The sequence below is a fragment of the Schistocerca americana genome, chromosome 5, assembly GCF_021461395.2.
Source record: "Schistocerca americana isolate TAMUIC-IGC-003095 chromosome 5, iqSchAmer2.1, whole genome shotgun sequence".
In the NCBI taxonomy this organism is placed as follows: Eukaryota; Metazoa; Arthropoda; class Insecta; order Orthoptera; family Acrididae; genus Schistocerca; species Schistocerca americana.
This window is the reverse complement of record NC_060123.1, coordinates 556,618,233-556,762,411: the sequence shown is the minus strand read 5'-3', so window position 1 is coordinate 556,762,411 and position 144,179 is coordinate 556,618,233. Positions and strand designations below refer to the sequence as shown.

Here is a 144,179-nt window from a genome sequence, read left to right as displayed (position 1 = left end):
TAATTCTTGAAAACTACAAAGTGATTTACAGATGTTTGAGGAACTACATCAAGGTAAGCAAAACAATAGAATAAAATGATATTCAAGCAAATTTTCTGAAAAACTGCGATAGAAAATTGGAAGAAATAACATATTTATTTTGCACAACTTAATTTACAGTTACAGGAAATTAAAAAAAAGGAACTTCACCTGTGGAAATGAGAAATTCACTGACACCACCCGTCCCCACTTTCACTCTCTTCAACACATATTTGAACAGAACTGGGGGTGGTGGAGGAGAAGGGTCAGGGAGAAGGTTCGGAGTTGATGGAAGAGGAAAGGTTGTGACAGACAGGAATGCGGATGGGATTGGGACAACGAAAGAGGGACATCAGAATTTGATAGTTATCTTGTTAAGTCTGCATCTCCCTCAACTACTAACTGGATGATATGGATATACCATCCTATTGGTCAGGTTCTCACGTAAGCAACTGTTTAGTTAAAGTTAATAATTCTTGTCTCTCCTTATGCTCACCCCCCCAATTCCGTTTAGTTAAATGTATACTAAAATCCTGTCGTTCCATATTTGAGTGCTGTACGCCATTAAAATAATATAAAAATATGATAGTATAATTAATAAATATAGAACCATTTATAGAGGACAGTGAATTTGCGCTAATCAGACACACAATGAAACCATATTTAGTAAAACAAATAATATAAGGCAGTATAAAGAACTACATCTTATACAAAAGCCTTTAATATAAGAAAACTTTTTTAGTACACCATCATTTGCAGCTGATTGGGAAGTTATTGCTGCAAGTTTTGCAGATAAATGGAATTCTAGTCAATGTGTGGGTGCCATATATGGCAAACATGTAGCTATTATGAAACCACTTTGGAGTGGATCCTTATACTACAGTCATAAACAATATTTAAGCATAATTTTATTTGCAGTTGTAAATGCTGAATACGAATTAGTGTATGTCCATGCTGGGACTAATCGTTGTGATTCTGATGGTGCTGTATTACTCAAGACCACTTTGTATAGGAAAATTTCAACTATATATTTGAACCTATCAACTTCGTTTCAGTTGCCACACAGTGACAAAAATGTTCCACATGTATTCGTTGGGGACAGTGAATTTGCACTAAGCAGACACTCAATGAAACAGTTTATCCAGAAAAAACATTACCAAGGAGAAACGAATTTTCAATTACACTCTTTTTGCGAGTGAGGAGAGTGGTGGAAAACGCCTTTGGCATACTTACTTCAAGATTTAGTGTACCACATCAGACAGTGGTTGTGAATTTGGAAGCTCTGGGTAACATTCTTCTCACATGCTGTGTGTTCCACAGTTATTTACTTAAGAAAAGCAAGACATATATAACAGACTATTGTTTCGACAGAGAGGATGTCATGTATTCCACATTTATGCCAGGTGGCCGGCGTCAGTTACAGCACAATGTTACCTTGGCACAGACCACGACAAGGAACGAAATGAGGATAGAAACAAAATACTTCAACAATAAAGGACAAGTGCCATTTCAAGAAGCAATGCCATGAACTGTCAACCAATGAAAATTGAAAAATTCTGTAAATGATATAAATAAGTGAAATAAATTACGCAAACAAAAATTCTTATGTTATTGGTAACCTCTTCATCCTCCTTGTGGTATCTGAGCCATCTCTTGGATTTGTATGTCTCTCATCTAGGACTGAAAAGGCACCAAATTACCATATCTGCGGTGTAAAAATGTTTGATGTGTGTCCCGTGAGGGCATTGAACCGCTCGCCTAAAATCCCATACAATAGTGAAGTTAGTGCACAATCTCGAGAAAAAGTCATATGTTCAAACATCTACGACACTATTGTAGGATATTCATTGTAATCAGATTGGACTAAAATGTTTCTACTGTAGGAAAGTACACACCTACTGTGCTTGTATGTTTCCTGCTAGTATACATATTGTGTACAGACAGCTGACCAGTGTTGCCAACCTTTTAGCATTACTAGATCGTAAATTGTATCGAAATTATCGTACATCTCGTAAGAGGATGGTACATATCTACAATCTACAATATAAAATCTCTTTCTGGGTGTGTCTCTCGTACTTTTTGTTGCAAGTAGCTTGTGTGACGGTTTCCAGGGGCAAGAAAATGTTCATTTTCAATATCTCGCATAATTACTGGCCGAATTTAAAAATGTAACATACATCATAATCTTCTCATTAAGAATAAGTTGCGTTTAATGAAGTAAGTATTACAATTAGAAAATAAATATTTGTCTTGAAGCTGATGGCGAACAAATATTCTAACTTTCTTCATCCATTATTGGAAAATGAAAACACTTAGCGACTTCCAACAAACTACATATATAACTCCAAACTTTTTGTCGCTGACAACCCCCAGCCTGTTCATGTGGTCAGACTTCAGCATCTGCCATGAAGTTTAATGTTTTTACTTCTTTACTGCTAACGTTATTCGCAACACACTTTGCAGACAATTTCTACATATGTCATGTAATATTGTGCCCTGTCTGCGACGTAATAACATACTATTTTCATTTCCTATTGAAATGTCAAAAGTTAAAAATATAATTTAATCTTTGTGCCAATTAACTGCGCTGCAAGTCAGCGAATATATATGCCCAGGATAATGAGAGTGGCGTAGCATTATTATCTGTATTTTATCCTATTTAAGAATGCACGCCCATATTTTCTCTTTCTCTCTTTAGTAGAGTGCCTTTCCCACAGCATCTTATGCTATCGGACTCCTATTTTCTTCCATTTTTGTTCAAATGAACTGAAGTTGTTTTCCTGTTAGGAATTTGTTTAATTGTGCCATTACTATCGCCAATTGCGATTACCCAAACTAAGATTATTATAATTTCTACGTGTTTCGCTGAAAGACGGCGCCATTCCTTATTATGTCCATAACTGTGAGATTAGAGCTCGAGACGTCAGATATCTGTATAAAAAACCTTACTTTGTGAAATAATAATTGTTTAATTTGGTATTTCTGCTTTCATTTCATAGTAACGATCATCTATCCCCAGTTTACAAAATATTACAGATTTTGCTTTACTACATTTTTTCTTATGTTGCCAATGCGATACCCACGAAATTAAATTAAACTTTTCTGGATTTTCTCGAGAGGCGAGGAGACAGCTAATCATATCCCCGAGATCATAGGAAAGCAAATTAAACGTTTTTCAGCATGCCAAGAGTCCACCGACCTTCACTTCAAACAGCAAAAGCGGTAAAAAAGATTATGAAACTGATCTGTGTGTGCGAGTGAAATATTTAATTTAATTTTACTTTTCATTTACTACATTTCCTCTTAATTAATTATTTATTCATTTGATTATTATTTATTTTATTTAATTATTGTTATAGTCACTGAATGCATCTGCAAAATTATATTACTGTACAGCACATAGTTCAAGAGGGTATTACTTGATAGGCACTTAGACATGTCAAAAATTTCTGCTTACATTAGTTTGCAGTAAAACTTCAACATCAGGCCTGACTTTTATCACTTCTTTACTACTAACGACATTCACAACACATTTTTCATATAATGTCTACTTATATCTCTGAGTGTGCTTGCGATATATCACTCTACAGCAAATAGTTCAGGAGATGTGACGTGAGAAAAAATTAAATGCGCATAAATCCCGCTTCTGCTTAAAATGGAGCGCAAATTACCTTCCCTGTAGTCATCCAGTATATCACAATGAAAACACTAAGTGAATTCCAACAAACTTTAAGCATAGTTTCAATCATTTTCTAAACTTTTCTAACTTACATGCTTATCATCAAGATTAACGGAATTAGGGCACTGTTATGATTGTTGTAGTGCACTGTGAAGAACTTGTGGCCAGCCTCAGTTGGGTACTGCATACAAATAGTTTTGTCTGATTATTTCACATTAATTTATCTTCATTTTAATGCTGTTGATCTTTATTTTTTATTGGGAAACGATTTATAAAAATTAAATATGGTTCACAAAATTATATAAAAATTACTTTGTTATTTGCTTATCTTGGAAGAAGACTTAAAAATGAAATGCATCATCATCATCATCATCATCTTCTTCTTCTTCTTCTTCTTCTTCTTCTTCTTCTTCTTCTTCCTCCTCTGGAGGGTCAGGAACAGAAGAACTGGATATGAATGGCCACAAATATAACTGTGTTTTCTTCATGCTACTGAGCATATTTTCAGTAGGAACAAAATTTTTGCATGAGCTGCTGCTCCTCACACAGTGGCTGTCAAGCAAACATCCATTCACTATGAAAGTAGTGAGCCTATTCCTACTTTCCACTTTTATAAGATTCTTCTTACCAAAAACTCTTTCACAGTCAGCATTTGAATATGTAAGGGATAAACATGAGAGCACAAATTCTGGTTGCGCTGGGAATTCTCTCTTGCCAAATAAAGTTTTTATACTGAATATGTTCCCCAAAATACCTCCACTTCTGATCAGTTCTTAATATTTTCGTCTATTTTTAAGATAGGAAATTTTCTTCGTCATCATCGATTTATTGTAGATGCTTATCATCATCTAGAGAGGCTGTTCTTAGCAATTTAGACTTAAGAGGTATAAGACATGGAGTTTTTCTCTTTCGTTGTTTAAAAGGGCCCTTTTTGGTGTCAAAAGTGCAAGAAATAGCAATAAATGATCAGTAAAGCTGTATGTCTTTTTCAGTTATGAACATGCTATCGGCATGAGATCCCTACATCTGCGGTAAAAGTGTTTCATGTAAATCCTATTCATTACACATTTCTGGTTTCTGAATTACCTTCAGAACTTCAACTCATAATTACAACTGGTTGCCAGAAAGAAACTTTGACCTGTGGGATCAATGTCAGTCAGTTTATTGGTTATGGCACACTGCTAGTCCATGTAGAAAAGTAACATTTCCTTGTACCTTTCTAGCATCTTTTCATGTAAGTCAATAATTACAACTTTACCTTTCTGGAAAGTAAAATATGGGACAAAAATAAATAAATAATTTTTAAAATTGTCATTGAGGTATCAGCGAATTTCATCTAGGTATTTAGAATGAAAATAGAGATGCAAAACAGTCCGTGTTCTAAAATTCTAGCTGCAACTGCCCACAAAGATAACCACCTTGTCTGTGATGGGTGCAAAAATTTATGAATTTTTATATCTAAAAGGCTTTGAAATTCATGCTGTTGTGCCTGTCTCTTAGTCTTAGCTTGAAAATTGTTATGAATGTTCCTACCTAGGTCTTCATTAAGTCTGGGAAGACATTTACAAGCTCCACTGTCACATATGTGAAGCAAATGACATATAGAGTTGGGAATAATTAGTCCAGGACATTTTTCAGTTAAGTGAGTAGCAACAGAGTTCCTTAACCCCATCACAGAATTACAACCATCAGAACCAAATTCTATAATATTGTTTTAAGAAACATTGTACTCAGAAAGTGAAAGTATTAGATTAGAGTAAAGGATTTTACTTCTTGCACCTAAGCTTGCGTTATCTTACTCAGCCTGTCTAAAAATTTCACAAAGATTTCAAAATTTACTTTCAGTTTTATTTGTGTCTTTATCAAAGTATCTATCCATAACACACGGCGTTTGAACAGACCCTATGTCTGTTGACTCATCAGTAAGAACAGTGATTTTTTTATGATTCAGTTGTTCTGCATGTTCATTCTTATAGCTCTCTCCTGTCACATTCTTTACAATCTGGCTACATTTAGAGCGAAGCAACTGTATAGCGCCGTCGATTTTAAAATCAGAAAACTAGCACTTAACTACACCATTCAGGTGATCTACAACATATAAAGGAAGGTTGTGTCCTGCCATGAGTCTTGCCAATTTAATATCAGCAATGTGAGCCTCATTATCTAAAGATGCATCAGTTGTAGCTGATTGCACAAATGTACTCAAAATTGTCTAGCTTTTAGGTGACACCACCTTCACTTTTATGGCATGATTCTCACTTTTAGAACAAATCAGTATTCAGATGCAAAAGTCCTGTTACAGATTCTACATCTAGCCCTTTCAGAGTTCCATTCAACAGCATACAACCAACCTTTAAATTCAGGATTAGTTTCCCACACTTTTCTATACTTTTGTTTTCACTTCTTACATTTAAACACGCCTGCTTTAAGTTTCTTGGGAGTGCTAGGACCACTATCACTCTCTTCTGTTTTCATTGACGTAATTTTGCCACACTTAACATCTTATAAGTCGCTCACTGTTCTCACCTGAGCCAACAAGTTATCTGTAACCGTTTCCACTTATGTATGAAGAATGCGCAGGCTACAAAGCAGTCAATATAGTAAATTCCCTAGGGGACTCATCTTGGGGAATAACCTTAGTTAATTTATACAGCTGTAGCGTAATGAATCTGGGTAATCCCAGGGCTAGAAAGACAGGTATGTAGGCTGTTCAAAATCGTATTTGTGAAATAAACTGTCAAAAATTAAATAAAGCATAAAATTAAAATTATAAAGAAGATAAAATCTTAACAACTGTAAGCGTTTCAAAAGATCAAACAATAGACATGTTATCTGAAGGATTGATCATACGTTCAAGCACCATCTTAAATTATTGTTCGTGTATGATCCAGATCGTACAGTTGTCAATGCTGCAGCTGACCAACGTTCAAGCACCATCTTAAATTATTGTTCGTGTACGATCCAGATCGTACAGTTGTCAGTGCTGCAGCTGACCAATTTCTGACGTCAGGCAGTTGGCACTACAGCACTGTATACAGCGAAATTTGTAGGCTGCCATCGTAGTAGGGGGTAGGCTGAAGTGGGGGGAGGGGAAGCGTTGGCTAACTGTCGGACGATGATATCCGACCAAGCACCCAACATGAAAAGCTAGTCAGTCAGCTGGCCAACAGTGCTGTCAGTAGGTTGGTGCATGGATAGAGCACTTAAAGTGATTGCATTTCAATGACCATCTGACTTAATTTCTCTTTCTGATGCCTTCTTTTGAAGCTGCTTCTGCAATCTGGTCCTAGTGCTGATTTGAGTTCTGACCTATTGTTTGATTTTTGTATCAGATAAAAGCTCAGAGCTATTAAGTCTAGCGAATATTAATGATATTGGTACCATATGGATTGCTCTGAGTCTAGTGGGATATTTTCCAATCTGTTTGGAGCTGTAGGTACTTGTGGTTTTAGAGTCCCATAAATGAAGCAGGGCTAAGTGATGCTCACACCACATGTTGAGAGATCAAGGTCATTGTTTATCCACTTCTCTCAGCCAACGTGTATTTTCAGCTGACTAGTAGTGCATACTATGATGACTGATTTGCTGGTTGTTTGAAAGTGATGCTTCATCAGTAAACAAAATCTTCGCATCTTCTGCATCACTTCACAGTATTCGTTAACACCAAATAGGAACTGCAACCTATTTTGAAAGCCATTGCCATGATGCTGTTGTCAGAGTGATATGTGGTAGGGATGGAATGTATCATCTATGGTACACACCTTTGGCTGATCCTACTTGCACATTTAAGCTGCCTTGTTGTGATATGTGAATCATGTGTTACTGCTGTCAAAATGTTAGTTGCATTTCTCTCATCAGTTGATTTTTTTTCATATTTTATTCATCACACTTCCAGTTTCTTTATTTTTTTATAATTCATGCAAAGACAGATCGTAGTGGTCGCCATAATCAGGACACCAAACTTTTTCATTCCACTGCACTGCTGGTCTAACAGTCATGAGATATTCACCATAAACAAAAACCATATTCGTATTTTCAGCAGTTCATGACATTGTGAAAATCTGCATAGGTTTAGACAAGTAGTCCGATCGTTACAACGGAAAAGCGCAGACTGATAGACATCAAGAGCACCTGAGTTACGTTTCTGTTTACATTTGGTACGGTAGATCAGATGTTTGTGGGACCTCTTCTTCTGGCAGTGGCTGCGATCCCCCCCAATTGAAATGTTGCTCCAAAGCCTACGGTATGGCGTGCGGAGTGCTTCTCAATATTTCGCGCAGTCAGATTGCTGACATTTTTCATACAACCTATGCCCGTAACCGAGCGGCAGCGAGCAGCAGTTTGTGGTGCTCTTATCTTTTTACTTTTGATCAAGGTTAGTGCATTTTATCTCATTAAAGTCCTTTTCGAAGGATGTTTCCAATGACACAGGATAAAGTATATGGTTTCATTTAATAAAAAGATAGATGGTGTCATAATTCGACAACTGTAAACGTTAAGATTCATTGTGTATGTCAAAAAATTCGCTATGTAGTGCCCTATGACTGTACATCGATATATGATGACCTAACATTCGAAAGATGCTAAATACCTTTTTTTAATTTATTTTATTCATTCTAAAGTGCTTCATCATGTCGAAAGTAACGTATCATAACAGTGACAAACAGAAGGTGCTGGGGGTGCTAGCTCCATGGCCTTTTTCATTCTAAATGTGCTTGGCAATCAGCATTGAATTACATCAGTTTAATGCATGGATGAAATAGTTTGCCACATTGTTTGCTGTGTTGTGGAATTTACAATTCTACATTAGCAAGCGACTTCCAACAAGTATTGTTTGTAAAACTCTTAAACGCTCGGTATGTTCTATTAATGCCAGCTTTCACATCTTCTGTGTTCATGCACATGACAACAGTGAGGCAGTAATTAATATCGTGTCATGAGGGTGAAGGGTCTCGCGGAGCTAACAACATAGCATCATGTCTATTCTATGTTCGAAATTGCTCTAAAATACCATCAATGAAACTGGTAAAAAAGGAAACTTGTGATTTGGTGTGATACCTGCTGTGGACAAAAGAAAAACCGTGAACTTACATATATGTACATGTTAGTAGTGTCTTGTGGCCAGTTTGGTTGCATATAAAATAAGTATCTGGTTTCACACCACTGTTTCCTATCTTGTGATAGAAATTTTGTCTTAATAAAAAAGTGCAATACATTTCTTGAGTATTATATAACCGATGATTTACAAGAAGTGATGGCTCCAGGACACCCTCCTTTACTGTTCAACATATACACAATGGAGGAAAAGAACTTTCCAGACTGTTGCTGATTAAGTCATCAACACAATATAGCTACACATTAGTTTTGCTGCATCAATTAAAATCACATCATCTTGAATATGTACACGAAAAGGACATTCAGTGACAATGACCTGTGGAAAAGTGTAAACATCTTAAAGAAAGGCAAAACAGTTGGCGATTTGATTCATATACAACTTACAGTATTGGAAAATATTTCACGACTGTCTGCTGAGAAAAGGAAAACTTGCTTGTTGTAGTAGCATTTATACAAATCATCATCAGCAGTTTTTTACTGATTTGTTTAGTGATACTTCAACTTACTACTTTTGTTTCTATTGTTAAACTTTTATGGTATTTATATTTCGATATTTTTGTCAACCATTACGGTATGATATCTCCATTGAACTTAGCCCATTTTGTGTGAAGAAGGTAATGTGTAAGACATCTTCTGCACTCAATTTCTTAATTTTCTTTTTCTGGACAATTGAATGCAATTTCTTTCACCTTGTGACGTAATTTATATAAATGTTAAGTTCTATAACCACATATATATGAAGTGTAATGGACAACCAAATTGAGGGATAGCTTATCCGGCCAGCAAGTAAAATATCAATCATAGTTAGAATATAATATTGTCTATTTCTCAGAGGTAAGAGGCCTGCAACACCGATATGTATGAGTGCAATATGCGTAGTTGTTCAAGGAAGTCCCCCACTGATGTGTACATGTAGAGGGAAACTTGACACTTAGTACATGTACAAGACTATTCTCAGATATGTTTTTGAATGACGAATCTTTCCTGAGTGATGAATACCAGTTGGTTAAGTTGGCGAATCGAGCAGTTGTTATTGTTTAGCTGGAACACATAAACGAGTTATTAAAAGTATGTCAAAATAATAAATTTTCTAGTTCCAGTTGTTGCCGAAAGTGTTTGATAAAGAGAAGTTCTCTACAGTGTATACTCCACTTTTTCTTGGATGGTCACAACTTATGAGAGGAAAAAGTCAGTGACTGCGATACGCCATTGTGGAATTGTTGTATTCCTGCACTCATAGCTATGAGGATAAGTCAATTATTATCAGCAAAGTTGTTATAAAATTTTATTGTAATCCAGTAGGAAACTTAAAAGAACATAATTTTTTGACATAGTCTCCTTGCGTTTCAATGCACTTGGTCCATCGTTCTACAAGCTTCCTGATGCCCTTATAAAAGAAAGATCTCGCTTGAGCTGCAGCTAGGAATGCACCGCTTCTTCCACTGCTTCGTCCGAGGCAAATCGACGCCCACTTAATGTCTGTTTGAGTGGACCAAACAAGTGATAGTCAGAATGGGCAAGATTGGGACTATATGGAGGATGATCCAGTACTTCAAATTTGAGTTTATGTAGCGTTTCAGCAGTGTGGGCAGCAGTATTCGGACGGGCGTTGTCGTGCAACAACACAACACCTTTTGACAAGAATCTTCGGCGTTTGCTTCGAATATCAGGCTTTAGCCTGGCAGTAAGCATCTCACTGTAATGTACACTGTTTATTGTCGTGCCCCTTTCCCCATAATATTCCAGTACTGGACCTTGTGCGTCCCAAAAAAACCGTAAGCATGTTTTCCTGTGGACGGTTTGGTCTCTAACTTTTACTTGCACAGTGAATTTGGATGTTTCCATTCCATACTCCGCCATTTACTCTCCGGCTCGTAATGATGGATCCATGTTTCGTCACCAGTAATGATCCTATCTAAGAAGTTGTCCCCTTCGTTTCCATGGCCATCCAAATGTTTTTTTGCAGATGTCCAAGCGCTTTTGTTTATGCAACTGTGTGAGTTGTCTTAGGACACACCGTGCACAAACTATACGAAACCCAGGTCTGTTGTGGATGATTTCGTAGGCAGAACTGTGACTAATTTGCAGACGATGTACCACTTCGTCAATAGTTAATCGTCTGTCTAAGAGAAACATTTCACGTGAACGCTCAATGTTTTCTTCATTTGTGGCAGTAAACGGTCGTCTGGCTCCTTCATCGTGCGTATCACTTGTACGACCATTTCGGAATTTTTCAATCGATTCGCAGACACTCCATTGCGTCAAAACACTGCTCCCATACTGCACCGAAAGTCTTCGATGAATTTCGGCCCCTGGTACGCTTTCCGACCACAAAAAGCGGTTCACTGAACGATGCTCTTCTTTGGTACAAATAGACAGCGGTACAGCCATGATTAACAGCACGGCAGCGATAACGAAACTAACCTAGCAGCTTGAAAATTGCAAAGATATAACAGCAAATAAACAAAGCATGCCTGATCAACGTAAAACGCCAGTACTACCAAAATAAACAACAATATAACTAAATTGCGGATAATAATTGACTTGCCCTTGTATTTGGCTCCTGTCTACAACTAATGCAGCGGGTGTATCTAGTTCAGGATGAGTGAGAACTGTTGCATACGTATGCTCTTCTTTTGCCACTTGGAAATCAAAGCTCATGGGACCCTTCCACTGAATTCTTGACGTGCGCTTGATTATAGGAGCAGCAAGGGCCTCGGTCAATGATATTTGTAGTTCAACTGAGTGTGACAGGTGTCAACAGTTGAAATTAAGAATGTCAAGGAAGCAATTGAATTCTCTAGCAGTATCTGAGTGAGTAATTTGAGAAATGGCTTCCATTTTTTCACTTAATTGTAGCGAGCCCTTAGTAAAATCTGGTGCCCTAAGAAGTTAACTTGTGACTGACAAAAACGCAGTTAGCACTGTTCAGAAACATTCCATATTGTACTAATCGCTTGAAGACTTCAATTAAGTGCTGTTTGTGGTGCTCCACAGCGGACAAAAAGACAAGAGAGCATTCAAGTATGCGAAAAAAAAGGAAGATCTTGGAGTACCAGACCTATGAATCTTTGCCATGACTGTGCAGCATTCTGAAGGACAAATATCATGAAAAAGTTCTCAAATTACCCAAATGGTTGTCTTCAATGTATCTCCTTCTACATCAGGGATCTGGGGAAATGACTTAGGACAATCGAGAATCCAAAATAAGATTGCACCACGTACAGCATAATTATAATACCATGACAGAAGCACTGGGTATCTGTTTGCCATTGTTCGAGCACCAAGAGCACAATATTCTCAACATGGACGGCATGTGCCACTCTTCTTTGGCACAAGGTGCAAAGAAGTCAACCATGTTCTACTGGATTAACGAATAAAACCTTCCTTTAGCAATGCATTAAACTCTACCTTTGCAATGGTTAAGCAGACAGGAGCTAGGCTGATTCAAGGCTGGAAATTGCTCCAACAGTCCCACGTACTTACCACTAGCCACTTGCTCAATCTTAGCTGTGTGTATTGCTATGCTACACTGTTGTTGTTGTTGTTGTGGTCTTCAGTCCTGAGACTGGTTTGATGCAGCTCTCCATGCTACTCTATCCTGTGCAAGCTTCTTCATCTCCCAGTACCTACAGCAGCTTACATCCTGCTGAATCTGCTTAGTGTATTCATCTCTTGGTCTCCCTCTGCGATTTTTACCATCCAGGCTACCCTCCAATACTAAATTGGTGATCCCTTGATGCCTCAGAACATGTCTTACCAACCGATCCCTTCTTTTGGTCAAGTTGTGCCACAAACTCCTCTTCTCCCCAATTCTATTCAATACCTCCTCATTAGTTATGTGATCTACCCATCTAATCTTCAGCATTCTTCTGTAGCACCACATTTCGAAAGCTTCTATTCTCTTCTTGTCCAAACTATTTATCGTCCATGTTTCACTTCCATACATGGTTACACTCCATACAAATACTTTCAGAAACGACTTCCTGACATTTAAATCTATACTTGATGTTAACAAATTTCTCTTCTTCAGAAACGCTTTTCTTGCCATTGCCAGTCTACATTTTCTATCCTCTCTACTTCGACCATCATCAGTTATTCTGCTTCCCAAATAGCAAAACTCCTTTACTACTTTAAGTGTCTCATTTCCTAATCTAATTCCCTCAGCATCACCCGACTTAATTCGACTACATTCCACTATCCTCGTTTTGCTTTTGTTGATGTTCATCTTATACCCTCCTTTCAAAACACTGTCCATTCCGTTCAACTGCACTTCCAAGTCCTTTGCTGTTTCTGACAAAATTACAATGTCATTGGCGAACCTCAAAGTTTTTATTTCTTCTCCATGTATTTTAATACCTACTCGAAATTTTTCTTTTGTTTCCTTTACTGCTTGCTCAATATACACATTGAATAACATCGGGGAGAGGCGACAACCCTGTCTTACTCCCTTCCCAACCACTACTTCTTACTCCCTTCCCAACCACTGCTTCCCTTTCATGTCCCTCGACTCTTATAACTGCCATCTGCTTTCTGTACAAATTGTAAATAGTCTTTCACTCCCTGTATTTTACCCCTGCCACCTTTAGAATTTGAAAGAGAGTATTCCAGTCAACATTGTCAAAAGCTTTCTCTAAGTCTACAAATGCTAGAAACGTGTGTTTGCCTTTCCTTAATCTATTTTCTAAGGTAAGTCGTTGGGTCAGTATTGCCTCACGTGTTCCAATATTTCTATGGAATCCAAACTGATCTTCCCCGAGGTCGGCTTCTACCAGTTTTTCCATTCGTTTCTAAAGAATTCGCTTTAGTATTTTGTAACTGTGACTTATTAAACTGGTTGTTCGGTAATTGTCACATCTGTCAACACCTGCTTTCTTTGGGATTGGAATTTATTATATTCTTCTTGAAGTCTGAGGGAATTTCGCCTGTCTGATACATCTTGCTCACCAGATGGTAGAGTTTTGTCAGGACTGGCTCTGCCAAGGCTGTCAGTAGTTCTAATGGAATGTTGTCTACTCCCGGGGCCTTGTTTCGACTCAGGTCTTTCAGTGCTCTGTCAAACTCTTCACGCAGTATCATATCTCCCATTTCATCATCTACATCCTCTTCCATTTCCATAATATTGTCCTCAAGTACATCGCCCTTCTATAGACCCTCTATATACTCCGTCCCCCTTTCTGCTTTCCCTTCTTTGCTTAGAACTGGGTTTCCATCTGAGCTCCTGATATTCATACAAGTGGCTCTCTTTTCTCCAAAGGTCTCTTTAATTTTCCTGTAGGCAGTATCTATTTTACCCCTAGTGAGATAACCTTGTACATCCTTACATTTGTCAACTAGCCATCCCTGCTTAGCCAGTTTGCATTTCCTGTCGATCTCATTTTTGAGACGTTTGTATTCCCTTTTGCCCACTTCATTTACTGCATGTTTATATTTTCTCCTTTCATCAATTAAATTAAATATATCTTCTGTTACCCAAGGATTTCTACTAGCCCTCGTCTTTTTACCTACCTGATTCTCTGCTGCCTTCACTATTTCATCCCTCAAAGCTACCCATTCTTCTTCTACTGTATTTCTTTCCCCCATTCCTGTCAATTGTTCCCTTATGCTCTCCCTGAAATTCTATACAACCTCTGGTTCTTTCAGTTTATCCAGGTCCCATCTCCTTAAATTCCCGCCTTTTTCCAGTTTCTTCTGTTTTAATCTACAGTTCGTAATCAATAGATTGTGGTCAGAGTCCACATCTGGCCCTGGAAATCTCTTACAATTTAAAACCTGGTTCCTAAATCTCTGTCTTACCATTATATAATCTATCTGAAACCACGGTTCTTCCATGTATGCATCCTTTTTTCATGATTCTTGAACCAAGTGTTAGCTATGATTAAGTTATGCTCTGTGCAAAATTCTACCAGGTGGCTTCCTCTTTCATTTCTTACCCCCAATCTATATTCACCTACTATGTTTCCTTCTCTCCCTTCTCCTACTATCGAATTCCAGTCACCCATGACTATTAAATTTTCATCTCTCTTCACTATCTGAATAATTTCTTTTATCTCATCATACATTTCATCAATTTCTTCATCATCTGCAGAGCTAGTTGGTATTTATAGTAGGTGTGGGCTTCGTGTCTATCTTTGCCGCAATAATGCGTTCACTATGCTGTTTGTAGTAGCTTACCCACACTCCTATTTTCCTATTCGTTATTAAAGCTACTCCTGCATTACCCCTATTTGATTTTGTATTTATAGCCCTGTATTCACCTGACCAAAAGTCTTGTTCCTCCTGCCACCAAACTTCGCTAATTCCCACTATATCTAACTTAAACCTATCCATTTCCCTTTTTAAATTTTCTAACCTACCTGCCCGATTAAGGGGTCTGACATTCCACGCTCTGATCTGTAGAACGTCAGTTTTCTTTCTCCTGATAACGACGTCCTCTTAAGTAGTCCCCGCCCAGAGATCCGAATGGGGGACTATTTTACCTCCGGAATATTTTACCCAAGAGGACGCCATCATCATTGAATCATACAGTAAAGCTGCATACCCTCGGGAAAAATTACAGCTGTAGTTTGCCCTTGCTTTCAGCCGTTCGCAGTACCAGAACAGCAAGGCCGTTTTGGTTAGTGTTACAAGGCCAGATCAGTCAATCATCCAGACTGTCGCCCTTGCAACTACTGAAAAGGCTGCTGCCCCTCTTCAGGAACCACACGTTTGTCTGGCCTCTCAACAGATACCCCTCCGTTGTGGATGCACCTACGGTACGGCTGTCTGTATCGTTGGGGCACGCAAGCCTCCCCTCCAACGGCAATGGTTCATGGTGGGGTATGCTACATTCGAAACATGAAAATGTCAGGCCAATGATGCTTCGACGATCCTCACCTCGCCATATCTGTTAGCAAGCGATAATACGCCAGAAAATGAGCTCCAATGATAGGAGTAGATATGTAGTGCAGCTTCTTATACAAAGTAGGTCACAGGTGATATCATCGATTATGTTATGGGTTTCCCCTTCCCCTTCCCTTGCCCCTGCTCCCACCACCGCCTCCGTGCCCATCTCCATTACTGCCGCCGCCGCCACCACCACCACCACCACCACCACCACCACCACCACCAAAACAGCACCTGGCAAAGGCCAATTGCCTCCTTTAGGCAGCAAATTTAAAAAGTAGTCTAGTTGTGCTAGTGTGTTTCATATGGGAGTGAGATTGTTGTCCAAACTACAGATTGGCAGGGAATTCAAAATGGTACATTGTGATACAGGCTGACTTGGAATACTGGCCCTTCCTCTATGACATATCAATCTGAGGCTTGGGATATGAGCACCAGCCTGACTATCATGTCAGAATCCAGGATGGCTATGTGGAACCTAAGATGGCGATCAAACGTGATGGCTGGGGCGTGGGTTTGTTTTAGTTATCGACCACGGTAAGTTATATGATTATTCAATAACTTCCTGGTAGTGTCTGTGTAGCTTTACTGTGAAGAGTATGGTGCATGTATAGTTTGCATTCGGTTCGTGTTTTCTGTGTTTCTATACTTCCGTACAGTTAATTTTCCATATTGTGCAGTAAAGTCGTTAAGTTGTGTTTCTGTTTCCATTACATTATTTATACATAATTCAGTGATAGAGCCTGTTCAAATTTGTCTTTAGAAAATATGGAGCCTCCTCAGTCTCTTACTCATTTCGTGATTTCTGCCACTATAACCTACGCCAGCAATTTATTTATTTATTTATTTATATATTTTCTGTCCATATAACAAAAAGTTTTTGGACATTGTCAGGAAGATTTAGCGAACATTACACATATACAGTAAAATATTTCCGTTATGAATATAATAGACGGAAACATTCCACGTGGGAAGACTATATCTAAAAACAAAGATGATGTGACTTACCAAACGAAAGTGCTGGCAGGTCGATAGACACACAAACAAACACAAACATACACACAAAATTCAAGTTTTCGCAACAAACGGTTGCTTCATCAGGAAAGAGGGAAGGAGAGGGAAAGACGAAAGGATGTGGGTTTTAAGGGAGAGGGTATGGAGTCATTCCAATCCCGGGAATGGAAAGACTTACCTTAGGGGGAAAAAAGGACAGGTATACACACACACACACACACACACACACACACACATATATACATCCGTACATACACAGACACAAGAAGACATTTGTAAAGGCAAAGAGTTTGGGCAGAGATGTCAGTCGAGGTGGAAGTACAGAGGCAAAGATGTTGTTGAAAGACAGGTGAGCTATGAGTGACGGCAACTTGAAATTAGCGGAGATTGAAGTCTGGCGGATAACGAGAAGAGAGGATATACTGATGGGCAAGTTCCCATCTCCGGAGTTCTGACAGGTTGGTGTTAGTGGGAAGTATCCACATAACCCGGACGGTGTAACACTGTGCCAAGATGTGCTGGCCGTGCACCAAGGCATGTTTAGCCACAGGGTGATCCTCATTACCAACAAACACTGTCTGCCTGTGTCCATTCATGCGAATGGACAGTTTGTTGCTGGTCATTCCCACATAGAAAGCTTCACAGTGCAGGCAGGTCAGTTGGTAAATCACGTGGGTGCTTTCACACGTGGCTCTGTCTTTGATCGTGTACACCTTCTGGGTTACAGGACTGGAGTAGGTGGTGGTGGGAGGGTGCATGGGACAGGTTTTACACTGGGGGCGGTTACAAGGGTAGGAGCCAGAGGGTGGGGAAAGTGGTTTGGGGATTTCATAGGGATGAACTAAGAGGTTATGAAGGTTAGGTGGACGGCGGAAAGACACTCTTGGTGGGGTGGGGAGGATTTAATGAAGGATGGATCTCATTTCAGGGCAGGATTTGAGGAAGTCGTATCCCTGCTGGAGAGCCACATTCAGAGTCTGATCCAGTCCCGGAAAGTATCCTGTCACAAGAGGGGCACTTTTGGGGTTCTTCTGTGGGAGGTTCTGGGTTTGAGGAGATGGGGAAGCGGCTCTGGTTATTTGTTTCTGTACCAGGTCGGGAGGGTAGTTGCGGGATGCGAAAGCTGTTTTCAGGTTGTTGGTGTAATGGTTGAGGGATTCCAGACGAGCAGATTCGTTTGCCACGAAGACCTAGGCTGTAGGGAAGGAACCGTTTGATGTGGAATGGCTGGCAGCTGTCATAATGGAGGTACTGTTGCTTGTTGGTGGGTTTGATGTGGATGGACGTGTGAAGCTGGCCATTGGACTGGTGGAGGTCAACGTCAAGGAAAGTGGCATGGGATTAGGAGTAGGACCAGGTGAATCTGATGGAACCAAAGGAGTTGAAGTTGGAGAAGAAATTCTGGAGTTCTTCTTCACTGTGAGTCCAGATCATGAAGATGTCATCAATAAATCTGTACCAAACTTCGGGTTGGCAGGCCTGGGTAACCAAGAAGGCTTCCTCTGAGCGACCCATGAATAGGTTGGCGTACGAGGGGGCTATCCTGGTACCCATGGCTGTTCCCTTAGTTGTTGGTATGTCTGGCCTTCGAAAGTGAAGAAGTTGGTGGTCAGTATGAAGCTGTCTAAGGTAATGAGGAAAGAGTTTTTAGGTAGGGTGGCAGGTGATCGGCATGAAAGGAAGTGCTCCATCACAGCAAGGCCCTTGACGTGCGGAATATTTGTGTATAAGGAAGTGGCATCAATGGTTACAAGAATGGTTTCCAGGGGTAAACAGACTGGGTAAGGATTCCAGGTGTTCGAGAAAGTGGTCGGTGTCTTTGATGAAGGATGGGAGACTGCATGTAATGGGCTGAAGGTGTTGATCTACATAGGCAGAGATACGTTCTGTGGGGGCTTGGTAACCAGCTACAATGGGACGGCTGGGATGATTGGGTTTTAGGAAGAAGGTAGAAGTTAGGGGTGCGGGGTGTTGGTGGGGTCAGGAGGTTGATGGAGTCAGGTGAAAGGTTTTGTAGGGGGCCTAAGGTTCTGAGGATTCCTTGAAGCTCCGCCTGGACATCAGGAATGGGATTACCTTGGCAAACTTTGTATGTAGTGTTGCCTGAAAGCTGACGCAGTCCCTCAGCCACATACTCCCGACGATCAAGTACCACGGTCATGGAACCCTTGTCTGCTGGAAGAATGATGATGGATTGGTCAGCCTTCATTATGACAGCTGCCACCCATTCCACATCAAACGGTTCCTTCCCTACAGCCTCGGTCTTGGTGGCAAACGAATCTGCTCGTCTGGAATCCCTCAACCATTACACCAACAACCTGAAAACAGCTTTCGCATCCCACATCTACCCTCTCGACCTGGTACAGAAGCAAATAACCAGAGCCACTTCCTCATCTCCTCAAACCCAGAACCTCCCACAGAAGAACCCCAAAAGTGCTCCACTTGTGACAGGATACTTTCCGGGACTGGATCAGACAGTGAATGTGGCTCTCCAGCAGGGATATGACTTCCTCAAATCCTGCCCTGAAATGAGATCCATCCTTCATTAAATCCTCCACACTCCACCAAGAGTGTCTTTCCGCCATCCACCTAACCTTCGTAACCTCTTAGTTCATCCCTATGAAATCCCCAAACCACGTTCCCTACCCTCTGGCTCCCACCCTTGTAACTGCCCCCAGTGTAAAACCTGTCCCATGCACCCTCCCACCACCACCTACTCCAGTCCTGTAACCCAGAAGGTGTACACGATCAAAGGCAGAGCCACGTGTGAAAGCACGCACGTGATTTACCAACTGACCTGCCTGCACTGTGAAGCTTTCTATGTGGGAATGACCAGCAACAAACTGTCCATTCGCATGAATGGACACAGGCAGACAGTGTTTGTTGGTAATGAGGATCACCCTGTGGCTAAACATGCCTTGGTGCACGGCCAGCACATCTTGGCACAGTGTTACACCGTCCGGGTTATGTGGATACTTCCCACTAACATCATCCTGTCAGAACTCCGGAGATGGGAACTTGCCCTTCAGTATATCCTCTCTTCTCGTTATCCGGCAGGCCTCAATCTCCGCTAATTTCAATTTGCCGCCGCTCATACCTCACCTGTCTTTCAACATCTTTGCCTCTGTACTTCTGCCTTGACTGACATCACTGCCCAAACTCTTTGCCTTTACAAATGTCTTCTTGTGTCTGTGTATGTACGGATGGATATGTGTGTGTGTGTGTGTGTGTGTGTGTGTGTGCGAGTGTATACCTGTCCTTTTTTCCCCCTAAGGTAAGTCTTTCCGCTCCCGGGATTGGAATGACTCCTTACCCTCTCCCTTAAAACCCACATCCTTTCGTCTTTCCCTCTCCTTCCCTCTTTCCTGATGAAGCAACAGTTTGTTGCGAAAGCTTGAATTTTGTGTGTATGTTTGTGTTTGTTTGTGTGTCTATCGACCTGCCAGCGCTTTCGTTCGGTAAGTCACCTCATCTTTGTTTTTATATATAATTTTTCCCACGTGGAATGTTTCCCTCTATTATATATGTGTATATATATATATATATATATACATATATATATATATATATATATATATATATATATATATATATATATATATTATAATAAAGGGAAACATTCCACGTAGGAAAAATATATCTAAAAACAAAGATGATGTGACTTACCAAAAGTAGTTTCAAGGCTAGTCCTCTCAACCCGTACTCTTCTAGCTTACACAGAAGAATAGTACGATTCACAGGATCTAAGGCTTTACTCATATCTAGGAAAGTGTCTATTACCTTGTCACTTTTGTCCAGCTTATCTAATATTTCATGTATAAAAGATGCTACTGCTGTTGTAGTAGATCTCCCTGTTCTAAATCCATGTTGTAGGTTGTTTAACAGATTGTGTTGGGTGCAATATGATTCAACTTGATTTAGCATTACTCCCTCTAACAATTTACCTAGTTCTGAGGTTAATGATATTGGCCTGTAGTTTTTAGTGTCAGTTTTTAATCCCCTTTTATGCACTGGTATAATTTCAGTAATTTTCAAAAGGTAAGGGAATACACCATTACTGAGGGAGGTATTTATCAAGTGAGTCAGGGGTTTCACTAATTCATCCCTGCATTCCTTTAGCAGTTTAGATGAAATGTCATCCCAGCCACAAGACATTTTTGGTCGAAGTGCCGTTCGCGCTGTTTACAATCGCCTGCTGCTACATTCGCCTGACATCCAGAAGTTCTCTGCTCATCCCACCGGAAGCTAAGTTACTTTCTACTAATTATTAATTAGTGTAGCGGAATTGTTTGTAGTGTAATTTGTATTGTTTGTTTGTAGTGTAATTTGTACTGTTTAATCTGCCGCCCAAATGTGGATGTTGTGGTGTGAAATGTCAGGATTGTGGGATGGTGTTTCACTGGGGTGATTGTAGCGAGGGAAGCTGTTATAGAGCCAGATGAGGCTCGCCAATGGAGTTGTAGATTATGTAGACGTGACAAGAAAATCGTGGAACAGAGAAAAAAGATTTGTACCCTTCAGGCTGAACTAGAAATGGTGTACTTCGAATTAGACAGGTTGAAGGCAGAAAGAGACAATAGGAGCTGGGAACAAGTAACAAGACATAGTCAGAAGAAGGAAACCCCAGAAATCAATTTTCAGATTCCAGTGAAAAATCATTTTGATTTGTCACCTAGAGTAGAAGAGCCTCAAACAGTTTTTGAGCAAAGTGGGGTGCAGCGGACTTGTAGTAACAATTGTAATGCTAGGTCAGGAGTAAAGTCAAGCAGAAAGAAAAGAGTTCTGCTGTTAGGTAGCAGCCATGGGTAAGGTTTGTTGCTACAGGATAGGCTAGCAGTCGAGTACCAGGTCACAAGCACTGCGAAACATAATGCTAAGCTTAGCCAGAGTACAGAAAACTTAGGGGCATTGTGCAACGATTTTGATGTGGAGGACCATGTTCATATAGGAGGAGGAGCTGGTAACAGCTTGGCTAGCAATTCGAACTACAGTTGTAAGTGTGGCCTGGATGTAAAAGGAGTAGCAACAGCTCACACTCATGTGAGGTTTGTGGATGTTCTGTTATAGAGCCAGATGAGGCTCGCCAATGGAGTTGTAGATTATGTAGCCCTGGGTTAATACGGCTGACAACCGTGTTAACATAGAGGTGGGGGGGGGGGGGGTTACTGTTGGCAGAAACTAAATCTCGTACCTGTGCTGTGCCTGTTGATGCAATTGGGAGGTGGGGTTACACTAGTCATGGACTGCACCTGAATAGGAGGGGGAAGGATAGATTAGTTGATCTTGCAGAAAATGTAAGGGGGGCCACATGCACACAAGACAAAATACCTGTGATTTCTGGAGTCAGAGGGATACATTTTTTAGGTTAAAGTCAGCTTACAGACAGAAAATGTTGAAAGAGATTAAAACAGAACAGTGCCATAATGTCTGCAGCAGTATCCACAGAAATAAAATTTGTGTGTGTCATCTGAACATTATAGGATAGAAAAATAAGATAGATGAGCTTCTTGTACACCTAGAAAATGGGGTAAATTCTGAAGGTGTATATGTTTTGTGTCTCCATGTAACTGCGGGGATGGATAAGTTAAATTTAAGCGATTACAGATTAGCATCTTATTCATGTTGAGGCAACATGGAAAAAGGAGGAGTTGCTGCTTATATAAATCGTGACATAAAGTCAAAAATATTGGAACAAATAGGTTTTGTGTAAATCAGATCATTGAATCATATGCTTGTGAGTTACTATTGCAGTATACTTCTATAGTAATTGTAACAATCTACAGATCCCCTCAAGGTAACTTACAGCTAGTCATGAAAAATCTGGAGGCGTTATTGAGCTACCTGTCAGACAAAAAAGCAGTTAGTGATTTGTGGTGATTTTAATGTAGATTTCTTAAAAGATAAAGATAGGAAAAATGAGCTAGAATCGTTATTTGGTTGTTTCAATCTAGTATCTGTTGCAAATTTTCCAACTAGTGTGCAGCAGGATAGTAGGTCATTTATCGATAACATTTTCATAGACAGTGCTTGGGCAGAAACAATTAATGTGTGCCCAGTTGTTAATGGGCTTCAGGCAGGTTCATAAAAGGCAGGGAGGCTCATTGATGTGAACAGGGTACAAAGTTTTAACAGCAGCCTAGAAGAGGTAGAATGGGATGAAGTATACGAAGAAAATGAGCTGATGACAAATTCAATTTACTCCACCGTCAATTTGTCTCAATATTTGAGAGTTGCTTTCCTGAAACATTATTCAAAAAAGCCATTACAAAGTCAAGTAAGCCATGGATTACTAAGGGAATTAAGATATTGTGTAAGAGGAAGAGGGAAATATACGGACAGGCCAGATAAGTTCGGATCCGGCATTACTTGCTTACTACAAAAGATACTGTAATATTTTAAGGAAAGTCATTAAGAACTCGAGAAGGTTATGTGTTCTGACAGAAATTAGTAATGTGGATAATAAGACTAAAAGTATATGGAGTATTGTCAAACAGGAGACAGGGCAGCCTGACAGTGCACAGCATATCATAGCAATAAGGCTAAATGATGATGTTGTGAGTGGTAATTCAGAAGTTGCAAGTAATTTTAACAATCACTTTCTGAATGTAGCAGCAAAAATAGGGTTAAAGGGTTCTGTTGAAGAAACAAAAAAATATGTTAAAAATGTCATTCCCCAGAACTTTATGCCTTTAGAAATAGCACCAACAGCCCCTACTGAAATGAAGGGAATTATAAATATACTGAAAAACGAGAGCTCATGTGGTGTTGATGGAGTCTATAACAGAATTTTGAACTGTTGCTCTAATTTAATAAGTCGAGTCCTTAGTGATATACACTCCTGGAAATGGAAAAAAGAACACATTGACACCGGTGTGTCAGACACACCATACTTGCTCCGGACACTGCGAGAGGGCTGTACAAGCAATGATCACACGCACGGCACAGCGGACACACCAGGAACCGCGGTGTTGGCCGTCGAATGGCGCTAGCTGCGCAGCATTTGTGCACCGCCGCCGTCAGTGTCAGCCAGTTTGCCGTGGCATACGGAGCTCCATCGCAGTCTTTAACACTGGTAGCATGCCGCGACAGCGTGGACGTGAACCGTATGTGCAGTTGACGGACTTTGAGCGAGGGCGTATAGTGGGCATGCGGGAGGCCTGGTGGACGTACCGCCGAATTGCTCAACACGTGGGGCGTGAGGTCTCCACAGTACATCGATGTTGTCGCCAGTGGGCGGCGGAAGGTGCACGTGCCCGTCGACCTGGGACCGGACCGCAGCGACGCACGGATGCACGCCAAGACCGTAGGATCCTACGCAGTGCCGTAGGGGACCGCGCCGCCACTTCCCAGCAAATTAGGGACACTGTTGCTCCTGGGGTATCGGCGAGGACCATTCGCAACCGTCTCCATGAAGCTGGGCTACGGTCCCGCACACCGTTAGGCCGTCTTCCGCTCACGCCCCAACATCGTGCAGCCCGCCTCCAGTGGTGTCGCGACAGGCGTGAATGGAGGGACGAATGGAGACGTGTCGTCTTCAGCGATGAGAGTCGCTTCTGCCTTGATGCCAATGATGGTCGTATGCGTGTTTGGCGCCGTGCAGGTGAGCGCCACAATCAGGACTGCATACGACCGAGGCACACAGGGCCAACACCCGGCATCATGGTGTGGGGAGCGATCTCCTACACTGGCCGTACACCACTGGTGATCGTCGAGGGGACACTGAATAGTGCACGGTACATCCAAACCCTCATCGAACCCATCGTTCTACCATTCCTAGACCGGCAAGGGAACTTGCTGTTCCAACAGGACAATGCACGTCCGCATGTATCCCGTGCCACCCAACGTGCTCTAGAAGGTGTAAGTCAACTACCCTGGCCAGCAAGATCTCCGGATCTGTCCCCCATTGAGCATGTTTGGGACTGGATGAAGCGTTGTCTCACGCGGTCTGCACGTCCAGCACGAACGCTGGTCCAACTGAGGCGCCAGGTGGAAATGGCATGGCAAGCCGTTCCACAGGACTACATCCAGCATCTCTACGATCGTCTCCATGGGAGAATAGCAGCCTGCATTGCTGCGAAAGGTGGATTTACACTATACTAGTGCCGACATTGTGCATGCTCTGTTGCCTGTGTCTATGTGCCTGTGGTTCTGTCAGTGTGATCATGTGATGTATCTGACCCCAGGAATGTGTCAATAAAGTTTCCCCTTCCTGGGACAATGAATTCACGGTGTTCTTATTTCAATTTCCAGGAGTGTATGTAATGCTTCACTGGCACAGGGAATTTTTCCAGACAGATTGAAATATCCTATTGTCAAACCTCTTCATAAGAAAGGGGACAAAAGTGACTTAAATAATTGTAGACCAGTCTCATTGCTAACTTCATTTTCTAAAATATTCGTAAAAGTTGTGTATTCAAGAGAAGTCTCACATATAAGTGAAAGTAATTTACTCGGCATGTCACAGTTCGGATTCCGGAAGGGTTACTCGACTGAGAATGCTATCTACACATTTACCCATCAAATAGTACAAGTCCTAAATAACACATTGTCGCCAGTTGGTATTTTTGTGATCTTTCCAAGGCATTTGACTGTGTGGCTAATGTCACACTCTTAGAAAAACTCAAGTTTTATGGAATTGGAGACTATACACACACAGCTGGTTTGAAGCATACTTAACAAACAGAAACAAATTGTGCTGAATAACACAAGTAATGTTGAGAGGATGGGAATGTCTATTGAATGGGGAGTTATCACAAAGGGAGTTCCACAGGGTTCAATTTTGGGTCCTCTGCTGTTCCTTATTCATGTGAATGACCAATCACTTAACGTTCAGCAAGCAGAACTAGTACTTTTTGCAGATGACATGAGTGTTATAATAAATCCCGTTCCAGAAAATGCAGCTGACGATATTGTTAAGGAGATATTGTTAAGGAGATATTGTTAAGGAGATATTGTTAAGGAGATATTGTTAAGGAGATATTGTTAAGGAGATATTGTTAAGTGGTTCCCTGAAAATGGGCTCTCTCTTAATTTTGAAAAAAACTCACTATATCCAGTTCTGTACACTTAATACTGACAATTGATGTAGCATATGAACAAAGTTCAGTTAACAGGGTAGATTTCTCCAAATTTTTGGGTGTTCGCATTGATAACAACTTGAACTGGAAGAAGCATATTACTGAGCTTCTCATATAATTAACTTCAGCTTCTTTCACTCTTCGTATAATCGCTAGTCTTGGTAATAAACAGAGCAGCCTCCTAACATACTTTGCATATTTGCACTTAATAGTGTCTTATGGGATAGTTTTCTGGGGTAACTCGCCACTTGGACATAAAGTATTGATTGCACAAAAGAGAGTGGTGAGAATAATTAGTAGTGTTCACCTAAGGACGTCCTGTAGGCACCTATTCAAGGAGTTAGGTATTTTAACTGCACCATTAGAGTACATATATTCGCTAATGAAATTCGTTATAAATAATCCAGCTCAATTCGTGAAGAATAGTGATGTTCATACATGCAACACTAGAGCAAAAGAAATGACCTTTCCTATCCGCTATTGAAGCTGTCAGTTGCTCAAAAAGGAGTACATTATTCAGCAAAAAAAGTCTTTGATCATTTGCCCAACAACATAAAGTGTCTGGCAGGTAGCGGGTCAAATTTTAAATCTAGCTTAAAATCATTTCTTTTGGACAACTCCTTCTATTCCATGGACGAGTTTCTGTTTCAGAACTGTTAAAAAATGTACCTCTAAATGTAGTTGTATGTGTAGAACTAAAAATTTCAGTAATATCAATGTTAGCACTATTCATGTGTGTGTATATATATCTTGTAATCTGACTTGTTCCACGTCATATCGCTAAAATAATCATAAGAATGATCTACAGAACATGACATAATTGAACTAAAGTGGCACAGCTCTATGACACCATAATCCAGCTGAGATCGGATCAGCTGTTTATAACAGTGTGGAATATTGGCATACTGGCCCAGACTTTAGATACTGGCGTGACTGTACTACAATGACATAATCCAACATGGGGTGACCTGGAATACAAAATGCAGATTGTACATGGCCACCAGGCCTTACTGGGACATGCTCTATGACCGAACAGCACATGTTTAATAGGAATACTTCAGTCTTTATTTAAACAAATACCTTTTCAGGGAGAGCTCTCTTTCCACAGTTAAGAAGTCCACCACTGTGAACCACTGATGCTTTCAGAAGATTGGTCACAGCTGTTAACCACAAGGTCCACTGTGTTGCCTAAGACATAAGAGTCCAGCAGCCAGTAGTCAGCCTAACATCTGTCAGTGAAAGCCCCAGGAAGAGAGGGGCACGACATGCATGCGATAACCTACACTACAGTGGGCACTTGTGTGGTGGCTCTAGAGAGGAAGAACAAAAATTATAAAAACGTGAAGGTGCTTTCCTCGTCAAATTCAGCACAAAAGTTAATCGTGTGTGGAATGAATGGCTGCTATTTACCGACAGTAGCGTAACCAACATCACAGAGCCATCAAACATGTCAACATGTACAAGGCATGTAGCAACAGAATTTGAGAGTGTAACACATATATACTTATTTACAATTTCGATTCATAGCCATAAAAAGGTGGCAAATGTTTACGAGGAGAAAGTAATATGTTTTCTAGAAGAACAGTTGTAAATAGCGTACTTGTATATAACATTTCAAGATGAAAAACTGAACCTCAATCACCATCAGAGTCCTGCACTATCTAGCAGGTGTAATATGCAGTCAACAGGCTCCTACATGGTCTCTCAGCATGAGGGAAAGCCTAATGTTTCCATAAATAGACTATAGTTGTATGATCCACACACATGCTTCAGCGAGTAGCGCAGGAGTTCTGTCGCTGGCCGCCAGCGTCGCTTCCATACGCAGGTTGATGGAATTTTCTGTCATCTCATAGTACTTTTACATCTAAGGGACTGTTATTCAGTTCTCGATTGATGCACATTTGGTGATACGTATTTACAAGGTGAACTCTAACTGTCAAAACATTCTGCACCCCATTACCTCCTTCTCCGTAACAGCCGCCCCATTCCCAACAACCTCAATAAGTCCAACCACTTCGCTTCCCACCTTTCTGAGGTCTTCTCCATCCCTGATGATCCGCGCTTTGATTATTGGAATGCGCCGATACCTTGGTCGCTCCATTCGCTCCCAGTCTCCAGTACTTGGGGCAGTTACCACTCTCTGACAGAAACACTCCAATCACAACACAAGACGTTGAACCTATCCTCTGGTCAAAACATGGCTCCTGGTCACGACTCTGTCACCTGCCGCCACCTCAGAAAATACTTCTCCTTCCTGACTGTCCTTGCCGATTTATATAACGTCATCCTCCCCACCAGCTTCTACCCTGACCTGTGGAATACTTCCTGTGTCCTCTTATTCCTCAAACTCAACAAACCCCCTTCCATCACCTCGTCCTATCGTCCCCTCTGCCTCATCTAATTCTTCAGCAAGGTCTTCGAATCCATCCTCTCCCGTCGTATCCATCACCGCCTTAATCGACACCACCTCCTCCCTCTTATCCAGTGTGGCTTCTGACCCTCCTTCTCTGCCAAAGACAAACTCCTTAACCTCGTCCACCTTCTCTCCCTCCTCCTTAACTCCTGTTGCTCCACCATTTTTGTTTCCCTTCACCTCCAAAATCCTTACAACCATGTATGGCATCCTCGTCTCCTCTTTAAACTCCAAACCTACCCCCTGCCTCTAGTCGCTTCCTTACTCTCACACCGTCCTTCCTTTGTCACCTTCCACGATACATACTCCCGTATCTTATATCCCACTGCTGGTGTGCCCCAAGGCTCCTGTACACTGCCGATATGCCCAAGCCACCCCTACCTGTACACCTCCTCCAATATCCATGAGACTGCCTTCCTGGCTCTCTGTCCCACCCTTCAACGGTCCCAATGCACCCTCCAAACCTACCTTGATCAGATCACCACTTGGTGCAACCAGTGGTTCCTTTGTACCAAAGCCTCCAGGACCCAGGCCATCATCATAGGCCACACCACCTGCTCCTTTCGTCTCCACGATTTCTACCTAACCATTTGTCGTCGTCCCATCCAACTCACCCCCACTCTGAAGTACCTTAGCCTCACCTTCGACCATCACCTCACCTGGACCCCATATCTCCTGACCATCCAGCAGAAAGCCCATTCCACCTCTGCCTCCTGAAACTCCTGTCCGGCCAGACATGGGAATTGCATCCTTCCACCATCCACAACACCTACAGATTCCTCATCTGCCCTATCCTCTGTTATGCCAGCGTTACGTGGATCTCCACCCCCCCATCCCGCTTTTATAAGGCCCTCCAAATACTAGATCGCCACGCGCTCTACCTTGCCTTCCATATCCACCTTCTGTCCCCCACACAGCTCCTGTATGACCTCATCCCCTTCCCCCACCTCCTTCTTTTCCTCCAACATATTCGTATCCTTTACACTGTCTGCAGGCTTGATCCCACCAACTCCCTGGTGTTCTCCTTCCTTTCTGCTCCCGTGTGTTGCCACGCCTCTATCGCTGTATGCTGTATCCCTCCATTTCTCCACCTCAACATCCTCCATCTCCTTCATCAGGGCAATTTCCAGCACCTCCCCCTCCCAGATGAACTTTGCCGTGACATCTACCCTTCCTACCAACTGTAGCCTGACCTTGTCCCCCCCTCCCCAGGGCTCCCCTCTTCCTCTCCTGTCCTTCCCCAAGAGCGGATTTTCCTTCTTCCCCCCCCCCCTGATTTCTGCACCCTCTCCTCAGCTTTTCCCTCTCCCATCCTTCCCTCCCTGGCCCCCTTCAGCGCGCCCCCCACTCGTCTCCCACTCTCCCACCCCTCTAGCACCACCTGTCCACCCATTTCTTCCCTTCTCCCTCGTCTCTGTACCCCATGTAGATCCCCTCAGTTTGTTCCTCATCATCGGTGTGCTACATCAGTGTTGTGACGTGAAGCACTATGATTTTAATTGTGTGCTGGACTTGCACATAGTGTTGCTGTCCGTGACTGTTAAGTTCTACACTGCCCATAGCAACTTTTACGCTCTGACCATACTTCACCTTGTGTTCTTTTAATCATGACAGTGCGTGGTATTTTGTGTACCCCTTTTTAGATTTTTATCTCCATGTTTACAGTCGCCTCCTTTTGTATGATATCTTCCATTATGTTTCACCTTTTTTATAGCTCTGTTTCGCCATATTTCCTCCTTTATGTTGTTTTAAATGTCTCCCTGTTATGTACTGTCTCTCTGATGAAGAGGGCACCTATGCTGCTGCCAGACCACCCCGGATGGGGAATTGAAATTCAGTAAAGAAAGAAAAAAGAAACTGTCAACATTTAGAGGGTTGAATCCTTCCTTCCACACAGAAGATTTTGTCGACTGAGCTACTCTCAACACCTATTCTCTGGCTGGAAGCCCCTCTGCCACTGCCGCCGTAGCCCGCCACTTCAGAGTCTGTTGCTGACTGCCAGCCACAGCTGCTCGTCGCTGCTGCCATCACCATCTCTGTTACCATTGCTGTGCTGCTTCCTCGTCTTTATTATCATCTTTGCCCGCTCTGTGCCATCTCCCCACTCGTTTTCGTTTCCTAACTCGCGATGCCCGTCGCCAGTAGGCTCATCCCCATTTAAACATGGACACTCCAACCACCACCATCATCTACACCTTCCCTTCCCCTATCCCACACCACTTCATGGAGTACCTACTCAGACCCCCCCCCCTCCTCATGCCCAGCCTCCCCTCATTACTGTTTCCTCCTCCTCCATCTCCTCCCTCATACTGTATCCTCACATTTATCAGTCCACTCCTGCTCCTGGTCCTGCTCTGACTCCCGCTCTCGCTCCCACCTCTGCTACCCATCCTCATGAGTCCCCCCCCCCCTCCCCCATCGCCACACAAACCCTGCACCGCCTTCACCCACTGTGGTTCTAGCCTGCTGGCCACAGTTGCCACCCCAGATGATTCACTGACATCACCTCTTGTAGTCACTTTCTCACCCCAAGAAGGGCCCACCTCCTGTCACCTCTCACTCCAACCTGTCCCTCACCCTTCTTCCCACACTGCCCTCACTAAAGAACCTCCTCTAATGTCGACCCTGCTTCTGCCTCCTCCACCAAAAAACTACAGCCCACCCCTTCTGACCCTCACATTGATACCACTCCTATTCCCACATCCTCCTAATCATGCATACTTCGTCCTCTCTGCTCTGTCCCCAAGTTCCTTAACGTCTGTGCCCTCACCTTAGAAATCCGTAAATACTTCCTCAATGCCCCATTTCTCAACTCATTTTCTCCAAGGATCCATCCTTATCAAATCCCCCCCGCCAACCCCAACTCCCTCTCCGTCCTCTAAGCCTCACTGCTGTGATCATGAAGCTCAGCCTTGCGTGGAGGTGTTGGTGGAACTGAATGCCCACCCTGCCCTCGAAATCCATTCTGCCCTCCCTTATGCGTTTCACCACCGAATCCCCCTCCTCCATCGACCACTTATTCACCCATGGAGCCTTTACTTACAACCATCACCATCCTGTTGACCCTTCCTGCTCCCCTCTCCAGTCTTACCAGTGCTAAAAGTGCCTGGTCTATAACGATCACCTTACCTCTGCCCGTAAAAGTCCTCCCACCTGCCCACACTGCAGAGCCTCTCATTTAACCAATCAGTGTCCCAACCTCACCTCCTCTCCTCTGTGCAATAAATGTAATGAAGCCCACCCCCACCTATTCCTCTAAATGTAAGGGAAAACCCTTCCTACCAAACCAGAGATCACCATCCCTGTTCGCCTCATTGATCAACTCCTCCACCCCAACAACTCTCTCCACCCCCTGCCTAGGAGAAGCCATTATCTGGTTCCTTACCACACTCCATCCAGCAGATGACCCTCTCCGGCTGTCCCGTTTTCCACCTTAACAACTACATCACCTACTCCCACTTTGTCTTTACCTGACTTGAAACCATTGTCTAAACCTCTCTCACTCCCCCTCCTTCCTCCTCCTCTCTCTCCATCCTGGTGGGACGACAGTATCACCTCCTTTATCAAAACATCCACTGCTTCCCTGCCAACAAGCCCCTGTTTATGCATACCCTGTAACAGCGGTAGGTTGAAGCATTCATATTAAGTGAAACCGTCCTTCAACCTCACCACGTTGCCTGCACCTCTCCCTATGTCCTTCACCAAACTGAAAATCCCCACCTCTTAGTGCGAGGTGGGGTCGCTATTGGCCACCTTAAGCATATTCCCGTCCAGCCACATCCCCTACTCAATGATTCTACCGAACATCTTATCCTCAGCGTCTTTTTCACTATCCTCACCATCATCTGTACCACCATATACATCTGCCCTGGTGTTCCCATTCCATATGACTTCCTTTCCCATATTGACTGCACCTTCTCCACCTACATGACTGCTGCAGACCTTAACATTTATAGACATGACCCTGCCACCCTCTGGAGGTGGTATTAGTTCCTTTCCACCCTCCAAGACGACCTTATCCCCCTCCCTCAGCATACCTGTCCAAACAGTAACACCACCTGTGATGTCATCCTCACTTCCCCCAACCCCCTTCGGTGTGCCAACTCAGAAGTCCTAGATCCTACTGCAGTGACTATGTTCCAGTACTTCTCACCAACTCCTTTGCCTCTCGCCCTCCCCTGGCTCCCCACTCTGTCGCCCCAATCCAAGGTCTTTCACGACTACCACAGTGCCGACTGGAATGCCTATTGGGAATCGATCAACATCCAGGTCAGAAATCACACCCTCCACTTTCACCATCCTGATGATATCGCTCACGCCTCGTCCTTCCTCGAGAAGACTGTATCTTGACACTGTGGTGGACCATGTTCCCACCAAACTTATCCACCTCCACAATCCTACCCTTCCTCCACAGGCCGTACTCCCTCTCTCTGAATCTACCAGTCCTTCCTCAGCAATTACAAAGCCACATGCAACCTTCTGACAGCAAAGAAACACCGGGACTGGTGCCATACATGCATATGATACAACGCCACCCCCGCCCCCACCCTGTCAAAACTTCTGCAAGTGCTGGTCTGCATCCATTGCCTTACTAGTAGCCATCCCGTCCCGTATTACCCACTCCTCCATAACAACTGCCTCCTCCCTGACAACCTCGGTAAAGCTAACCATTTTGCTTCCCAACTCTCCAAAGTCTTCTCCATAGCTGATGACCCTCACTTTGATTACCCCTCTTCCCCAATGTCCTTGACCACACCAGTACCACTGTCCTCCCACTTGCTCCCACCTTCTGGTGCTTGGACCAGTTACTGCTCTCAGAACTGAACATTCCTATCACAGCACAAGACATTAAACTCATCCTTTGCTCCAAACACAACGCTGCCCAAGCTCACAATTGCTCTCTCCTTCCTCACTGCACTTACCACCCTGTACAACACCATCCTCTCTACTGGCTTTTACCCTGAGCTCCGGAAGACCTCTCACATCCTGTTGTTCCTTAAACCCAACAAACCCGCATCCAGACCTCCTCCTATCACCCCACATGCCTCACCTTCGTGTTCAGTAAGGCCTTTGAGTCGATCCTCTCCTGCTGTATCCATACCACCTAACTCAACACCACACTTCCTCCCTCCTACCCAATATGGTTTCTGGCCATCCTTCTTCCGCCGCCGACAGGTTTCTTAAACTTACCCATCTCCATTCCATACAACTTATTTCCTGTCACTCTGCTATTTCGTTTCCCTCAACCTCCTATTATGGTGTATGGCATTACAGGCTACTTTTCGAGCTTCATACCTATGCCCTTTCTATCAACTTCATCCATCTATTTTGCCTCCTTCCTCTCCCACTGTCCTTTCTATGTCACTATTCATAATAGGAATTCTTGTACCTTCTACCATACTGCAGATGTGCCCCAGGGCTCTGTCCTTTCTCCTCTCTTGTATCTTCTGTATATGGTTGATACGCCCAAACCACCAACACCAGTCCATCTCCTTCAATACACTGATGACACCACCCTCCTTGCCCTCTATCCTGCCCTTCAATGGCCCCAGCACTCCCTCTAAACCCACCTAACCCAGTTTACTGCTTGGTGCATCCAGTGGCTCCTTCATGTCAATCTTTCCAAAAGCAATTATTACAGGACATAAAAGCACCACCTTCCAGCTCTATGATTTCTACCTCACTATCTATGGCTGTCCTATCAAACTTACTTCCACCTTGAAATACCTTGGCTTCACCCTGGACCACCACCTCACCATCCAATGCAAAGCCCACAACAGACTCCACCTCCTGAAGCTCCTGTCTGGCCAGACATGGAGATTGTCTTCTTCCACCAAACTTGATACCCATAAATTCTTGATCCATCCCATCCTCTGTTACACTAGTGTCACCTGGATCTCTGTCACTCCTAAATTCTCTCCTCCCCCAAAGAAACTTCCAACATCTCCCTGTTCCATGTGATGTGCTTCACTGCAGTATTTTCTCTTTCTTCCAAATCTGTCCCTCTGCTTCCCCTTGCCTCCTCCCTAGGGCTCCCTCTCCTTTCCCTCCCCCTCTACTGTTTCCTCCCTCCTACCCCCCTTTCCTTTTCTCTTCTTCTTTCCCAGATCTTGCGCTCCTCCCTGGGCTATCTCCTTCCCCATCCTACACATCTCCTGCCCCTTGGTGTGCTACTGGCTCCCCCGTTCCTGCCTCCTCCTCTGTCAACCCTCTGTCTATCTTTCCTCTCATCCTCCTCTCTGCCCATCCGCCCCTTGGCAGGTCCTTCCAATTTTAATCCAGTTACTTTGTCGTGTTTTGGTGCTAGCTGTGTGTGTAACGTAAGTGCAGTGTGTGTTCAGTGTTGCCGTCCCACAGTGTGAACACTGCTTTCCACTGTGTTACTCATGCCGCCAGTAATTATGTGCTACATCTTCGTTGAGTGTCATTTTAATTATACATGGATTTTATGTACATGTGCCTCGTCAGACTACCCCTTTTTTGTATATTTTAACTTCAGTCGTTTCCCCTTCGCATGTGTAAACTTCCTCTTTTATCCCCATATTTTTAATATACAGGGTGAGTCACCTAACGTTACCGCTGGATATATTTCGCAAACCACATCAAATACTGACGAACCGATTCCACAGACCGAACGTGAGGAGAGGGGCTAGTGTAATTGTTTAATACAAACCATACAAAAATGCACGGAACTATATTTTTTAACACAAACCTACGTTTTTTAAAATGGAACCCCGTTAGTTTTGTTAGCACATCTGGACATATAAATAAATACGTAATCAGTGCCGTTTGTTGCATTGTAAAATGTTAATTACATCCAGAGATATTGTAACCTAAAGTTGCCGCTTGAAACCTCCGACGTTCAGTTGCGTGTTGTAACAAACACGGGCCACGGTCGGCGAGCAGCATCTGCAGGGACGTGTTTACGATGACGACCGTGTTTACGAGTGTGGCTGTAGTGCACTGTTGTGGTTTCGTCTAGCTGTCGCAGTGTCCGCATGTAGCGCTTGCTGCTATTGTTATTCTGCATTCGTCTCCGCACGCAGACCAACTGTAGTACACCATGTTACCTGACGTCTGTGATGGTGTAGTGTTGTAGGAACTGTGACCATGGTGTATTCGAACTCTGAAAAGGCGGAGATGATACTCATCTATGGCGAGTGTCGACGATATGCAGCTGAAGCCTGCAGGGTGTATGCAGAATGGTACCCGGACAGAGAGCATCCAACGTGCCGCACATTGCAAAACATCTACCACCAACTGTACGCAACAGGCATGGTCGTAGCCCGGAAACGGGCCCGTAACAGGCCCGTCACAGGAGAAACGGGTGCAGTTGGTGTGTTACCTGCTGTTGCCATGAACCCACACATGTACACGGGACATTGCGAGAGCCGGTGGACTGAGTCAAAGTAGTGTCATGCGCATACTGCATCGTCACCGCTTTCACCCATTTCATGTGTCGCTACATCAGCAATTACATGGTGATGACTTTAATCATCAAGTGCAATTCTGTCAATGGGCATTAACAGAGAATGCGTTGCAGTTCTGTTTACCGATGAAGCGGGTTTCACAAACCACGGGGCAGTGAATCTACGAAACATGCATTACTGGTCCATGGACAATCCTCGCTGGCTCAGACAGGTAGAGCGACAGTGACCGTGGACTGTATATGTATGGTGCGGAATCATTGGCGACCACCTCATTGGTCCTCACTTCATTGCAGGGGCCCAAACAGCTGCAACATACATCGCGTTTCTACAGAATGATCTGCCAACGTTGCTCGAAAACGTCCCACTGGAAACGCGTCGACGTATATGGTATCAGCATGATGGTGCACCTGCACATTCCGCAATTAACACTAGGCTGACCCTTGACAGGATGTTCGACGGGCGTTTCATAGGACGTGGAGGACGCATAAATTGGCCAGCCCGTTCTCCTGATCTTACACCTCTGGACTTCTTTTTTCTGTGGGGTACGTTAAAGGAGAATGTGTACCATGATGTGCCTACAACCCCAGAGGATATGAAACAACGTATTGTGGCAGCCTGCGGCGACATTACACCAGATGTACTGCGGCGTGTACGACATTCATTACGCCAGAGATTGCAATTGTGTGCAGCAAATGATGGCCACCAGATTGAACATCTATTGGCTTGACATGTCAGGACACACTCTATTCCACTCCGTAATTGAAAACGGAAACCACGTGTGTACATGTACCTCACCCCTCATGGTAATGTACATGTGCGTCAGTGAAAAAGACCAATAAAAAGGTGTTAGCATGTGGACGTAATGTGCTGTTCCAGTCTCTTCTGTACCTAAGGTCCATCACCGTTCCCTTTGGATCCCTACGTAATTCGGTGCTCCCCGATACACACGATCGAACAGCGGAGGAGTGGTACTCAAGCGTCAACTTTAGGTTACAATATCTCCGGATATAATTAACATTTTACGATGCAACAAACGGCACTGATTACGTATTTGTTTATATGTTCAGATGTGCTAACAAAACTAACGGGGTTCCATTTAAAAAAACGTAGGTTTGTGTTAAAGTATGTTTATACTTCCGTGCATTTTTTATGGTTTGTATTAAACAATTACACTAGCCCCTCTCCTCACGTTCGGTCTGTGGAATCGATTCGTCAGTATTTGATGTGGTTTACGAAATATATCCAGTGGTAATGTTAGGTGACTCACCCTGTATATACTGTACTCCTGTCATATTTTGTGTCGTATCTTGGCTGAAGAGCGGCGAATTGTGCCGGTGCCAGCCCATCCCTGCCCACATGTGGCGGCATGTGAAATAACAATAAAGACAAAAAAGGAACTATCGCCCTTATCACACCCTAGACCAGAGTGCATCCTACTGATATGATCCAGAGAGACTAGGCAAATAGAACCACTGTCTGTCTTTGTAACAGCTCTGCATGAAGCTCCCAGCACACTGAGGCTATGAATCATCCAGAATGGCATGGAGCACACCAGGCTGCCATCTGTCGCCTATACAGTTGCAGCCAGTCACGGATCTGAAACTGTGCTCTTGTGCTCATAAGTGTTTGACATAGAGTGGTACTTCTATTACCAATTTGGGATATATACACAATACTGATAATACCGACGTCTTCTAGATATTCCCTTTACAGTACACAGCAGCGCCCCCACCTCACATCAGTTAGTAAGACATTGCAAAATTTCTACAACTGAATTATCACATTAAGATGTACCTGTGGAAAGGAAAAAGAATTGTGGATAGGTGTGTCCGGTGCTTTGTTTGGAATTATGATGCATGTGTTGGAGAAGAAATTCCCCAAGATTATGTTTATGGCGACTCAATTCAGAGGCGTGTGGACGTTCATTCCTTGAAACATTAATGTTAAACTTAACAGAGTTTATTGAGAAAAAGATGGCAAGTGAATTTTAAAAATCTGACTCTAGAATTGACCATATTAGCGTCTTCTATACTATTTTCCTTGTAGTACACAGCAGCGCCTCATGTCACATCAGCTACCTAGAGATCAAGACAGTTTCTGAGATGGGTGTACAGGCTATCTTTTTGTGAGATGTTATTAAGAATGATCAGATATTAAATTAAGGCGGTAGACAGATGCACAGATGTAACGCTGCCTCACATTTGTCGTGATTACATAATGACCAGTAACATCGACGCAGGAAGTAAGAACACAGCGCAACACAAAGCTCCTTCGCTCATTCAGCACACATTCAAACCGAATCACCCAACTTTGTGCTTAAACCGATGAAAATTTTACCAAATGAAGTGAATTTCGCGTCATACCGCTACAATTTCGTCTGCAATATATATAAATGTTATGATCCTGACAGGATGTCTGTGATTTTATTCGATGTCTGTTTGTCATACAGTCTAAAAGTGATCATACATCACACTCCAGCTCAGACCTGTTGGGCTGTTTATAAGAGTGTAGACCCCTCGGAGGTGTGTGGTAACTGCATCTGCTTCTTATAATTTTAAGTTTGGATGTCTCCACTGAATCTTAAACACTGAGGAGGAAAAGGCCCCTGTGGCCAATGCCAGTTCGCTTGCCTCTCCCCAAATTTAGTTTTGCTATGCTCCAACAACCCATCACACCCCTGCAGACATTTATCCCTCCACACGAGCTACTATAAATTCAAATGGTAATAAAATCCACTTTCCCCCCACGTTTAAAACGATGGGAAGTCTGCTGGCTGTTAAACCACTGAGCACTCGTCCCAGCTTTAAAACTGAATAGCCCACTAATGAAGTCTGCATGGTTGCCAAACACTCGTCATTTTTGTACATAGTTCGGCTCAATAATGCTAGCTTTATATTCCACCATATACTTGACAATATAATCGAAGAGTATTTAAGATATGCCCACTATAGATTGGCTCTTCCCTGTACAAGTAGCCCCACAATTGAACGCTTAAGGTTTCCAGATGCTCCATATGCAGGTGAAATAGCAAAAGGGGTTGACTAGCGATGGTATAAGATATTCTCCATAATGTGTTGTTTGCAGGTGCACAGAGTATACATAGTAATCTTTCTAAGGTCTGGCACTTAGCAGAAGCGGCATCAAAGTCTTTAACATCATACGCAACACACATTTCTCATTTCTGATGGACTATAAGGGTATTTGTACAGGAAAAGGTGCTAATAGCTCATACATATGTGTGGGTCTCTTTGGCTTAGTTGGAATAGTATCATTAGAGTCTAAGAGTCTGTTATCATACTAGCATGTGTAGTAGCAGAAGTAGTACATTCAGTACATTCCGACAGTAGAGTCCATGGCGAATTTAGTTTGGGATAGGTTCAAAAATAATTGTAAGATTCTCAGACAGCTGTATTGCAGCAACCGACACACTGATTTGATAAGTGGTAATTAATGTTTTAACTAACACCGATTTTCGCTGTAGGCACACCATAGTGTAATTGAAATTTGATATCGATGTAGAAAAACATCGAACTTCAAGCATCCTTCCTATAGACAGAATGTGATCTACTCTCCATTTTTTACCCCTTCATGGCAAGCTACCTATGCTTTCATTTCAGCAAGATAATGCCTGCCCACATATAGCAAGAGTTTCAATTGGTTGTCTTCATGCTTGCCAAACGCTATCTTGGCCAGCAAGATCGCTGGATCTCGCCCTAATTCACCTTTGGGCATTGTGAGCAGGGCCCTCTAAACCAGCTCAGGATTTTGACGATCTTAACGCGAATTGCACAGAATACAGCACGATGTCCCTCAGAAGAATATCCAGCAACACTATCAACCAATGTTAAGCTGAGTAATGGCTTGCATAAGGTCCAGGAGTGGGCCAACGCATTATTGACTTGATCTATTTACGAAACTCTTTCTCTTGAATAAATCATCCAACTTTTCTGAAATTGTAAGCATTTATTTGTTTGTGCATGCATATCACATCCATCGATTTCTGCCCCATTCTATAATTCCTTAGTCGTTCCTCATTTTTCTGTAAAAGTGTCCACTAAACACTGCCAGCCTGACTTCAGATCACTTTTAATAGGCACTGTAGTTGTGCAAAGCAATCGGTGATCCATCTATGCCCGATTGCCACTGGTATTTGGGTAGGTGCAAGGCATGGTATATTTGTGTGCTTGATCCCCAAATCCATGATGATAACAATAGCTCAAATATTGACCTAATCCATAAGTCGAAGATGTTGCAGAAGAGCGGCTTCTTGATCTCTTGCGGTAGCAGTTTCTGTCGCTGCTACGATCATGCTGAAATAACGGTTTCACTGATCTGTTTGGTGAACACATGAAGCTTGCCTGCAAGATTGTCATAATCCACGTGTCTTAACATTGTTGGCAATATGCTGCTACATGATGCTGTCACTGCACTTATCAGGGTAGGCGTCATTCCCTCCATTAGTGTGCCAACCAAACTGACCACTGCATCCATTGGTATCTCTGTTTGTAACGCCATAATTACCTTTACCTGCGGTGGTAGACAACTACTCCATAATGCGCATAGTAAGTTGTCAAGTACAGTGGTGTTGTCCTTGCTCCTCAAGTATCTTAGATACTGTGATGGCTTCCAGTCGCCGATATCTTCCTGGGTCAAAACTTGCTTGATGCACTCTTCTTGTGATGCTGAGACATACGAATCAATTCTGTCTTCAGTTTTTCATAGGAGTTTGTTGTTGGTGGCATGGTTATCACGCCTTCAATATCTGTGTTGTACCAGTGATCTAGTTGACTCATCACTATTGCATACTTCATAGAATCTGTTGTGATTCCTTTAAAATGAAACTGGTCTTCACTTGCGCAAACTATGATGCAGGGTTGTGTGGCCAGACAGGCGGTAATCGTTCAGCAAGTCTGCGATTTGGCATCTCAGTCATAGTAGAAAGCTTGAGTTCCCTAAGTCACTTTGCGGTCACCATTTGGCATGATAGCTGCTTTATCCTTTGTCCAACCTTCTAACCTGCACATGTCGAAATATCAATAATTGTACAGGGAATGAACAACATTAACTGCGTGGCACAGAGACAGAAGCTTATTAAGAGTCGTCCAATTTGGAGAAGTTTTACGAAAATGCAGAATCTTCTATTGAGATACCCAAATAACTCTAACATAGCCTTGAAAACCAATAGATAATAGATCTAGGAATAAGTGCATTCCCAATACAAATAAATCAGCGCCTCTGGAAGCTAACGGGAGAAAAGTTTTGACAGCTGTGATGTAAATAAACACACACACACACACACACACACACACACACACACACAAAGCGAGCTCGACACAACGCGATACTGCACAGGAAGGACTGTAACCTCGGTCTATATGGCCTGTTACTCTCCGTCTCAGTGACCCATGAAAATATGATATTTATTCGTAGATTACATACACAAAATTTTTCTAGTTTAGAGTTTCAGTTTCCTTGCATTATAAGAATCCGTATTTCCTCTTGCTCTGCACACGCCATTATTCCTGTTGACAAGCAACACGTCCTTCATGTGACGTGCAGTACTTCATAAACTCATTCCGTACTTATTTTGTTTCTAAAGTTGACCTCCATGGCCTGCGTTGCAAATTCTCCATGCCAATACCATTTTGGGTTGCGGACCTCCATGATCCACGAATAACATTTCTATCGCTTGTGTCTGCGTCAAATGTTTCTTGAGGCTACTACCGTGGGTCTGAAGTGGAGTTTCCTCTCTGAAGAAGTTTGAAGTTAATGGCCTGTTGTGGTAACAATTTCTGCATTTTCCTGAAAACAGTAGTTTTCTACATACACGAAACGCTGAAGTGAACGATCCAAACCTGGTCTCCACTTCTCTGTGTGCGTTTGCGGGTCTGTAGTCTAGTAGCAGCAGTTTGATAGTTCGGCTCAGTGGCCTGGCACGAATTCGGAATTACGTAATCGATTATGTTTCTATGCTTTTTATCTTTGTGATCATTTTATCAGAAGTGTCATCGCTGTGACAACTAGGATCTTTGTGGAGTTGAATGTAAACATGCATAGGGGCGGCATGTTTGTTTCTCAAATGTAGGAGTTCTAATGTAAAAGTTCGGAAGTGTGGTTGCGGTTAATTCAGATAATTCACGTATGAAATCATGGTTACAGAAAACCTTACAGGAGTTGACGTAGTGAAAGAAGTTAACTTTGAGAAGACGTTTATATCCGTCGAATACCCTGGCGTTGTCCAAAATGTTGATAATATGCTGAAAACTTTGGGCGGAATACAAAATATTTCTACCGTAAGTGTATCATTTAGACGAAGTTCCTTGTTTGCATGAAGTTGAGATATTCATTCTTTGTTTGAGGAATACGGTACATTATTTTATCCATTGATTGTATTGGATATATGAATTGGATCTGTAGTCTAACGTTGCAGAAAGATGTGAATAGTGGTAATTCAAGATCTTTATCGTCCAAGTGAACTGGTAATGACTACCAGCTAAAGATGTTACTCTACCGTTAAGTATGTCACAACAGTCAGATTTTTTAATGTTAAATATAGCTGGCAAATATTACAGTCAGAATGGCGTTATTAGATCTTGCAGACAAATGAATAAAAAAAAACAGTTAAAATCTGTCATTGGTAGTAATGAAATGAATTTCTGTCCGACACTGAGAGTTTGGCATCCCATGTATGTTTGATTTTACTCTAGCAATTTGATGTACTATAAGTTTAGGAACATTGTGCAAATCTTATATTCTATATGTAGTTTTGAGCTGGTGCCTTTGAGTAATTACATAAAACATTGCTTCAGTAATGTGGTATTCATTTTATTAGTTGAGAAGGTCTTTGGTACCACTAACTTTGATGGTGTTGTGGTAAGGATTTGAACAGCTCTAAAGGTGCCTTTTTAGGTCAACTTGCGATCAAACCTGTTGTAGAATAAGATCCAGCTTCTTCTAGGTGCTTAGGAATGCATTAGCCCAATCAAGCAAAGTGACAGTTACATTTGTACTTTATTCAGATTTTGTCGGTATTCATTTCAACATCTTTACTGTTTTCTTTATTTGTATTGGACAGGCATCATCAAAGAATACCCGGACACTTTTGCAGTTTGATCTATAATTTTGGCACAATCTCATTTTGTCAGCAGTTACAATGTTGTATGGTTACATTTACCTGCAGAATTAATGTATCAAGAATGAGGCATCAAATTCATGTCATCTGTACCGTTTTTAGATGTTGTTTCTACAATTATCAAATCTAGTCCCATAGAGACTTATGTAAAATCCTGGTTTCAGTCTCAAAAGAACAGACACTGTTTTCTTTGGCAGCATTTGTTGTTGGACTTGTACCTTCAATAGAAGTTCTTTCCCATCGAAATTACTCTTCCGTTTGTAACAGTTAACAATGGATAACTGAATTTTCACATTGTTGTCATTTTCCTAAATATTCTTCACTTCAAGGACACTCCAGAACTGTACCGAGGGGGAGAAACTTTGAGAAAGTGCGCAATAAGGCATTGGGTCATCAGTTGTTAAACATGTATGTTAAGGTAACTATTAAAAAGATTGTGGAAAATGTTGGTACACATGCTGAATGGTGACCAGAAACAAACATGAAAACAAATTTCTTAACATTGTTTGAACCATTTTACAAGTAATCCAACTAACTTAATATACTCATTTGTTATGTGGCTGACATGAAGCAGTTGTCAAAGTAGTGGGTGCAAGCTGACTGTCTTGCACTGATGAGTCAAAGTGTATTTCATCACATGGAAGAGTTATGGCCAGTATTTTTAGAATCCCAAAAGGGATTCTTCTGTTAATGTAACTAGGAAGTTGCTGAAGTTCAAATTGCAAGTTCAAGTTGCTGAATCAAATTCACTTTGTAATCATAAAAATTCTTCACATGAAAATACATCTATTTTTATTTTAACAATGGAAAATCCGGGATGGATTGTTATTTTTATCTTATTGGTGACTGCCTCTGGGGCAGGTGACTCATCAGTAGTACATGTTTTTCAGTGCTTTAGTGATCCTCTCATTGGGAATATCATTATAAGCAATCACGGAGTATAATGAAATTAGAATGGCCAAAAACAAAACTGTGGAAAACGAGAACATTTATCATATGTTTTCCATTCAGCTTGGGGAAAAAATATAATTTTACTTTTTCCAGTAAAACATTAGCTAACTATGTGTAACAGTAACAAACTTGCAAAAACTGAACAAATTCGAAGGTAAAATAGAAAATCCTAAGAACTTTTTTTCTTATGTTAAATTAGTAGTAGTGACTACCGGTATGATATTGGAAGTTGACAGAGAGAAGGCTGAGATACTAAAAGCCTTTTTCCAAAACTGTGTCACTGAGGAGGGTTGTTCCGCAGTTATCCCTTTGAATCACTACATAAGCATCAAAATGACATATATCAGAAAAAGTGACCAAGCGATGGAAAACTATCTGAGACCACTCCACACAGAAAAGTCCACTGTACCTGATGGGATACTGATATTATCCTACGTAGAGAATGTGATAGAACTTACTCCTCTTCTAGCAGCAGAATATCACAGGTCGCTGCTGGAACGAAGTGTACCTAGTGACTGGATAAAAGTACAGGTCATTCCCATTTTCAAGAAGGTTTGTTGAACAGCTGCACAAAACTGTAAACCTGTATCGCTGATGCCTGTCTCTTGTAGAAATTTGGAACTTGTTTTGTGCTTGAATATTATGACATTACTGGCAACTGAAAATCTCCTCCGTAGAAAACGTGTTCTGCAAGCTATGATCACATGAAACCCAGTTTTGCTTTGTTTGTCCATGAGACCCGAAAACAGTAGATACTTGCTCCTATGCTGATACAATATTCCTTGGTTTCCAGGAAGCATTAGATATGGTCTCGCACTACCGTCTAATGAAAAAGATACAAGCGTGCTGAATATCAGACCAGCTGTGTGACTGGGTTGAAGAGTTCTTAGCAAATAGATCTTAGCATTGCATTTTTAATAAAAAGAAATCTTGAGACATAAAATAATATCGGGCTTATACCAAGGTGATGCTATGCATCTATTATTTGTCACATTATACTTAAATGACTTAGTGGATAACATTGGAAGCTCCATGAGGATTTTTGTAGGTAAGATAAATAAAATGTTGTGTGACTAGGTCCTCTAGTCGGGTAGCCCGTGGCTGGGTGCGAGTCTTTCAATTTGATGCCACTTGGGCGACTTGCGCGTCAATGGTGATGAAATGATGATATAAAAAGTGCTAGAAACTGTAATGAAGTGTAGGAAGAATGCAGAAGATCAAAGCGTGGTGCATGGATTAGCTGCCGACCTTCAATGTCAGCAAATGAAAATAGTGCACATAAACAGGATGAAAGATCCGTTATTGTATGATTGCAGAAAAATAACTGGAATCAGTTAGAACCATTAAACATCTATGATTATTCATACAGAATGTTTCAAAGTGGATTGACAATGTTGTTGTTGTGGTCTTCAGTCCTGAGACTGGTTTGGTACAGCTCTCCATGCTACTCTATCCTGTGCAAGCTTCTTCTATCTCCCAGTACTTACTGCAACCTACATCCCTCTGAATCTGCTTAGTGTATTCATCTCTTGGTTTCCCTCTACGATTTTTACACTCCACGCTGCGCTCCAATGCTAAATTTTTGATTCCTTGATGGCTCAGAACATGTTCTACCAACCGGTCCCTTCTTCTTGTCAAGTTGTGCCACAAACTCCTCTTCTCCCCAATTCTGTTCAATACCTCCTCATTAGTTAAGTGATCTACTCATCCAATCTTCAGTATTCTTCTGTAGCACCACATTTCGAAAGCTTCTATTCTCTTCTTGTCCAAACTATCGCCCATGTTTCATTTCCATACATGGCTGCACTCCATACAAATACTTCCAGAAACGACTCCCTGACACTTAAATCAATACTTGATGTGAACAAATTTCTCTTCTTCAGAAACGCTTTCCTTGCCATTGCCAGTCTACATTTTCTATCCTCTCTACTTCGACCATGATCAGTTATTTTGCTCCCCAAATAGCAAAACTCCTTTACTACTTTAAGTGTCTCATTTCCTAATCTAATTCCCTCAGCATCACCTGACTTAATTCGACTACATTCCATTATCCTCATTTTGCTTTTGTTGGTGTTCATCTTATAGCCTCCTTTCAAGACACTGTCCATTCCGTTCAACTGCTCTTCCAAGTCCTTTGCTGTCTCTGACAGAATTACAATGTCATTGGCGAACCTCGAAGTTTTTATTTCTTCTCCATGTATTTTAATACCTACTCCAAATTTTTCTGTTGTTTCCTTTACTGCTTGCTCAATATACACATTGAATAACATCGGGGAGAGGCGACAACCCTGTCTCACTCCCTTCCCAACCATTGCTTCTCTTTCATGTCCCTCGACTCTTGTAACTGCCATCTGCTTTCTGTGCAAATTGTAAATAGTCTTTCACTCCCTGTATTTTACCCCTGCCACCTTTAGAATTTGAAAGAGTGTATTCCAGTCAACATTGTCGAAAGCTTTCTCTAAGTCTACAAATGCTAGAAACTTATGTTTGCCTTTCTTTAATCTATTTTCTAAGATAAGTCGTTGGGTCAGTATTGCCTCACGTGTTCCAACATTTCTATGGAATGCGAACTGATCTTCCCCGAGGTAGGTTTCTACCAGTTTTTCCATTTGTCTGTAAAGAATTCGTGTTAGTATTTTGCAGCTGTGACTTATTAAACTGATAGTTTGGTAGTTTTCACATCTGTCAGCACCTGATTTCTTTGGGATTGGAATTTATTATATTCTTCTTGAAGTCTGAGGGAATTTCGCCTGTCTGATACATCTTGCTCACCAGATGGTAGAGTTTTGTCAGAACTGGGTCTCCCAAGGCCGTCAGTAGTTCCAATGGAATGTTGTCTACTCCCGGGGCCTTGTCTCGACTCGGGTCTTTCAGTGCGCTGTCAAACTCTTCACGCAGTATCATCTCCCATTTCATCTACATCCTATTCCATTTCCATAATATTGTCCTCAAGTACATTGCCCTTGTATAGACACTCTAATACTACTTCCACCTTTCTGCTTTCCCTTCTTTGCTTAGAACTGGGTTTCCATCTGAGCTCTTGATATTCATACAAAGGTCTCTTTAATTTTCCTGTAGGCAGTATCTATCTTACCCCTAGTGAGATAAGCCTCTACATCCTTACATTTGTTCTCTAGCCGTCCCTGCTTAGCCATTTTGCACTTCCTGTCAATCTCATTTTTGAGAGGTTTGTATTCCATTTTGCCTGCTTCATTTACTGCGTGTTTATATTTTCTACTTTCATCAATTAAATTCAATATTTCTTCCGTTACCCAAGGATTTCTACTAGCCCTTGTCTTTTTACCTACTTGATCCTCTGCTGCCTTCACTACTTCATCCCTCAAAGCTACCCATTCTTCTTGTACTGTATTTCTTTCCCCCATTCCTGTCAATTGTTCCCTTATGCTCTCCCTGAAACTCTGTACAACCTCTTGTTCTTACAGTTTATCCAGGTTCCATCTCCTTAAATTCTCACCTTTTTGCAGTTTCTTCAGTTTTAATCTACAGTTCATAACTAATAGATTGTGGTCAGAATACACATCTGCCCCTGGAAATGTCTTACAATTTAAAACCTGGTTCCTAAATCTCTGTCTTACCATTATATAATCTATCTGATACCTTCTAGTATCTCCAGGATTCTTCCATGTATACAACCTTCTTTTATGATTCTTGAACCAAGTGTTAGCTATGATTAAGTTATGCTCTGTGCAAAATTCTACCAGACGGCTTCCTCTTTTATTTCTTACCCCCAATCCATATTCACTTATGTTTCCTTCTCTCCCTTTTCCTACTCTCGAATTCCAGTCACCCACGACTATTAAATTTTCGTCTCCCTTCACTACCTGAATAATTTCTTTTATCTCATCATACATTTCATCAATTTCTTCATCATCTGCAGAGCTAGTTGGCATATAAACTTGTACTACTGTACTAGGCATGGGCTTCGTGTCTATCTTTGCCACAATAATGCGTTCAATATGCTGTTTGTAGTAGCTTACCCGCACTCCTAATATAAAGCTAATTGTTGGTAATGTAGATTCCAGAATGAGATTCATTGAAAAACCTTTGGGAAGTTTAGTCTTTAATGTGTTTTGTTATAGGCTCATTTATTAATGGCGAAAGCACCATAAAAATGCTCAGTCAACTGCAATGACAGGCTACAAGATAGGTACTCTGCGTTGCTACGTGACTTGCTGTTAATATTTCAAGAGTGTTCATTCCTAGAAGAGTCAACTAATATATTACTTCTTCTTACACTCGTCTCGCGAAAAAGACAATGAAGGTTAAATCAGAGGTATTCCACCTCACATGGAGGCTTAGCTACAATCATTCTTCCAGCAGTCCAGTTGCAACATGAACAGAAATTTGGGGGGGGGGGGGGGGGGAGTGTAAAAATATAGAATGTGGTTGCCCGCCTTCCCTTTTATGGTAAAGATAAAATTCCACCATTAGAACAGTAGAATCTACAAAATTTCCAGCAACCTGTGTGCCAAATTATAAGTGGGTCAATAAGGTAGGGCTATAACTACTAGACTGACTGGGCACTAAAGGAGCTGGAGACGGAGAAAGAAAGATTCCATCTTTGCTTAACATGGTCTGAAAGAATGTCATTCTGTTCTCCATAAAGGAACTAACGGGAGAAAACTAACATAACTTGAAATTCTGGCCATTAATAAACACCAATCAAGGAATCCATCTGGTCCTTAATGACCAAACACAGTTCCATTACTCATCCTTATTAAAGTAGCAGCCAATTATTATTCCTCTCACCATTAGCTAATAAGCTTGTTATAACGGTTCGATGCCCACATTCCATAGACGGACGTAGTTCTTTCCTTCTCTTTATTTGGTCTGTTCGTCACATTCGCCGGTTTGTCCATAAGATTTATTTGTTCAGTGTCTCTTTAGGTATTACATCATGCTTGTGTTTTGTATTGACATAGCCATAAAATGTCACATATCTTTGTAAATCTATGAATTCTCTGACAGTGGCTTGGAAGCCAAAGTCAGGTTCATAACAAACTAATAAATATTATTGTGGAACATTAATATGTTGTATTCAAGTGATAAATTTAGATGTAAGTACTTGTCAAAATCATAAGAAAATTTAACAATTTGAAAAAAAATTTAATTTGTGGATGTTAGTAATGTCATTTAAAGGCAGGTGCCATATGGGGCAGGGTTTATTCAAATGTGAGGTAAGTGTAACAGGAAGGAAAAAAACTAATCAGCATATGGACAAAAATTTTAATTGATATTTTGTGGTACCCATATTGCCTTTTCTTGGCAGCATAAGAGAGTGAAAAGAAAGAGGTATGTAAAATGGCACATTGCAATGACTGACTTAAAAATTATAATTTTATGAACTGCTGTCATACACTTCAGAGTTCTTCAGTGTACTATGTTTAGGATATGATATATTCCAGACCAATATCTGGTGATAGAAACATGCATCTGTGCTCTTGCTCGCAGTGACATCACGTAGTCTTTTACTTGGGCTGTTCACTTATATACATTGTAGACGTACTGGTTATAGCTTAATAATTCTTATCTAATTTGTGATTATAACTCATATTATCCATTTAGGCATATTCACAGAAGAACAGAAGGCTCGAACTCAGATTTAGACCTGATGATATGTACTGCAAACCTGCATGTGGTGACAGACATAAATCATCATCATTATTACTGAAGTTTGTGGTAAAGAGAAAGAAAAAGAGGAAGACCTGTCCTGACAATGAATTGAATAGTGACAAAGATGTCAAGCCAGCAGATCAAGATTCTGTAGTTGTGTCTCATGTTTCTGTTCTGGGGCGAATCAGGACAACTTTTAGATTTGCAAGTATGTTGTTTTTGATTACCAAAAATAAATGTCTTTTTTAAGAGCTTTTGTTGTTTAATTGTTGTTCATCATGCAATAAGTTAAAATAGACCAGTATTCAGTTTTTTCCGTGATACATTCTATGACTCATATACTTAATGCTGTGACAGATTTGTGTGATTTTCAATATCTACCAATGGACCGAGTATCAGGAAGTGATGGGCCAATGGAAGATATATATGAAAAACTAGTTCCTAAAGGACTTCCTTCAGTTTCTTGGCTTTATGGTGATAGTCCATATTTTTTACCACCAGCTGTGTTTTCAAGGATGGACAGCGTGCAGGTAATGAAAATTTGAAATAATGAATGGATTGAAACATTATCATTAGGTTTGTTTCCTGTTATGATTTGTGGCAATAGATGTGAAATGTTTTTCACTCAACTTTCTCTCACTTTCCAAGATTTGCCATTATTTACCTAAGAAAAGTCTTTGACATAGTCACAAACATTAAATTGTTTTGAGTACTGCACATCAACATTTGCAAGCCTCACATGCCTCCTGCATTATGACACATGGTGAGAGTCTTTTGGAATTTGGTCTGCCTAGGCTAGGTAAATCTTTGGTTGAATCTGGGAGCCTTGTAGAGGGGGACCTGTAAGAGCTCATTATAAGCTCTGGATGTGCTTCAGCAACCATTCCCCATCATGGCAGTGGAGTGTTGTTTGTCGTAGATATAGGATTTTAGCTTAATCTGTCATGCTGCAAGTATTATATAAACCTTTGTAAAGAAAACCTCAATTTCAAAATGTGCCACATGTTATTTCGGTGGATCACTATTCAGGAAAAGCAGTCGCTAGCAGGCTGTATGTGGTGACGATGACATGTCTGCTGAAGCTTTAGACTTGGAAGTCTGTCTGAGGGAACTAAGAGAGTAATGGTCACCTTTAAATGGCATTTGATAATTCCACATGCCCCCTCAATTGTACCATATGATTAGCATAGTCAGTGAGCTGTGTGTCGGGCATGATGTTCCTGAGGTGAGGACCAGTGAGTGCCATCAATACCCTATACCTGTATGTTCTGAAAATGCTTCAGGGACCACCATGCAATGCCATGTTGGAACATATTATCGTAAGTGTGACAGGATGGATAGCTGTTGAAGTGAAACAGGCATAAGCGGACAAGCTCTGAGTTATCTACTTGCATGGGTTTGTGGTACTCTTCTCGGATCAACGTGTGTATACCAGAATGTGGTGAAACCCTTTATGGAGTCTGCTGGGAACACTGACAATCTCGAATCCTAGAGACAGACTAAATGGTCCTGTGGAAATGAAGTTATAAAATTGCAGTAATGGTAACAGGGCCCAATAATGCAAGAACACTTGTATTTTACAGAGAGGGAAGTGAGATCATGTCCCCATACTATATCCACAGACCTTTGAAAATATTGTAGATAATATTAAATTCATGAAACTGTTGTGAAACAATGCCAATAAAAAATGCTGCAGCAGACCTAGGGACCACAGTACTGTAGATAAAGAGTCTAAGCCAATATCTAATAGTAGTGGAGAAGCAAAGCACTCACCTTCAGCAGAGGTATAAGCTGTCGGCCCGTGATGATAGCGAACAAGTAAATTGCAAAGTGAATGGAAAGTGGAAGCTTTCACAGAAGTGGTGTGTGTAATGAAGAATGGTGAACTGCAGAAAACTGCTGCTTTCATTTTAATGTTCACTTCACTACTACTTTTGGAACACACACAAACTAAGATTCTATATACCAACCCCATCTTTTGTTACATAAGTCTGAGAGATATGATCACATGATCACTACTTATAATCAAGAGGCAGAAAGGTGTCCATGAAGCAGACACTTCATGTTTATTCTCTGAAGTATTTGTAAATATGCTGTCTGTTTTGATTTGGTACAATTTGGTATACGTGAAAGAAAAGAAATCAGGAAACAAGTGATGAAACAAATTCTACATTCTGGGGACAACGATGAGGATGATTACTATTATTATTATTATTATTATTATTATTATTATTATTATTATCTTCTTTCCTTTCTCAGACGTTATGTCTGGTTAAAAATGGAAGGTGACGCGGACCTTGATCAAGCGTGACTTCGTTTTAACTGTACGGTGTATGTTACATTGCATTTAGGAACCTTCGGGTAATTGAACAAGTATCAATAATTACAGATTTCTGTAGTTGTATATACATGTTTGGATGTAGCTGTATTGCGTTGATGTACTGGTGGATATTGTGTGGTATGGCTCCTGTAGTTGATAGTATAATTGGTATAATGTCAACTTTATCCTGATGCCACATGTCCTTGACTTCCTCAGCCAGTTGGATGTATTTTTCAATTTTTTCTCCTGTTTTCTTCTGTATATTTGTTGTTTCGGGTATGGATATTTCGATTAGTTGTGCTAATTTCTTCTTTTTATTGGTGAGTATGATGTCAGGTTTGTTATGTGGTGTTTTATCTGTTATATGTTTCTGTTCCAGTATAATTTGTATTCATCATTCTCCAGTACATTTTGTGGTGCATACTTGTATGTGGGAACGTGTTGTTTTATTAGTTTATGTTGTATGGCAAGTTGTTGATGTATTATTTTTGCTACATTGTCATGTCTTCTGGGGTATTCTGTATTTGCTAGTATTGTACAGCCACTTGTGATGTGAACTACTGTTTCTATTTGTTGTTTGCAAAGTCTGCATTTATCTGTTGTGATATTGGGATCTTTAATAATATGCTTGCTGTAATATCTGGTGTTTATTGTTTGATCCTGTATTGCAATCATGAATCCTTCCGTCTCGCTATATATATTCCCTTTCCTTAGCCATGTGTTGGATGCGTCTTGATCTATGTGTGGCTGTGTTAGATGATAGGGGTGCTTGCCATGTAGTGTTTCTTTTTCCAATTTACTTTCTTCGTATCTGTTAATGTTACGTGATCTAAAGGGTTGTAGAGGTGGTTATGAAATTGTAGTGGTGTAGCCGATGTATTTATATGAGTGATTGCTTTGTGTGTTTTGCTAGTTTCTGCTCGTTCTATAAAGCATTTTCTTAAATTGTCTACCTGTTCATAATATAGGTTTTGTATGTCGATAAATCCCCTTCCTCCTTCCTTTCTGCTTAATGTGAATCTTTCTGTTGCTGAATGTGTGTGATGTATTTTATATTTGTGGCATTGTGATCGTGTAAGTGTATTGAGTGCTTCTAGGTCTGTGTTACTTCATTTCACTACTCCAAATGAGTAGGTCAGTATTGGTATAATAAAAGTATTTATAGCTTTTGTCTTTTTTCTTGCTGTCAATTCCGATTTCAGTATTTTTGTTAGTCTTTGTCTATATTTTTCTTTTAGTTCTTCTTTAATATTTGTATTATCTATTCCTATTTTTTGTCTGTATCCTAGATATTTATAGGCATCTGTTTTTTCCATCACTTCTATGTAGTCGCCGTGGTTATCCAACATGTAATCTTCTTGTTTAGTGTGTTTTCCCTTGACTATGCTATTTTTCTTACATTTGTCTGTTCCAAAAGCCATATTTATATCATTGCTGAATACTTCTGTTATCTTTAGTAATTGGTTGAGTTGTTGATTTGTTGCTGCCAGTAGTTTTAGATCATCCATGTATAGCGAATGTGTGATTTTGTGTTTGTATGTTCCAGTAATATTGTATCCATAATTTGTGTTATTTAGCATGTTGGATAGTGGGTTCAGGCAGAACGAGGCAGGACTTAATGAGTCTCCTTGGTATATTGCACGCTTAATCTGTATTGGCTGTGACGTGATATTATTTGAATTTGTTTGGATATTAAGTGTGGTTTTCCAATTTTTCATTACTATGTTTAGGAACTGTATCGATTTAGGATCTACTTTGTATATTTCCAATATTTGTAGTAACCATGAGTGGGGTACACTATCAAAAGCTTTTTGATAATCAATGCATGCGTAGTGTAGCGACCTTTGTTTAGTTTTAGCTAGATATGTCACCTCTGCATCTATTATCAGTTGCTCTTTATATCCTCGTGCTCCTTTGCAACAGCCTTTTTGTTCTTCATTTATAATTTTGTTCTGTGTTGTATGTGTCATTAATTTCTGTGTAATGACTGAAGTTAATATTTTGTATATTATTGGTAGGCATGTTATGGGGCGATATTTAGCTGGGTTTGCTGTGTCTACTTGATCTTTAGGTTTCAGATAAGTTATTCCATGTGTAAGTGTATCAGGGAATGTGTATGGGTATGCAATGTAACTGTTAAACAATTCAGTTAGATGTGAATGTGTTGAGGTGAACCTCTTTAGCCAGAAATTTGCTATTTTATCTTTTCCAGGGGCTTTCCAATTGTGCGTAGAATTAATTGCTTGGGTGACTTCATGTTGCAAAATTATCACTTCAGGCATTTGTGGTATCATCTTGTATGTGTCTGTTTCTGCTTGTATCCACCGTGCATGCCTGTTATGCTGTACCGGGTTTGACCATATGTTGCTCCAGAAGTGTTCCATGTCTGTTATGTTTGGTGGATTGTCTATTTTAATGTGTGTGTTATCTATTGTCTGGTAAAATTCCTTTTGGTTTGTGTTGAATGTTTGGTTTTATTTCCTTATATTTTCACTTTTTTTGTATCTTCTAAGTCGTTTGGCCAGTGCTTGTAATTTCTGCTTCTTTTCATCTAATTGCTCTATCGCTTCTTGTTGTGAGATTTTACCTAACATTTTTCGTTTTTTGTCTGATATTTCATTTCTTGTAAATTCTGTTAGCTGTCCGATGTCTTTTCTCAGTTTTTCTATTCTGATCTGTAGCCTGTGCTGCCATGCTGGTTTTGTGGGTTTCTTCTGTGTGTTGGTTGGTTCTGATCTCTGCCTAGTGTGTATATTTAGTGTAGTGAGTGCTCTTATATAAACCAGTAGTTGTAACTCTTCCATAGTTGCATTTTCATTTATTTTGTTGTGTATGATTGTGTTGATAGTTGTTATTGTTGTTTCGACTTGTGGGTTATTTTGTGGTCTGTGCAAGAATGGTCTAATGTCTGTATTTGTGTCTTTGTATTCTATATGTGTCAGCTGAAATTTTTCTTCTATATCTAACATGTGTGTAACTTCGTGTTCTATTTGTGCTTCTTCTGGTGTCTGTCTTAAGATTTCGTTTTCCTCTGATTGTTTAATTGATGCGTGTTGTTCTTTGTTTGTTTGCTCTGGGATGTTTGAGTCCATTACTGTATTTTCTTCTTCTTCTTCTTCTTCTTCTGATTGCACATTATTTTGTTCCAGTATTTGTTGTACTTGTTTTTTGATGTTTTCTAATTCTGAATGGGGTATCGTGTTATTTTTGATTATTACACGGAGTCGTTGTCGTTGTGCTGTTAAAATTTTTAATTCTGGGTATCTGGTAATAAATGTTGTGTATCCTTGTGATCTGTATCCAGTTGTGTTTGTTCCTAAGTTTGTTGCTTGGTAATAACAGAACATGAGGTGTCGGTTAACTTGATCTGACCATGTCATCCTCTGTCTTTGTTTTCCTTCTATAGTGGTTGCAGAAAGCATATCCTGCAAAACACCTCTATTTTGATTTAAATCATTTTCCGTGTGGCTAGCAGTGTCATTACCATTGTGGATGGGCATAGGGTTCAAGCCTCATCCCCGACCATGACAGCGCTTGTCCGAGGCTTCATTAGTTCTGTCCTGAACCAACTAATCACATTAAAAGGGGGGTTAGCCCTATTAGTCGTTTGTTCTTTTCGTCGCCTTTTATGACTGGCAGAACATACCAGAGGCCTATTCTTTTCCCGGGCCTCCACGTGTTTATTATTATTATTATTATTTAATGAATCCTCACTTCTACATAAATAAACTGACAAGTCCATCCTATTTCACCGCCACTTCTCCAGTCCAAACTATTTCATCACAGAGGAGCACTAGGAGGAAGAAATATTGTTTGACAGGTAGCTTCCATATTGCAATAGAACGTAAAGATATGTGGAATGTGCCATGAAGTCCCTTTGTGGAATGATGGAGTGCCACTTGGAGTACAGGACTAGATGGGCCTCTTGGCAGATTCCAGCAATCCTCTTGCAGTCTTCGGACTCCATAAACTCTATCGACAGTCTCACATAGATTGCAGAAATATGAGTCATTGAGGAGAATTAATGATAAAAGAAGAAAATTCCAGCAGTAGTTTTAATGCATAATGGTGTTCTCAAAGACTACAATTGCCCAGAACTTCCACAGAATAATATCAGCTGTGAGCCTGGAACCAACACACCTTCACCAGCAAAAGTCATCTGAGAGGCACTGTCTCAGTTGTAATCCAGAAAATACAGAGGAGTGCAACTGCCTTATTGCTATGCGAGTCGGAACAGGTCTTATCAGAGGTTCATGGTACATTGCCAGGATCAGATATTGTTACAGAAAATACTAAGGAACTTAAGGGCTACCTTCATCCAAAGAACAGCTTCTCATACTCTTCTACTTTATTTGGCCCGAAAGAGAGCATTCAACTGGTGGAGGAGACAATCATCATCTCTCTTATCAAACCAAAGAATTATTGCACAAACCCAAGTAGCTAATGCAATGTTGAAGCATCGGAGAGACATTGGAGCCCGTGATGAGACTATTGCGTACTGTGGGTCTTGGAATCTAGGAATATAATCACCTACTTCCAGTGTGGGTTCAGAAGAAATCACACACTTGTCAATAATCTGACCCTACTTCAGGTATGTGGAGGCCTTTGTGTACAAGAGGAGGATAATAGGCACATTTTCTGGCATTAAAAAGCCCGCAAAATGACCTTTGGTATAACATCCTGAGATAAATACATGGTTGGAGGTTTCCTGACAGCCACCTCATAAAATTGCAATCCTTTCGGGGAAGCAATATTTCAGATGTTGAATGGTTAATGTACTCTTGGATCAAAACACACAAGAGGATGTTGTTCGTTTGGGAAATTTGCTAGTGTCACACTTTTTGTGGAAGCAATAAACACTACTGGGCTGCTTGTTTGGGGATGATTACAATTTTTGAGTCTGAATCTAGTTACTCAATGATACCCATGCCTGTCAACTGCAAATTACTCTAAGAAAGCTCTAGGGCTGGGCAGAAATTACAGATTTTTAAGTTCTCTCCTGAGGGTTATCAATTTTTGAGTCTGATGGATTTACAACTATTATAAATTATGAGGAAACAGTAAAATTCAGGACTTTATATGTGGTGAGAAACTTTGCTTTTTCTCGCAGTTACACAAAATTCAGAGTTGTCGACTTGGACAGGCGGTTCATTGTCCACTTAAGTGTGGAACCGGATAGCGGAGGTGGGTATGATCAGGTGGTGAGCCCTCAGCAGCTCAAATAAACAAATCCAAAGATTAGTTCTTTTACTTTAACCCATGGAACTCCAATTGCAGCATCACTGCTTGGTTATCACTCCCCTCTCACCATGGGTAGGTTGGTCCATGGTGAGTGGTTGCTGTTTTTAGCTTTCTCTCAGCTGTGTTGATGCACACAGCGTTGTTGACTCCAGTGTTAACAGACACAGCACATGTGCCCTACATTCCACTTTACTGCTGTCTGCGTAAGGAGTCAGCAGTGCAGACGGAAGGAGACAGGAACTCTTGTGGCAGTTGCCAGCCTCCAGTGCAGGAACTTGCCCCTGCAAGTGGTGGGGTGTGGTTCATAGATACCATCAGTGTCAAATTAGATTGGGCAGCTTTACCACCTGTGGCCTGAACTGCAGCCCTCCAGGGCAGGTGTCTGGCAGCTAATGCATGATGCTGGAGGATTTCTACTGATAACTAATAATTTTAAGAATAATAACTATGATGGAAATTTGCTCGTGCCGCATAAGAGGTACACAGTAGTAAGTTTGCTCGGGAGCATGTGTTTGAGCTAATTTATGCTCAGTGACACACGCTCCAGACAGTCAACATATAATATTGGATTAGTAGATTATAGTTCTTGAGCCTTGAAGTTATTTACCTTCTTTGAAGATAATGTCACAGCATCCAGCTTGCTCTGTCTGTATTTCATGCTTCTCCAAAGTATTACAGATACTGGTGTTGCAGATAGATATATGAGATGAAATAAGAAAATTTTAAATGAAGTTGACTTTGTACCATAAGAATTAATATATTTCAAATTGTTAGTGAACCAAACTGAAATCCACGTGCTCTTTCTATCCCCCTGCGGGTCCGGGGATTAGAATAGGCCCAAGGTATTCCTGCCTGTCATAAGAGGCGACTAAAAGGAGTCTCACATGTTTCGGCCTTTATGTGATGGCCCCCTGTAGGGTTTGACCTCCATTTTTCAAAATTTTCCCAAAGAGCGAGCCAATTGGGAAGGGCACCTTGCATGGTGCATCGTGTCCATCACGCCCTGAGACCTGTCGCATCCTTCGTCGATGTAGCTCTGCACTTCTGCTCATTCTCCAACTGTAGGGTGAGGTCACCCTCTTGGGTGAATATTTTTCCATCAACTGTGGAGTATCGTTTACTACGCTGACAATAATGGACTTGTTTGCTTGGTTGCATCTGATATCCAGCATGGTAGCCAGTCCATTGTGATGGGGCTGCCATGTACCCTGTTGGTTGTAGTCCCCTGACCACACTGGGGTCGGTCTGCTGATGCCTGCACCGTTAACTCTCCACGTATCCCCGGGAGTAGATGCCCAGGACTCCTGGGGCATCGGGACTCCTGGCAATGGCCATCCTGCCATGTGGCCTTTGCTGCAGCTGGGTGTCACCTGTGGGGAGGGCCCCTGGTCAGAGTGGGTGGCATCAGGGTGGTTGACACACGATGAAGTGTAGTACATCATCTCTTGCTGTTGGTCAAACACCAGCAGTCTCTAAGTGTTCACGAGCTCAATTCAACGCACAGAAGTACGATCCCAAATCGTTCCCCTCCCTGGCCACACCATGGGAGGAACGTCAGGCTAAGGATGGCAGCGGCTCTTATTCGCCCCAGTGCCCTGTATGTTTGAGAGCTAATGGGGGATCTTTCATGACAATGAAGCCTCAGTTTTTTGTTGAAAATTTGGAGGACAAGTTTGGGGAGGTGGAGGGATTGTCCAAAATGAGATCTGGGTCAGTCTTGTGCAAAACAGCATCATCTGCCCAGTCATGGGCGTTACCCGCTTGTGACAAGCTGGGGGATGTTTCTGTAACCATCACGCCCCATAAGAGCTTAAATATGGTCCAGGGTATCATATTTCACTGGGACCTTCTTTTGCAGTCTGACGATGAGCTGTGCGCCAATTTGGAGCGGCATGGGGTGCATTTCGTTTGGCGTGTCCACCGGGGTCTGAGGGATAATCAGGTCGCCACCGGTGCCTTCATTTTGGCCTTCGAGTGTGGTACATTACCCGAGAAGGTCAAGGTGATTGTCTACTGCTGTGATGTAAAGCCCTGTATCCCTCCCCCAATGTGGTGCTTTAAGTGCTGCAAGTTCAGCTGTATGTCTTCTTGCTGTACTTCCAGCATCACATGCTGAGATTGCGGGTACCCATCACATCCCAGTATTTCATGTGCCGCACCTCCCATCTGTGTCAGCTTCGGAGAGCACCATTCGCGTTGCTCGCCTGACTGCAGGATTCTCCAGAAAGAAAGGAAAATCATGGAGTACAAGACCCTGAACTGACTGACCTACACTGAGGCTAAAAGGAAATTTGAATGCCTACATCATGTACATATGACATCATCTTACGCCGCCGCTACAGCAGTTCTGGCCCCATCAGCTCCTCCAACCCCAGTCACCTCTCAGAGCCGGAAGACTGCACCTGCCCCCTTGATGGTGCGGGGGGAGGGGGGGGGGCACTTCCCTCCCTGTTGCTCCATTGCTCCCGCACCACCTACTTCGGGAGCAAACCCCCACCCCACCCCCGCCACCCTCAACCATCAAGGATTTCATTCCCTATTTTTGTGCCAGAGAAGCATAAGTCTTTGGCCCCTATAGCTAGGAATGGGTCCCTTCGGTCACTCCCTTCCCAGGTTTCTGCTAGTTGGAAAGATAACACCCGCTAGTGGCTGAAGAGCCCAAAAGCAGCTGGTCGTAGGGCTTCACGCTCATCCTCAGTCCTGGAGACTGGATCAGTGAAGTCCTCCCAACCGGGGAAACCCAAGGAGCAGTAAGAGAAATCCAAAAAGAAGATCCCCAAGACCAAGGGAATTGCGGTGGCACCCACACCACCGCTACCTACAAGCTCTGCATCTGCGGATGTGATGAAGGTTCTGGTGTCTGCTGAGGTCCTAGATCTCGCCAGACCCTCAGACACAATGGATATAGACTGCACGGGCAATAAGTCAGTGGCAGCAGGTGACCCTGAGGCATAAACTGCCTCATTGAATGTTCCATGCCTTCACGATGCCAGTTTCACGATGATGTCATCCTCCAGTGGAATTGCGGCAGTTTTTTCCACCGCCTGGCTGAAGTACGGCACCTGTTAAGCATTACACCTGCTTTCTGCATTGCTGTCCAGGAAACATGGTTCCCGGCAATGCGGACCCCTGCCCTCCGAGTCTATAAGCGATATTACAGGAACCATAGCGACTATAATTGAGTGTCAGGTGGAGTTTGGGTTTATGTCCTAAACTCAGTCTGTAATGAAATTGTGCCCCTTCAAACCCCTCTTGAAGTTATGGCTGTCAGAATAAGGACAAGGCAGGAAATAACTGTCTGCAATGTATATCTTCCTCCAGGTGGTGCAGTATCCGTAAATGTATTAGCTGCACTGATTGATCAACTCCCTAAATCTTTCCTACTTTTGGGAGATTTTAATGCCCGTAACCCCTTGTGGTGTGGCACCATGCTTACATACCGAGGCAGAGATGTCGAAACTTTACTGTCTCATTTCGACCTCTGCCTCTTATATACTGGGGCTGCCATACATTTCAGTGTGGCTCATAGTAGTTGCTCGGCCATTGATTTATCAATTTGTGGCCCAGGACTTCTCCCACCTATCCACTGGAGAGCACATGACGACCTGTGTGGTAGTGACTACTTCCCCATCTTCCTGTCACTGCCGTGGTGTCAGGCCCACGGACGCCTGCCCAGATGGACTTTAAACAAGGCGAACTGGGACGCTTTCACCTCTGCTGTCACGGTTGAATCTCCCCCACACGGAAACATGGATGTGATGGTTGAGCAGGTGACTACAGCAACCCTTTCTGTGGCAGAAAACGCGATCCCTCGCTCTTCACGGTGCCCCCGACAAAAGGCAGTCACTTGGTGGTCTCCGGAAGTTGCTGAAGCAATTAAGGAGCTTTGGCTAGCTCTACAGTGGCATAAGTGGCACCCTTTCCTTGAGCTCTCCATAGCCTTTAAATGGCTCAGTGCCCACGTTTGCCAGCTTATCAAACGGCGGAAACAGGAACGTTGGTAGAGATACATCTCTACTGTAGGGTGCCATATGTGACCTTCCCGAGTCTCGGCCATGATCAAATGTTTTTTTGGGTACCAGCCCCCAACAGGTGTTCTCAGTGTTAACATAAATGGTGTATCATCTACTGACACAATCGTGGTTGCTGAGCACTATGCTCGAGTCTCTGTATCGGAGAATTACCGCCCAGCCTTTCACACTCTCAAAAGGCGGCTAGAAGGAAAAGTCCTCTCGTACACTACACGCCACAGTGAATCGTATAACATCCAATTTACAGAGTGGGATCTCCTCAGTGCCCTTGCACATTGCCCCAACACTGCTCCTGGGCCAGATCGGATCCACAGTCGATGATTAAACATCTCTCATCAGACTAAAAGTGACCTCTCCTTGTCATCTCCAACTGGATCTGGTGTGATGGCGTCTTTCCATCCCAATGGCAGGAGAGCACCATCATTCCAGTCCTTAAACCTGGTAAAAACCCGCTTGATGTGGATAGCTATCGGCCCATCAGCCTCACCAATGTGCTGCTGGAATGTATGGTGCGTCAGCGGTTGGGTTGGGTTGGGTCGGGTCCTGGAGTCACGTGGCCTACTGGCTCCGTGTCAGGGCCGCTTCCGCCAGGGTCGCTCTACCACTGATAATCTTGTGTCCCTCGAGCCTGCATCCGAACAGCCTCTTCCAGATGCTAACACCTGATAGCTGTCTCTTTTTATTTACAAAAAGTGTATGACACGACCTGGCGACATCATATCCTTGCCACATTATACGAGTGGGGTCTCTGAGGCCCGCTCCCGATTTTTATCCAAAATTTCCTGTCACTTTGTACTTTCCGTGTCTAAGTTGGTACCTCCCATAGTTCCCCCCATATCCAGGAGAATGGGGTCCTGCAGGGCTGTGTATTGAATGTGTCTCTATTTTTAGTGGCCGATAATGGTTAAGCAGCAGCTGTAGGGCCGTCCATCTCACCTTCTCTGTATGCAGATGACTTCTGCATTTCGTACTGCTCCACCATTACTGGTGTTGCTGAGCGGTGTCGTCCACAAGGTGCAGTCATGGGCTCTAGCACACAGTTTCCATTTTTTGGCCGCAAAGTCGTATGTTATGCATTTCTGTCAACATCGTACTGTCCATCTGGAACCATAACTTCACCTTAATGACAATCCACACACTGCAGTGGATGCATACCAATTTTTAGGACTGGTTTTTGATGCCCAATTGACTTGGCTTTCTCACCTTTGTTAGCTTAAGTGGAAGTGCTGGCAGCACCTCAATGCCCTCCGCTGCCTGAGCAACACCAATTGGGATGCAGATTGCTCTACGCTGTTGCAGCTCTTCAGAGCCCTTGTTCAATCCCACTGTGACTATGGGAGTCTGGTTTATGGTTTGGTGGCTCCCTCAGCGTTGCATTTACTTGACCCAGTCACGTTGGAATCCCAGGCAATGAACTTGCCGACAGCCTGGTGAAACAGGCTACATGAAAACCGCTTATGGAGATCGGCTCCTTTGCAACTGACCTGCATTCGGTACTACGCCACAAAGTTTTGTGTCTTTGGGAGACAGAATGGCATAACCTCAGTATGCACAACAAACTGCGTGCTATTACGGAGACTACAAATGTGTGGAAGACCTCCACGTGGGCTACTTACAGGGACTTTGTGGTTGTCTGTTGGCTCTGCATTGGCCACACTTGGGTGACACATGGCTACCTCCTGCTCCACGATGACCCACCTCAGTGTTGGTGCGGTGCCCGGCTGACAGTGGCCCATATCTTGATGAGCTGTCCTTCTTCGGCTGCCCTGCGATGGACTCTTTAGCTACTGGACTTGCTGACAACGCCTCATCGGCTAATTTGGTTTTACGTTTTATACCTGACGGTGGGTTTTATCATTCTATATAAGTTTTTGCACATGTCCTTTGTCCCTTTGTGTTCTCCACTCTAATGCTTTTAGGCTAGATGTTTTAATGTGTCGCAGAGTGGTTGGCTTTCCTTTTTATTCTCGTGGTCGGCCAGCCACGGTCATCTGCTCTCTTGTTTTTATCCTTTCTACCTGTTTCTTGCTTCTCTCTGTGGTTTTCTTTTCCTGTTTTGTCCATAGTAGTGTTGGTTGTCCTTCTGTCGTTCTTCTGTTTCTTCCATTCTCCTGTTATTGTGCTGTACATCTCCTTTCTTTTCTTCTTTCCCGTGTGTAATTATTTTACCGGGAACAAGGGACTGATGACCGCGCAGTTTGGTCCCCCCCTCCTTTAAATCAACCAACCCCTTTCTATCATGGACGGGAGAAGTTGGACAGCACAAGATCGTTGAAACATCTGATAGAGGTTTTTAGAAACATAAGAAAATTAATGTTCTTCATTTTTTCTCACTAGCTCCACATGCTTGTTGCTATGGGAATACTGCATTTTAATATTTGCCGTGAACTACTTAGGTGAATGAATGATTAAAAATAGACTGAAAAAAATAAAACATATGCCCATATAGGTAAACCTGCATAAGTTCCAATACTACAATGAATTCTCCTTGCTGCCTTTACCAAGGCATGTCCTTGAATCATTACCTGAACAGAAACTTAATAATAACTTATAGACTAAGAATGTAGTTGCTCCATTGATAACTAATGTATCATTTTTCTCCTCACACATGCATCATTCGTACTTTAAGTACATGGATATGTAAATTCATCAACTTCTTTTTAATTCTCAAAACCAATTCTCCTTTTATAAGAGCGCAACTATTCAGAACAGGTCCATTGTTTCGGCTTACCTTTTTGAAGTCTTTCCATATTTATACTACAATTACACCTGCAATTAATAAATGTTATTGTAGACAAGCACAACCTCATTATCTTTAGTAGTTTGTTCAGAATGTGACCGTACCCCTACAATTATTCTTTCTTTCACTGTAGATAGATACTTTCCGTATAGTGCTTTGTTCATTGTTGGTATAGCTACCGTGTAAATGTGTAACACCGTAAATAATAGTGTAGTTTGTAGATAGGTTTCTGTAATCAGTCATTCTTTCTTCCTTTGTAAATCTTCTTTTATATTAAACCTCCTTGCTGTGTTAGTTTTATCCTTGTAGTGAAGACAGCTTCGTTTCAGTAGTAATTAACAAACATTAAAACCTCCAGAATATAGCTTATTTGGCGGTTAGATGCCAAGTTTGCATTGCATCTGGTGTGCAAGGTGGTGTGTTGCACTGAACTGTTTCTGCGCATGCACTGTAGTTGTTGTCATATGTGTTAGCTGCTACTATGGATGCGCATCCTCTCCCTCTTGTAATACAACTTTACATGTTTACATCTGAAGTGAATTATCACATTGTATTTGGGAAATGTACGTATTGTGTAATGAATTGGCAGCAATGTGGTCATGTTTGATTTTCAGGCTTCATATATAGCATTGTGACATTAAACAGGATCTTAAATTACTAGAACTTACTGTGCTTCCATTTAAAAACATATAAATAAATAAAATGATAATCTTCTCTTAAAATTAAGCGAACAATTGTCACATACATGTTATATTGAAATATTTCATTTGTTCATGTACAGTACTTCAAGTGAGGTTTGACCTTTGTCCAATTATTTTAGCATACAAATTTTATTCTTCCTTTTGCATCAAATTCTAAAGGTTTTGTGGGCACTGCAGGATGTAGTTCGGTCAACTTTGACTTGTATGAGTGCTTTGTCCTTTGGCAAGTAATGCAGTTTCATATTACTCCGAGAACTGTTCTCCACAAGTTGGAAAAGTAACAGTATATACGAGGGTTGGAACTTAAATAGTGGCAACTATTTATTCACAACCGACACAAAAGAGTTACATGTTTGCACCTGTTACTGTCCTTCAAAGTAGTCACCAGCGTTGTATAGAACCCGTTGCCAGCAATGTGGAAGGCGTAGTATACCGTTAGTAGAGCCTGTTCTGTTGATGGTGCGAATGGAGCGGTCTGAAGTTATGGTGATTCTCATGTACAACTGTGCTGGTGTTATCCTAGCACATTAAGTTCCTCCACGGCAATCTGCCAGTGGACAGTATTACTGTTCGTTTTTGGAGCATCACCTGCGACCAGCTTTGCGAAAGAAGCAGCAACACTTTCTGCGCAACCCACCTGTCATGCATGGGTGCATACTGTACCATCCACCATACTCCCCAGACTTAAGTCCTTGTGACTTTGATTTGATTCCGAAGATGAAGGAACCACTTTTCGGCATTCGCTTCAGAACTGTTCCAGACATTCAACAGGCAGTAGACCGCTCCATTTGCACTATCAACAGAACAGGCTCTGCTAATAGTAAACTACGCCGTCCACATCGCTGACAATGGATTCTACACAACGCTGGTGACCACTTTGAAGGACAATAACAGGTATTAACATGTAACTCTTTTGTATTGGTTGTGAGTAAATAGTTGCCACTATTTAAGTTCCAACCCTCATATTTATCTTGTTGGTGCATTTGGAAACCCCATAGTGGCTCGATAGATTGTGAGTGTACAAAATTAAATCATCTTTGTAACTTTCTGGTAAACACACATGGCACTGTTCTTGATTCAGTGATGAAACTGGACTCCCTCATGTATAGTATAGAACTACTTCAAATTTTCGTTGTAATTTTCAGACAGTTTTGAACTTACCTTTCTCCATTGTAGGTTCCCTCTTGCAGTTGCTCCAAACTATTACACGTCTTTACATAATACATCTGTTGTGTCTTGTCCTGCATACGCAGAACCCTAATTTCAGAATTCTGTTTTGTGAATTCCAAGAATTCATCAAGCCCTTGAGGTAACCCTGACAAGGGGCCTTTATGTTTTGTTTATCCATGATGTATACGATTCCAAAACTGAACTGCAAGTACATGCACCTCCTGGCTAACCTGCGGTGTAATAGTTTGTGTGTCAACGGAAAAGAAAGTGCTTGATGGTCACAGTAGACTTTGATGTGCTTGCCCCACAAGTAGTACTCAGATTTCTTAAATACCCATATAACTCTGTGAGCCTCAAGCTCTATGATGGAATATGACCATGTGGATTCAGAAAGTGTTCTACTAGCAAAACTAATTATCTTAGGTGTTGGTCCCCCATCATCTTCAGCGATCTGAAATAAGCATGATGCTAATCCTTGTGAAGACGCATGTGTACCCAAGCAAAAATCCTGTGACATTTCAGGGTGGTGTATGTTTGCATGTAGTGAGGCTTCCTTTATTTTGTCGAAGTCTGCTTGACATTGATCAGTCGATATCCATGGATTGTTTTTCCTCAAAAGATTCAGCAATGTGTCACTGTTCAATAACTGATCTGGAAAGAATTTCCTAAAAAATGAAATCAAACCGATATATGCATTGAGTTGTTTTTTATTCTGTGGCATTGGAAAATGTTTGATTGTATCAAGTTTTCCTGGATCAGGTAGTATACCGAGTGGCAAAACAAGTTGACACAGGAATTTGACCTCTTCTTTACCAAACTCAGACTTCATTAAATTAGCTGTGACCCCATGTTCTGCAAATTGGTGTAATACCTGTGCCAAAAGCATCATATGTTCTTCGCATGTGGGAGTAGCTAGTAACAGGTCATCAACATAGAGAGTGACTCGAGAGAAGAGCTCTGGTCCTGAAATTTTGTCCTATGTGGAAATGAAAATACCCACTCTCAAGTTAAAAATTCATAGCTCCTACCCCAACACACAAACATTATGTCCTTCCTGCTATCTTCATGTAATGCTATTTCCTGACACTATTGTAGGGCTTGGCAACAACTAAAACAAGGCTACAATACAGGTAATATGAGGGTTTAATAATCTTTCAATTTATCATCCTTTCAATTTCTTTCCTCATAGCTTCTCGTTTTGCCCAAGGAATTGGATATGAAGAAAAGCGGAATGTCTTGTATGGGTAAAAGTCCATTTTATACTTGTAACCCTTTATTACCCTGGTGCACCTTCTAAATACTTGCACATGCCGAAGTATTTCTTCCTGTAGGTCCCTCCTTCTGGTCCTGTGACAAACAAGCAGATTCACTTACCTTAGTTCGGACAGTCTCTGGGTTCATGTCTTCTTCACACAGCTGCTCATCCTTTTTTGTATCAAGGAACAGTACGTTTGAATATGACAATTGTACTCTGATATCAGTACTCATTTCAGTGTATTTTCGGTTGTGCTGGTTTTGGTTAAATTGACTGATAAACTCTCCTCATTGATTACAAAGAAACATTTTCCTTCCTCTATGTCAATCTGTAGTTTGAGCTGTCTAAAGGTATCCATTCCAGTAAGACAGTTTACTACAAGTTTTTCCACTACCATACAAATACACTTTAGGGGAAAATTGCTGATAGTAATTGATATTAATGCCTGAAGTTTAACTCCTTTTGACTGCTTCCCACTGTAGTCAGAATACAACTATTCTGCACCGAAAAAGTTGGTATATGATGCCGTCTTAGTAGCTCATTAAACAGACCTTGTGATATTACATTTGTTGATCCACTGCTGTCAAGTACCTCAGGTACATCTAGATCACATATCTGGGCATTAATTACAGCTTGCACTGACTCCTCATTATCCTTGTCTAAATTGTTTCCATCTTCCAGACACTGTTCTTCTTTCATATCTACCCCTTGGGCATATCTGAGAAAGTAATTATGAATAAATTGCATGCCCCCACCCTTTGATTGTGCTTATCGTGACCTGTTTGAGTTTTTGTGATTGGCTGGAGGCTTAGCCTCATCATTCAACTACCTGCAAGTTGTGGCATTGACCTTGTCGGTTCGTGTCCTGTATTGCCCTGGAATTAAATTCTCCTTGACCTGGACCCCCACTGGACATATAATTGTTGTTGCATTGACTGCAATTGTTGAGTGGAGGACTGTTGGATGGCCTGTTGCGGTCAGTTCCTGCCAATTACTGTATTGGTTATCCCCACTGGCTGCGGGTGCATTGTGAACTTGTTGGCCGCCGCCCCTCTGTTCGGTATAAGCTGGCCTATTGTAATTCTGTTCGTGATTTCCTTTGAAACCTTACTTATGCTTTTGGTTTCCCCCGTTACCATAAATATTTCTTGTATTATTGCTGTTGCACAGGACACACAGGTGCCAATTGTGTTGGTTATTGTTACTATTGCCATTCTACTGTTAACTATTTTGTGGAGGCACACACTGCATATTAATGTTCTGTATTTGCAATGGCCCTTCTTCACACCTTAGGTTGAGTCAAGTATGGAAAAGAAATACTCTATATCATTTTCAGGTGTTGTGATCAGCTTTTCCCTGATGTGGGTGGGCTGGTAACCTTTCAGTATTTTCAATACCTCTAAATGGGAAGCTGGGTTTGTCCAGTATCTGATTTTGTTTAAGTATTTTTCAAAATACTCCCTCAGTCCCCCATGCTTACTACTGAATGATGATGGGTTGAAAACCTCTCAACGTAGCCTCTCTTGGACTGCTGTGGGCCAATATTTGTCCAAGAAAGCCTGTACAAATTGCTCATAGGTATGGCACCTCTCACCCATATCTGTTGGCCACGATAAAGCATTGCCCGTGTGTACTCCACGATGAACTGGATCTTCTGTGCTTCTGTCAGGTTGTGGGGTATGGTGTTTGTTCTCTTACCTTCTGTTTACAAAATCGAAAATTGCCTATGATGAAGCAGACCCTCATCTGCTAATACAGTAGACAAACATGCAGTATTGTCTGTTGCCAGTGTGGGACTGTTCAGACGCAAATGATTCCACTCTGGTTATGTTTGCACAACTGATATTGATATTGGCAGTTCGTGTCACATTTTGTGATTTTTTTCCTTCTTCGTCTGGAGGGCTGGTAGCAAATGGTTGATAAGTATCACCACTGTGTATCCTGCCTGACTTGACCTGATTCCTTGTTGCTGCCATCTCTCTTGTGGCATCCGCAACATTAATTAGACTGCTCTCCAGCTACTCTTCCCTTGTCTTTAAGCCTAGCTCAGTCCTAATAATCAGTCTGTTTTTACTGTTCTTTACTACCTCTTCAACTGCTTTGCGTAGTTCTTATGCTCTTGTACGACCTTCTGTGCAAGGATTGTACCCTTATCTAGCATTCCTAATTTTGCTCTATCCTTTAAATTCTTTACCTCCTTTTCAATTTTTTCTTGGGCTTTCTTTACGAACTTAGTGCCTAGATCTAAATTACTCAGTTTTACCCACAGCTCCTGTACTTCTTCCAACAAATCTTTACATAAAGATTGCAACTCATTAACAGTACCTGTCATAGTTTCTAAATTTTTTCAAAATTTCTGACTGAGTCTCTTGCATCTGAGTCTGCACATCATTCATGACCTTTAGCTTACCTTTCATTTCCTCTTGTGCCTCATCTATAGATGACACTTTTTGATCTGGTTGGTTATCTCCTGACATACATCAGTGAATAATTCCATCTTTAATTTGTTCCCTATATCTGCAAATTCGCATGTTAAATTATTAGAAAGGGCAGTATATAGATTTTGATTTAGATTATCGAACTTCTGTGATAGGTCATTCTCAAAAACCATCAAATCTTTGCTTTTGTTCATTTTTCAAATCACGAAATTTTTCATCAATTTTCTTGGTTTGTTGGGTAGAAAAACTATGAAATAAATTCTTCATTAGGACATGAGGCCTTTATATATGCCCTGCATTGATGATGCTTTAATGTCTTGTATACATACTGCTTTTTGTTCCGTCACATTTGAAACAAGTTCTCATGACGTGGAGAAACTGAAATTTACTGATTCCACACTAGCACATCTTTCACTGGCTTCATGCGAGAAAATGCTTCTTAGTGAGATTTGAAAGCTGGCCTCGTCTACCGTAAGTATGGTAGCATCATGAGGTAAGACATTCTTGTCATCAGCATAAATTGAATTTGTGTAATATTCCTGGCTGCTGTCGATATGATTGACATTTTTGGTGTCACTATCATTTGTTGTCACACTCTTTGTGATGACATTTTATATCTACACTATTGTCATTAATTGGCACAAGCCTTTCAACTGGTTCCATTTTGTAAATCTTTTTTAAAGTTATAAACATGAAATAAAATTGATTTTTAATCTTAAAACTGATTGGAAGAATTTTCTTTATCACTACATGATGCCAGTATTGCAGATTATGTTTGCCATTTACAATTTTTGTATCCACATTCTGAAAAAATCAAAATAATGTTAACCCAAATCTCTGTTGCCTTAAAAGAAAATGCTTCAAACTTAAGACAGGACAGGATAAGGTACTGATACTACTTTTGGTTAAGGCTTTGCCAGGTGTGATCATGTGAGATATAAGTTGGAGTTCTTTCCTGTCTTATAGGCAATCTTCTTAAATGTTGTTAGTAGAATTCTTCCGGTTAACCAGTTGTAATTTATGTGTACCGTGTGGTGTTTGACCTTAGGTTTCTCTCAGCAGTATCCCAGTCATGAAATAAACTAAATAAAAAAAAAATTAGTAGAATAAATGTTACACAACAGGTTTTATATCAGTTATTATGGTATCTGTCTAGTCTATCTGCCACCGCCTAGGAAATAGCCGCCAGTTCTACTGATTAAGTAATAATTTTATGAATAATGATTACGATGGAAATTTGCTGGTGCCACAATGGAGGTGAAACAATAGTGAGTTCACTCAGAAATGAGTGTTTCAGCTAATTTATGGACAACAACGCACACTCCAGACAGTCAGACTTTAACATATAATATTGGATTATGTTCTTAGAACCTTGACATTATTTACCTTCTCTTCTTCTTTGAAGACAATCTTATGGCATCCGGCTTGCTCTGCTTAAACTTCTTGCGTCTCAAAAGTATAACAGACACTGGTAACACAGATAGTTAGGATAGGTCAGGTGAAATAAGGAACTGTTAAGTGAAGTTGACTTCATACCGTAAGAATTAATATATTTCACATTATTAGTGAACTAAACTGAAACCCACGCTCTCTATCGTAGACAGAAAATTCAGACGATACAAGATCAATGAAACATCCGACTGAAGTTTTTACAAACATAAGAAAATTAGTGTTTTTTTGTCATTTCATGCTAGCTTCACAGGTTTGATTGCTGTGGGCATACTGCATTTTAATCTTTGCCATAAACTGATTAAGCGAATGAATGGATAAAAATAGATAGAAAAAATAAAACATGAACCCACATAGGTAAACCAGCATAAATTCCAATACAGAGGCCCACCAGAGGTGAGCGCTAAGTCCAGGAAGGTGCTCTTAGTAATCATAGATGGTCTGGTGGTGGCTGGTACTTTTAGTGGTTGCGTACTGTTCTGTGTTGACTCGGCGCCTGGGATAGCCCTCACGTCTTGGTGGGTAACACCAGACTGATCCTGTTCTTGCTATATGGGAGGGCATTTGTACTCAATTGTAACTCACTTGCCGAGGTGCAGCTTTCCATCACATACTCAAAACACGTCAGTGGTCCATGGGTGTGGTAAGAGGTTACTATTGCAGAGGCTGGATCATAGTTTTAACTGATTCGCCAATAACACAAGTGTGCTCCTTGCCTTGATGTAGCAACTGTCGGGCTGTTGGACGTTGCAGTGACGTTATGACTTCCTTTGTGCCTGCTGCCATCTTGTGTCCACTATGGCAGTACTGCTATTTTCCCTGGCAGCGCCCAAAATTTATTGGCGGTGTTACATTACAAAAGCACGAAATATTTGGGAGCACCTTTGTGGGTACGCTTGGCATGAAGACAGAATTATACTGTTTTACAAAGTCTTTGTTTGATTCCTTTTGTGCTATTGCAGCACAATCTATGCATTAGAATAATCTTCGTATCGAAAAATGTGTGATGGCACCTATCCAAAGAGCTCTAGGTTGACATCTAAAGGCTTTAGAACAATCACGTTACCTTGCATAAGCACAGAAGCTTGTGAACTACCACTGTGCACCCAGTGGAACTCCCTGGTGATGTGATATACTTGTATTGTGAAGAAATTGCTACAGCCCCAAACTATAATGTCATTGATCATACACTAGTTGAACATTTGTTAGTCAGCTGTACAACAGCGATTAGACTATAAGGGACTTGAACAAGGGAGCACCTTACATTTCGAGATACAGTGGTCGTGCGTATTTTAACCAAGAATTGGGATGAATGTCCTCCTTGGTTTTAGGGAGGTTTAAAAGGCCTTGAAGCTTGGCAGAGTGCAAGAAATTTTGTACTTCAGGTTATATTATTACAGCGTATTTTATCAATTACAGCCCAACACCACCATTTTAAATCCATTAATGGCAATAGGTCCAAGTAAGGACAGGCAGTCAGTCGGCTGTTTAGCTGTTCGCTGGCAGTGCCACCTTCTAAATGAATTAACACTGTTCAGTTCAGTAATGACTCTGATTTTAAGGATGCAGGAGTGAGAGAGATGTAAACAAGACAAAAATTTTCTAATCTGTAGGATACCAGGGAACATGGAATTCGATGGGATTGTGCACGCTAGGGAGCGGCCAGACTTTGTGAAGGAATCTTTGTGATGCAGTGCACCACCCATTGCATACTATTACTTCACAGAACAGGAAAATGACCCTTGGTCAATGGAAGTGTGTGCCAATGGAGATACAGAAGTAGTAGTTTGGGCCAATAGAAGGGATCTGAAAAGTTACTGTGAATGTCATTACAGTCGCGTTGATGGAGAGAGACCACACAATATGCCTAAGAATAGGCCCCTACCATACACTGAAGTTACCAAAGTCAACGGGTAGCGATATGCACATATACTGTTGGTGGTAGTACACAAGGAACAAAAGGGCAGAGCATTGGTGGAGCAGTCATTTTTACTTGGTTTATTAATGTGAATAGGTTTCCAACTTGACTATAAGCACACGACGGGAATTAACAGACTTTAAAGATGGAATGGCAATTGGAGCTACATGCATGGGACATTTCTTTTAGGAAATCATTAGGAAATTCAATATTCTCAGATCCACAGTGTCGAGTGTGCTGAGGTTACCAAATTTCAGGCATTACCTATCATCGTGGACAATGCAATGGATGACAGTCTACACTTAATGACTGACAGCAGGGGCATTTGCATAGAGCTGTCAGTGCTAACAGTCAAGCAACACTGCATGAAATATCCAGAGAAATCAATGTGGGATATGTTATGAATGTAGCCATTAGGACAATGTGGCAAAAGTTGGCAGCATGCTGTGACAGCAGATGGCCGATGCAAGTGCCTATGCTAACAGCATGACATCACCTGCAGTGTGTTTCCTGGGCTTGTGGCTAAATCAGTTTGATACCAGATAGGTGGAAAGCCATTGTCTGGTCAAATGAGTCCCGATTTCAGTTGGTAGGAGCTGATGATAGGGTTTGAGTGTGACGCAGACCCCACGAATCCATGTACGCAAGTTGTCAACAAGGCATTGTGTAAGCTGGTGGTGGCTTCATGATGGTGTGGGCTGTGATTACATGGAATGAACTGGAACCTCTGGTCCAATTGAACAGATCATTGACTGGAAATAGGTATGTACGGCTACTTGGAGACCATTTGCAGCCATTCATGGACTTCAGTTTTCTCAGACAATGATGAAATTGTCACCTGGTCACAATTGCTTGCAATTGGTTTGAAGAACACTCTGGACAGTTCAAGCGAATCATTTGGCCACAAAGATCACCTGACATGAATCCAATCAAACATTTAGGAGACATAATCAAGAGGTCAGTGTGTACACAAAGTCCTGCACCTGCACACCTTCACAGTTATAGTCGGCTATAGAGCCAGTGCGGCTCAATATTTCTGTTGGGGATTTATGACTTGTTGAGCCCATGACACATTAAGTTGCTGCACTGCACTGGGCAAAAGGAGGTCCGTCACATCAGGAGGTATCCCATGATTTTTCTCACATCAGTATGTAGTAAGTATCCTTTTTTCCCCGTTTGGAGATGGCTTGTAATACAACTTAGAGAAGTAATATCCTTGAACAGCTCCATATTTACCATTTTGAGGGACATCTTCCCATCTTGATATGGCCTTACTTCCACCCATGTTATGTTAAATATAAAGTTTCGTAATTAGCGGGTATCAGAAAACTGTGTTCTCCATTGGTGTATTGAATGAAAAACACTGTCTTTATCACTTTTTTTTTTTAACGTTGACCAATTCCAATCTGACTAGCGATCATCTTCAAGGCTAAAGTGGAAAGAGGAATTGGGGGGTGACAAAATAAAAAATTATCTCAGTGTAATCTGTAAATAATACCTTAAATGAGACTATAAATAATATTAAAACATTTTGAACTTATTTGTGCCTGATGCTGCAAGGTGTAGTTTGATGTTAGTAGTGAAAATGACATGAAATTAATGCACTGGCCATTGACTTGTGCACAAGTCACATGACTGACTATGCATTTTCCCCATTGCATCCTCTATATTTTTTTGCCAGACCTTACCTAATTTTTTGTATTATTACACCTCTTTTTTCCTTTATCAAGCATTGATCTAAAGGTGCTCTGCCAGACAGAGGGACACAAGTCGTCATTAAAAAAAGATGATAATATAGTTGGCATTTTTCATTAATTAAATATTAAGTTGATGATGTCCCATCCAGATTGTTTAATCTAAGAGAATAGTGTCCCTCAGTGTTGTGTTTTAAGCATGACCCTGCTTAATAATTATTATACACTAATGATCAAAACTTCAGCATAATCTTGAAAACACGGACAGGAAAATGAAAATATGAGCAGTCACCAAACATCACCATAAATATTTACCTACAGCCCTACTTGTTCACACTGTGTAGGAAAGGAGTACACTGGAATGACAGAAGTCGTGGGATATTGATAAGCACATATACTGGTGGCGATATGGCGATAGTATCGCATATGCAAAGTATAAAATGGCGGTACACTGATGGAGGTGTCATTTGTCCTCAGTTACTTCAAGTGGTAAGCCTTCTTATGTGATTATGGTTGTATGACGTGAATTAACAGACTCTGAACATGAATGGTAATTGGAACTAGAGACATGAGACTTTTCTTTTTGGAAATTGTTAGGAAATCCAATGTGAATAGTGGTGTAACTGGAAGATAAACAGAAACATTACTACAGACCACTCTTGTCTCAGTCTTGTTTGCTCGTTTATTGTGAGCAGAGTATAGCCTCTTGGTGAAGCTGGCAACATAATGGCTTAAAGATGCCATTCTGGACCCTGTGTTGCAGGATAGGATACTTGGCTACCTGAAAGCAGATCAGAGAGAGATAAAAGTCTCATTATCTTTGGATGTGCCACAAATTGTCATATTGAGACTTTGTCGATGATTTCAAGACACAGGAGATGTTAGTTATAGGCCAGTACAAGTCGCACAAGAATAACCACTCCACAGCAGGACCAATATCTGTCCATAACGGCCTGACGATATTGGAGTAGACCAGCAAGACTAGCTGCAGAGCTTGCAGTTGCCTCGGGAGTTGCTGTTTCCTGGCAAACTGTGTATCGGTGGCTCACTACTGCAAGGTTGTTTGCCAGAAGTCTGGCTATGTGTATCCTGCTCACTCCAGTGCAGGCTGCTCATGTGTTTTGTGGAGTCAGCAACATCAAAATTGTGTCCACGAATGAATGGAGGAATGTGCTCCTATGAATCCCACCTTAGTTTGCAAAAGATTCTCATTGTAAATTACTCTGGAGATAACCTGATTGCCAATAAAACTCCAGGAACACTGTGGAAAGGGACCAGTTTGGTGGTGATGGCGAAATGATGTGGTGGGGGGGGGGGGGGGGGGGGCACGATGTTGAATGGCTGTACGAACCTGCACGTCTTCGTAGGTGGTCGGAGGAATACTGTAAACCCTCAGAGGTAAACAGATGATGCACAGTTACTACATGTTCACCTTTTCAGAGCTGAACTTGGTCCAAACTTCATCTTATGATAACACCCGTCTGGATAGAACTGCTCTGGTGGAAGATTTTCTTGAAGATGAAAATGCTCGTTGCATGGGTTGGCCAGCAAGGGTTCCAGATCTGAATCCTATCGAACATGCCTGGGATGCATTAGGGAAGTGAAATGTATCCCTTCAGCCTCCACCAAGGACACGTCCAGAATTGTGGCTGTTACGGGTAACCATATTCTATGTTAACAGCTTCTTTTGTTGTGGAAGAGATTTTCCAGTTGTGTTATTTTCCTGCAAATGTGTAACTTACCTATCAGAAGTTTTCTGCATTATCTTTAGGGCACTATTGTATGCCAAATGTCTAGTAATGAAGCTGTGGCTTGTTCATTAATTCTTCCGACATTCTGATAAGGCAATATGTCCTCTTTTCATGACTATGCTTAACTTTTGGACACTAGTGTAGCTTAACAATCACAGTAAGAGAGCCTGTGGAGGGCTCCTTATTTGTGGGTGATATCTCAGTTTGTTGTTTTTCTTATAACTTGCAGCATTAAGGCCCCTATTGCACTGTAAAATAACTTTACCCAATATCTTTTATAGAATATATAATCTTTCATGGTTTATGGGGTGCCTTCATAATATCTTTTATAAATGTTAGTGTGTTATCCTAGCTTTTAAAAAATATTTGTCAAAACAACAATAGTCAAACATTTTTTTTTACTGAAAAAGTATTTCTGTTCATTTCAATGATTTATGTCACATTTTGAACCCTCCTGAAATTGAGTAAGGGACACCATTTTAAATTTTAATGTTTCTGAACCCCATTTTATTTATATATTTATTTTTTAAATGAATTTATCTAGTTGTCACATCTGAGGGATCTGAAAGCACAGATCTCACTACATTAAACATTTTAAAGCGCATCAGTCACGACATGGTGTGCAGACAGAAATCATCTGCTATATGCTGGTATTGGAAATATTTATTGGCTGAGAGCATCAGTGAAAACATTACTTTTCACTTTTAAGTGTGCTTCAGTCAATGCTCACAAAATTATTTAGCAATTATACCAGTTTTGACTGTCTAGTCATTATCAGTACCCAGACAATATTTACAGACTTTTGATAATGACTGGATAGTCAAAAATGGTATAACCAATAATAATTTTTGGATCAGTGACTGAAATAAACTTTATAGTCATTCCCTTCAGTTTCATCAAGTCTTGGTTGACAATGCTTGCCTGATGTATGCATTTGTTAGGCCATTTTATCTGGAGGGCCACAATAGTGTTCTTTATGAGGATATTAGGTTGACCTCAGGGACCTGCCGCATTCCTAACATTTGTGCAGAAGCTGGTGAATTGCCACTTTCTATCTGGCAGCAGCTCCTGTAACATGTAGCTGTAAGCCCAGTGCTGTTCACACCTATGTACTCACAATCAGTCATGCTCATACAGTTCCAATAAGCTATTAATTGCATATTAATTTGTGTGATTTCATAGCAGTGTCAGGTGTTTGGAGAAAAACTGAGTAAGTGAACAAGGTATGAACTGCAAACAATTATACTAATGTGTATCATACAGGTTCTATCTCTGAAAATGTTCAAGATAGACTATGCCATCAGAACTTCTTTGCTTCAAATGAACATTTTTGCTGCTTTCCAGGATACCAAAATCTACTCCTTATTAAAATGCCACCCATAATAGTGAGAGGAGGGAAGCACTTTAATTACTACTGACACTGAGCAAGAAAAATATACGGTATCTCAAGTTCTGTCTGTAGTTGGAAAGTGGTAATAGTGAATTCTCAGTCATACCATCAGAGCAACTTAATAATTTGAGGCTTCACCATTCACAAGTATGAAGACAAGTGAAACTAGAAAAATTCAGTCACAGCTAATGAAAGTTCACATAGTAATTTAGCTGTTCAATATGATGAGATACTCAACTTTGATATCCTTGGGGGTTGTTGCTTCAGAAAGTCATAAATCCTTGCATTACTGTAGTAGCAAATTTGAAATAAAACACGAAGTCTAATATTTTTATTGTCATGTATTGTGACTGATAACCAAGTACATAGGTGGAATATGCATTGGCCGTCTGACAGCCTCTGAAAGACTCTCACACAAACCACTTCCAAAAGATAAAAATGCAGGCAGGCAGACCCTATGGCTCATGTGTCGCTTCATTTTATATAAAACAAAACAAGTGAATATGTTATTGAATTTGAGATTTACAAAATAACAATTAAGTCATGAGATAATTTTGGTTACATGTCTCAAACAACAGGCCACAGGTTGCCTGCCCTACATGTTCTAATATTCTATTTGGAAATGTTTACTTAATTTCACATATAATTTCAGTGAATTTACTGCACAACAATTTAAATTATATTTTAGTTAATTATAAACAAATTACTTTGAATGAAATATTACTAACAGTACTTTGGTTTGCTCTCAAGTAGAGCTATCATTTTAGATGATAATAATGAATGAACATTGTAGCTTTTCAGAAATAAGGGAGAAGTAAGTTTTCAAGAATATGGGGTGCAACATGATTGGACAGTTCACATCAAGAAATTTCAAAGTTGAATAAATATTAAACAGATTATCCACTTTAGCTGCTAATATAAATCAGGTAGTCTATTAATGTGAAATTTAACCCGAGGTAATAAATTCATGTGTACTAATTTATTAAAGGGCAGTTTGTTACTGTAACTGGGTATAGACATAACAGTATAAAGTCCAGAAAGTTGATAATTCAAGCCAAAATGACCTCTTCTGAGGATGTTGACATGAGGAAGGAATTTCAGATAGGGATGGGAAAGTAGTCCTATTTCATTTACGCTCATAATAATAAAATCTGATGGCTGAGGAAAAGTCAAGTTGCATGCTTATGTTTGTTTTGAGGAGAGTAACTGAGGAACAGTCCAAATGCTACAACCTGCAGCTGAAAAATTACAAATGAAAAGTTTGAAGGAAAATGGTTGTAGTTATGACACTTAACAATGATGTACTAGGCACTGTTCTGATCACTGATAAATCACAGGTATTGTTCAGCCTAAGATTTGTGGGACCATCTGTTTATATTAGTGGAACTAGTGCAAGTTTAAAGATTCACAGGAACATTCTGTAAGTAATCTGTCATTTAAATACTCATCAAATATAGGAGGAATAATTCCTTTGGTGTTTTGTTTGGAAATCATTTTTTTAAGTGTGTGTTCACATATTTAATGTTCCACTCCCTCTGTTGAATAAGTTCTCTGTTGCTTGATTTTTAAATGACTGACCCTGAGACTAAAGAACTATTTGCTATGCATTGGGACTCGGGGCAAGTAAGGCTAGCAACCTGCTTCCCTGGTACTTTAAATATGATGCTGGCAACAATCAGAGCAAAATGCCTCGGACCTTTGGAGGTGACGGAGTCCCACCTCTAACTGACAAACCAGGGACTCCTAAGATACGACTTGGCAATGTTAGCATTGTATAGGGGATCATGGAGGAATTTTATAAGGGGGGCTATGCTGAAAGGCATAATCAGTCTTAAATGATGATGATGATGAAATGGAATATTTTGTAAATTTTACAATGATCAATTAGTGGAAAATCGTGTGGTATGCCTATATTTGGATTACTGTATATGAAGTTGATTTGGTTACAGTGGTCATTATTTTTTATCTAATGGGTAGCAAAATGTACTCTTATGAATTTTTGATGTTGAAATGTGATTCTCTTTTTTTTCCAGTCATACCTGTACCGGAAGGAGACTAGCGATGATGCAAATGTACCTCATAATATAATAGGAAGAACAAGACGCAGGAGGTCAGGTCATGCCATTTTTGTTACATATGACATCACTAAGGTACCAAAGAGACCTCGTGAAATTGCTGTGAAATGCTTACAACTCAAATTCTTAACAGGAGAACATTACAGAAAAATGCAAGAGGTACATTTATACTTGCAATACAGCCCTTATCTTTTTTTTTTCCTTTCGGCTTCTGTGAAAATATCTGGAAGATGAACACCACAGTCAGCTACTCAGTAAGTGGCAGTGTGTGTATATTTACAGTGTGGGATTGGAATCAGGCATAAATTACACATTCATTACAAAGGTGAAGAAGATCTGAAGTTTAAACTCTTAAACTCAATTCTTGGAAATTAGTTTGAACTAAGCTTGTGGACACTTGTATTATGTATATAGAGAGCACCGAGGTGTTGATCGGCCAGTATGCCAGCTGGTATAAGGCATTGCGTGCTGAGATATTTGGTAATATATTGGAGAATATTGGGTCAAAGATGTTCAGCTGTAAAAGTTTGAAATTTAAGATTTTCAATATCATTATTTTTCCTAGATTATATATACTTACTCCCCAATTTATTAAATGTCTGATGATACGAGAATTTGTAGAAGTTTTCTGGATTACAACTCTGGAATGGTTCTGTGTCAGTTGCTTTAAGAAGATGCTTTGTGTGTGTCACTGCTCCGTTTGTGAATATACCTTTCTTGAATGTCACTGAGCTTCACCCCTCGTCATTGTCTAAAAACTGAATGGCTCTCTCAAGCTGTGTGGTGATTTTAAGGCTATGAATGACAAGTTGATTGTAGATCCATTTTCAATGCCACCACCAGAGTACCTGTTCTCCAGGATTCAAAAAGGAGACTGTTATATGAAGGTTCTGACCATCAGCATCCTCTTGTTGCCCTGTGTTGAACTTAATGATGTTTGGAGTAAGTTAGGAATTTGGATGGCTAGTCACATTTTCACAGTACTTGGCACATTGAAATAATGACACTCTGCAGTGACTGATAGGGACAGTCAAATTTTAATAACCAGTTCTGTTGGTAATAAAAATCTCATCCTTTTTTTTGTGTTCTTTGTTGTATGTTGATGGCTCGTTGTTCTCTTCCTTTCTGTGGTTCATCTTTGTATAATTATTTAGAGAATGATCATGTTACTACTGCAATAACAGTGTGAAATCTGGTTGACTTTCTGCAGAACTATACATATATTTCCAGTCATTTCACTTCACCGTACAAATCAATAAAACACACACAACTTGTTCTCCATCCTCACACTTCAGACTCAACAATACAACCAGTTGTACAAAAGAACAAAGATTTTCCTCTGCAACATGTAGCAAAGAAATTACTATCATATATCACTCTATTTATGCAAAATATTCTTTGGGACATACATTTCATAGATAAAATACAATTAATTGTCTATCATTTTTGAATGTCCATAATTATCAGAGAGAGAGAGAGAGAGAGAGAGAGAGAGAGAGAGAGAGAGAGAGAGAGAGAGAAAAGCACGAATATGAGAGAAATTTTGATACGAAATAATAAAACTGGTTATCCCAACACCTTTTGGGGTATACAAATTAATATTCAGTGGTGCTTCATTATATGATATACAACATTTTGACTCCCTTAGCATCACCACTTCATTCAGATAAGGTCAAAAACAAAGTTCTGTTTTACTGATTTCATTTCTTGCAAATTTTTAAAAAAGAAATGCAAAGTCTAACTATTTACCTGTTGATCGCTCTCAAATTATTACCAAATATTATGTAACATATATGGGATGGGCAAAATATGGTACATATAACAGTAATTATATTGTATTTAGCATGACAGTAGAACTTGAATTTCAAGAGAATGTCTGTATACCAATATTTATAAATCTGTCTTTAAAAGGTGAAATATCATTGATCAAAAGAAAACATATTATTTGAAGTTTTTATGAAGAAAATGTAGCAAAGTGCTTTAGATCAGAAGAGAGAATTAATGTATTTAGTTAGGAACTATCCTATTTCTCATAACAGCAATGAAGTGTCTTTGCAACAACTTTTTATACTGTCTTACTTTTTATGCTCTCTTACTTATTATACTGTCTTACTTCTGAACTCTCAGCATATAAAAATACGCTATAACAAACATTATTTCTTGCTCTGTTTTGCAAGACCCTTAAAAGAAAATTTTAAGAGCACAGGGGGAACAGAACCCCGATAGTTAGAATAGGGTGCACCAGAAATTAAGAATGGATACACCAACTAGGGAAGGCACCACTCACCATGTGGTGTGCCTATCAAAGTCAGCAGACCCCCTACCTATTCCGTGTGCAAAATTATCAGTTTTATCACTCATTTAGTCCTTTACTCTTTGATTGTTACAAACATTTCACATTTATTAATTTTCATGTCACATAATTGATTATACATTAACATATGAAAAATTACTTTTCAACTCTCTTGAATTATGTTGCAGGATGAGATAACTAGCTCATTCTTACCATGTTTTCTTGAAAACTGAATTATTTTCTTATTTATGTAAAAATATTCCCTATAAATTACGCCAAAAATGTCAACAACACTGAAATCTGCTTTAAAGTGCTGTTCGTTAACTATTTGTCAGTATTAAATTTAAAATTCTTCTTGCACATCTACATAAAGTACACGGATTCAATGGGACAACATGAAAATTCAAGACATATACAAAACAATATCAAACAAAAAAATCTATAATAGTAAACACAAGTAAATTATATACAGAACAAGAAATTTCAGTTGTTTCGTAAGAAATGATTTGATGCCTTCCACACACATTCCCAAAACTAGTACACAAAAAATGTCAGTGTTTCATTGGATAACAAATAATTCTATACACCAAAAGGAGATGCTCTAATTGTCATTTTTCAGCTTCCAGAGTCTTTTTTACCCTAATAACATGACTAAAAAAACATAGAAATGACACAAGTACTAATTTGTTATATACCACAAAGAAAGTTATATTAAGAACTGAATAAATGTTCAGGAATTAATTGAGTCTTTCACTTAAAGCTCACTCTAAACATTGACAAATAACACTGTGAAAAAGTAAACTAATTACTTCTCATGAAATAACGTAATAAAAAAATACAAATCAAGACTTATTTACAGTATGCAGAAGAGTAACACAACACAAGCAAAAATAGTAAGTTACCACATTTCAATTGTTTGCACAAAAGGTATGAAAAAATGTAGCTACAAAGTTCTTTGTTTATGATAGAAAACATTTTGTTTCTACGACGTTCCAGTAAGAGTCTTTTTCATTAGTTACCTCTACCTTTTTGTGTGTATGGTTTCAATGAGGCAACATTTTTAGCTCAAGAAGCTTTTTTGATTTAGGACAAATCAATCGTTAGGCATTGGGATGTGGGTTCTCAGTGACCTCAAATGGACCAATATAGATACCAGAAAACGTTTTTTAACTGAAATGTTAACATTTTAGATTTCTCATGTGATTCGACAAGAATATAGTCTCCAATGTTGAACTTACTAATTTTGATCTTATTATTTTGTCTTTTCTTTTGTATCTCTCCCCACTTTTTCATGGTTCTCTCACAACTCCCTCCCCTTCTCGAGCAGACATGACAGCACATGGTGTATAATCTATTAATTTAGAGATAACATTTGCTGGTTTATTGTGATACATAACTTCAAAATGTGAAAATCCTGTAGAACTGTGTAGCAAACTATTTGGTACATCTTCAAAATCACTGATGTATTCATACCATGTAGGGTGTTTGTGGCTACAACGTAAATGATTAATTTCATGCTTATATCTCTCTGCTGAATTGGATAAAGCATTATAAACTGAAATAATGACTTCCAACACTTAGGTAGAAACTGTGATCCATTGTCTGACAGGATTAATTTAGGTTTTCCTATATTTTTGACATAACCTTTTTCAATTTTGGCAATAACCTCCTTACTTGTAGCTTTTCTGACAGGATATAATTTTATAAATTTGGAGAAAACATCAACCGTAGCAAAAATATAACAATAACCACTTTTACTTTTTGGTAAACTCCCATAAAAATCCACAGCAGTTAAATCCATAGATTTCTCAGGTGAAACGTAGTAGGTGAATATGGATTGGGGGTAAGAAATGAAAGAGGAAGCCGCCTGGTAGAATTTTGCACATAGCACAACTTAATCCTAGCTAACACTTGGTTCAAGAATCATGAAAGAAGGTTGTATACATGGAAGAAGCGTGGAGATACTGACAGATTTCAGATAGATTATATAATGGTAAGACAGAGATTTAGGAACCAGGTTTTAAATTGTAATACATTTCCAGGGGCAGATGTGGACTCTGACCACAATCTATTGGTTATGACCTGTAGATTAAAACTGAAGAAACTGCAAAAAGGTGGGAATTTAAGGAGATGGGACCTGGATAAACTGAAAGAACCAGAGGTTGTACAGAGTTTCAGGAGAGCGTAAGGGAACAAATAGCAGGAATGGGGGAAAGAAATACAGTAGAAGAAGAATGGGTAGCTTTGAGGGACGAAGTAGTGAAGGCAGTAGAGGATCAAGTAGGTAAAAAGACAAGGGCTAGTAGAAATCCTTGGGTAACAGAAGAGATACTGAATTTAATTGATGAAAGGAGAAAATATAAAAATGCAATAAATGAAGCAGGCAAAAAGGAATACAAACGTCTCAAAAATGAGATCGATAGGAAGTGCAAAATAGCTAAGCAGGGATGGCTAGAGGATAAATGTAAGGATGTAGAGGCTTATCTCACTCGGGGTAAGATAGATACCGCCTACAGAAAAATTAAAGAGACCTTTGGAGAAAAGAGAACCACTTGTATGAATATCAAGAGCTCAGATGGAAACCCAGTTCTGAGCAAAGAAGGGAAAGCAGAAAGGTGGAAGGAGTATATAGAGGGTCTATACAAGGGCGATGTACTTGAGGACAATATTATGGAAATGGAAGAGGATATAGATGAAATGGGAGATATGATACTGCGTGAAGAATTTGACAGAGCACTGAAACACCTGAGTTGAAACAAGGCCCCGGGAGTAGACAACATTCCATTAGAACTACTGACGGCCTTGGGAGACCCAGTCCTGACAAAACTCTACCATCTGGTGAGCAAGATGTATGAGACAGGCGAAATACCCTCAGACTTCAAGAAGAATATAAAATTCCAATCCCAAAAAAAGCAGGTGTTGACAGATGTGAAAATTACCGAACTATCAGTTTAATAAGTCACAGCTGCAAAATACTAACACGAATGCTTTACAGACGAATGGAAAAACTAGTAGAAGCCGACCTTGGGGAAGGTAAGTTTGGATTCTGTAGAAATATTGGAACACGTGAGTCAATACTGGCCCTATGGCTTATCTTAGAAGCTAGATTAAGGAAAGGCAAACCTATGTTTCTAGCATTTGTAGACTTAGAGAAAGCTTTTGACAATGTTGACTGGAATACTCTCTTTCAAATTCTAAAGGTGGCAGGGGTGAAATATAGGGAGCGAAAGGCTATTTACTATTTGTATAGAAACCAAATGGCAGTTATAAGAGTCGAGGGGCATGAAAGGGAAGCAGTGGTTGGGAAGGGAGTGAGACAGGGTTGTCGCCTCTCCCCGATGTTATTCAATGTGTATATTGAGCAAGCAGTGAAGGAAACAAAAGAAAAATTCAGAGTAGGTATTAAAATCCATGGAGAAGAACTAAAAACTTTGAGGTTCGCCGATGACATTGTAATTCTGTCAGAGATAGCAAAGGACTTGGAAGAGCAGTTGAACGGAATGGATAGTGTCTTGAAGGGAGGATATAAGATGAACATCAACAAAAGCAAAACGAAGATAATGGAATGTAGTCAAATTAAGTCGGGTGATGTTGAGGGTATAAGATTAGGAAATGAGACACTTAAAGTAGTAAAGGAGTTTTGCTATTTGGGGAGCAAAATAACTGATGATGGTCGAAGTAGAGAGGATATAAAATGTAGACTGGCAATGGGAAGGAAAGCGTTTCTGAAGAAGAGAAATTTCTTAACATCGAGTATTGATTTAAGTGTCAGGAAGTCGTTTCTGAAAGTATTTGTATGGAGTGTAGCCATGTATGGAAGTGAAACATGGACAATAAATAGTTTTTAATAAATAGTTTAGACCAGAAGAGAATAGAAGCTTTCGAAATGTGGTGCTACAGAAGAATGCTGAAGATTGGATGGGTAGATCACATAACTGATGAAGAGGTATTGAATAGAATTTGTGGCACAACTTGACTAGGAGAAGGGATCGGTTTGTAGGACATGTTCTGAGGCATCAAGGGATCACCCATTTAGTATTGGAGGGCAGCGTGGAGGGTAAAAAACGTAGAGGGAGACCAATACATGATTACACCAAGCAGATTCAGAAGGATGTAGGTTGCAGTAGGTACTGGGAGATGAAGAAGCTTGCACAGGATAGAGTAGCATGGAGAGCTGCATCAAACCAGTCTCAGGACTGAAGACCACAACAACAACAACATATTTTGCATTTTCTCTTGACAGGTGCTGTTATTTACCTTGACTCTCTGACACCTGTCAAATATATATATATATATATATGATGACGAGGCAACCATTGGTTGCGAAAGCTAGAATTTTGTGTGTATGTTTGTGTTTGTTTGTGTGTCTATCGACCTGCCAGCGCTTTTGTTTGGTAAGTTTCATCATCTTTCTTTTTAGATATATATATATATATATATATATATATATATATATATATATATATATATATATATATATATATATAATGGAAGGAAACATTCCACGTGGGAAAAATTATATAAAAAAATATAAAAATATAAAATTATATATAAAAACAAAGATGAGGTGACTTACCGAACAAAAACGCTGGCAGGTCGTCTTCCCCTCTCCTTCCCTCTTTCCTGATGAGGCAACAATTTGTTGCGAAAGCTTGAATTTTGTGTGTATGTTTGTGTTTGTCTATCGACCTGCCAGCGTTTTTGTTCGGTAAGTCACCTCATCTTTGTTTTTATATATATATATATATATATATATATATATATATATATATATATATATATATATATATAAAAACACAGATGATGTGACTTACCGAACGAAAGTGCTGGCAGGTTGATAGACACACAAACAAACACAAACATACACACGAAAATCAAGCTTTCGCAACAAACTGTTGCCTCATCAGGAAAGAGGGATGGAGAGGTAAAGACGAAAGAATGTGGGTTTTAAGGTAAAGGGTAAGGAGTCATTCCAATCCCGGGAGCGGAAAGACTTACCTTAGGGGGAAAAAAGGACAGGTATACACTCGCGCGCACACACACACACACACACACACACACATATCCATCCGCACATACACAGACACAAGCAGAGATATATATATACAAACAGACACACAAAATTCAAGCTTTCGCAACCCACAGTTGCTTCATCAGGAAAGAGGGAAGGAGAGGAAAAGATGAAAGGATGTGGGTTTTAAGGGAGAGGGTAAGGAGTCATTCCAATCCCGGGAGCGGAAAGACTTACCTTAGGGGGAAAAAAGGACAGGTATACACACACACACACACACACACACACACACACACACATATACAGACACAAGCAGACATTTGTAAAGGCAAAGAGTTCGGGCAGAGATGTCAGTCGAGGCGGAAGTACAGAGGCAAAGATGATGTTGAATGACAGGTGAGGTATGAGCGGGGCAACTTGAAATTAGCGGAGGTTGAGGCCTGGTGGGTAACGGGAAGAGAAGATATACTGAAGGGCAAGTTCCCATCTCCGGAGTTCTGACAGGTTGGTGTTAGTGGGAAGTATCCACATAACCCGGACGGTGTAACACTGTGCCAAGATGTGCTGGCTGTGCACCAAGGCATGTTTAGCCACAGGGTGATCCTCATTACCAACAAACACTGTCTGCCTGTGTCCATTCATGCGAATGGACAATTTGTTGCTGGTCATTCCCACACAGAAAGCTTCACAGTGTAGGCAGGTCAGTTGGTAAATCACGTGGGTGCTTTCACACGTGGCTCTGCCCTTGATTGTGTAGACCTTCCGGGTTACAGGAGTAGGTGGTGGTGGGAGGGTGCATGGGACAGGTTTTACACCGGGGGTGGTTACAAGGGTAGGAGCCAGAGGGCAGGGAAGGTGGTTTGGGGATTTCATGGGGATGAACCAAGAGGTTACAAAGGTTAGGTGGATGGCGGAAAGACACTCTTGGTGGAGTGTGGAGGATTTAATGAAGGATGGATCTCATTTCAGGGCAGGATTTGAGGAAGTCGTATCCGTGATGGAGAGCCACATTCAGAGTCTGATCCACTCTCGGAAAGTATCCTGTCACAAGTGGGGCACTGTTGGGGTTCTTCTGTGGGAGGTTCTGGGTTTGAGGGGATGAGGGAGTGGCTCTGGTTATTTGCTTCTGTACCAGGTCGGGAGGGTAGTTGCAGGATGCAAAAGCTGTTTTCAAGTTGTTTGTGTAATGGTTCAGGGAGTCCAGACTGGAGCAGATTCGTTTGCCACGAAGACCTAGGCTGTATGGAAGGGACCGTTTGATATGGAATGGGTGGCAGCTGCCATAATGGAGTTACTGTTGCTTGTTGGTGGGTTTGATGTGGACGGACGTGTGAAGCTGGCCATTGGACAGGTGGAGGTCAACGTCAAGGAAAGTGGCATGGGATTTGGAGTAGGACCAGGTGAATCTGATGGAACCAAAGGAGTTGAGGTTGGAGAGGAAATGGAGTTCTTCTTCACTGTGAGTCCAGATCATGAAGATGTCATCAATAAATCTGTACCAAACTTTGGGTTGGCAGGCCTGGGTAACCAAGAAAGCTTCCTCTAAGTGACCCATAAATAGGTTGGCGTACGAGGGGGCCATCCTGGTACCCATTCCTGTTCCCTTTAATTGTTGGTATGTCTGGCCTTTGAAAGTGAAGAAGTTGTGAGTCAGGATGAAGCTGGCTAAGGTAATGAGGAAAGAGGTTTTAGGTAGGGTGGCAGGTGATCGGCATGAAAGGAAGTGCTCCATCGCAGCGAGGCCCTGGACGTGCGGAATATTTGTGTGTAAGGAAGTGGCATCAATGGTTACAAGGATGGTTTCCGGGGGTAACAGATTGGGTAAGGATTCCAGGCATTTGAGAAAGTGGTTGGTGTCTTTGATGAAGGATGGGAGACTGCATGTAATGGGTTGAAGGTGTTGATCTACGTAGGCAGAGATACGTTCTGTGGGGGCTTGGTAACCAGCTACAATGGGGCGGCCGGGATGATTGGGTTTGTGAATTTTAGGAAGTAGGTAGAAGGTAGGGGTGCGGGGTGTCGGTGGGGTCAGGAGGTTGATGGAGTCAGGTGAAAGGTTTTGTAGGGGGGCTAAAGTTCTGAGGATTCCTTGAAGCTCCGCCTGGACATCAGGAATGGGATTACCTTGGCAAACTTTGTATGTAGTGTTGCCTGAAAGCTGACTCAGTCCCTCAGCCACATACTCCCGACGATCAAGTACCACGGTCGTGGAACCCTTGTCCGCCGGAAGAATGATGATGGATCGGTCAGCCTTCAGATCACGGATAGCCTGGGCTTCAGCAGTGGTGATGTTGGGAGTAGGATTAAGATTTTTCAAGAAGGAACCTAAGTAGCATAGTAAAGTTGTAGAGTGAAGAGAAGTAGGGGAAAAAAGAAAAGTGTAACAATACTAATTTTAGAACAACAAAGATATGGAATCACAAGACTTACTCATAAAAACAAAAATATATAACCACAGTACGGTACAACATTGAACAGTGTGCATGTAAATGTGGGTGTCAATTACAACATTTTAATAACCTCAGTGAAATTATTTCAGTATTTTTTTCTTTTTAAACCAAGTTGCTCATTCAGTTTTTTATCTGGGTGTGTAAAGACGTTAGAAAAGATTTGTAACACTGTTCTTAACCTTTCTTAGAAAATCCTCAACCTCACAGAAGTTTCAGTCCTGTCCAAATCCATTTAGCCCTACACTCAAATTTAACCATGTTAGACTTATCAAAGACCTACCCTCCATCCCCCAATCCCTGCAATGGAAACATTTCTTTGCCACCAACCCTTCCAAACAAAGCCAACCAATCCCAACACTGATCCCTGCCTGTCCCAGTTCATATCAGCATCCAACTGTGATCCTCTCTCCTCCCACCAGATCAACCTCTGGTCACCTTCCACGAATTCATTACATCTAACTTGGTCTCACCATTGTTCCCCAGGTCCCTTCCTAAGAACACCAACCATTCAGCAGAGGAAGGTCAGCCATATGCATTCTCAAAACACGTCCTAACTTAATCTTCCTCTCTGCAGACAAATGCTCCACTACTGTTAATGATGAATTGCAGTGCCTATCTGGCAGAAGGCCTCTGCCAGTTGTCTGGCCAGCCTATCTATAAACACTGTCAAAGCAGTCCCATCCCAGAAGTCCAACATAACCTCCAATCCCTGCTTAAAGCCTTTGGCCCTTCCCAAGGCCAAGCCAACTGCGAAAGCAGCATTGTCGCATACCAGCTCTACTGCAACCTCTGCACAGTTTTTTATATTGGAATGATAACCAACTAGCTGATCACCAGGGTGAACAGCCACCTCCAAACTGTGGCCAAGAGTGAAGTTGACCACTCTGTTGCACCATATGAAGCTGAATGTAACAGGCTCTATTTCAGTGGCAGCTTCAGAGGGCGGGCCATCTGGCTCCTCCCACCCACCACTAGCTTCACGGGACTGCATAGACAGGAGTTATTCTTACAACACATTCTCAATTCTTGAAATTATCTTGTCCTCAACCCACGGTAACCTTCGATAACCTACTCTCACCACTCCCTCCACCCAACTTTTTCTGCTTCCACTGTCCTATCACCTCCTCCCTTTTCATGTACCACCATCATCACTGTGTGCCACCCTCTGCCAATGAACCTGCCCAACCTTTTCCCTTCTCCACTCCTGTCCTCTTCTGCTCCCTATACCCCCAGCCCACCCCCCACATACACACCCCTCCTCCTGAGACTGCACCTCCAGTCTCATTAGGCCACCATTTAGTCCCTGCATGCCCTGCCAGACAGCACTCTTCTGTCTCCCCACTCATACCCCGCTATCCCTCCCCCTTGTCCAGCCCACTCCAGATTGTTATTCACATGTCAGTCACATTTCGGCCAGAACTCTCGGTCATATGTGCATGAGGTGTGCTTGCTTGCTTGCTTTTGTGTGTGTGCGTGTGTGTGTGTGTGTGTGTGTGTGTGTGTGTGTGTGTGTGTTTGCTAGAGAAAGCTTTGGCAAAAAGCTATAATGTGTAACAGTCATTGTGCCTGTCTGCAACTCAGTGGCTCATCTTTACATTGAGTAGCAATTTGTCCTTTTTCTAATATTGTTCACATTCATGGGATTTAGCCAAGAGAAAAACTGAGGTATATAAGTGAGTAATGGGATGTACTAAAAGAAGCAGTAGTGGTAATAGTGAGGAATTTGTTAGGAGGCAGAATCAAATATGAAAACAAAAAAAGAACCCAGTGGAGAGATTTTATTCTAAATCTTAACCTGGCAAGAAGAGCTCCATATCAAACAAAAATACATGCAGTAAAGTAGACGAGAAGATTGACAAGTGAGAGTAGAAAGATGATAAGCAAAGGAACAGTTTCAATTGCAGAATGAGAGCATAGTTAACAGCTAACAAACAGAATGAATACAAACAAAAATAATTTTTAAATAAAAATGAATTTTTACTATACCATGTAGTTAAATTGGACTAAAAATTATAAAATAATTAGAATACTTGTAAGATTTAAAAGGAAAATGTGGGGCACACGTGATAGATAATAGTAAGAAAGTGAACCATTCGTGCATCAATTACGTATTGCAGCATCCTATATTTTTCTCACCTTCAACTTTTATAGTTCTGTCATTCTTAGTCGTGTGTAATGTTACGATATGTTGATAATTTTTAATTTTGGACCGTCTAATTACAACTGAATGAAATTTTGTTTTTCAGACTTCACAGCATTAAAACTAAACACTTGTTTTGATATTATGTTATGTTGTTTTGATGCGAAACGCATATGACACAAAAACTGCATTTCATTCAGTTGTAAGTAGATGATCCAAAAGTAAAAATTATCAACATAACATATCCCATGTGTCTCATTTTAAACCTTGTAAGTATTTTCATAGCGATAAAAAATTCACAATCTCGAGTTTTCAGTACTGTCCGTATGCGATTAGGAATCGGCATGCGATTAGTAATCTTTATGGGATTAAGAGAAGTTATTTTATACTACTTTCTAGTCCAGTTTCAAAACATGCTATATGTTGTTGTTGTTGTGTTCTTTAGTCCTGAGACTGGTTTGATGCAGCTCTCCATGCTACTCTACCCTGTGCAAGCTTCTTCATCTCCCAGTACCTACTGCAACCTACATCCTTCTGAATCTGCTTAGTGTATTCATCTCTTGGTCTCCCTCTACGATTTTTACCCTCCATTCTGCCCTCCAATACTAAATGGGTGATCCCTTGATGCCTCAGAACATGTCCTACCAACCGATCCCTTCTTCTAGTCAAGTTGTGCCACAGACTCCTCTTCTCCCCAATTCTGTTCAATACCTCCTCATTAGTTAAGTGATCTACCCATCCAATCTTCAGTATTCTTCTGTAGCACCACATTTCGAAAGCTTCTATTCTCTTCTTGTCCAAACTATTTATCGTCCACGTTTCACTTCCATACATGGCTACATCCATTCAAATACTTTCAGAAACGACTCCCTGACATTTAAATCTATACTCGATGTTAACAAATTTCTCTTCTTCAGAAATGCCTTCCTTGCCATTGCCAGTCTACATTTTATATCCTCTCTACTTTGACCATCATCAGTTATTTTGCTCCCCAAGCAGCAAAACTGCTTTATTACTTTAAGTGTCTCATTTCTTAATCTAATTCCCTCACCATCACCATACTTAATTCGACTACATTGCATTATCCTCGTTTTGCTTTTGCTGCTGTTCATCTTATATCCTCCTTTCAAGACGCTGTCCATTCCGTTCAAATGCTGTTCCAAGTCTTTTGCTGTCTCTGACAGAATTACAATGTCATCGGCGAACCTCAAAGTTTTTATTTCTTCTCCATGGATTTTAATACTTACTCCAAATTTTTCTTTTGTTTCCTTTACTGCTTGCTCAATATACAGATTGAATAACATCGGGGAGAGGCTACAACCCTGTCTCACTCCCTTCCCAACCACTGCTTCCCTTTCATGTCCCTCGACTCTTATAACTGTCATCTGGTTTCTGTACAAATTGTAAATAGCCTTTCGTTCCCTTTATTTTACCTCTGCCACCTTCAGAATTTGAAAAATATTAAAAAATCATTTTTATTTAAGTAATTATTTTCTGCATTTCAGTTTTGCATGTGGTAAATTATCAATCAGTTTCAAACATTGATGAGATTACAATGGAGAGGACGTTAGTTTCATGTTTATTTCAGTTTCTCTTCGCCTGCCTTGAACAATATATTGTTTCCTCACCAGGGTTGCCACAAGTTCTAGAAATCGGGGACTTTCAAATGTGTCATGGAAATTAAAACTGGAAAATCTCGTTTTTGGCTCAACATACGAAATGATTTGTTTATGGAGACACCAAGTGTTTCACTGATTGGGCTCAGCTGCTATGTGTCATGCGCCCTCTCCCTACACCTTCCTTTGTATTGCTTCTCCCCTCCCCACTGCTACCCTCAGTTTGCAGTCAATGCTGCCATTGCTGCTTACTGCTCAGAGCTAGCTGAGCACCTGTTGACGAGAGCAGCAGGGAAACATTGAGGAGTAGTTCGTTCAAATTTCATAGTATTCTCACGAGTTAAGAGAGGCATGTACTAATCACCACAGTCTCAGTTCATTGACACGCTGTCAGTGGCTCATGACAAGGGGCATGAATAGTTGGCCACACGCGAGCAGATTTCTGCAATGCGCCAGAACCACTCACCAGTATTGCAGGTATCTCTGACAGATCAAGGCCATCAGTCTGAGCTCCATTATTTCCCACTAACTTGCAGACCCTACCCATCAGATCTAGTCTCTATGCTCTGCCTGCGGGCCAGGTCCATTCATGTGTGGTGTAAATTGGCAGATTTTTATGATTTGACCGCTGACCCAGGACTGTGGTGTATGCTCCCAGGGCAACAGATTTCAGGAGTTGTGACTGTGTCTCACTGCAAGTACATTGTACAGTGCAGTGTTTTATAGGCATTTTATTGATTGTAGAGAATTTTCACACTTTGAAACAAGTTTATATATTCGAGGAAAAGTATGGACAGTGCTGGGAAGAAACTTGTGGCAGTTACTGCCTGTTTGACTCTGTGTACTCATATATGTCTTGAAGAAAAAAATTGCACAATACCTGTAAAATAATGGACATAACACAGTGGGTAACAGTGTACAATAATGAACTAAGTACAAGCAACATTTTGTTGGCATCCACTATAGTGTTAGTTTCTGCAACTCATTCACTCTTTTACCCTTCTTTTGAAAGACCTACATCTTTCTGAGCTTATTTCTGAAATTATTGAAGGTCTTTTAAATCCATCTTTGCAACTAAAAGAAAGTACATACTTTTGTCATCAAATGCATTTCATTTTATTGAAATAAAGTATCATCGGTGGTGTGTAATGAAACATATTTACACTCTGGCTTGCTTTCTATGTATAAAAGCAGTTCTTTACAAAAATGTTACAAAAGATGTTGATGTTACTTATGATATGTTATGTCCGATTTTCACTTACATGAGGACTGCATTCAGATTTTTTTTTTAGGCATTTCCTGTGGAAATCCATATAGAAGCTGTAAGAGTACTGGCTCATGCAAAGCATCAAAAAAGTAATTTCACTGTGGGTGCGAGGAACACCATAAAATGCCTGAATAAGGATGATAGTCTTAAAATTGTCCACACTAACTACAGAAATGTGACGGTTGTTTTGAATGTTGCCAACTATCAAAATAAGATTAACAACTTATTAGATTCACAGATATAGGCAATAAGGTCATGCAAACAAAGAATTTTTTCTGAAACTTCATTTCAAATTTTATAGCTTAGTTTTTATAGTATTGGGGTTCACAGTTGGAATACCGTCTAGAAATGTCTCATCCATCTCTTTGTATGCCCTATTTTTTACGTTCTTGTTTGTGTAATGTTCATTTGTCAATTTTCACAAATGAAATATTTCACGGGCAAATCTATAAATTTTTTGATGTGGTCATTGGTGTAGCCTCTTCATTACATTTGTCACCTGAAAAACACTGATTTATCAGTGGTAAATTTTGAGTAACACCGACATTTCTCTTGTTGGCATGTTAAAATTTGCTTCTTTTGCCAAAACAAAGCAGACTTTGCACAATGTCACCTTGCTAAATACCCTAAAGCAGTTGCAGTTACGACAGAGTCCTGAAACAGTGGTTTATTAAATGAGGAACTGAGGACAATTCAGGTTAATGGGCGTATGAAAAATTATATTCTCAATGTAAAAATAAACGTGTCCTTTCTTCACTTATCTTGTTGCGAAGCCACATTAATTTTCATTTCACCAGCTGTTGATGACTCTTACAAAATTACGTTGTTCCATTGCAAATGTCTGCAGTTACTCATATATCATGGTAGACAAGGAAGTTCCATGTGTTTATAATTAGCAAAATACTCTCCTCTTTCCATGCTGTCACTTACCACAACCTCATTTCGATACCTCGAACCGTTTTAGACATGAGGGTCTTCGTGAATATTTCATTCTCATATGAGAGTATGTGAACACACTATGTGCAGTCTGTTTTCTTGAGATTTGAATTAGATACTGATGTCCTCTCAAGTTTAAAGAAGAAATGTGTGTATTAGCTAAATTTCACACGCAGCAGTATACGGTATCAATTGCGCCAAATGCAAATTCAAAGCGACCCATATTTTTCATTGCAACGAATTCGAATTTAACTCCTTGTGTTAACTGTGTGTGAAATATTATAATAACTATGACCATTAATGAAATGATTGGCACTTTATCATGAAACTGACATATAAAGCTATAACTAATATAACCAACTTTTTAACGAATAATTTCCTTAAAATCATGTGAGAAGGATTGCAGTGTAGCCAACATGGGCGCAATGCTGTGAGAGCAATGGAAACAAGTGTACAGGCAGTGGTTGGCTTCCTGACTGAGTGTTGCCTGTCACAAGATCTGCAAGTGTGTGAAACTGGCTGGCAGGCCAGATTGCCAGTGCAGAGAAGTGCAGGTACATTTTAAAGGTCAGGCATTGACAAACGCACAGATCAGGAGTGCAAGTTTCCAGGAATCTGCCGGAAATATCCATGGCCCGTCAGGAAAATCCACTCGTGTGTGGGCTGCTAATGTGGAGGTAGATTGTAAATTTAATTAAAGCCCTTGCGCCTTGCAAGGCTTTCTGCAACTCTGGTGTATTCCCCTTTAATGTGATCACTATTTGTCCACTAGCTCAAGTTTGACTTACAACATTCGAAGGCGCACTAATGTTTGCTTGCTGCAGGAGCATTGTCAACAAACAACCTTCTGTCCGCAGTCCTGTGGCAGGCCTGGCAGTTTTCAGGTTGTATATCAGAACCAGGCAAGGTGAAATCCATTGCTGAGTGGCTGGAGGTTTGAGGGCATCGAGGTCCACAAGATGTCAGTGTTTCAGGCTCGTTGCACTCTATGCAGCAAGTCTTTGACTCTGCACGACATGGGAAAGAGGGCCCTCATCATCCTTGTGGAAGGAGCTTAACACTCCAAAGCAGTCTAGTTGGTCAGGAAGAAAGCGAACATTTGTCTTTTTCATCAGCCTTTGGTAAGAGAAGTGCCACCATCGTTAAGTGACATGTAGACCCATATAGGCTGCCCATGGAATGTGACACCTAGGGTCAGTGAGTGTGAAAAAATTATAAGGGAAGAAAAAACTCCACTCTGGAGCTGGTATTTGATTCCAGCACTGACATTTGGGAACATGTTTTGAGTAAGGTTATCACCTCGCATTGTTTTATATTTGTATAGCTCCTTACGATCGCAGAGTTTCTTAAACCAGCTCTAGAGTGTGCTTTTATACTTACTCAGTGCTCTCTATACCCTCACTAACCGTAATGAGATTTTATTTTCAATGATTACATTGTTTTTACCCTGCCATTTTGGTGATGCATTAGGCTGTTAAAAGGGTACTTCAATAATGAGTTAAAATGTAAGTAGAGCAGGAATATCGGATGAGCTGGGAACCTTTGCCAAGAGGGCGGTGTTCCAATGTGACCTCTACACTTTGGCATTCTTGTCCTAGCCTTGTGCTGCTCGATGTAACCTACACTTTCTTTTTCTAATGTCAGGGTTTGGTGTTCATTATGGAAACTTTCCATTGATTATGCAGTGAATACGAGGGATCAGCAAGGTTCACCCCACTGCCCCAACATTTTTGTTGTTCTTACTTTCTCTTTAGACGAGGCATTTGGTTTCATTAATCCCTTCTTCATCATGCCCACGTACTGAAGCTGGAAATACCCAGCTGTTGATGTCCACTGTTACTCTCCTGATAATATCAGATTGGCGATGTCATCGTCATATTAGATAATTTGATTGTCTTCAGAACATTGGTACTTACAGGTCACACTCCCTGTTGTCTGGCGAGATAACTGGGCGGCAAGATAACTGGGCATGATGAAGGTGATTCTTTGATTCTCAATGGACTGGCTGCAACTAGTGAATCGTGGATCTTGCAATTGATGGCTGGTTTGTCATCCATCCAGCAACAGCAGTGTTGCCTTCACCACTGCCAATAATGCCGTGTCGGCTAACAGTCATATTTCAAAGTACCTGATCTATTATGACATTACAAGTGCAGAAATATTATAGACTGTGCGGGCCCTTGAAAACTATATTTCCTTATTACTAAAGGCAAGTAGATTGATTTGATTCTGGTTATGTTTCCTAATAATAATGGAGCTATTATCCGTTCATCATAAGAATAAACCTAATGTAAACAAACACTAAAACAATGATTGGTCAGAAGCCGTAGCACACATACACTGATGTTTCGCTCTTGGAAGTAGGTTCTACTTATGTATTAGATATCTTATGTCTAAGATATGTTAAATAAAACTTCAAGATATTCAAATGTATTAACAGCCATCAATGTTTTTCTTAATCATGCTGTAGTTATGTAATTTTTATTAGTTTTTATTTCAAAAATCGTGTACAGTCACAGCCCCTGCAGCATTGTGCTCTGATTGTCGCGCTGTTAATGCGCAGTATGAAAATGGCTGAGGCTGCTTTCTGTTCCATAGTGATAAAACAATCATAATAGTTAAATTTGATGTACAGGGTGTACATAAAGCCTGGGAACACTTTCAATTATTTATTGCACAAGAACCAAATATTGTACATATATCATACGTATGTCATTTTGAAGAGGAACCCTGAAAGTTTTTTTTTTTTCCGTGTATACCGCCACAGCGTAGTTTGATAATTTGGTGATAGTCAGCACTAGTCGCAAACATGGCGAGTTCAGGTGCGGAATGAGCTTTCTTTGTGTTGGAATTCGACAAAAACAAGTGTGCTACAGCTGTTCAGTGGATGTTTAGAACCAAGTACGGTAAGAAGCCACCAACAAGGAAGGCCATTTACCACTGGCACAACAAATTCGTTATGATGGGTTGTTTGTGCCCGGCAAAGGGAAGCGGACCTCTCAGAGTGAGTGAAGTGGATGTGGTTTGCGTACGAGAGACACTCATTAGGAGTCCAAAGAAATCGGTGCATCGTGCATCCCGTTGGACATGTTGCAGCAATGGCTGATGCCTCAAATGTAATTGGACTCTCCGTTCATCTTTCAGCAGGAGGAGGCTCCACACCATTTTCATCTTGAAGTTAAGGGGTACCTGAAGACGGAGCTGCCACATCGATGGATCGTCCGTGCTACAGAAGGGTACAGCTGTTTCATGAAATGGCCTCCTCGATCACCAGATCTCACTCTGTGTGACTTTTTTCTGTGGGGACACATTAAAGATCTACCACATGATGTAGTAGAGCTCCAGGAGAGAATACAGGAGGCGACTGCTACAGTCGATGATGCCATGCTGGGACGGGTATGGCAAGAATTCGATTAGCATATTGACGTCCACCGGGTCACTCATGGTTCGCATATCGAATTTTTGTATTAAAAAAAAAAAAAAAATACTTTCAGAAAATTCAATACGTATGACACTTGTACAACGTTTAGTTCTTGTGTAATAAATAATTGAAAGTGTTCCCGTACTTTATGTACACCCTGTTTTATCTGCCTCAAAGACGAGAATCGATCACTTTTGGAGAGACTTATTGGATGGTGATACTGTCTGTCAGCACTTGTATAGCTTCCTTCAAAAGGTTCTCATTCTAAACCTTGATCAGGCCTCCCTAGAGCAAGATTTTTCCATTAATGAAGAGTGTATGGTAGTCACCCAAGAAACTGGTAGTCATATGTCAAGTATATGTTGGCTGAAATAGCTGGTGGTGTCTTCAACATTGACGTTAACAAGGGATTGATTGTGGACTATTGCAATGTTGGAGATCAGTATGTTGAGGTCTTAAAGCAGAAGGAATGTGAAGAAAACAAGACAGTCAGGTGGATGAGGTCCATTGTCCACAAACTTAATGAATAGAATGCCATAAAGTCATGGGATACTGGCTGAGAGGGTCACTGAAGTCAGTGGAATTGACAAAACGATTGCTTCTCTCACAAAGGGGTTTTGACTGGTTTTTTATTGATTGATTTTAATTGTTTGTTTGACTTCTTATTGTTTGGCAAACCAATGAGTGTTATTTGGCAGAAAAAATGTCACTATATATACCCCAGTGTTACCTATTGTACCAAGAAACTTAAAGAAGCTTGTATACAACCACACCCAGGTTACTGGATGAAGAAACTCATGGCCATGACATCTTTACTGACAAAAATGTGTGTCTGCTCTATTTTATTTAATCTCGCCAGGCATATTTCAACAGAGTTTTTATATTGCATTAACTGATAGCACAATCTGATTTTCTGCTCAACAAAATCCTTTCCCGTAAGTCAGTAGTTCTAATAGATGCTTTTAATGTTTTATTTTGCTGCCTTGAAAACAACCTTTTTTTCTGAACTGGTGTCAAATAATGCTGTAGTAGTATACAGGGACTTGAGTTTGTCTGATCAAGGAAATGTAAAAATTACAGTAATTTTAGTAAATATTTACATTAACATTTAATTACTGTGTACAGCTAACCGAAGTGTGTTTATTTCACAAGCACACAAAGTAGAACCACAGGAGAGCTGAAAATTATGTAAAGTGGGAGTTGAAAATTATGTGGTGAAGCATTTCATCTTCTGTAATCTCTAACTTTCCAAACCAGTGTGTTGCTGTTATAACTTAAGCCATAAGTGCTAGAGTTTTGTGCTCACTGTCCTCCTTCATATGTGCTACAATAACTCAATTCTGCTGATGTCTTCTACTGTCGTATTCCTTTCCCATACATCACTAGTTCTGGTAGTTGCTTTTCATTCTTGATTTTGCTGCCTTAAAAAAAACCTTTATTTCTCAACTGGTGTCAAATAATGCTGTAGTCGTATTAATAGTATACAGGAACTTGAGTTTCGGTGACCAAGGAGATGTAAAGATCGCAGTAATTTTAGTAAATATTTATATTACTATTTGATTACAGTAAAATAAGTTAATAAATTTGCTTAAGAAGCAAGAGTTGAGAAACTGAAGAGACAGGGTTGCAGAGATTGATAAGAAAGGTAGCCTACTTATATTAACAGGAGTATGCAGAGGCTGAGGTTAACGATGAACTCCTTTACCATGTTATCTATTTTGTGTCTGCTCAATTACAGTTTTTTGTGTTTATCATCTTATCTTCCATATCAGTTCACTGTTGAATTCCAGGCTTTATTTTTATTGGAAGTTAAACTTATGGCAAATAATGGAGAAGTGTTACGAGTGGAACAGGGAATTGTATCTATGCTTTATAAATCTAGAAAAGGCATATGACCAGGTTCCTAGGAGGAAGTTACTGTCTGTTCTACGAGATTATGGAGTTGATGGTAAATTGAGTTCATGGTTCAGAGTAGTTTCAGGGGTAAGACAAAGCTGCAACCTGTCTCCACTGTTGTTCATATTGTTTATGGATCATATGTTGAAATCAATAGACTGGCTGGGTGAGATTAAGATATGTGAACACAAAATAAGCAGTCTCGCATATGCGGATGACTTACCATATTTACTTGAATCTAAGCCGCACTCGAATCTAAGCCGCACCTGATAAATGAGACTCGAAATCAAGGAAAAAAAAATTTCCTGAATCTAAGCCGCACCTGAAATTTGAGACTCGAAATTCAAAGAGAGAGAAAAGTTTTAGGCTGCATCTCCAAATCGAAACAAAGTTGGTCCATTGTAATATGACACACAATTTGGGTCGAATGAATGACGATACAGCTACAGTAGTTTGGTTCGAGTCCTAAGCTTAGCAGCTAAGCTTACCAGGCCTCAGGCGCTCCATCCGTATTTATACGGGTACCCTTTCGTTTTCACGTGCTTCGTCTGGTTTGAATTGATTGCTTATTTTTCTTTGATCTGTTAAGTGCCGTTCTCTTTGTTATAGATGTTTACGTCACTCTAAGCTGAAAATACTTTATTGTACTGTGTCCTGCATTGTTTGTCGCATTCTGATAATGAGTGTTTACGGCCTGTCGCCGCTTGCAGGATGGATTGCTTTTGAGCGTGCTACCGCCGCTTACAAATTTTTATTTGTTGTTACTTATACTGCTGCTTTCTTTGATAATGATCAACAAGAACCAAATAATAGACTGCGTATGATAGATGATGTTCTGAACGAGAGTTTAGCGAAAATTTTTCTCCGTTTGAAAATCTTTGCAGACGCCTCTTTAGTACATTGCATTCTGCGCAGAAATTAGAGTCATCTTAGATTTAAAAATCTAGTCAATTGCCGTGCTTCATTTCTGACTGTATCACTATTAGGCATAAGAATAACACGAATATAAACATCCCATGATACGTATATTCTTCTGCGTTTGCTGTTATCTCACTCTAGTTTCGTAGTTTATTAGGCAGACAGGATTTAAATGAGATAGCACCAAACACGAAAGAATACATGGCAAAATATTTATATTCCTATTATTCTTATGGTGAACAGAATACTGCATGTGATTCACAATTCATAAAAGTTCCTATTAGCAATCATCTCTTCTCACAGGTAGGAAAAAATTCAGAATGTAGAGTTGGCCGTATTGACAAAAATCCCAAACAGTCTTGCCAGTTGGATTTTTGTAGTACATTGAAATGCTGCTACATTCAAAGATGAACAATATGGAATTTGTATTTACTTCGTTGGATAATGTATGAAAATCCAGTGGTCGAAATTCGGGGCGGAGAAAAAAGCTCGTCTTCCACCTATTTTTTTTTTAAATTTATTTACTGAAGCAGAAGTTTTGGCACCAGTATTTATCATTGTACCTGCAAAGCATGTCTGGGTTGCGCTACATATATTTGACGCTAGAATTTTTCAGAACTTCCTCTTACTTTGCACTCGATTCTAAGTCGGAGGTGGTTTTTTGGATTACAAAACCGGAAAAAAAGTGTGGCTTAGATTCGAGTAAATACGGTAGTTGTGATGGCAGATTCGATTGAAAGTTTGCAAAGTAATATTTCAGAGCTAGATCAGAAATGTAAGGACTATGGTATGAAGATTATCGTCTCCGAAACAAAAGTAATGTCAGTGGGAAAGAGATAAAACGGATTGAGTGCCAAATAGGAGGAACAAAGTTAGAACAGGTGGACGGCTTCAAGTACTTAGGAGGCATATTCTCACAGGATGGCAACATAGTGAAAGAACTGGAAGCGAGGAGTAGCAAAGCTAAATGCAGTGAGCGCTCAGCTATGATCTACTCTCTTCTGCAAGAAGGAAGTCAGTACCAAGACTAAGTTATCTGTGCACCGTTCAATCGTTCGACCAATTTTGTTGTATGGGAGCGAAAGCTGGGTGGATTCAGGTTACCTTATCAATAAGGTTGAGGTTACGGATATGAAAGTAGCTAGGATGATTGCAGGTACTAGTAGATGGGAACAATGGCAGGAGGGTGTCCACAATGAGGAAATCAAAGAAAAACTGGGAATGAATTCTATAGATGTAGCAGTCAGGGCGAACGGGCTTAGATGGTGGGGTCATGTTACATGCATGGGAGAAGCAAGGTTACCCAAGAGACTCATGGGTTCAGCAGTAGAGGGTAGGAGGAGTCGGGGTAGACCAAGGAGAAGATACCTGGATTCGGTTAAGAATGATTTTGAAGTAATTGGCTTAACATCAGAAGAGGCACCAATGTTAGCACTGAATAGAGGATCATGGAGGAATTTCATAGGGGGGACTCCAGACTGATCGCTGAAAGGCATAATCAGTCTTAAATGATGATGATGATGATGATAAACTTTTTTTCTAGTGCTCTGTACAGAATAGTAGAAGCTTTCTTTCTTTATAGCAATCAGCTGTGACTTTCTCAGCAAATTTTGAATAATTGAGGATCAGTCTTATTTAAGATGGCAATACATACTGTGCATAATTTAAGATAATTGCCTTTTCAGCCTGCATGATACAACTATTTCCCATGCTGAACGTTATAGGGCAGGACATTCTTCCCACAGAGTGCTGTTGTGCCTTGAGCACACTCGAGCCTGGGTTGGAAACTGTTGTCTTTATTTATTAATTCATCATGTAATTAAATCTCTACAGATTCTTTTAAAATGGAGTCTCAGAATCGGTTGTCGTGTTTTAACAAATTGGTACCACGAAGCTCGGAAGATGGTCTTTGTGACATCTGTCTTTGTTGGTTGTTCTTTATCTGTGTGATGTCAGTGCTCGATGCATCTTCCCTCCGTGGTTTGGCTCATTTGGCTTATGTACAACTGAGAGAAAATTTGGAATACATTTCACATAAATTTTCTCAGCATGTTATAGTCTTAGGTGGAGATTTCAATTTACCAGATATAGACTGGGACACTCAGATGTTTAGGACGGGTGGTAGGGACAGAGCATCGAGTGACATTATACTGAGTGCACTATCCGAAAATTACCTCGAGCAATTAAACAGAGAACCGACTCGTGGAGATAACATCTTGGACCTACTGATAACAAACAGACCCAAACTTTTCGACTCTGTATGTACAGAACAGGGAATCAGTGATCATAAGGCCGTTGCAGCATCCCTGAATATGGAAGTTAATAGGAATATAAAAAAAAGGGAGGAAGGTTTATCTGTTTAGCAAGAGTAATAGAAGGCAGATTTCAGACTACCTAACAGATCAAAACGAAAATTTCTGTTCCGACACTGACAATGTTGAGTGTTTATGGAAAAAGTTCAAGGCTATCGTAAAATGCGTTTTAGACAGGTACGTGCCGAGTAAAACTGTGAGGGACGGGAAAAACCCACCGTGGTACAACAACAAAGTTAGGAAACTACTGCGAAAGCAAAGAGAGCTCCACACCAAGTTTAAACGCAGCCAAAACCTCTCAGACAAACAGAAGCTAAACGATGTCAAAGTTAGCGTAAGGAGGGCTATGCGTGAAGCGTTCAGTGAATTTGAAAGTAAAATTCTATGTACCGACTTGACAGAAAAATCTTAGAAAGTTCTGGTCTTACGTTAAATCAGTAAGTGGCTCGAAACAGCATATCCAGACACTACGGGATGATGATGGCATTGAAACAGAGGATGACACGCGTAAAGCTGAAATACTAAACACCTTTTTCCAAAGCTGTTTCACAGAGGAAGACCGCACTGCAGTTCCTTCTCTAAATCCTCGCACAGACGAAAAAATGGCTGACATCGAAATAAGTGTCCAAGGAATAGAAAAGCAACTGGAATCACTCAATAGAGGAAAGTCCACTGGACCTGACGGGATACCAATTCGATTCTACACAGAGTACGCGAAAGAACTTGCCCCCCTTCTAACAGCCGTGTACCGCAAGTCTCTAGAGGAACTGACGGTTCCAAATGATTGGAAAAGAGCACAGATAGTCCCAGTCTTCAAGAAGGGTCGTCGAGCAGATGCGCAAAACTATAGACCTATATCTCTGACGTCGATCTGTTGTAGACTTTTAGAACATGTATTTTGCTCGAGTATCATGTCGTTTTTGGAAACCCAGAATCTACTATGTAGGAATCAACATGGATTCCGGAAACAGCGATCGTGTGAAATCCAACTCGCTTTATTTGTTCATGAGACCCAGAAAATATTAGATACAGGCTCCCAGGTAGATGCTATTTTTCTTGACTTCCGGAAGGCGTTCGATACAGTTCCGCACTGTCGCCTGATAAACAAAGTAAGAGCCTACGGAATATCAGACCAGCTGTGTGGCTGGATTGAAGAGTTTTTAGCAAACAGAACACAGCATGTTGTTATCAATGGAGAGACGTCTACAGACGTTAAAGTAACCTCTGGCGTGCCACAGGGGAGTGTTATGGGACCATTGCTTTTCACAATATATATAAATGACCTAGTAGATAGTGTCGGAAGTTTCATGCGGCTTTTCGCGGATGATGCTGTAGTATACAGAGAAGTTGCAGCATTAGAAAATTGTAGCGAAATGCAGGAAGATCTGCAGCGGATAGGCACTTGGTGCAGGGAGTGGCAACTGACCCTTAACATAGACAAATGTAATGTATTGCGAATACATAGAAAGAAGGATCCTTTATTGTATGATTATATGATAGCGGAACAAACACTGGTAGCAGTTACTTCTGTAAAATATCTGGGAGTATACGTGCGGAACGATTTGAAGTGGAATGTTCATATAAAATTAATTGTTGGTAAGGCGGGTACCAGGTTGAGATTCATTGGGAGAGTGCTTAGAAAATGTAGTCCATCAACAAAGGAGGTGGCTTACAAAACACTCGTTCGACCTATACTTGAGTATTGCTCATCAGTGTGGGATCCGTACCAGATCGGTTTGACGGAGGAGATAGAGAAGATCCAAAGAAGAGCGGCGCGTTTCGTCACAGGGTTATTTGGTAACCGTGATAGCGTTACGGAGATGTTTAATAAACTCAAGTGGCAGACTCTGCAAGAGAGGCGCTCTGCATCGCGGTGTAGCTTGCTCGCCAGGTTTCGAGAGGGTGCGTTTCTGGATGAGGTATCGAATATATTGCTTCCCCCTACTTATACCTCCCGAGGAGATCACGAATGTAAAATTAGAGAGATTAGAGCGCGCGCGGAGGCTTTCAGACAGTCGTTCTTCCCGCGAACCATACGCGACTGGAACAGGAAAGGGAGGTAATGACAGTGGCACGTAAAGTGCCCTCCGCCACACACCGTTGGGTGGCTTGCGGAGTATAAATGTAGATGTAGATGTAGATGTGCATTTTTCCACATTGGTACAATGGAGGATGCAGTAGACTCCTAGTGTTTTGGGATCCTGGGTCGTGAATTGTACAGAGAGAACAGTTGACGATGCAACTTGATCATGACCTGGGACAGGACTAAATTTTGTGCTAATGCTGACGACACCACCAGTAGCCAATTTTATCAATACTGTGGAACAAGTTGGTCTTTTATTCAGTGGGATGCAGCAGAGCGAATATGTCGTGGAGCATGCGTTACAAATATGAGGGCCATTTCACCATAGAAAAACCTCTGCAGAAGGAGAGGAAAGTGCTTATATGTCTTCAAGAAGTTGCTGAGACAGTCATCCTTCCAGTAGATAGTCCTCCTCCTGCTTGAAGTGTATAAGTAGATGATGTGCAACCTACAATAGGATGATGCCAGGAGGATATTAGATGATGATGCAACCAGCTGTGAGAAGAGAAAGATCACCAGACTTATCCAGATAACTGCTGCACTTCTAGAATTTATGGATTACCTAAGTCCATAAAGAGGGACTGCCCCTCTGTCCCATCATAAGCAACATCGTTGCACCAATGTAAGAGCAGGCAGAATGCCTATCAGCGAAGCTAAACCCCTCCATTGGCAAATGTGAGCACCACGCTAAACATTCAGCCCATTTATTCAGTAGCTTCAGAACTTCTAATTAAACCAAGAAAACCTCTTGGTGAACATTGGCATGATTTCTCTCTTTACTAAGGTACCTTTTAAGAAATGCTCTGAACCTTACAGGGAAGATGTGTAGGTTGTCACTAAGGAAACTCTTTTGAATTGATTCTAGCATCTACTACTTGCTGTTTGATGATAATTACTACGAACATATCATCGGAGTGGGGATGAGTTGTCCATTATAACCAGTGGTAGCTGATACGTTTATGAAGGCATCTGAAGAAAAGACTACTGACTCTGTGGTCTGCAGATCTTTGTATTGCTTAGGATATTTGGATAGCATCTCTCTTATCTGGCCATGTGGAAGATAGCATCTACAAGATGTTTATCATCTGAATTCTCTGCACAAAAACATCAGGTTTATGATGGAGATAGAAGAAAAGCACAAACTCCGTTCCTGGACTTGCTAGACATGTGAAGACCAGGTGGCACACTAGGATGTAACTTTTACCATAAATTAATGAGTACAGATTTTTATACTGGCATATCTCACAGTGGGAAGTTACAGGTGGTCCTTAGTACACCAGTGCACAGAGTTTACGAAATTTTTTACCAAGGTAGTTTAGCAGTGGAGTTGCAGCACCTACAGATAATTTTCTGGAAGAATGGTTACAACCACCACCAGATCAAGTGTGCCATAAAACTGAAGCAGCCTCTATTCCGATGACATTTATACTGTACATCAGTAACACATCAGCGAAACCTGGGAGAATACTCTGGAAATGTGTATAGTGTATATTTCTCACCCCACCAAAGACAAAAGTTGTCTTGAGGCCTGTAAAGAACAAGTTATGGCCCTGAAAACCAGGAATGAACCACGTCCGATGCTGTGCCAATGTGGGAAAAGGTACATAGACGGATCTGTTGGACTGTGGAGGAAAGGTGCACAGAGTATTTGTGTCACATGGATAAAGAAGAACTGACAAAATCAGCTTTCACAGAACACTGTATCTCCAAATGACTGAATTGCGGTGGGACCAAGTGGTTAAAGCAGGCCAGAAGATTCTGGGACTGTGTTTTAATAAATTGTTGAGATCTGATTACTTGAGGAACTAATTAATGAAGACAGCAGTTCCCAAGTAATTAAGGCCTGGAATCCTGCCTTGAGTGTGCTCAAAGTACAACTGCAGTCTGTGGGGAGACCCATTAATGCCACACCAACTAAAGAGCTGGAACTGCACCAGCTGGAAACACCTTCACTCCAGTAGTGACATGAATTTGGCAGCGACAGTGCACAGACTGAGGACCATGGCTCAGGTCCTACCAGTGCAATTAACCCTCCACTTCGTCACCAGAGTTGCAACTGGGCACTGGCATGTCCATGATCTACACCAGGAGAAATGGGGGGGGGGGGAGGGGGGGAGGGGGGGGGGGCTACATAATACAACACCCAGTGGAAGACAATCGGTTATTTGGACCACCTCCACCTAAAGATGGCAGCAAATCGATTTGCTGAAGTACCGCACCGTTTGAATGACACCACCCAGCTGGAAACCCAAGAACATTTCAAAATAAAACATAATGAAATGAATCTATAGGTTCATTTCATGTAACTTGATTTATTTTTGTCACTTTGTGTCATGTTTGTTGTGCCTTTGAGCCTGCCATGCTAGTTGACATCATAGCAAGAATGTTAAACTGCTGGAAAAATGATGGACCAAGCTGTTTGTTTTATTTTACTTTCTCCAGTGGCTATTTTCCCCTTATCCTGTAGTCAGTGAGTGATTGCTGTTGGATGATGGTGTGGGTATTTGAAAAAGAAAATGTGGGAGATAGAGAAGGAAATGGGCCCTAACCAGCACAGAGGAGCTAGGCAAGGGCAAGAGACGTGGTTGGGCATTTTAAACTCAACAAATCTCTCCCACTGCTTTTTTAACTGGGAGAGGACATTTCTCCAGTTCGTGTTGTTTTAGACATGACATGAGAAGGGACAAGCCCTGACAAAGATGGTAGCCATTTCACTAGCAGGGGTGCTTTAGACACTTCTTAGCTGGGTCAGTAAGTGGGCAGGCATGTTTTTTTGAGCAGTTCTGTCTGGTCTTGGGAGGAAGGTATCAGAATGCATTGATTTTGTGATATGTTGTTTTCAGTTCATTTTACTTTTGTCTAATTATGCTAGGGAAGTGCTCGGTATTATTTACTCTGTTTTTGATGGTATTTTGGCGTGCTTAGATGATGTAGTGAGGTGAACTTTTATAGTTAGTTATAAGCGGGTAACTTTCTTGCAGTTGATAATTGTCTAAGATCCCTCATCGCAACTACAATTCAAATTACCACTCTTGCTTGCAAAAAGGCATAGGCTGGTTTCCTTTTGGTGGGTTTTCTGTTGTTCATGTAATGAGTTCGTTTGTTGGCATCAGTAACTGCTGTCTTTTAGTAATTCTTATGCTACTAGATTATCATCATGATATGGTGCAAGGATCTCAGAATGTCAAACAGAATGAGTACCTATATGGTGGGAGTATTTTGGTACGAGGCTTACTCCAAAAGAAATGCAACCTATTTTTGTAAAAATACAGTTTTCATTCTGCATGTGTGAAAGTTTTACAGTGTGTAGATAGATCCTTCTAGCTTGTTTTCAAACTTAGTTCAACCTGTTCCCGTGAGTGACCCCGTCACAGCATTTCTTCAAGGTGGCTGCTACACTTGACGTTTGTCAGAAGCAACGTGCTGTCATAAAATTCCTGTGCTGTGAAAACGAGACAGTGGAAAACATCCACAAGAGGTTGAAAAAGGTGTATGGAGATGCTGCAGTCAATTGCATTACAGTTAGTCGGTGGGCAAGCAGGTTACATGATGAAAGCGGGCACGGCAATATTGAGGATTGTCCTTGCAGCGGCGGGCCTCGTACTGCACACACTCCAGACACTGCACAGAGAGTTAACGAATTGGTGACTGCTGATAGACGCATCACAGTGAACGAATTGTCACGCTACATTGGGATAGGGGAAGGAAGCATTTGCAGAATACTGAAAGTGTCGGCATTAAAAATAGTTTGTGCCAGCTGGGTTCCCAGGATGTTGACAGTGGCTCACAAAGAAACTAGAAAAACGGTATGCAGCGAACTTTTGGAACAGTACGAGAATGGTGGAGATGAATTTCTTGGTAGAATTGTGGCAGGTGATGAAACATGGATCCATCATTTTTCACCAGAGATGAAGAGGCAATCAGTGGAGTGGCATCATGCAAATTCACCCAAGAAAAAAAAATTCAAAACCACACCTTCTGCTGGAAAAGTTATGGCTATGGTGTTTTTCGATTCTGAAGGACTCTTGCTTGTGGACATCATGCCAAGTGGAACCACCATAAATTCTAATGCATATGTGATGACACTGAAGAAACTTCAAGCTCGACTGAGTCGTGTTCGACCACATCGGCAAAAGCAGGATGTTTTGCTGTTGCACGACAATGCACAGCCACATGTCAGTCAAAAAACCATGGAAACGATCGCAAAACTCGGGTGGACAACACTGAAACACCTGCTTTACAGTCCTGACCTGGCTCCATGTGACTATCATTTCTGTGGGAAACTGAAATACTCTCTTCGTGGAACAAGATTTGAAGATGATGACTCCCTTGTGCACGCTGCCAAACAGTGGCTCCAACAGGTTGGTCCAGAATTTTACCATGCGGGTATACAGGTGCTGGTTCCAAGATGGCGTAAGGCAGTTGAGAGGGATGGAAATTATGTGGAGAAATGAAAATATTGTTCCTAAAGGATGTATATACACACTGTAAAACTTTCAAACGTGTAGAATAAAAGATGTATTAAAAAAAAAATAGTGTGCATTTCTTTTGGAGTGAACCTTGTATTAACAGCAACTTTCAGAATTTTTAAGAGTTTCGTGGAATCCAGTTTTGCCTCCTAGGGAGTGCCCTTTCCCCATTCTGTCACCATTTTATTACCATAGAGAACAGTAAATAATAGTACACCATGCAGGGGCATTCCATGTGTATATTAAACGAATGCGGGAGAAGAGGACTTCTGTGATTTATTGTAAAGGATTATCTCAGTCTTTCAGTGATTAGCACATTTCCCAATGTTTTAAATTACTGTCTCACTAAGCCTACACCATTGTGAGTTAGGAGACGTCTTGATGCTTTTTGTGAGCATTCTGATTTTTAATGTAAAGATGTGTTGAACTGCTTGTTCTTGTTCTGAGAAAGGAAAATAAAAAGCTGTCGTTGAAAGTTATAGAGGCATTTCTCTGTTTCTGTGAAAATGTGCTGAATATTCCTGAGTTCGTTCTCATACCAAGTTCTCTAATAAGGAAGAATAAGAGTGTCTCCATAGTGATGTCCTTTTGATATCAAACCACATCAAAATTGTATTGTGTAGAATGGATACAAATGTATGCGCTCTGCCAAGTTGCTTTCCACCATCAGTGCGCGAAATTGGATTAACAGTTGTTTGGGCTATCTTTAGTTGTTGTTTCATCCTAAATGTTAATGCAACAAGCAAGGAAGGTGACATGAGGAAGCAAAGCAAAGATAGTTGAGCAATAGAAGGGTAATCTTTCAATAAGAGAAATGTTTTTGAAACACGTTTCCTCTATAACAGGTAACTCTAAAGTGTAAATGCATTAGAAGTGTGTGTTTGTGCGCACATGTACATGTGCATGTGCTTATGTACTTGTGCATGTGCATGTGTCTATTCTTGGCTGAGACTGCTTGAGAAAATCTCGACGGTGCTGCTGTCTCTGATTATAAGTGTGAAACAACTACATGATGAAGAATCTTACTGAATGACAAATTGTACTTCGACAATTTTTTTTGCATTTTTATTTTTTAGATCTCCGTTGCTGAGAAATATGTATCTATTATGAATTATTCACATTTGTGGCTTGTAAATTTTCAAATGCTGTGTTATGCTTTATGTGAGATCTTCACTTGACAACAGTACATCTTTATTTATGCATTTCAGTGTTTCATTAACCAATACAACAAGCAACCTTTAAGAGGCAATGGTTTTTCACATTTTGTAGCTTCTTATTGCAAAATCTACAACTTTTGTCTTCATTATGTTATGTAAGTGGCGTACCCAGATATTTAATTTATGCTTTGTTGCCAATGAATGTATCTGAATGGAAATAACTGCTGTCGCTTTTGAATAGACCATTAAAGTTCAAGAGCACAAAATTTCGTGTTCATTGCATATCCATTGTAACTGCAAAAGCTGCCCAGTCTGCAACAATTCCTCATGTGACTGTAACATTGACGACTACCAGTATTTAGCATGAACACTGTCGTTGCTGCTCTTGAGCTTCACTGAGAATCTGATGCTTTGCTGTGAAAATCATTATGTATTTCTGACTTTCAGTTATTCAACGAGCGACCAGTGTGGTCAAAAAATGCTCTTATATACATCACAAAGTTCACAGTTGATCAGATGAAGTACTTACTACCAGCTGTTGCATACTATGTTGTTACGGGTCCATGGAGAGTAATGTGGGTTAGATTTGGATATGATCCAAGACAGGACCCAGGATCTCGCAAATACCAGACACTGGACTATAGATTGAGAGCCTTTGGTAAAAATAAAATCTGCACAGTTTTTATATAATGAAATCTTATTTATTTGCTTTCCTACATTCACTTTTTATTTTATTTAGGTGGGCTAAAAACCAAAGTGAAGGCAAAAAGAAGTTATTGCAACTACCTGTTGCCATACAAGTCCACTCCTGCTAGTCGACCAAGAGTAGCAACAATTACAAAAGACGCTGGTCCTTCCAGAGAAACCACTAGTAGATCTAACTTCGCGGCATCAAATGAAAACGTCTATATTTTCAGACCTGGTATGCTTCCTCCATCACGACAAATGTTCTATCAGGTACTGTACCCTCTAATGGCATTTTGCTTTTTTTTACATCTACATGGATACTCTGCGAATCACATTCAAGTGCCTGGCAGATTATTCCTTAGCTTTTATAGAATTCTTTTTCTTTTAGTTCTGTGATCTCCATGTACCACAAATTCAGGCAATGCTTGAAAAGTTGCCTGAGCCACCAGCTGATGCCAAATGTCATGAGAGAACGGGTTGGATGCCGAAAGGAATTGATGCCCAGTGTCGTGAAATCATTAATAATCTTGTGACTCAGGTCCTAAGAAACGAAGTTTTGCGTAAGTGAAACTATTGTCTTGTTTTTATTCTTTCTTTTCTTGTTGAGTCGTTTTAATGATGAAATACATTTTTTTGTTTTGTAGCGGATAGTGTCAAGCTGATGGATAATAATTCTGGAACATCAAATGATGAATCTGAAGAACTAGATGATGATGAGGACGATGTTGATGAGGAGGATGACGTTGATGACAATGACGATGAGGATGATGGTGATGATGATGATGACGAAGCATGAATTGAAACTAATGAATTCAGCTTTGGCTACCTCCTTACACCGTTCATTACCAAAATATTTATAGAGAGAAGTTTTTTTAATGTGGTCTGTCTGTGCATTGTTACTACATTGCTCATGAACAAGGATTAAAACTTTTTTTATCTGTTAAGAATTGTTTTGTATTTAGTACTAAGATTTTTCCAATATTTATGAAATCTTTTATTAATTATGAGCTGATGTTAGTTTGTCAGACAAGTTGTGCAAAACACTTATGAGCTCTTTGAACTGTGATATATTATTGCTAGTAAAAAGTTATGTAATGTCTTTGTTGTTATTTTAGCTATCTTTTGCCAAACTCATCTCCTTTCAAAATGTTCTCTCCCTTTAGTAACAATTTTCAAACAAATTAGATAATTTTCCATATAATCTCATTCTTGCTGATTCTGGAGGTCTTCTTCCCAGGGATTCTTCTACCATAGTATCGATGAATCTGTCTCCTTGTGATCTCACTGCATGACCAGTCTAGTTAACCTGAACTGTGACATGAAACCATATACAGGGTGTTACAAAAAGGTACGGCCAAACTTTCAGGAAACATCCCTCACACACAAATAAAGAAAAGATGTTATCTGGACATGTGTGCGGAAACGCTTAATTTCACCGCCAGTTGGCCCAATTGAAGGAAGGTAATGTTTACTTCGGTGCTTGTGTTGACGTGCGACTCATTGCTCTACATTACTAGCATCAAGCACATCAGTACGTAGCATCAACAGGTTCGTGTTCATCACGAACGTGGTTTTGCAGTCAGTGCAATGTTTACAAATGCAGAATTGGCAGATGCCCATTTGATGTATGGATTAGCACGGGGCAATAGCCGTGGCGCGGTATGTTTGTATTGAGACAGATTTCCAGAACAAAGGTGTCCCGACAGGAAGACGTTCGAAGCAATTGATCGGCGTCTTAGGGAGCACGGAACATTCCAGCCTATGACTCGCGACGGGGGAAGACCTAGAACGACGAGGACACCTGCAATGGACTAGGCAATTCTTCGTACAGTTGACAATAACCCTAATGTCAGCGTCAGAGAAGTTGCTGCTGTGCAAGGTAACGTTGACCACGTCACTGTATGGATAGTGCTATGGGAGAACCAGTTGTTTCCGTACCATGTACAGCGTGTGCAGGCACTATCAGCAGCTGATTGGCCTCCACGGGTACACTTCTGCGAATGGTTCATCCAACAATGTGTCAATCCTCATTTCAGTGCAAATGTTCTCTTTACAGATGAGGCTTCATTCCAACGTGATCAAATTGTAAATTTTCACAATCAACATGTGTGGGCTGACGAGAATCCGCACGCAATTGTGCAATCACGTCATCAACACAGATTTTCTGCGAACGTTTGGGCAGGCATTGTTGGTGATGTCTTGATTGGGCCCCATGTTCTTCCATCTACACTCAATGGAGCACGTTATCATGATTTCATATGGGATACTCTACCTGTGCTGCTAGAACATGTGCCTTTACAAGTACGACACAACATGTGGTTCATGCACAATGGAGCTCCTGCACATTTCAGTCGAAGTGTTCGTACGCTTCTCAGCAACAGATTCGGTGACCGATGGATTGGTAGAGGCGGACCAATTCCATGGTCTCCACGCTCTCCTGACCTCAACCCTCTTGACTTTCATTTATGGGGGCATTTGAAAGCTCTTGTCTACGCAGCCCCGGTACCAAATGTAGAGACTCTTTGTGCTCGTATTGTGGACGGCTGTGATACAATACGCCATTCTCCAGGGCTGCATCAGCGCATTAGGGATTCCATGTGATGGAGGGTTGATGCATGTATCCTTGCTAACGGAGGACATTTTGAACATTTCCTGTAACAAAGTGTTTGAAGTCACGCTGGTATGTTCTGTTGCTGTGTGTTTCCATTCCATGATTAATGTGATTTGAAGAGACGTAATAAAATGAGCTCTAACATGGAAAGTAAGCATTTCCGGACACATGTCCACATAACATATTTTCTTTCTTTGTGTGTGAGGAATGTTTCCTGAAAGTTTGGCCGTACCTTTTTGTGACACCCTGTATTTTATGCGTGCATTTTGTGCTATATAGCACTTTGCAAATTATCCCAGAGCCTGTTCAGGAAATGATTCAGAAGGTGTGGCAGCTGAAAACATGACTGTATTTCTCAAGCTTCAAAGAGAGCAATTCATCTACATCAACATCTACATGCAAACTCTGCAAATCACACTTAAGTGCCTGGCAGAGGGTTCATTGAACCACCTTCACAATAATTGTCTGTAATTCCACACTCAAACAGTGCATAGAAAAAATGAACACCTATTACCTTTCTGTGCGAGGTCTGATTTCCATTGTTGTATTATAACGATCATTTCTCCCAATGTAGGTTGAATCAATGAAATATTTTGACATTCAGAGGAGAAAGTTGATTATTGAAATTTCATGAGAAGATCCTGTTACAGTGAGAAACACCTTTGTTTTAATGATGTCTTCCCTGAATCTTACATCATCTCCATGACACACTCTCCCCTGTTTCTTAATAATACAAAACTTGCTTTCCTCTTTGCACTCTGACCGCAGCTCGTTGTCTCGCAGTCGTGTTCTCACTTCCTGAGCACAGGGTCCCGGGTTCAATTCCTGGCGGGGTCAGGGATTTTCACCTGCCTTGAGATGACTGGGTGTTTGTGTTGCCTTCATCATTTCATCATCATTCATGAAAGTGGTGAGACTGGACTGAGCAAAGGTTGGGAATTTGTACAGGCACTGATAACCGTGCAGTTGAGTGCCCCACAAACCAATCATCATCATCATCTTTGAACTCTCTTAGTGTACTCCATTAACCATATGTGGTAAGAATCCCTCACTGTGCAGCAATACTCCAAAAGAGGATGGACAAGTGTAGTGTAGAGTGTCTCCTTGGTAGATATGTTGCATCTTCAAAGTGTTCTGCCAATGAAATGCAGTTTTTGGTTCACCTTCCCCACAACGTTTCATTGTGTTCTTTCCAATTTAAGTTGTTCGTAACCATAATTCCTAGGTATTTAGCTGAATTTTTACAGCCTTTAGAGTGATTGATTTATCATGCTAGCAAAGTTTAACAGATTCCTTTTAGCAGTCATGTGAATTACCTCACACTTGTCACTATTTAGTGTCAGTTACCAGTTTTCAAACCATACAGATATCTTATCTAAATCGTTTTGCGATTTGTTTTGATCTTCTGGTGACTTTACTAGACAATAAACGGCAGCATTGTCTGCAAACAATCTAAGACAGTTGCTCAAATTGTCTCCTAAATCATTTATGCAGATAAGGAAAAGCAGAGGGCCTATGACACTACCCTGAGGAATGCAGAAATCACTTCTGTTTTACTCGATCCGTCAATTACTATGAATGGTGACTTCTCTGACAGGAATCACAAATATAGTCACAAAGCTGAGATGATATTCCATAAGCACGGCTTTAATGAGGTACGGTGTAAAAAGCCTTCTGGAAATCGAGAAATGCGGAATCAATTTGAAATCTCTTGTTAGTAGCATTCAACACTTTGTGTGAGTAAAGAGCTATTTGTGTTTCACAAGAGCGATGTTTTCTTGATCTGTGTTGACTGTCAGTAGACCATTCTCCTCGAGGTAATTCATAATGTTCAAACACAGTAAGTGTTCCAAAATCCTGCTGCGTATTAACATTAATGATATGGGCCTGTAATTTAGTGGATTACTCTTATTGCTTTTCTTGACTATTGGTGTGCCCTGCACAACTTTCCAGTCTTTGGGTATGGATCTTTCTTCGAGTGAGCGGTTGCATGTGACTGTTAGTTGCAAAGCTACACATACATTTTTAATTTGGAAGAATGGGAGATTGTCTCTCAGAATCATGGCAGACGAATTTTTATCTGATTTATTGAATAGATATATTTTTCATTTATTTTTGGGGGATTTGGGAGTTACTGTATTCAGTCTTGCTATGACAACCCTGTGTTTACTAATCCCAGTATCTGTTTTGATGTTCCTTATTAGCTCAGAATTATTTGTTGCTAGGAGGTCAAGTGTGTTTTCACAACCATTTACTATTCGAGTGGGATCAAGATATAATTGCTTAAAATAATTTTCAGAGAATGAATTTAGCACAGTTTTGGATGACATTTTATGCATATATCCAGATTTAAACACGTATTTTTGTCAACATGTTCAAGGTAAATTTAAGTCACCACCAACTATAATTGTACGAGTTGGGCGTGTGTTTGAAATTAGACTCAAGTTTTCTTTGAACCTTTCAGCAATTGTATCATCTGAGTTTGCAGGTCGGTAAAAGGATCCAGTTCTTATTTTATTTCAGTTGCCAAGAATGACCTCTACCCATACTACCTCACAGGAACCATCTATTTCAATTTTGCTACAATATAAACTACTACTTACAGCAACAAACATGCCACCGCCAACTGTATTTAGCCTATCCTTTCTGAATACTATTAGGTCCTTCACAAAAGTTTCAGATAAACTTATCTTGGGGTGCAGTCAGCTTTCAGAGCCTACAGCGATTTGAGCATCAATGGTTTCAATTAGCACTTGGAGCTCTGGTACTTTCCCAACACAGTTACAATAATTTACAACTGTTTTACCAATGGTTCCTTCATCTATGTTGTGCCTGTGTTTGAACTACACCATTTTTTGTGTTTCCCCGAGACGCTGCAGCCTAAAAACCATCCAGTCCACACCTAACAGCCCCTGCTATGTGTGTAGCTACCTCCTGTGTGTAATGGACTCTTGACCTGTTTAGTGGAACCCGAAACCCCATCATCCTATGGTGCTATTCTTACCATATCATATATTTTCAAACTGATTAGTGTGATTGGATATTGTTAATATACCTTTCGTACTATAGGTACAGTGGTCTGTTCAAATAATGACCCATTGCAGAGTCAGAGAATTTTCAGCTAAATACAAGGACGGCTTATGGTGAGGACAAGAGAGTCCTGGTTGGAAATATCTGGGAAGAGATTTACAATTCTAGCATTCGTGTTACTCCCAAAAATCTTAGTCAGAACTGAGTGTTGGGAACTATTTTTGATTTAATTTGTGGGCAATATGTCCCAGAAAAGAAAGTGTATTTGTTTATGTGGATAAATAGTACAGTTGATAACTTGACTTATTCGACATAGGTTGTTTACCAGTGTCTCTATATTTGTGATGAGGCTTTGATTGGTTTAATATCTAAGTCGTTTATATCATTAAATTGTATAAAACATCTGTAAGAGATGGGCAGACCGGAAGCAGAAACAGAGACGAGACAAAGCTAGGCAGCTATGGAGGAAAGGGAAATGATAGAAATGGAGAGAAAAATAAATGTACATTAAACCTCCTTACCTTAACAATGATGTTTTTACCCAGAAATCAAACTTGTTGTGCCGCATACCTTGTTAGACTAGCAGTGCTCGAACAGATGTCACGCAGAAGTGGCTTAGCCTAAAATGTGTCTAAACCACTTCTTTACCGAGCGAGGTGGCGTGGTGGCTAGCACACTGGACTCGCATTCGGGAGGACGACGGTTCAGTCCCGCGTCCGGCCATCCTGATTTATGTTTTCCGTGATTTCCCTAAATCGCTCCAGGCAAATGCCGGGATGTTTCCTTTGAAAGGGCACGGCCGACTTCCTTCCCCGTCCTTCCCTAAACCGATGAGACCGATGACCTCGCAGTTTGGTCTCTTCCCCCAAAACAACCCGGCAACCCACTTCTTCCGTCAAGATTGTAAAGTAGCAGTGAGGGCAGTCCGAAGCTGTCAGGGCAGGTTGTGCCTCAGTTGCTCAGTAGCTAAGAGTAATGCTTGCAAAAGGTGAGGTTCTGGTTTTCAGTGCCAGTACAGCATATAGTTTGAAACTGTCAAAGTTTTAAAATGAACACACACTCCAGTGCAAAGTGAAAGACACACACTAGTTCATCGATTAGCAATTTAAAACCCACTTTTTGTTTATCCTGCAGTAAAACCTTCCTATGTTACTTAGGAGATGATAGAATCAGAAGTGATACACTTCATGCTTGTTTCTTGAATTGTTTGAAATGCTAGTTGAAAATGGCATGCAAAAAGATGTGCTTTCATCAGTATGCACCATTCCAAATTGCAGCAGTCACAATGGCAAAACTGCATTAATTAAACTTTACTTGTATCTATAATATTATACATGCTTAACAGTGACTGACTTGTTACACTCTTAGCTTTCTGGGAAGAAATGTGCATCAAACAAGTAATGATTGGTACAAATAGGTATTTTGCAGTGTTTCATAAAATCCCTTTTCCAGTGGAACAAAAAAACGGAAACTTTCTGGATTAACACATTGACTGCCACACAGTTAGTGATCGATTTCACTTCCAGGCAATGCCACAAACATGCATGAGCGACCACACGGCATGAAGTGTACCGTTCTGCTGTGGCCGCTGGCAGCCACACGGCACCAAATGTGCGGTTCTGTTGTGGCCGGCTACCACACAGCAGCCCATGTGTTGATTTTATGGATATAGAATGACACTGTAATAGGTTGCACGGTTTTTACCACACACACCAAAGAACCCTTGTAATTTCTTAAATATTTGTGTTGTAATCTTCTTTATCGCCTCGTCTAAGTTACCTTTTTAAGTGAGAAGAACAGTCATATGAGTACCCATTCTCAAATTTTTCAGTGATGCCCATATGCAACAGATATAACTTCTATTTGTGGGCGAGCTTTTCTAACTGCGTGACAAGTTTTATATCTTACTTCAGCTGCTCAACCCACAGAAAATCAATGAACAGCTCCTTAAATAGCACTATTGAACATTGATATTTATAAACACTTGTGCATAGGTGTAAAGTGTACTGAATGTTAACACTGTGCCATGCTGGCTTTCATTAGATGGGTTAAAATATCCCTTTATATTACTTTCTTTATTGTTCAGTTTTGCTTGTGAAGCAGTTTTCAGATTTTTGTCTGCTACCAGTATAAACTGATTTTCATAGGTTCTCATACAGACAGAGTCCATGATGCGTTGAAGCCTGTTTGGCCATCAGTGTTGCAGAAAGTTATTTTTCAGATAATCTGTTGCAACTGTGTGTTGTGTGTGTTGTAGTCTTCAGTCCACAAACTGGTTTGATGCAGCTCTCCATGCTACTCTATCCTGTGCAAACTTTTTCATCTCCCAGTACCTACTGCAACCTACATCCTTCTGATTCTGCGTAGTGTATTCTTCTCTTGGTCTTCCTCTACGATTTTTACTCTCCACACTGGCCTCCAATACTAAATTGGTGATCCCTTGACGCCTCAGAACATGTCTTACCAACCGACCCCTTCTTCTAGTCAAGTTGTGCCACAAATTCTATTCAATACCTCTTCATTACTTATATCATCTACCCATCTAATCTTCAGCATTCTTCTGTAGCACCACATTTTGAAAGCTTCTATTCTCTTCTTGTCCAAACTATGTATCATCCAAGTTTCACTTCTATACATGGCTACACTCCATACAAATACTTTCAGGAACGACTTCTTGACACTTAAATCTATACTCGGTGTTAACAAATTTCTCTTCTTCAGAAACGCTTTCCTTCCCATTGCCAGTCTACATTTTATATCCTCTCTACTTCGACCATCATCAGTTATTTTGCGCCCCAAATAGCAAAACTCATTTCCTAACCTAATTCCCTCACCATCAACTGACTTAATTTGACTACATTCCATTATCCTCGTTTTGCTTTTGTTGATGTTCATCTTAAATCCTCCTTTCAAGACACTCTCCATTCCGTTCAACTGCTGTTCCAGATCCCTTGCTGTCTCTGACAGAATTGCAATGTCATCGGCGAACCTTAAAGTTTTTATTTCTTCTCCATGGATTTTAATTCCTACTCCAAATTTTTCTTTTGTTCCCTTTACTGCTTGTTCAATGTGCAGATTGAATAACATCGGGGGTAGGCTACAACCTTGTCTCACTCCCTTCCCAACCACTGCTTCCCTTTCATCCCCCTCGACTCTTATAACTGTCATCTGGTTTCTGCACAAATTGTAAATAGCCTTGTGCTCCCTTTATTTGACCCCTTCCACCTTCAGAATTTGAAAAAGAGTATTCCAGTCAGTATTGTCAAAAGCTTTCTCCAAGTCTACAAATGCTAGAAATTTTATAAATAATCAGCATATTGCCACTTTTTAACTGAGACAGTGTACCCTGACTATAAAACTGGCTCATTGCACATCATAGTGGGAAGTCAGAATTACGACTGATGGAATATGCAAATAACTACCTAGAAAGAAGGGCAGCATTAATTGTAACTGAACTGGAAATTTTGTCTAAAAGAAAGCAGACAAGCGCATCATGTCTCCAACAGAAGCAAAATATGTTCTTCAGCAAAGGCTACAACAGATCACCCCTTATGAAGGAATTTCTTGTTTTAACATACTTGTGAAGACAGTTACTTTTTTTCAAAGGCCTATTGCAAAATTGGAAGCATTGATGACTGAAACACATGTACATTTAACACAACATTGTAATCCAATTGTACAGCCTTAAAAACATCAAACCATTCTTTATAGAACCCAAGAAGCACTGTCATCTTCATTAGAGGGCAAAAGATCAAAATGTGCCTACAGAAGATTCAGCCTGCCTTTGAGAGAGGGTTCCTAGGCATGGCACCATGGATTTAAACCTCTATATATAACCTTCCTCATTCCACAGTTACCCTTGTTGCGAATTAGGTTTTGTTTCTGAATAAGTAAATCAACTGCACCTGAAGAGGTCTGGAGTTGTCATACAATTCAGGGTTGTAGATATACACTCCTGGAAATGGAAAAAAGAACACGTTGACACCGGTGTGTCAGACCCACCATACTTGCTCCGGACACTGCGAGAGGGCTGTACAAGCAATGATCACACGCACGGCACTGCGGACACACCAGGAATTGCGGTGTTGGCCGTCGAATGGCGCTAGCTGCGCAGCATTTGTGCACCGCCGCCGTCAGTGTCAGCCAGTTTGCCGTGGCATACGGAGCTCCATCGCAGTCTTTAACACTGGTAGCATGCCGCGACAGCGTGGACGTGAACCGTATGTGCAGTTGACGGACTTTGAGCGAGGGCGTATAGTGGGCATGCGGGAGGCCGGGTGGACGTACCGCCGAATTGCTCAACACGTGGGGCGTGAGGTCTCCACAGTACATCGATGTTGTCGCCAGTGGTCGGCGGAAGGTGCACGTGCCCGTCGACCTGGGACCGGACCGCAGCGACGCACGGATGCACGCCAAGACCGTAGGATCCTACGCAGTGCCGTAGGGGACCGCACCGCCACTTCCCAGCAAATTAGGGACACTGTTGCTCCTGGGGTATCGGCGAGGACCATTCGCAACCGTCTCCATGAAGCTGGGCTACGGTCCCGCACACCGTTAGGCCGTCTTCCGCTCACGCCCCAACATCGTGCAGCCCGCCTCCAGTGGTGTCGCGACAGGCGTGAATGGAGGGACGAATGGAGACGTGTCGTCTTCAGCGATGAGAGTCGCTTCTGCCTTGGTGCCAATGATGGTCGTATGCGTGTTTGGCGCCGTGCAGGTGAGCGCCACAATCAGGACTGCATACGACCGAGGCACACAGGGCCAACATCCGGCATCATGGTGTGGGGAGCGATCTCCTACACTGGCCGTACACCACTGGTGATCGTCGAGGGGACACTGAATAGTGCACGGTTCATCCAAACCGTCATCGAACCCATCGTTCTACCATTCCTAGACCGGCAAGGGAACTTGCTGTTCCAACAGGACAATGCACGTCCGCATGTATCCCGTGCCACCCAACGTGCTCTAGAAGGTGTAAGTCAACTACCCTGGCCAGCAAGATCTCCGGATCTGTCCCCCATTGAGCATGTTTGGGACTGGATGAAGCGTTGTCTCACGCGGTCTGCACGCCCAGCACTAACGCTGGTTCAACTGAGGCGCCAGGGTGGAAATGGCATGGCAAGCCGTTCCACAGGACTACATCCAGCATCTCTACGATCGTCTCCATGGGAGAATTGCACCCTGCATTGCTGCGAAAGGTGGGTATACACTGTACTAGTGCCGACATTGTGCATGCTCTGTTGCCTGTGTCTATGTGCCTGTGGTTCTGTCAGTGTGATCATGTGATGTATCTGACCCCAGGAATGTGTCAATAAAGTTTCCCCTTCCTGGGACAATGAATTCACGGTGTTCTTATTTCAATTTCCAGGAGTGTATAATTTTGTCAATGCTTAGACTGTTCTCAGTAAGCATATTTTCAAAATTTAACATATACTTTTGGAGATACCAGTGTTTTTTCAGTGTGTCTATGGTTTCTATGGAATGGCATTGGAATGCTGTAATTCAGCACTACTGTGTATTTCATATACAGCAAGTGTGTTACAGGCCTATTAGAAATATCTTTCAGTTTAAGGAAGATATTATGAACTTAAAGATTTCACTAAATGTTGTAAATATTATGTACTTGAGCAACCGAAGAGTTCAGTATAGAAATTTTGATATATTGTGTAGCTGAATTCTTTGAGAGTGCTCAGTCACCCACACTGCATTTTTAAAAAACTCGTATGTCTTTGTTTTGTTGACTAGGAGTATACTTTTCATAGGGCTTCACTGAGGAAAAGATCCCAGGAGAGAAAAAAATTATCAAGCCATAGCAAAGACCTAAATGGAAACGCTGTGAGTGATTTAGTTGCTCGAAGTGAAAGCAGCTACTAGCGAGTTGAGGATGGCTGTGCTAGAAAAAGCTGCACCCCTTGCCAGCCAGAGTAGACCCATGGTGGTACAAGGATGCCATCAGTGTGCTAGTCAGCAACCTCTTCAGAAACCATATTGGATGTAAACTTGTAACATTCATCATGCTAGATGACAGACTTGGGAAAAATCTACTATATTTTGTACTCTAAATTTTGTCAAGTTGCTGAGGCTTTGTAATCATGAGAAATTGTTTCTCGTGTAATGTTAACATATGCTACCACATGATATGTGATTATTTATGATGCCCTTCTCATTATACATTGCTATCCTGTTTTCCCTGTTTGGCATGGACCCCAGACATTTGAGCAATATTCTAGGGTGAGCTGCATGAGTAACCTAGCCTTCTTTCTTTTAGTGTTCAACCCTGAGGTTGGTTTGCAGCAGAGTGCCATTCCTCCCTTCTAACTGCCTTCCTCTTCATTTCCACATATGTGTTACATCCAATGTCATTCATGATCTGTTACATGTATGATATCCTTGGTCACCCCACCAATTCCTTCCCTCAATAGCTCCTTCTGCTATTGTTTCAATGACGTTGTTGTGTTGTAAGAGGTGCCCTACAAGTTTGTCTCTTCTTGTTTGGATGTGCCTCCACAGAGATCTGGTTTCCTGTACTCTTCTAAGCACCTCTTCGTTTGTTAATTTATCTCTACAGCTGATCTTCTTCATCCTTCTATAGCACCACATCTCCAGGGCCTCTAGCCGTCTTCTCTCTTCTCTTCCAATTGTCCAAGTTTCACGTCCGTATAGGGCCACACTCCAAACGAAACCTTTCATGATACGTTTCCTTATTTTCAGACTGATGTTGCTGGTGAGTAAGTTCCTTCTCCAGTTAAATGCAATTTTGGCTTTTTGTATTCTGCTTGCAATTTCTTTCTGGCTTCTGCCATCCCTTGTGATTTTGCTTTTCAGGTAAGTAAATTCCTCTATCACTTCCAGCTCCTCTCTTACAATTCTCATTCTTAGAGGTTCATATTCTGCTCCTATGCTGCATACCATCACTTTAGTCTTTTTCTTGTTTATTCTTATTCCATACTGATTGCAGAGAATTTTTTCCATTGTTCTGAGGACTTCCTGTAGATCTACTTTTGTCTCCGTGACTATAGCAATATCATCTGCATAACGTAGCATGTCTATATTCTGCCCATTAATTTTTATCCCCACCTCAGTAGTTCCTCGAACTTGATCTACAGCTTCCTGGATGTAAGCATTGAATATAAGAGGAGAGATAGCACATCCTTGTCTTACCCCTTTTCTAATGACCTAGTATATTACCAATAAACCAAAGTCTGCCATCTGCTTTACCTAAGACTGTACCTATGTGATCATTCTTCCAGTTCATATCTCTACAAAGTGTTCATATCTCTCTACAAAGCATTTCACTTGGTCCGGCCTCAGTGGCGAGACAATGGTCTTGTGTGCGTGAGTTGTGCCTGCGTTAATATATGTGTGTGTGTTGTCTACTTTAGAAGGAGGCCTTTCAGCCGAAAGCTCCCATGTTTAGCAGTCTCCTTGTTGTGCCTGTCTGTGACTCAGCATCTCCTTTATGTGCTGAGTAGCTGTTTATCCTTTCCATAATGTTGTTGTTATTCCATCCAGGAGTTTCCAGTGTCTGAATAAGCTTTTCACTGAAGTATTTGTCTGAGTTCACGGATTCCAACTGCGACTGTTGATGCTCTACTCACAAGGTACTACATTGCTTTTGTTGTGTGACTTATAAGATTTTACATATTTGACCATGTGAAGCAAGTTTCCAGTCTTTGCGCCACTTTGAAAGCTTACCAAGATCTGATTGAATAGTTGTGCAGTTTCCCTGGGGCACACCTGAAGTTATTTCTACATCTCTGCCGATGACTCTACAATCAATATAACATGCTGCAACCTCCCTACCCAAAAACTGTCAATTCTGTCACAGATTTTGCGTGATACCCCGTGTGATTTTCCGTAAGATAATAAGTGTAGATGTGGCACTTAGTCAAATTCACTTTGGAAAGCAAGAAGTAGTGCATCTATCACACTACCTTGATCAGTGGCTTTTAGAGTGTCATGTGAGAAAAGTGAGAGTTAGGTTTCACGTGATTGATGTTTTCAGAACCCAAGTTTGGCATAGTGAAGGTCATTCCATTCAAAAAATGTCATTATGTTTGAGCTAAGAATATATTCTAAGATTCTACAACAAATATGTGTCAAGGATATTTAATGGTAGTTTTATGGGTCACTTCTGCTACCCTTCTCGAGATACACGTGACCTGTGTTTTCTTCTAATAACTGGGCATGGTTTTTTGTTCGAGGGATCTATGGTAGATTATTGTTAAAAGATGGGCTAACTTAGCTGCAAACTTGGTATAGAATCTGGTAGGAATTCCATCGGACTCGGGAGCTTTTTTCAATTTTCGTGATTTCAGCTGTTTCTCAATACCACTGTCTACATTACTCATCTTTGCAATGTGTTAGAATTAAATTGGGGGATACACCCAGATTTTAATTTGTGAAGTAACATTTGGAAACTGAGTTCATGATTCTGCTTTTGATATGTTACCCAGAATTCAGTCCCTGTCTCATCTATGAGTGTCTGGGCAGTAACTTTGGTACCATTGACAGCTGTTACACAGTACCAGAACTTCTTTAGGTTTTGTGGGGCATCCTTTGTTGATGATCTGCTGCAGTAGTCGTTGAAGGCTTCACGCATTGCTCTCTTGACAGCCAAACATGTTTCATTCAGCATCTTCCTATCTCTAGCTGTGTGCTCTGTTTAGACCTCTCATGCAGTAGTCTCTGATTCTTAACACTGAAACTATAACACAGATGGTCCTAACACTGAAACTATAACATAGATGGTCCCTCCCATGATGAACTGTTCTATTAGAGCAAGTGCATGGTCAATTATTCACCTGAACCTGAGTCACAATTCTTCCATATGTTCCTTTCTAAAGCAAAGTTTTTTGAGTTCCTTATTGTGATACAAAACTACTGCCACATATCAAGTTTGCTGAAAATATAAATCCTTCTATTTGTTTAGTTGTCCTTTATACTTTGGTAATCATTCTTGCTGCAACTGCATTTGGCTCACTGATGCCAGTTTCTATGGGGGCATCTTCAAAGAGGTCAGGTCTACTTGTTCAAATAATTTCAATCATGAATGGGCATTTGAACAATCTGTTGTATTTATGTATTTAGTACGAGGCATGTTTTTTAAGTAAGTACCGTTTTGCCACATCGCGCCCACAGCACTGTGGTCGGCGTTCTGTGCATGCACACTGGGTACTTATATCTGTTGTCTACGCACTGACGCCATTACAGTCCGATTCTTCCTTGTTTACGTTATGTACTGAGTGTTTAAGATGCCTCCGATAATCGTGAGTCCCACCGACTGTGAAGTACGGGCTGTTATAAGATTTCTTAGTGCTAAAGGCCTAAAAGCGATGGATATTCATCGTGAGATCTGTGCAGTTTACGGAGAAAACATTATGAGTGATGGAATGGTAAGAAAGTGGCTGGGGGCATTTAAAGATGGCCACACAAATGTGCATGATGAATAACGGAGTGGGCGTTCTTCGGTTGTTAATGAAAGTTTGGCGCAGGCAGTGGTCAATAAGGTGAGAGAAAACACATGCTTTACGATTTCCTCCTTGCAGGATGACTTTCCTAATGTTTCTCATAGTGTTTTGTATGGCATTGTGACTGAGCACTTGAAATACCGAAAATTGTGCGCACGTTGGGTACTGAAGATTCTAGCAACCCTACCACAACAAAGGTAAAAAATTAATTATGATTGTAGTGTTGCTCAGCTAAATATTGCATTTTCGGGCAACAACAAAGTTATATTATGTGGCAGGTGTCATTAGAGCACAATTAATAAAGTCATTTCTTGAAATAATGGATAAATTAGGCACTCATCTTTTCGTGTTTCCCACACTGGTCTCATTGTGAACTCGTGGCTCAATCGTCGAAAATCTAGGTAGTGATGATTCCAAGCTCGGATGCAAAAAGGCCTAGGTGTTATTCTGTGATATATTCAAAAGTTTTATAGATGTGTTTCATAAACCATTCTTGAAAATTAAATTTTTGCAAGTTAGGACAATGGTGATGTAAAAAAGTAATCAGCACTCCGAATTTAACCCTTTCATGGTTGATGGGTCATATATGTCCCACTAACTTTGAGCGCCAGTTTGAGTGTAGGGATATGTTACCCAGCTCTGCACGGTGCTGCCACCTAGGGACGACTGTACTGAACCTGAGAAAAAGTCGGGACTGCACTGCAAAGGCAGGAGTGCTAGTTCTGCAAGGTTCACAGAAGAGCTTCTGTAAAGTTTGGAAGGTAGGAGACAAGATACTGGCAGAAGTAACACTGTGGTGATGGGGCGTGAGTCGTGCTTGGGTAGCTCAGTTGGTAGAGCACTTGCCCACGAAAGGCAAAGGTCCCGAGTTCGAGTCTCGGTCCGGCACACAGTTTTAATCTGCCAGGAAGTTTCATATCAGCGCACACTCCGCTGCAAAATGAAATCTCATTCTGAGAACAAAAGTTGTTTGCACTGCTTGTGGTGTACCACTTTGTGCCACACCATGTTTTTCCAAGTTTCATGGAATGTAAAGTTTTGTAAGTATTGGTCATGTATCATGAAAACTGAAATTTAATGAATATTTTTTACACTGGCTCTACACAAATAAAAAGATTACATACATGTATAATTTGTAGTTATTTTATTCTCCACAAAATCCAGTTTATGGCTAAAAAAAGTAAAATTACAAAATCAGTCAGTCAGCAGAAAAGGTATCTCGCGTTGGTTCATGGGACATATGTGTCCCACTTCCTGTTGTGAAAAAATGGAGAACTTAAAAAATATTTTGGTGGTAAAAATATAATAATGGGACTGAAAAGAAAATGTTATCACCTTAATATTTTAAAAATCTCTAAAAAATGAATTTTATCCATGAAAGGGTTAAGTTACACTTCTTTGTTATTACTTTTGTTGCAATATCACGTAACTCGTTCCAAAACATCACTTCACAATATAAAACATACTTGAAAATATCTTCCTCACTGTTAAAGTTCACATTTCATAAACTGACTACAATTTGCGTCTTTTTAACATGACAACCAAAGCTTGACTCTCTAATAACCGCTTACGCACCCAAAAATCAGAGTTAAAAGTACATCAATGATCATAGTGACAAAAGAAAGAATACACATAAGAATAATATCATTGCAATATATACATATTGATGTATCGAAGTACCTCTACATTAATGAAATCAAATCTGAATATTGTCACAGAAATATGTTAACTATTTTACAGAAACACAGTAGAATATTGCTGGTATCGGGAGGTTGAGGTGAGGTGCCGTAATGGTTACGTAATTCAAGTACCATTACAAGATGCTGACGGATGTGCACAAAACCAAACATTTAGACAGTGCATTGACTTTCCGTGAGCGGTACCACAACGACGGTGATGATTTCTTAAGGCAAATTGTTATGGGCGATGAAACATGGGTGGCCTACGACACACCAGAATCAAAGCAACAGTCCATGGAATGGCGTCATTCAGATTCACCCAGAAAAGTGAAGTTTAAGCAAACAATTTCTGCCCTGAAAATCATGTGCACAGTTTTTGGGACAGAAAAAGAGTATTGCTTGTGGAATTTCTGCCTCGTATGAGACAATCAATGCAGCAGCTTACTGTAAGACATTGCACAATCTACGCCATTCAATTCAGAACAAAAGCCCTGGCAAGTTGAGCAAGGGCATCGTTATGCTGCAAGACAGTGCCCGTCCGCATGTGACAAATCAGACCAAAGATCTCATCACATCTTTTCAATGGGAAACTGTAGATCATCCTCCATACAGCTTCGTTCTTGCACCCAGTGACTACCATCTGTTCCTGCACTTGAAGAAACATCTGGGCGGTCAGCGTCTTCAAGTCGATGACGAAGTCAAAACAGTGGTGATGCAGTGGTTAACAAGTCAGACTTCAGTTAGGAGGGTATTCAAAAACTGGTACAACGTTATGACAAGTGCCTCAATATTAACGGAAATTATGTATAAAAGTAGATTAAGGTACAGGCTTTCATGTAAAAATAAAATTATTGAGATATCTAAGCACGTCTTTTTTTAATTTCAAAATGGTACTTACTTAAAAAAAAACACGCCTCGTAATATGGGAATGCAGGCTTTCTCTCTAACTGTCATTGATGAAATCTTCTCTGTATTATCCGAGTCACGGTGTCACCTTACACATTACTTCGACAAGACAGCACCACAACTTGGCTGAGAAACCAAGAAGATTTCATCAGTGACATTCATTGAGAAATATGCTCTCCGAGAATGACAAGAACAGATTGTTCCTCTCGTAGGAAACTCATCAAAGTGTTGCGACAAGATGATGCCTGAACTCAGCTGATAACCTGAAATTTCTTTCATCAGCATATTTAGTAACATTGCGAAGGACATTTTATCCCACCCACTACTTACTGAACTGTAATTTTCCCATTGATTGCTGGATGATTAAAGTTTCCTCCAGCGATGGCAGTATGGTTGGCGGAACTAGTAAACTTAGGTTTTCTTGTATGTTTTCAGTTACATCTGGAGAGCAGTCTAGTGGTTGATATAAGGACCTGATTACGCTTGATGCTGAGTGTTGCCCGAACAATCTCACATGCAGATTAAATTTTTGTCTCAGAGAATTTGACTTTCTCATCCACTGTGACAAATACACCATGACCATTTACCATTATTCTATCCTTTTGATATTTACTTAAGTTTTCACAAATATCACACTATCAATTTCGGATTTTAACCATCTTTCTGTACCGTAAATAATATGAACTCAACAGCTTTTTAGGAGCTTTCAAACTCTGGGCCTTTGTTGCAAATACTTCAACAGCAATAGCAGCCTCTGATGTGTAGTGCACACCTGACCCATTTAGGAGCACACTACAGTTCTCAACCCTATGGTGCAAGTCCAGAAAGTTGCTGCCTAGCTTGTCAGAGTATGTTCGAAGTATCTGGTTAAGTATTTCCACTGAGCTGCAATCTGCAGGCCATGATCAGTTCTGGAAACAATGCTACAAATTGTGAGCTTCTCTGAAACTTCTTGTGCAAGGCTAGTTTTCTCACTCTAAACTTGCTGGAATGATCCATGTATTACCACAGAGCCTAGGTGACAGGCATTGTTTTTTCCAAGTTGTGCCACATCTGCAGTTGGTTACAGACTGTTCCCAGAGTGGCTGCCGGAATATCCTCTTCAACATGTGGAATGAGACCCCCCTGGCATACACACTGATTTCACTTGGTGTTCCTTTCCACCCCTTACTGCCATTTTACTAAGGGATAACATTATTCGCTGCATTTTTGAAGTAATGATGATTAATAGACCCTACTCTTTTGCATTTGCTGCCTCCTGATACAACATGCTGCAGGTTTCCCAACAGATGATGTGAGTCTCACCAGCTCAGTTTCATTTTCAATGAAAAGTTCAAGCCTGTTGGTTATGTGGATCAGTACAACACCCTAGTCCGTGTCTCCTGTACAGGGTGCTTCACATGCCACTCAGAGCTGAGTAGTGATAGATCCTCCCATACTTCTTGCAGAGGAGATGTACTCCACTTGAGAGGCTAATACCTGAGGTACCTTTGCTATCTGTGGTACACAACATCTGGCAGCTTTCACATTACGAACATCATCTAACTTATTCTGTGTCCAAGAACAGCATTCACAGCGGGGCTGCATTATGTCTGATGCAATATTTTACAGAACAGTGAACAAATAACTTTATAATAGGCTTGCTGGTACTCTACGAATTTGTAGAGATATTAAATTAAAAATTTTACCAATTCCTTTTAAGAACTGAAGCAGTTAATTTGCAACCTGAGATTTCTCCTAAGGCAACAGAAAAAATTTCTGTAAAGGAGTTGATTGTGTTACTAGTCAGTTACCATTGCACCAAATCTATCTCATAGCTGCAACAGAAGAGCTGTTTTTTTTTTTCAGGGAAAACACCTGGAGGAGCCTGCAGGTAGGGAGTCAGTCGGAGTTACTGTATTTTCCAGTAATTTTCCATGTTAGCTGCCATTGTAGAGTGGGAAGGAGAATTCGCATTGGCGTAAATAAGATGATAAGAGGACTGTGCTCATCCCCGCATATGGTGCTGTGTTACCAGGAAGATTTTTGACAAAAGTGGAAGAGAATTCTTTTGAGGATTTGGGTTACTCATTAAGTGAACCAAAGATAACCCCATCGAACCAGTCTGAGACGGGCAGTGAAATGTACAATCACTGACCTCACTTATTGCTAATGTACTTGTTTCTGTAAGCATAAGAATTGTGTAACTGGAGAAAGAGGTTGGAACAGAAGGCGTATGAATGTGATTATTTAAGATCATTTGGTGAAAACTGGATGATGATCAGAGTTTTGCATAGCAAGATATTTTAATTAAGTACTGTAATGAGAATTCGTGGCAGTGCACAGAAGCTGAAGGCAACCATTGTCCCAAGTTGGGATGACAGAGCATCCAAGGACACCAAGTCATCATGATGAGAAGTAGAGCACGGCAACAGAAGGTTTCAGGAAGATGACGTAACAATACAATGGGCGCAAACTAAAAGTTGATGTAGTTTGCGAGGCAGACACCCCTTAGCTGCAAACAGTTGGATGATTCCAAAGGCATGGATGACTGAGGAAAGAAAAATAGTCCATCTGAAAAATATTTTATGAGAGTAAAAATGAAGGGAGAATTATTTCAAGTAGTACTCTGGAAGTGTTTCCATTGCAGGAACTGATGTGGGACACTTAAATTTGACAGGAGAACCATTAGTAAAGTGGTTTGTCTGATGTAACAGAAAACCAAAAAGCTATAAGTAGGACTGACAATTGTGTAGGGGAGAAGGTGTCTGGGTTTGATTGATGTGAGAATCTGATGGCAGTCCACCTTAGTTACATCAAAAGATTTGTATTCATTAGTTTCATGTTAACTACGTCTGAATATATAGTCACATAGGCATGCTTTTAATTGATGGTTCAAAGTATATTTTTGCCGGTGACAGTATCTGCAGACCCAGACGAAGATAGGTTAATTGAACAAAACGTATGGTGTGCCATACATCATCACTCAACTAAAATGTCAGTAAGTTGGACAGCACTGATTATCTAATTGTGTACTGCCTCAGTGTTGCTGTAAATGCTTTCATATGACTCTGGGCACAGCTGTTGGGTTAGTGTGTTTTGTGTCTTGGAACTAACTGCATGACTTATTGCCAGCAGATCCGAAACTATTCAGGTGTTTATGTCTGAAGTTCTGCAAGGCAGAAAAGCAAAATGATTGTAATTGTATGTGTGAGTAGCTAATTAGTAGTGAGCAATTGTCTTGTCAGCTGGAATTAATTTGTTTTACAAGCTCCTTGAATTCTAATGAGTGTTATTGTCAGCTTTGCATAAGTGTTGTAACATATGTATACCAACTTAACCGGAGGGCAAAGGGTCTCCGTAACATATTTTTTACCAGATTAGTTTCTTCTTTCTTTAATGGTGTTCCAGCCGTTTCTAGAGTACAGTTTTATTCAGGCAAAGTTACATCTGGCTCATATATGGGAGTGCAGCATAAAAACAACTGCATTCACAGGTAAGGGTAGCTAGGGTAAAAGTCCAGGACATGCAACTGGATTTTAAGTATGCAGCATCAGAAGTCCCAGGTTGTTTGATATTATGTTGTAGAAGTGAGTTTTTGGCTGGTTTTTTCTCTTTGTGCAAACTGATGGATCTTTGTTGCTGGAATACCGCAATTGATCTGTGCAATTACACAGGACACATTTTTCTTCTAAATAGTATTAAGTTGGTGAAACAATATTAATTTCAGAACCAAGGGGAAGTAAATCATGTTCAAAGAGTAGCTACATAAGCCCCATAACGTAAAACCTATGCTTAACACTTTTATGGTTAACACAAAAATTGATCTAGTAAATATTGGTTTGAGTTCTAAAATCGATGACATAATTGTTAGACTAGCTAAAATGAAAAGTAATTTGATGTCTAGCATCATTAATACCAATTAAAAAATCTATGCTAATAATTCCTCCTTGAGAAATGATTTAAGTTCAAAACTTGAAGCTGCTAGCTCTACTCGGAGAACTAGTTTAAATGAGAAAGATGCCAACAATGCAGATTTCAAGGCAGGCATAGAGCAGAAGCTGATTTGGTAAGAGACGATCTAACGATGAGCTTAAGAAAGAGACAGTGGAGATCAGAAAAGTTGTAAAGTGTCTATTGCAGATTTCAAGACATATGTAACATAAAGTATCGAGGATTTATCTGAGAATTGCTTAGACAAACATGAGTCTGTAAAAAGAAACTGGTAGACAATTATGAGCAGAAAATCGAGAATGTTGACACTGAATGTGGGAACTGACACAGAAAGATCCATTGAGATCTCGGAGAAATTGAAGCCAGAGCACGACAGACAAACAGTATTTCTATTAGAGTGAAGCTGTGGAAAAGATGAGTAGTTTGGAAGGAAAAGTACCAACTAATGAACATACCAACACTAATGTTATGCAAATGGCATCTCCTGATGCAGCTTTTGTCAACTGTCATCAGTTTTCAGAGCCTGATCCAAATTCGCAAGTCCATCCCTTAGATTTTTAGAACAATTTTGAAGATGTATTGCCATGAGGGTGGTCAGAGCTGAAGAGATTTTCATTCATTCACAGCCATTTGGCTGGAAATGAGCTACAATGTGGTCATCTGAAGTAATGTTAACGTGCAGCATGCTCACAGAATTTAAAACTGAATGTTTGAACAAATATTGCTCTTCTATAAAACAGAACAACATTTTGCGAGATTTCTTGTTGGAGCAAAGTTTAACCAGGGGCAAGAACATGTATAAGAGTTTGCACATAAATGAGTGTCTAGGAAAGATTAGACATTTAGATGAAAGCCGAAATCACAGGTCTTGAAAATAGTTTACCATGGCACTGGCATACAAGGATGATTTTGTTGCCTAGAGATAATACCGAGACAGGTTTATCAGTTATTTGTGGCGTGTAAAGCAAGTTGCTAGCAATAAGGTGCAGCACCACACCAACAAGATAATAGACTGCCACAGGCAACAGGAGAACATATATATGCAATACATGGAAGTGCATGGCCAGAGAGGTGGTTTTCGTGGAAGGGACTGTGGAAGATTAGACTGGCCTGGTCCACCAATGTGCCAGCAGATGATCTACTAGCCACAAGGGCGTGCATCTCCAGGGTCAGGTGATGTTAATCATGGGCAAACATACATGCATATTGAAAGCCATGCCGACATCACAACTGCACAGGAGAAGTCTTACAAAGTACAAAACCAAATGAAGATGTAACAGAAGAAATAGGAAAGTCACTCACCAAGTACCCAGCCCAAAGACGACATAGAAAGTGCCAAAAAAGAGAGAAGTTCAAATAGAAGTTGTATATAGTGGTTCAGAACAAATTCATGAACAAGAACATTGCAATAACACATAATGTGACATCACTGAAGGCACAGACACAGGAACTGGCAGTACAGCGAAGGAAGAAGAAATAGTTTTGTTTATTTGTAAGGTGATATTTCAATAGCTAGAGTGAGGTTCAGCAAAGAATATTCTGTGTTAGCATAGAAGCTCAGGATAGTGAAGGAAGAGTATTAGGAAAATATACTGGAATACAATCAAAGTAACAGAAATAATTGACAAGCCAAAAGAATGTTGCAACTGATAAAGTATTCCACAGAAAGTGCACCTCAGAAGAGGTGCGGAAGAGGTTCACGCCCCTTCCCAAGCTGAATGCACAGAGGCTTACAGTTGGCTCGATTTGTTTGATTGACAAGCTAAAAAATGTAATGTGTGAAAATGTAGAAGACACTCCAATAAATATGAATGTGTTTAGTACTGCTGGAGAGCATTATGGTATATGAAATATTGTAAGGGATTTCTTGGAGGATGGAAACGAGATTACTATTTGTGACATAGTTAACCATCCACGAAGGTGCCCAGAGTGCCTACTTTTAGTCAGGTAGGCAGTGGATCAGAGACTTGTTTTGTGTTGCAAGAATTGCTGGGATCCATTCCAAGTAAGAAAGAACTAGATGTGATGCTCGTAGTGGGCTTGCATGTAATGACCATACCTGTTAAAATGAGGCCTTACTATCATTGGTTTTTGGAGATAGCAAATAGGGGTACCAGTTTCTGGTTGTTTCAGGGCTTAGCGTAGATTTATGTATAGACCTGTAAAATTAAATTTTGACAAAAGCGCAGTTTCATTAGTATTTGGATACAAACAAGTATAGTGCTGTTTCGTTGCCAAACTATGGCTACAGAGGAGGAAGATTTGGAGTTACCAATGAGAGTCGTAAGGTAAAAGAAATAGATATGTAGAATTCAGCAGTAAGATAAAAGAATACAAAGGTGATTCAGAAAGAAATTGATGAAGTGAGTGAGTTAAAGAATATATCAGAACAGCAGAGGACAGAGTCTTCGAAAGTACCAATGAAATATCAGCATGTTTTTTTCAAACTGACCTGGCATTCTTAGAAATTATGGAAGCCATTTCACAATGAAATTGGATCAAGGCTTCTTTAAAAAGCCAAACCCAACACAAGTCGTATAACAGGAAGCTGTAGGGAAGCAGATTTAGCGCATGCTCTAGCAGGGGTAACTAAGCGTACCAAGAGCATCTATAATAATCCCCTCGTGGTAGTACCCAAGCATTACGGTGGTGTGTGCTTAATGCTACTCATCCAGGCCCTGAAGACCCAAGAGATGTGGTATGCAAAAGTGACTGTCCTCAGGACACTGATGAATTATTACAGAAATTCCAGGGAGCAACTTTCTTTACATCTTCGGGTGTGACCTGTGGGTATTGGAACCCATCTATGGCAAAGAAAATCTGGTGGTACACTGTGTTTCTGTATGAGGATTTGTGTTGCTGATGTACCTCCACTTGTGACGCGTGATTTCAGAGATCACAAATCCACACAGTTCATAGGCCTGCTTGTAGAGGCCACCTGGATCAGCCCCCAGAGAAACAGTGTTATGTAAGTGATCACACAAAGAGGTGTTCGGCCTTTTCTATAACCTGTATTACTGTTGTCTATTCAATGTGTTCAGTGCTATGCACAATCTGTACTTCATTGTATCTTGCATGGTCTCTATAAAGTAATATATTCCATAAATCATATTTGTTCTTGCTACAACAAACTTGACGACGAGTGAGGATTACATTTTCTCCACGTGTTAGTCAGTGCTAAGTCACCCGGTAAACGTCTCAGTGGAAGACATACTCCAATGTATCATTGCCAGCAGCAAGCTGTTGTGGAACAACAGCAGGCTTTCACCACTGCTCTCAGTCATGTGGCATCTGCGTGATTGCGGCAGGTTGCTCTTCTGTCAGTGCAACTGTCGTCCTTTCTGTTTTTCACGTGGACACACCCTAGCTTATCATCTGATGAGATGTGCAATATTCTCTCAACTTGTTACTGTAGCAGAATGAATGTCATTGCGGCGTGTGTAGAATTTTACCATTATCGGAAACGCCCAAACCAAACTTATAAGGCTTGGGCTGTAGAATCACATGGGTTGAGCCATCATCGCAAATTTGTCACTGGTTCCCATCATGAATCTTACGCTGGTCACATCATGTGTGATGATATTATTTGTCTGGTCCCAGATAGGGAAGTCTGGAAAAACGCACTTCTGTGTGAGAATCCGATGCTTACGGGTGTGCTGAATATAGCACTGACCTTTCAAATGTCACAAGCTGCAGGCGATCAAATTGCTTTGTGGGGGTAGGTAATGGAAATTGCTCAGTCAGTCCTTGTTGGCACGCTGCAAGTGTTCAAGAAACAGGGAAACCGTTGCAGCAGTGCACCCTTCGACTCAGCGTTGCGAGGGGCAGTGTTGGTTATGGCCACAGCAGCAACAGGCTGCGTCACAGCAGCAACTGAGTACCCCCCTTTCATCTTGCCTGTACTGCTTCATCCAATATAAGCAATTAAGCTGTTTGCAACCAGTGTCGAAAGAAAGGCCACATTCCATCAGTGTGTAAACTCGTCTTCAAACGTGGTGGGCATAATAGTACCGATGGAGGTAAGCTGTATCTCTACTGTGATTGTCTTCCTGAACAAATTGTTTATTGAGTTGTGTGTGTTTAATAAACTGCTAAAAATGTAAGTGGACACAGGAGCTGCAGTGACTTAAGTAAATGCACTAACGTACGTGGACTTCGGCTCCCCTCCCCCAATACAGGTTTCACAGAAGTTGGTGAGCAACAATAAACAGCAGATTCCAATCCTAGGTCAGTTCTCTGCTCCTATATCTTACAAACCTCACCTTCGTTGTTGTAGATCATTCCCATACAGCAGACCTCTTTGGGTTAAATGCATTTCATGCTTTTAGTTTCTCCATTGCCGGTGACATAAATTTAGTGTCAGATAAAGTTCCAAATCAGCAGTTGGAGTCCCTCTGCTCTGAGTTTTTGACAGTCTTCCCATGAGCTTGGTTGTGCTACCCGTTTTTAGGCCCACATTACCATGAAAGAGTCTACCCACACTCATATTTTTCAGGTGCCTGTCACATTGAGCGACTGTCATGGCTGAATTAGACTGTTTGACGATGCTTGATGTCATTTGGCATATTCCTTCCAGTGAATGGGCTACAGCACTGGTCATCGTTAACAAGCTGATGGGTAAACTTTGCCGATGTGGCAACTTCAGTATCACAATTAATGTACAGTCCATGATGGATACATACCCTTTGTCCCACCCTGATGAGTTGCTCACAAAATTATCGAGGGGCCACTACTTTACTTTTCCAATGTTGATTTGTTGGAAGCATACCTCTAGCTCCCCTTGGATGAGGCCATTAGGTGCCTTTTCATTGTCAATACACCTTTCAGTCTATACCAATATCAATGCCGGTCTTTTGGCATTGTTAGTGCCCCTGCAGTTTATCAACATTCTTTTTTAGGACACCTGACAGCCTCTGTGCCTGGCTGCATCAATTACCTCAACAATATAATAGTTTCGGGTTCTTCCACCGAAGACAACCTTAGCAGTATCCGATCGTTGTTTTCTGTTTTGCAGTCTTCAGGTCGTAAGTGCAATCTTGCCAAATCTAATTTTTTTTTTCAGCCATCAATTGTGTACCTAGGTTTTTAGGTCTCTCGTACCGGGGCCAAGACATTGTTTCAGCATGTTGACTCAATTGTGCCTTTGCTGTAGCTCACCTTCCTTAAGGAAATGCAGGCATTTCTAGGTAAAGTTGTGTATTACTGTAAGTTTTTGCCAGATGCTCAACCATTGCTTGCGCTTTTGTGTAAAAATTGCTTTTATTTCTCGTCTCCAGCTTGTGATCGAGCGTTCGTTTTGCTTAAATCTAAGTTTCAATCTGCCCCATGTCTGGCCACTTTTCAGCTGGGTCACAATCTCGTGTTACCTACATATGCCTCTCAGTAAGGTCTTGGCATGGTGCTGGTGCACAAGTGCGAGGATGGGTCTGAAAGACCCATTGGTTACATTTCTAAGACTTTAACTCACGTTCATCAGTGATATTCTCAGACTGAAAAGGAGGCTTTAGTGATTGTGCTCACTCTCAAGAAAATTCACATCATCTTGTATGGTTCTAAGATCCGTTTAATCACAGGTCACAAGCTGTTGGTTGCTCTTTTTGACCCTTCAGCTTCCATGCCTGACAAGGCAGCGCATTGTTTACAGTGGTGAGCTCGCCTCCCCTCCCGTTATCATTATCAGATCCATTACTGGCCAATAATGCACTTTCTGATCAGGGTGGACGTAGCATTCGGTCAGGATGAGATGCTTTGTTTCTATTTATATGTTGAGAACCAGAATGCGGTCGATGGTTTTCCCAACACTAGTGCTACAGTATCACTGGTCGTTGCTGTCGATCCTGTATTTAGTCGGGTCCTCTCTTCTGTGCGGTCAAAAAAAACCCTGGGCCACCTCAGATCCCAAGCGTAATTACTTTCCCCTCCACATGTCGGTTTTGATAGGTCCTTCCTAAATCAGTGTTTGCTCGTTGTAGTGGATGCCTATTCCATGTTTTCCTACATGGCATCTTGTCCATTCATATCCACTGTGGCCACTATTTCGGGCATAAGATTTTTGCAATTGAGCGACTTCCGTGTACTATAGTTATCAATAACAGCCACCAGTTTGTCTCATGAGAATTTGCATCTTTTTGTCAGGCTAGTGGTGTTCATCATCTCACAACTTCCCTTTTCAACTTAAATCTAATGGTTCGGATGTTTAAAACTCAGATGTGGAAGTAGGTATCCACTAGATCCCCTGAAGCTGCTGTAGACCTTTTTTTGAGTTCGTGCTGATTTCACTCTGGTGGGGGACAAGAGCCCAGCAGAGCTGCTACATAGATGCCAACCACAAACCCTCCTTCACCAGCTGCAGCCATTGCCGTATCTGCTGGTGTTGCTGGCTCCGCAGCAGTTCCAGCTGCGTGCAACTGTATGGGCTTGTAGTTTTGGCCGTCTGAACTGCGTTCCTACCATCATCGAGTGTTGTCAGGGCCGGCACCTGTGCATCATCCGCACTGCTGATGGACGGACATCCCATCACTTCAACCAGCTGCGGCCACACCTGGCAAGGTTTATTCCGGAGGGCCCACTGCTGATGCCTATTCCTGTGTAGCAGACAGTACCTGGCTGCCACGTGCTGTTCTTGGCTTTCAGTGCTCTTTTTCTGCACTATGTATTTTTATGTATGTATGTATGTGGTTTTCCCACCCCCAAGAAGGGAGGAGTGATGTACCTTCACTCAAGATGTGCGTGATTTCAGAGATTGCATGTCCGTTCAGTACACAGGTCACTTACGGAAACCACCTGTGTAGGCCCCCTTGTGCGTTTTGGTGAGCCACTGAAGAAACAGTATTATTTAAGCAATCACAAATGAGTGCTCAGCATATTCTGTAACCTGTATTACTGTTGTCCATTCAGTGTGTTCAGTGCTAAGCACTGCCTATATTTCATTCATTGTATTTTACATTGGTGCTATAAACTACTACATTCCATAAATTGTGTTTGTTCTTGCTATAAAATTTATCAATACCAGATAGTATCATTCGCCCTCAAAATTTCTGTGCATATCAATGATGTCACAAGGGCTTGGAGATGAACTGTTGAAACAAATGATGGTGTATGTCAATGACCTACTCCTTGCAGATGTCAGCTGGGAGGAACATTGTCACTTGTTACCTAAAGTTTTGTCCATTTGGGTTTTATAGGTGTTTCATCTGAAACCAAGTAGTCAGTGAATCGTGTCAACATAATTTATTGAAGGAAGTCCAACTGTGGGTGTAGCCTGGAGTATCAAATTGCATTTGAGGATAAAGACCAAAGTAAAGAGGCCAGAAAATTTATGCACATATATCATCAAGGCTCATCTGGAATCTGTTTGAATATCCCAGAAGTAAGAGAGAGCTTGGACTTTAAAAATTATAGATCTGAAAAGACCATCAGCAGCCACACAAATTGACAATTTGTGTCCCCCAAGAGGCCTTATTTCCTTTTTAGGTTCATATTTTCTATTGATAATTGGAATAACATGACTTAATAAGTATATTAAATAAATCAGTGTATCACAATGGGACAGCCGAAGTGAATGGAAATCCTACCCATGGCAAGGAAAGGAAGGAAGGAAAATGGTAACAGTTCTACAAACTAGTAAAATGATATTCTCCAAAGATAAGCATCTTAGAAGCTGACAGACTACTACTGCAGGTTATTTAAAAGTTAATCAGAACTATCCACCAACATACTGATGACAGCTCGTATTTATAAATCTGTTCGCATTCATTTTGCCTTGTACAAACATTGTGTATAATCTGTTTTCTACTGGATAAAAGTTTGTAAAGTGAAGATTTAAAACTTTAATAATTTTTGTTTTGTAAAAGCATTTCTTGGGAATTTGAATTTTAAAAATGGTAGCAGCATTGTAGTCCTTTATTCAGCAAAGGAACAGTTTATTAAAGTTTAAAATTAAATTCGGTACTCTGTTACTGAAAAATAAGCTAGTTGGGAACACATTCAAATCTTCCTAGGGAGTAGATAGGCGACACAAAGTATTTGTCTGATAGGGGAGCTGGATATGAGACCTGACATGTCAGCTACTGTTGCTCTCAGAATAGCTTCCTCCTCTGTTAGTAGCAACAAGAAGTGTGAGATGTGATATACGCCTGCTGAATGTGTGTAGTTTTCTCTCTTCCAGAATTTTAATTATAATGACTTTTTCATTTCGTTAGAGAGATCCCTTTCGCAGTGCAGTATGATTTCTTTGTTCATAGAAGTAGCTACTCTTGTAGTATCATAAGAAATCAGCACAAAGTAATAAGGCGTTTGATTGAGTCATTAAGTTACAATTGTAAGAAGAATTTTGATAAGTTTAATATATTTAATGTTATATTTTAAGTACAGTTAAGAAGTATATGCTTATAAATAATAGGGAACTTCTTATGTGTTAGTATTTTTAATTTTCACGCATGTAAATTTTTCAGAATTAAAAAGGGGTGATTGGGGAAAGTAAGTAAGACTTTCTCCCAGCCACCATCACACACACACACACACACACACACACACACACACACACACACACACACAGAAAACCATTCTGTCAGTCATCCACAATGGGAGCTGCTAGGGAAAGCTTTGCACTAAATATGTGAATGTATAGTGTGCAATCAAAGTATTTTTTGCAAGGTTTCTTCAAAATTTAAAAATAATTCTGGAGCTGTATTTTCTGGTATGGTCACTAGATAATAGCATCGGAGAGTTGTAATTCAACATTAATATGTATTTTATACAGCATGTAACAAACGTATGGGCAAATTTTTAGGAAACATTTTTTACACAGAGAGGAATATGTTTTATATGGACATGGGCCTGGAAACACTTTATTTTCATGTAACAGCTTATTTCCTACTCCACTTTTCTCACAGAGATATGCATTCTTTATACATAGATGAATGTGTGCTATGTGGACATGGAGTCAGGAACACTTTACATGAAATTATGTTCTTGCAGCTGACAACAACCCTATTGTCAGCATAAAACAATTAGCTGCGAGGAGTAATATTGACCACATGACTGTCAGGAGAGGACTGCATGAGAACCTGTTGTATCCATACCATGAACAGCAAGTGCAGGCACTATCAGCACCAGATTTTCCTGCACAAGTACACTTATCTGAATGGTTCATTCAACAATTTGTCAATCCTGATTTTAATACATATCTGGTGCTCACAGACTTTTCAAAGTAGACAATTAACGTGCTGAAGAGTTGTAGAAACAGCTCTAACATGGAAATAAAACATTTATTTCCTCTACATGTAAGGAATATTCCCAGAAAATTTGGCAAGACCTTTTCGTTACACCCTGTATATATCAAGCATACCATTTGTTCAATTAGACATATTTCAATTTGAGCACGATATGAAATTAATGAGTTCATAAAGTATTGTAAAACTTGTTTAGATTAAATACCTTTACAGCCTTCAGTTTAGATATGTATAGAAATTTGTGGCAATGTATGGTTCTGAGTAGTATTAAATTATCACTTCAGCAAAAATTAAGTCTTTATGAATTCTTTCTGAGCACCCCCTCAGTTATGTCACATCTTTAAAAAATTCTTGTGTTTTGCAGACAAGGGTGATGCTTTTCACATGGCTGTAATCAGGAAAAGATCCCCAAATGGGAACAATGTGAGTGATGTAGTTGGTCAGATGGATTACATTTTGATCAGGCTGAAAGCAGCCATTAGTGAGTCTATGATGGACATCCTATTCCCCATGCCAGATGGATGGAAGCTACACCCCCTCGTCAACTATAGGAATCATGGTGGTACAGCGACACAGTCAGTGCACTCTGCCTAGGAAACTGTGTTGTATGTGAACTTATAACATTCATTAGGTTAGGTGTCAGACTTAGGAGGAAACTACTCTATTTCAAACTCTAAATTGTGTCTAACAGCTGTAGCACTGTACCCATTATAAATTGTTTCTCATGTCCACCAACGTATACTACCACCTGATACTTCGATTCTTTTCATATTAAGGAGCTCTGTTTTGAAGAACCCATTTCAGAGTGAGCTATTACATGTATTTTACTAACATAACTTGCAACTTATATGTCAGTTCATAGAGCTATGGTTAGTGTGGGCTCTGAATGTCAACAATGAGGAGAGAACTCTGTTGCACTGGTGCATACACAATTGCTGTAAAGGACTTGATCGCATTATACATTTTTCAACATTTTGTTTCACAATATATCTACTGGATTTGTTGGAGTTTTCCCCCTGTGGATGCATGTTCTCAAAGGAAATATTGGTCTACATCTTCACTGCCTGGCATTACAACATATGCCATCCATAATAATCAACCACATACTTCATAAGCATTGTGGATTTGATGATTGTGCTT

General features: G+C 40.8%; 1 protein-coding gene across 2 annotated transcripts; it reads left to right on the top strand.

Annotated features, from left to right (window-relative positions):
- Nucleotides 1-41,647: 41,647 nt before the first annotated feature.
- Nucleotides 41,648-113,218, top strand: LOC124615827 (general transcription factor 3C polypeptide 5). 2 transcript variants are annotated; one of them, XM_047143973.1, is made up of 8 exons: nt 41,648-41,924; nt 49,301-49,556; nt 49,706-49,878; nt 79,480-79,680; nt 111,938-112,148; nt 112,230-112,447; nt 112,549-112,737; nt 112,822-112,962. In XM_047143973.1, exons 1-7 carry the CDS (start codon nt 41,781-41,783, stop codon nt 112,708-112,710), a joined length of 1,365 nt encoding a protein of 454 aa, XP_046999929.1. In that variant the 5' UTR covers nt 41,648-41,780; the 3' UTR covers nt 112,711-112,737; nt 112,822-112,962. The 2 variants fall into 2 exon arrangements, with proteins under 2 accessions (XP_046999929.1, XP_046999928.1); XM_047143972.1 differs by having other exon boundaries at nt 41,649-41,924; nt 112,566-112,737; nt 112,822-113,218.
- Nucleotides 113,219-144,179: the final 30,961 nt, after the last annotated feature.

Excerpts from the sequence above, each read along its gene's own strand:
- LOC124615827 (XM_047143972.1), top strand. The coding sequence starts at position 41,781 with ATGGTTACAGAAAACCTTACAGGAGTTGACGTAGTGAAAGAAGTTAAC. Across the intron at positions 79,681-111,937 it reads ATTACAGAAAAATGCAAGAG|TTATTCAACGAGCGACCAGT; the intron begins GTACATTTATAC and ends TCTGACTTTCAG. Across the intron at positions 112,149-112,229 it reads CTATAGATTGAGAGCCTTTG|GTGGGCTAAAAACCAAAGTG; the intron begins GTAAAAATAAAA and ends TATTTTATTTAG.